Source organism: Acipenser ruthenus, chromosome 3, assembly GCF_902713425.1.
Source record: "Acipenser ruthenus chromosome 3, fAciRut3.2 maternal haplotype, whole genome shotgun sequence".
In the NCBI taxonomy this organism is placed as follows: domain Eukaryota; kingdom Metazoa; phylum Chordata; class Actinopteri; order Acipenseriformes; family Acipenseridae; genus Acipenser; species Acipenser ruthenus.
The window spans coordinates 22,276,841-22,421,019 of NC_081191.1; the positions used below are offsets into that span (position 1 = coordinate 22,276,841).

A 144,179-nucleotide genomic window follows, 5' to 3' on the forward strand; every position below is an offset into this window, starting at 1 on the left:
CCCTACTTGAAGCTGCAACAACAGCAGCTGCTGGTACTATAGGGATTTCCACATCCAGCTCCACCAACACCAATGGAACATGTATTCTGGTGCTGCCAAAAGGGAATGTTGTCACCTTCTTAGATTATCGTCAGTACAGCATAAACGTTGCAGCTACTGTAAGTATTATATACCTTATCACTCTTAAGTTTTATATTATTTATTTCCCTGCCATTTGCATATTCACCTCTTAGGATATTGTACATCATCAAACAAGTTAGAAATCAAATAAGGAACATGTAGATGACAAACAATATAATTAGGGCTTCTGTTTTTTGGTGTTTATTAATTTTATTTTCTGTGTTTATCTTGAGCTATTTTCGAGTTTTCGAGTACCCTGAATTCATTTTTTGGGGGTTTCACTTTTTATATTCTGTATGAGATTATTGTTTTCAGTTACTTCCCAAAATTCTTGGGCTTTTTTTCCTGGCACAATCTGTATAGTAACTCGACAGGACTTGCACATGTAGTACCTTCTTTCCTTTGCTGTCTTCCACAAAGAAATGCTTATGGTCACTGGCATATTCTTCTGGGGGTGTTTTAAATCTTGCAAACGTGTACAATCCTCCATCTGCAGGGTCTCTAATAGAAATGTAGGATTTCCTGCCACTCAGTAGTTGGAGTGGGTTTAAAGTATTCAGAACGAATCAATGCAAGATACAAGTCAGGAAGGAGGGACATTGCATAACTAACTGCACTGGGAAAGGGGTGAAGGCATCGTGAATTAAGTACCCATTTCCATTGTTTTTCCACTATTTATCGGATATTCAATGATTACATTTCTGTGGATCGGGGATGTTTTATCTGTGTTTAACGGTTAAAACCCTAAATATAATTAAAGTGCACATTAAAAAAGGCATCCACTGTAGCATGGTGTCACACATACACCTAAAATATGGCAGACATATATTTTGATGTCATATATATTTATTAAGTCACTGTCACATTTAGCCTTAACTCCGCAAATAGGAAGTCAGTACTTTAAATGGTCTCTGTAATATGAGATTTGAGAGTTTGCCATGTTTGTAAAATTACTACAGCTTGTTGAAGGTCATCTGGCCGAAATGTTGCTCTGTTTTTAACTTTGTTCTTTTAAAATAATAAAGAATGGAAATTTGATCTACAATCTATTGTTATGGTGTTGCACCTCTACTTACATTAATCGTGAACAATATTGGGATATTTGGGACACTGATCCCGGAGGTAGCCCCCAGGAATGGAAACACTGGTAATTAGATAAAATACTTGGTGTGCGATACAGGCTACATGTTTTGGGCTTTACTAAAATTACTGGCACAAAACGATTAATTTTTATTGCAGTTTACTCATAAGCAAACATGTTTACCAAATATGGCACTAATATCGCAAAGCTTTTGGTCTATCATTTGGAAATCTGAGGCACATGACTGTATTTAGAACCAAAGTCATTGTATTTTATCTTGCTCTTAATTGTATTAATACTTGTACTGTGATTCTTGAAATGTATTTTTGTTTACGACTGTAAGTCGCCCTGGATAAGGGCGTCTGCTAAGAAATAAATAATAATAAAAAAATAATATGGCATCCAGGAGGCTGTGTTGTCCAGTGGTTAAAGACAAGGGCTTGTAACCAGGAGGTCCCCGGTTCAAATCCCACCTCAGCCACTGATTCATTGTGTGACCCTGAGCAAGTCACTTAATCTCCTTGTGCACCATCTTTCGGGTGAGACGTAGTTGTAAGTGACTCTGCAGCTGATGCATAGTTCACACACCCTAGTCTCTGTAAGTCGACTGCTAAATAAACAAATGATAATAATAATCCATAATTGGTCACAGGTCAAAGTGAATGAGTCAAGCAAACACCTAGTGCCAGTGCTATAGTAGCCTCCAAGAGTCCTTGAAAAATTGTCAAGAATTACAAAAATACAGTTCAACCAGATGTTAATGGTGTAACTCAATAAGAGTCCTGAAAAAAAACAGATTATCTAATTTCTAGATGTGGAAGAAGCTTGTTTGGAAACTAAGCTTATTACCAGCATAAATAACTTTAACTTTTAGTCATTCCATATATCAGGAAAGATCACAGAAATGAGAAATATTACAGAAAGAATGCGTGCTCTGTGTTCAAAGTTAGACAGTGGATGATGACTTGTTCTTCTAAAGAACATGGTGTCATCAAGAGCCTCATCCCTTTTTAATAAGAGGCCCAGGCAAATGTTGCTCCCACACTCTTTTGTTATGCCGCACCTGTACTTTGAGCTCAGACAGGTGTTGGTAGAGGCACAATGAATGTAAGAATCAGTGGGGCATAATTGCTGCACGTTGTTCAGCATGCAATTGGTTTGTAAAGCACTTTTAGGTGTGCCAGTCCCTGAAATACGACATTACTATTGAAAAGATTATTTACAATTAGTAGTTTATCAATAGTGTAAGAGCTACTGTACTGTAAGTGGAAATTGTAACTCTTTGAAAATATGGTGTTGATCGATTAGTTGGGATCTGTATTTTAGGTCCATGTGCCTTTTTTGAAAGTTGAACTGGAAGTGTTGCTTTATCATTTTTTCATGCTGTCTCTTATTTTCAAAGAGGTATTTGCATGGAGGTATTTTGTAAAATCTAAATAAATGTCGATTTTAAAGTTGTGGCTGTTTTATCACTCCTATAAAAAAAAAAAAAATTGAAACAACAATGGCGCAATTTCCGTGGAAAAAGAAAAATAAGTCTCCACATTTTTCTCACTCTATTGGTAGTTCTTTCGGGTTGCGTGTGTTTCCATGTAGTGTTCTTTTAGCCAGAGAAATTCTTGGTCCAAATTATTATTATTATTATTATTATTATTATTATTATTATTATTAATTTCTTAGCAGATGCCCTTATCACATTACAGATAAGAGCAGTTATAAAGTACAGTGGTCAGTAGAAAATAAGATCAAATTCAAATGAGCACAATAAAGAAGGGACAGGAGACTTGCAGCAAGCGAATGTTAAGTCTGTTTGTCTTTTTGAACAAAGTCATGGAACAAACAGGTTTTCTTTTTCCTTTTCATGTTTTCGTTCTTCTAAAACAAATCTTCCTCAATGAATTAGGTTTAATTTTATTTCAACAGTAGGTGAGCCTGGTGGTGGTGGTGGTGTTGATAGCCCGTAGCCAGCTATGCTAATTTAATACATAGGGGTACAAACATGACTTTTTTGTCCTTGGTAGGTACCCATGATATGTGCTACTTAAGGCTAGTGTACAGTGTATTCCGTCTTATAACTAAGGGACAGAAAAGTCTAAGCTTAAAGCAATCTGCTATCCGATCACCAAACACAAAGATAACAGTAAGTTTTTTTTTATTTGCAGTGGCTTCAGTATTTTTTTTTATAACATTGCTTATTACATCCAAACTATAAAACACTCATTTTATGAGTCAGATGGCAATAATTTAAATGTTGAATAAATGGTGTTACATAAAAAATATATATATTGAATGAAGAGGTATGTAAACCCCTCATACTGTATGCTTCTTTTTTCCTGTTTGATCAAAGAACCTTGCCATGGCTACTTCCACCAGTTCTTAGATAAAGGATTGGTGGAACGGCCTTTACGTACAGTAGAAAGTTGCACAAGGTTACATCACAAACAGGATTTTCACTGCTGAAGTTTCGTAAGCATAATGTACGGCCAAATGTATTAGTCATTCGGGCCGAGAGCCCATCACAGCAGTCGGGCCCTGATCGCCCATCACAGTTCATCAAACCATCTACAATTGCAATTAATAAATCTCATCCATGGCGGATTCTCTGTGCTGAATAAGGGGTCCTGTGAAAATGTTAATACTAAAAACAGGTCGTTATCACCTTTTAACCTTGCATTGCACTCTTCTGGTGACCTGTCCCAAATAACAGACCTACAATAATAGTAGTGCCTGGTATCAAAGTTGAGGAAAACATAAGATGTTAGGCCTGACAATGACCATGTCTCTTTTAACAGTTCTTCCCTTAAGAGCCTTCACTGGCTTGTTTGGCGTTTACTTGGATGAATAATAATGGATGCATTTTTGAACAAGCGAGATCAGATAACACCCTTTGTCCACTTTCAAACCGGTTAGATTATGTCCGCTATACAGGGGAATTAAATACTTAGCCAAGTATTTTGTAAAAACTAGTATTTCCAGTTTAGAAAATTCAAGGCCTGTGTTGCATGCCATCTTGGTGCAGGGGGCCTTCATTTACAAACAGAACAAGAAATTTTTTTATTGTAGTTAAATAATTAAAGGCTGGATACCACTTAGCCAAAGCTTAAGAGGTTTGTACTGAACAACTTTGGTATTTTGGGAAAGAAGACACTTCCAAGTGAATGAAATGTCCTCTTTGCCCAATAATACTAACTGATATAACCACTATTGGAGTTCAAGGGAAAACGTATATTATTACTATCTACATTATTCTGTAATACCTCTCATTGTTACTACATTGATGAAGACAAACTGCATGATTCTGTTAATATAATTGAGCATAACAGTAGATAGTCTCTATAAAACAGCCGTCTATACAGGATCAAACTATGTTTCTGTATAGACCTAGACACTAGAACACCACATGCAAACAATATTTTACTCTCTGTTGATAGATTAGCAAAAATAAGAAATACCCCCAAAAATGAACATTTCTAGTTATTTTCAAGTTTACTTTCAATTTCTGTATGCCAGTATTGCTGTGTCGTTACATAGATCTAACTAAATGATTACATTGATTTACAAAAGTAACATGTCTACAACTGGTTTCCAAAATCGAAACCAATTTATCTTGACAAATGCTTGCTGAACAACTGTTCCTTACTTTTTTATTATGTATTTCAGATATTGTCATTTGCCGTGACAGCATGTTATGCCTGCAGTATGTGCCTGGGATTCAGAAGATGGAGAGGGTAGTACTGCATGACTCTTGCTGCACAGATTCTATACAAAATATAGTATACTTGGAAAACTATGCAATGGACAAATCTTTCCTTTTTTTTACCACTCTCGAAGCCTATCAGTGTCATCTTACATATTCATCAGGAATAACCAGGAACAAGACATCTAACTCAAAATAATGTAATTGCTGTTCCTGTTTTGTGTGTTACATTTTCAGTATATTTTTTAGATCTGCTTGTTTTTCAATTGTGTAAATAATGAAAAAGCTGTCTAAAATAAATTATCTTTTCTTTATAAGACACGTGGTTCTGATCTTTTTGAAAGTAATTTTGAGTTATCTTTAAATGACAACTGGCACAATATAGACTTTATTATTTGAAGGTATTGGTGTCTAAATAATTAAACACATCTTTAAATTGTATTGATATCTAAATTTAGTTTAACTTTCAGATATGTTTAAATAATGATGTGCATTCTAAAATAAACATTTAAGAATAATCTTGCAATCATTAAACTAAAGAGGTGTGCACAATTTCTATCTTCCCTAGCTTCTCTTCAGCATTAAAACCTATTAAACCATTGTACAATGCATTGTACACATACAGCTATGGTCACCCTATAGAATTGACTAATTTTGCTTCATAAAGTCGCATGAAACCTGATGAATAGTGTTACGTAAACATACTGAATTACATACAGCTTTGTAGTTTTCCATATAAAAAAATTGACATTTCGAAATCTAACTTAAGTACTACTATTATGGCTTAATGTAGACTTGCAATAGAATTTTGTAGTTTCTTTGAATATATGATGTTAAATAAAATATCCAGATTATGTTTTATATATATATATTTTTTTTTTGTCTCAATCCTAAAATCCTAGGCGACGCAAAACTTTTGGCCATAGCTGTATGTAAGAATTCATCATCCACATGCAAACAAACATTCTTATACTATTGCATTCCGGATGGTTTTGAGTTGTAAAGTTTCTGTCAATTATCAGCTCAGCAGAGCTCTTGAAAGCTAGATCAGAGTATTCCAGATCACAAGTAAACCCAAACACATGCTATGGTCTGTAGAAGTAGTAATTGAATGTATATAACCAGTAGATGGCAACCTTGTCTTAAAATAGCAAGTTTTTAGGTAAAGGTATGAAAACCTTCAAAAATGTATATACATCTAGCACATCAGTGTCAATATTAATGTACAGAAGTTATCAGGGATTTTAAGCATATTGCAGGTTTTTTTCTTTTCTGCTGGATAAATACACTGTTGTACTGCTGTAGAATAAAAAATGTAACCCAAGTTTGTCCGAACTGATTTAATAAGTGTTAAAGTGAAAGTACAGTACATTGTTGGTGGTTTTAGTAGTTCAGTGTTGCCAGCCTTCTTTATGCAATGTGTTTATATTTGAGATACACTGACCAAAGTTGCAGTGCCCAGATGTATTCCTTGGTCTTTGTATGAGCCTATATGAACAATAGTAATTGTTTCCACCAACAGTTAGGTGCAGACTTGTAATTAATAAGAAACATGTTGAAATTGGAAATTGTGGGACAGCGCCCCCCCAACACTGTTAAACACTATGAGAATGAAGGCTTGTCTTTCTTGTTAAACACTATGAGAATCAAGGCTTCTCCATTGCTTGTTAAACACTATGAGAATGAAGGCTTGTCTTTCTTGTTAAACACTATGAGAATCAAGGCTTCTCCATTGCTTGTTAAACACTATGAGAATGAAGGCTTGTCTTTCTTGTTAAACACTATGAGAATCAAGGCTTCTCCATTGCTTGTTAAACACTATGAGAATTATCCTCCGTTGCTTGTAAAACAATATGAGAATGATCCTTCACTATTGCTTGTAAAAGACTATGAGAATGATCCTTCACTATTGCTTGTAAAAGACTATGAGAATGATCCTTCACTATTGCTTGTAAAAGACTATGAGAATGATCCTTCACTATTGCTTGTTAAACACTATGAGAATCAAGGCTTCTCCATTGCTTGTAAAACACTATGAGAATGATCCTTCTCCATTGCTTGTAAAACAATATGAGAATGATCCTTCACTATTGCTTGTAAAAGACTATACGAATGATCCTTCTCCATTGCTTGTAAAAGACTATGAGAATGATCCTTCACTATTGCTTGTTAAACACTATGAGAATCAAGGCTTCTCCATTGCTTGTAAAACACTATGAGAATGATCCTTCTCCATTGCTTGTAAAACAATATGAGAATGATCCTTCACTATTGCTTGTAAAAGACTATACGAATGATCCTTCTCCATTGCTTGTAAAAGACTATGAGAATGATCCTTCACTATTGCTTGTTAAACACTATGAGAATCAAGGCTTCTCCATTGCTTGTAAAACACTATGAGAATGATCCTTCTCCATTGCTTGTAAAACAATATGAGAATGATCCTTCACTATTGCTTGTAAAAGACTATAAGAATGATCCTTCTCCATTGCTTGTTAAACACTTGGTTTTGTTTTGAGCTCCATGTACTCACCAACCTGCCCTTAGAATTCTTTACTTGCCATTCTTGCTGAGACCTGATTAAACCTGCTTGTAGCGGGAGGAGAGCCCAGTCATTGGTAAAGCATGCTTATAACAAATGGTGTACAGTTATGGGGTTTGTGGCAGTGGAAGCAAAGATTTCATGTTTGACTGTTGGTTCTACAGATTGCAAGACACTGCAAATGTATATCATGGCCATATGGTGAATCTTCTGTGGAACAGCTACCTACTTCCTTTTTTATTATTTATTTATTTTTTAAGAAATAAAAAACTGATGGAGAGAGGAAGGTTGTAGCTTTTTAAATGCAACCATTGCTAATAAAATTAATGTATAACACACTTTAAAATGCTTAGGTGTTACCACACGTCTTCAGACCTGCTGGAACCCTGCTTCACAGTAATCTGTGAAGACAGGAAATATGTTAGAAATGGAAAAACGTTACTTGTCACAATTCTTCATTTGCACATCTGGCACTGGTCTGGCCATTCTGCTCATGTGAAGCACTGTAGCTCTTTGATGGAAGACGCATTTCACACGTTCAAGTGAAATTACACGTATTTCACAGGATGTAGCTTTGCCGCTTGGTGAACTTTTCAGAATGAGTCCATGAGCGAATGAGTTCAAAGAATGAAGGAATTGATTGGTAAGTATTTTTACACATTTTGATCTTGATGTAATCTTGTGAGATGTAGAAAATCAAGTAAGGTAAAACAAATAAGAAACCAAGTCAAATAAGGGATGTTTTGAATATGTTTTCAAAAAATAACATTATTTTTTGATGTTAATATTAAGCAGAATGAGGTTCTAATTAGCTTGGCATTAGAAAGGGTTAAACTAAATCAAAGGAAATAATCACATTTTGTTTTCTAAGTATGTTTTTGGGACACAGGTAAATCTGCTCATTATACTTCCTATGAGTATTACTGTAAATTAGTTACTATACATTGACTACCAAGAAATGATCCTATTCAGATACCCTCTGCATACAGTATCACAGTTTTTAGGCCTACGTCCTTTTTACCTACATTTTTTTTGACAGTGTGGTGTTCATTTTTACACATAACTCACTGTAACTTCAATTCCTAACCCAAACATTTCCCTGTACACAAATCTTATGTTCTATAAAAAGGGAATCACCAAATGTATTGTCCCCACCCCACCCCACCCCACCCCATAGTCAAGACAGGGAAGCAAATAAAGTGATAATGTTGTTCATGTTCATTCGAAAACAAATATATATTTTTATATTTTGTCTCTGTAGCAATAGCCAGTACAGATGCGGTTTCACCGGGTGTTAGCCCTGCTCAGGTGCTCAGGTGCTCAGGTAATGCACTGTATATGGTTTTTAGCCTTAAGCATGTTCTGATTTTTAGTCTACACTTCTATTGCCACGTCAGCTGCTAGCAACAAGGATTAGCCCATGTGATAGCATACCAATGCTATATACAGTTATATCTTAGAACAGAATGCTGTATATTAACACTGCATGCCTTTTCCATGAGTATGACAGCACTGGATGATCCACCCCTCTGTCCGTGACAAATATTATGATAGCCATGTTACACACATGCTGCATTTCTTAAAAGGGCCCAAACATTTTTCTTGGCAAGGTGATGTGATTTCTATAGAGCCAGCTCCGAAAGAACAAAAAAGCTTACGGCTACTGCAATGTGTTTCTTTAAGTCTGTAGCCCGTGTCACCAAAAACACTGTCCTAGCTTTTTGATTTATGTTTTACATGGCACCAGCAGCTTTCTTGAGCAGTGCAATTTTCCAATAAATCTGAGTGCCTTTTTCACTGCCACTGGAAGGAAGCTGCAGTGAAAATAGCAAATATGAGACTGCTGTAAATTGTGTTGCTGAAAAACACATTTTTACTGAATGAGGGAAGTGTTTGTCTCCAAGGAGAATTCCACATTCCAAGTTTCCAATGGATACACTAGTTTCCAATGGATACACTATAAATTAAACACAGGTACACAAAACAAGAATACAAGCCTACCACTAAAAAGTGCCATATTCTTAACATGTACTTGAGTCCTGTTTAACAGAACAGGTCCCACAAACAGAACTGCATTAGGAGTTCCATAATATCCCTTATACATTTTACCTGTATATTTTAACACATTATTTTGAAGTTAATCATGCTTTACCCATGTTGATGCAATTACTGTCCATTACCCTATGGTTAATAATGTTTTGGGTTTTTTTTTAACAATGACTTAGCATATGGTAGTTCCCAATGATTTGCCATTTTGCTTATTCAAACTGACCTCAAAGTTAAAATAAAATTTAATTAAAGGTGACTTATAAACATTTGGGAATCCAATTAAATTAATTATTTTTATTATTATTATTATTTCACTGGAAGTTGTAAGCTGATGAAAGAAAGAAACAAATAAATAAAATCATGCTGTCTTACTGTATATTTACAGTATTCATGTTTACTTAAAAAAATGTTCTAAAGTAACATTTAGTTATTTTTTTAGTTATTTTTACTCTAGTTTTTAAATGTGTAATACTTTCGGCTTTGCTGTTGGCCTCAGTGGTATGCTCATCAATATACCCGAAAACAACTATGCAGTGCCATCTTGCTTGCATGTCTGTGTTGTCTTGTTTGGTTTATAAATCATTTGATACTATGTTGGCTCCTCCTGTTTCAATGTAAAGTATAGAAGTTACATTTTCAACAAACCAAATGCATTCATTTAGAACAGAAAAAAATGTTGGTTATCTATATTTGTTCATTTATTAATAAATACAGCACTAATATGATTCATATGCTGTGGCTGGGAACAGTTGGTTCTGAATAGAAAGTAATATTTGTGAACATGCCAGGGGAAAGTGAACACGATGTTCTTGACCCTGTTTAACACATTACCGGTTAGAACACGCTCACTTGGTTACACTCAGATTGTGTTGATAACTTATTATTAAGGCATTCACATCCACTGCCCTTTTTAAACGGATACCTGAAAAAATGAACAGCAAAATTAAATGTGCTGTAATGTTAAAAAGGGCACAGTAATGGAAACAAATATAAGATTCGAGTACAAAATTAAATGATTAAAATAGAGTAAAAACTTCTATTAACAGTTTCTGAGAAATATATTTTATAAAGCATGCAGAAAGATATTGGTACATTGCCAGAGATTATTATATATTGAGATGGACATGTGGTACCTAGAGTGTAATGTAAAAATGCTACCCATTTAATGCTCTGCTGAAGGTGTTACAGAAGTAGAGGTATAGAAAATGGGGAAAGAAAGGAGTCACTGTAATGGATGGAATGTTACGGAAGGGGCCCTTACAGCCTCCACCCAGCTCTGACAGGAATGTGTAATTTACTGCATTTACATGATGACGTTATGTAAATTCAGATGTGATTTAAGGTGGTAACAAGTTGATGTTTGGAGTTACTATTGCTCCCTTCCACTTTGGCCTAACAATAAAGCGTTGAATGATCTTCTTGTTGACATCTGATTCCACCTTTTTCTGACTCCTGGTGAACTAGAAAACACCTTGGGTCCTATTCTTATGATTTTTATTAGATGAGAGCAGAAAATGAGGGGTGGGGACCAACCAAGACGCAGCTTCGCTGTAATATATGAGCCTTCAGTTCTTTTCCTCTGCCAGGTAACATTCATTTCCCAGTGTTGATGGCTAAAGTGTGATGCTAGCTCCAGGGAGCAACCGAAGTGTGTCCTCCCAAGCACCTCAGCATGGCAACCGCCTGGAATGCGCTGGGTGGGGCACTTCGCAGGAGTCATCAGGTGGGTACCTTCTGTGTCCGTTGTTTTGTCGACTAGCCCACACCTCAGGAAGGCTTTACAGTGATGCTGATGTCTCAGTACCTCCCCTCCATTCCCCAGGTAACTCAGCTCAGTTTACTTATCTTAGCCATCCATTCCTTTTCATTGATGTGAACTTCCTCCATCACTTGCCTTAGCAATCCATTCTTTTTCAGTGATGTTAACTTACTCTTTTTAGGTCCCCAGTTGGCCTCTTTCCTTCTTAAAACAATCAGCCTCCTCGGATACAGCCTTCACTATACGCTGCAATTCCTGTCCACTGAATGCAAGACCTCTAAGAAGCTGGGTCATGGATTGCGCAACGAATCCTAGACAACCCACCTCTACTGGATAAACCCAGAATCACCGCCCCCACTGTTCTGCCTCAGTGGTTAACTAAGCATTCCAGAGTTTCTTTCTCTCATATGCCTCATCCACGGAATCCTGCCATGGCACTATTAGCTCCACCAGGAGAACAAGGCATGCTGAAACTGAACACAGGTCAAGAGTGGTTGTAGCAATCTCAGGTGGGAAAATAAGGTGCTGGCCAACATCTGCCTGCATTCTCCAATCTCTAGCAACCTCCAATTGTCCCAGGCGAATCGTAGTTCTATTAACTTTTCATGTTGGCTGCTCTGTGTGCTTCTCTGTCGTTCTCTGTGTGCCTTATGCCTTTTAATCAACTTCTATTTTTTAATGACAAATGATCAGTAATTTTGTCTGTATGATTTTCTATTCTTAGTGTTCTTAGATTATACTAACTATTTCAGCACAATCTGCTTCTGAAAAGACCTGTGGCATAATGTGAGTATTGAGTGTTTTGTCAGAAAGGGTTAGACAAGGGTTACATGTTTTAGTGCAGTAACAGTGCTGATCAGACATTGTCTGCTAATGTAGCACTTGGAGTAATAACTGTCTTATTACCAACTGTCTTCTTATTTCAACTAAACCCATAAAGGCCTCACATTTTCCAATGAAGTTATCAGCAAACACATGTCTAGAAAGGTTTGCAAGCCTCTGTACTGTTGAAAGATGTGTGGTGTGTTTACACCTTAACAGTTGCTCTCCTGCTGAGAATGTGTCCAGTACAGAATGGAAATACACTGCAAAGATTACATTGCATTATGCCCTAACTATTAAAACAAATTATACATCTGAATAAATATATCAACACTGCCAGAAACATCCAAACATGTCATTTAAAAATATCCATGTCTTATGTTAAGAAAAGCTACTTTGCAAGTTTGCCAACATTTTCCAGCAATTATAGTTGATTTCGTCCCACTTTTTGAATTGACTAGTTACAAAACTAATGTAGTATTTTCACCCTTTGTTGTACTTTTTTTAACATCAATCTTACAATAATTCTATATTATGTCCTTGTTGGCATGCAAAATAAGTTATTATTGTCATTCAAAGGGTTTATTGAATCATACCACAACAGTTTTGCTTTTGTTAATGTTTATTTGACTGTTACAATAGAACAGATAATGTAGGTCATGAAGAGGTACTGTATTTTCTGGCTGAATTCGCCTCAATCTGCCACTGTGGGAAATATCAGTTGTAATACAAAATCCTAAAGGAATACCAGCTCTTATACAGGTACATCTATTTACTATTTAATAGACTTTTCTGAGACACTTTATCTTAGGACAAATTTTTCACCATAGATGAGGTGCATAGTACATACTGTAATCATCTTAAATCATGAACTACAGAAAGTTTGATAATAAGCCAAACATTGGATAAGTCTTAGTGAGGTATAAATGTACTTTACAATTACACCATGCACTTATGGGAAACTAAAGCCAAACTCTATGTATTCCATAACCACATAACTTTTCCCATTACTTTCTTTTATTAAAAGTATTTTTTCCCCCCATACAGAACGTAGAAAATGGGGTGTAAAAGGCCTGTTACTTAATTTCACTTTCTGTAATTAGATCAGAAATGTACCTTTTCTCTTAAATGGTATTTATTTTCATATTTAATATCCCTTAAACTGGAATATTTAACTTAAAATAAGGGCATTTTCACAACTTAAAGAAGAGAAAGAGGAAAATCCAGGTCAATTTTCCTTCAGAGCGACACATTGCCAGTTCTTCTCATTTTCTATGTTCTTTACTTAGACAATGTTTACAGTTAAATACTCAGACAAAATTGTCAATGAAACGAAGGTTAGACACACAGAGGTACAGCAGGAGGGTTATTTCTGTTCCTTTGATCAGGGTTGCTTGGAAGCAGCCTTGCAGAAAAATGTGGAATCATTTGCCCGCCTTTTTCTGGAAATGTCTGTTTTTGTAGTCAGGCATGGAGCTAAAAATAATATCCATAAATTTTACTTAGAAACCCAAAGTAACAAACAATATTGTAAAACTGACACCATGCGGACATTTGAGAATCTTAAGCTGAGCCAGGATTCTGACATTTAACTTTATATTTTTTTTATTTTTTTTTAACCACAATTAAGTCAACCACAGTGATCTCTCAAATAAATTATCTTTGGCTAGACCAAACTGAATAGAGTTTTTTAAAGCAACTATTTACCCAGGATAGTTGAACTCAGATGGTGCATCGTATACCAGGGTCAGTCTTATTTGCATTCAGTTTTATAGCAAGGCAGACAGAGGAACAGGAAAATAAACTGACTTTCAGTTAGTACAGAAGGTGGACTGAGATTCCTTAGCTCCTAGTCTACTGTGTAACTACTGGGCTAGACAGCTTGCTGTGTTTTAGTGTTCATAGTCATCGTTATTTTACTTGTACTGGGTGTGTATATAATTGATGAGAAGAGTTTAAAGCAATAAAATACTTTATATTTAATAATACATAATATTTATATAATAAAAATACCTTATAAAGGGATTGTTTATATCATGGTGTGAACAGGACGGCTTGGTGGTGACATCAGACCAGGATGACTACACAACAGGCAGGACAGCGGGGTATGAAGCGCTGATGCACGTTGTGGGAGGGCAGCGGTGTGGTGCAGCGCTTAATAGCTATACAAATAGGAGACAGAGACAGTTTAAGCACTAATGTGCGTATTTATTTAGAAAAACAAAAAAAAATGGTTCACAAAAGAAAAAGGTATTGTGTCTTTAAATAAGGCACAACTTCCCAGGCAGAGTAAGGTATGAACAATTTGAATGCTTGTTAGCAGGCAAAGCTGCAGAGGCTGGGCTGGCAGCAGTCATCTCTTGATGTTCTGAAGGGATTTGCCAGCATTTAGTCCAAGAAAAAGAGGGAAAAGGGAAGTTATTTGCGTGTTTGTTTGTTTGTTGTGCTCTGATCCTTGTCCTGTGCTCATCTCCCACATGTGGAGAGACTGCTCCTTATATACACCTGTGGCTGGCCAGCCACAGTTTGCACGTGTATTTGGCAGTGATAGTATTAACCCTATCCCTGCCAAACTGGAAGAACAGCAATGCCACAGTGCTTGCGACCTGTCACAAGCGTATTTATTGACAATAAATATATATATATACATTTTTTAATTTAGTAGTTGCCAATTATTATTTTTTGTTGTTGTTTTCTCCCCAATTTAGTAGTGTCCAATTATTTTGTTTAGCTCCGCTCACTGCTACCACCCCCGCACTGACTCGGGAGTGGCGAAGACGAGCACACTTTTTTACACACTACAGACTTTCCATGCAGCCACCCAGAGTTACAGCGTCAGAGGACAACGCAGCTCTGGGCAGCTTACAGGCAAGCCCACAGGCGCCCGGCCAGACCACAGGGGTTGCTGGTGCATGGTGAGCCGAGGACACCCTGGCCGACCTAACCCTCCCTCGCCCCGGGCAGTGCTCAGCCAATTGTGCGCTACCCCTGGGAGCTCCAGTCCTCGGTCGGCAAAGGAATAGCCTGGACTCGAACCGGCGACCTCCAGGCTACAGGGCACATCCTGCACTCTACACGAGTGCTTTTACTGGATGCGCCACTCAGGAGCCCCTGAAAATGAATAGTTTTAACAGAAACAAAACACTTCTACAAAATAAACAGCATGATGGCCAAAAGAAACAGACACACAAAACAAACAAGCAGCATGCTGGTCAAAATCCAGCACGAGTAGCAATTGTATTCATCTATCTTTTTATATTCACTCACGTCTCGTTCTTACTCCCTGAACACCCAAACCCAACCAGCAAAAGCTGCAGGTTTTTATAGATGTGACCATTTCCAGATTAGCAATAAATTAATCAATCCAGAGATGGTCACATTCTACACGAGTTTTTACTCTGCGTGGCCGACAGCCAATTTATCAATAATCACCAGCTGCCGACCACGCATTTTCACAAGCGTGTCACACACACAAAAAAAAACAATTAAACCATTAACTTAAAAACAGTAATACAAAAGTTGCTGAAAACGGCAATTAAAAAAAGAGAAAGAAAATGTGGGTTTAATTGTACAAAATATAGTTTGTTGCAACAAATAAAACAAACATAACATTTGAATTTATAGATGGTACTGTCCAGATAAACTATAAGCAGCTCTGACTAGTAAAAGTTATTTGTTTAACAAAGTTTCTTTAATTGTGTAAGTGATCCTTTATGAACGTTTTCAGGACTATTTTCCTAAAGCTTTTCTCAGTTGAAGGGTATCAAATGAATCACTAAAAGCTAAAGTTTTTTTTTAAGAAAATAATGATTTTTTTCTTTTTTTTTGTGGTAGTTGGCCTTCGGCTCGGTCAACTACCACCACTCGGTACAGCCTTCATGGACCGGCACTATCGCTTAAGTAGAAAGCTGCACCAGGTCACAAATGGGATCTCCACTGCCTTGTGAATATATGGTACAGCTTTTAACTTGTTACCATGTAAAAATAAAAGGGGACATCATAGAAATGTTTTTAAAAAATCAAAGCAGTTTCACGATTCAATCACTGTTTCACATGGTCTATATAAATTCCATTTATATCAAAGTGTGCAGTTTGAATCATTAAAATTAAATACAGAGAGATTTATGAAATATACTGTTCGATTCAAAAGAACGCTATGAAAAAATTCTTCATTTTGTTTTTTACCATCTGTGTGAAATCATAACTCAAATTACCTCAAATGATGTAATCCAGAAAGTCAGCAGGATTCATATGGGTCCAATTTAACAGAAAACATTTTCTGATTTAATGTGTTTCTTCTCATGAATCATTTAATGAATTGGCCTGCAGTGTTAATACCAGTATGACTTTGCATGATATCTGCACGGAGAGCTAAATGAGCTAAATATCTCAATCAGTCTAAATCCATACGAACCACAAACCACTTGCACAAATAGTAGCAATAGATACATGAAAAGAAAACAGACTCTAGACCAAACAGTACTGAAAAGAAAATAAATAGGAAATGAATAAACCAAAAGTAGTGTAATTAAGAATCGTGTGAATTGCCTCCTTGGAGAGCTGCAGTGTTATTCTGGCGTACCCCATGTAGTGGCAGAGGAGACCGCTGCTTCTGCAGCTCAATTGTTTTGCTAATTTTCTTGTTGAGTTGCTTCTAGACGCCGCCATTTTCTACATTTAAATACAAGGCATACCTGTTATGCTAAAGCTGTGATGTTCAAACTGTTGGCAGTGCTTTTCTGCAAATGTTCTGTGGAACAAATAGAGAATTGTCTCCTGGTAGCTGTTTCAGACTTGCATCTAGCCACCCTGGATATGCATGTAATTAAACGGTCCAGAGGAATTTATTCGAACCAATATGCAACTGGATTAGTAGTGCAATTCAACAGGAAAATTTGACCAGATGCAATCAATGATATGACCAAGGATTAACTGAAACACCATGAAAACAGTCAGTGTGTTGGGAGTTTTATTTTCCTTTATCTTCATGCCAACGTTACATCTGCAGTATAATGTTTCCCTAGTGCAATGCCTTATGTGAGTAATTTAGGTTAAACTGTGAAACTGTCACACTTATGCTGTATGGTGTTCCTCACCACAATTTGAATTGATTAAACTTTAATTCATTCCAGTACAACTAAAGTTGCCCTCAAAAGTGGTTAGGGCTCTGGACTCTTGACCGGAGGGTCGTGGGTTCAATCCCCGTGGAGGACACTGCTGCTGTACCCTTGAGCAAGGTACTTTACCCAGATTGCTCCAGTAAAAACCCAGCTGTATAAATGGGTAATTGTATGTAAAAATAATGTGTAAAAAAATAATGTAATTAAATGTAAAAAATAATGTGATATCTTGTAACAATTGTAAGTCGCCCTGGATAAGGGCGTCTGCTAAGAAATTAATAATAATAATAATAATAATAATAATAATAATAATAATAATAATAATAATAATAAAAAGTACAAAGTGTGCAGATGTGGAATCATAATCCGTCCGATCTTTTTTTTTGTGGGCTTGAGCACCAGATATAAGACAAAAACTGTACTGTAACATGTTTTTGCATGTAAATGTATAATATGTTCACTTAATGCAGTAATACTTTATCAAGGTGTTACTTGTAGGTCATATTGACTTATTTTATCAAAACAGACACAAGTAATCTGAGTATTTACTTTAAGACTGTGAATTCAGAGACACTCTGACTGGTTTTCCAACGATTAATCAAGGTCATTTACTCAGAATATAAACAACATAGTAAGCAGATAACCTTAACACCTCAAAAGGAAGATCTTTTGGCAAATTAGGGAATGACCCAGACTTCCTGGTGCCTCAAAGGTCTTAGAAGGGCCGATATAACTACAATAAATGGAAAATATATTTAGGAAATTAAAGATTTCAAACTAAATAAATAATACAGAAGTCCATAGGAATTAAGATATCCCAAATTAAACAAATCAGTAATAAATAAGATAACAGTAAGAATATCTAAAATTAACTAAATTAAAGCACTGATCTCCCTGCATTGAACACTGACGTGTTTCATGCAAAAAGAAATGTACATTTTATAGGAACACATAAATAACGCCTGATATAAACTAGGAGTGATGTGGCAAGTTTTATTTCCTTAGACAGTTATAAGTACTGATTTTTAAGAAAATAATTCTGAAATTCATATAAACACATAGGAGACCGTGCTTAACACCTTCACTTCAAAGAAAGTGCAAACTCTGATAATCTCTCTCTCTGGCCTCCTTCGTTCCCAAGTCCCATTAAAACAAGAATTTTAGCAAATAAAATGTGTTTTCAAAATGACTGCCAAGTTGTTTAGGTGTACCACTCCTCCTTGTCTTCAAAAATGACTTCCAAACTATTAGTACAGTAACCATGCTCTTCAAATTGCTCAGAGGAGGGACCCAGTCTTGCTGCCTTAAGAAGTCTTTACTGCTTTATTAAGAAGATGCCAACTACACAACGGAAACTTCACGCGTGCATCACATAGGGTTAATGTCTATTAGGGTTGCCTAAGAAGAGAGGTGAACCATGATATAGTGTAAAAATAAATGCGTGTATGTAATTAGATAACAGATATCTTACTCTATAAATGTTAGTTTAAACACTGTTTTAGGAATAATTAAGGTACTTCTTTTGTTAATCTGATTGCATCCAGTACAATTTAATTTGCCGGAAAGAGATTCTATTGTAATTTTGGTAACTTGTGGTATTCATCTTGAACATCGTGTGCATACTAATGGAATCAGAAATGGAGCATTACCTTGCAACTCAACTCAATGTGCAGTATTTCTCGTTTGTTTTTGTGTTTGGTAAACTATGAAAGAGTTTTCATCGGAACTGCATGCAACTTACAGTTTTAAGCCAAGTGGTTTTGAGAGAACCTCTTACAATTAATTCTATAGAAGTTGCTTTGACTAATTACTTGAATGTTATTGTTGTTTTATTATAATAAATTATGTCTAAACAAACCGAATAGTCTCATTTGCAAGCTTGCTTATATATATCAACCTCAGGCTGGACCTGTTTGTTAGCATGTAAATCTGATGTTATTTTCAGATGATAACATTTCAAAGGATTTATATACTGGAATGAATATCAATTGTTAAATTCCTTAATAATTATATATATATATATATATATATATATATATATATATATATATATATATATATATATATATATTGTGAGACAGCAGGGAGGGGGTTAAAACCTCCCTGCAGAAAAAACATGTGCGGAAGGCACACTTTTGTTTTGTTAATGGTTTAATTGCTTTTGTTTAATTGTTTTATTGTTTAATTAGTACCTGCACCTGGCTATTATTGAAAATTAGAGCCAGGTGCAGGGATTTAAAAAGAGAGCAGTCAGTCTGCTCTGGGTGGCTGCTGAAGAGGGCAGAAGCCCGACTGTGCTGGTGTGTGGGTACAGCCGTAATTAAAAGAAAAGGTAGAGTGAAGCCTTTTTGTGTGTGTGCTGTTTTGTTTGTTTATTTTTGTACAGGTAAACAGCTTAGCTGTCCTGTTTAATTTAGGTTCCTGGTTTGTTTTAGTTAGTGCTCAAAGAGAGCTAGGTGTTTGTTTTGTTTATTTTTGTTTTTGTGTTTCATTAAAAATTGCGCAACCGCGCTTAAAAATCCATTTCTGTGTGTTGGGTCGGTGTTTTTAAAGGGGCAACGAACAGTGGTGAGTGTGATTCTTTCACATATGGTGGCAGCGAGTGTGGGCGCCCCTGGAGACCCAAGAATGGATTTTAGAGATTTAATAGAGATGTTTAATAAAAACACCGCTGCTCAAGAGGAGCAGACAAAGGAGATGGAGAGGCAGATACAAGAGCTGGGCGTGGCCCCGTTGATAATACAAGAGCGGGAGCCAACGGAACTGGAACGGCTTCTACAAAAGTGGGAGCTGCCGTCCCGAGAGCCAGAGGGGGTGGAGCTGCCGTCCCGAGAGCCAGAGGGGGTGGAGCTACTGTCCCGAGAGCCAGAGGGGGTGGAGCTACTGTCCCGAGAGCCAGAGGGGGTGGAGCTGCTGTTACCAGAGCCCAGAGAGGAGTCGTCGTCTCTCCCAGAACCATCATCCATGCAAGTGAGTCCGGCGTTGCCGAGGGAGGTCCCCAGTCCCGTCATCGTGGACACCTGGCCGGAATGCCCAGACCTCCCTGCGCTGGACCTTGCTCCCAGGTCGCAGCACTGCCAGGCACAGTCGCTTGCCTGGTCCCTTACTCCACTCCCCCTGGAATCCCAGACGTCGCTGCGCAAGAGGCAGACGTCGCTACGCAAGGGGCAGAGGTCACTAGTGTTCCCCCTGCTGATTGCTCCGCTCCCCTTGCATCGTGCTGCGCTCCACCTGGGATTCCATAGGTCGTTGCGCAGGTCCACAGGCGCACGCCTCTGCCTGTCAGTCCTGGCTCCCGGTCACCGGTCCGCGCTATGGTCGCCCTGGACAAGCCGTCTGGGTCCCTCCTCGCCGGTCCTGGGTCCCTCCCTGGAAACGCCGGAGGGACCAACCCACCCTCAAGCCCGCCCGTGGAAGAGGGCGAAAATTGACATTTGTGGACTTGAGGGTGGGTGGTCTTTTAAGGGTGGAGGGAGGTGGCCGTTGTATGGCCGGTGTCTTGAAAAGACATGGGGGAGGATGTGTGAGACAGCAGGGAGGGGGTTAAAACCTCCCTGCAGAAAAAACATGTGCGGAAGGCACACTTTTGTTTTGTTAATGGTTTAATTGCTTTTGTTTAATTGTTTTATTGTTTAATTAGTACCTGCACCTGGCTATTATTGAAAATTAGAGCCAGGTGCAGGGATTTAAAAAGAGAGCAGTCAGTCTGCTCTGGGTGGCTGCTGAAGAGGGCAGAAGCCTGACTGTGCTGGTGTGTGGGTACAGCCGTAATTAAAAGAAAAGGTAGAGTGAAGCCTTTTTGTGTGTGTGCTGTTTTGTTTGTTTATTTTTGTACAGGTAAACAGCTTAGCTGTCCTGTTTAATTTAGGTTCCTGGTTTGTTTTAGTTAGTGCTCAAAGAGAGCTAGGTGTTTGTTTTGTTTATTTTTGTTTTTGTGTTTCATTAAAAATTGCGCAACCGTGCTTAAAAATCCATTTCTGTGTGTTGGGTCGGTGTTTTTAAAGGGGCAACGAACAGTGGTGAGTGTGATTCTTCACAATAAATATATATATATATATATATATATATATATATATATATATATATATATATATATATATATATATATATATATATATATATATATATATATTAAATGAGCCTTGCGGCTCGGGTTCGATTTAGCCCTTTAAAATACAGACCCAGACATAACATAGATGGTTTTAGCGCGGTTGTGCACTTTAATTATTTACAATAATAAAAGAAGAAATAAAACAGAAACAAAAACCTAGCTCACACTGGAGCACTAACTACACTTTTCAAAACAAAACCCTAAACTAATAAACTGGGCAGCTAAGCTGCTTACCAGTGTCAAAACACAAAATAAATACCAACACGAACAAAACAATAAAAGGTTCACAAAGTACCTTTTTTTTTCTCTTTCTCACACTTCACTGCGATAGCCTTGTTTCACACAAACTAGAGACTGCCTGAAACAAACATTTCTGCAGGTTTATATACCTGCCTTCTGATTGCAGGCAGGTGATAATGATTAAAGGCTGGAGCCAGATGAACCCCATCCTGGCTCCCTCCCGTGGCATTCTGGGGGTTGTAGTCCTGCAGCTCCCTCCTTGGACTACACTTCCTCCCCCCCAGTCTGTCACTATATATATATATATATATATATATATATATATATATATATATATATATATATACACACATACACACAGTATATATTACACACACACACACACACACATTTGTGTACACACACACATACCTTACCCCCCTACAAATGGTTAAATTGTGAAGCAAAATTCAAATCAAATCATTTGTCAACTTGCATCTTTTTTAAGATGAATGCATTAGAAATTACAACAGAGAAGCAAGTCATATTTAATATGTAAGAAATGTGAAAGAAATCTGGCCATCTGGCTTGGCTAAATGAATTCAAATAATGTGTGCTGGGGCTGTGTTTTTCTTGGACATCTGTAACTGAAGGAAGATTTGTTTTCTGCACGGAAAATCTGTGAGTGAAAACCGACGTATGGGAATATTTGTGGCCCCAGAGTCTGAAGGGGCTGTTCCCCTATGAATATGAGCACAGTTTCTTAAAAATTCTACATCACAGTATATCTGTTGTTTAAAGCATTACAAAATACTGTGTGCCTTTGCTGGATGTTGTGCGCTATTGTAGTTTTTTCTCAGTTCTGTTATTTGTATTCACATTGCCTGGGAAAATAATCAACACAATTACATCTGAATGCATTGCACTAACCCATAACCTGAATTCTATAGTTTTATACTGTAAAGATTTTTGCATGTTTAAGTCCTTAAATCGCTTACATTTACAATACAATAACATATTGTACATATTTTACTGCCAGCTAACTAACAGCTCACAGTGGTTGCACTACATTCTCTCATGATGTGCTTGCATATTTCGTAATAGTTCCTACATTACCATAAGCTCAAGCAAAAGAAATGGAAAGACTATGCCTACTATTCATCTCTGTGTGTCCACTTGTTTTGGGATTATGAGGTATTACCTTCCTAATAAAGAACACATCTCTTAATTTATTAAGTGAATTACAAGGCCGTTTTCATAGATTCCAGCCAAATAAGATATTTAGAATAGTGTTTATTTGAATTAGCACTCTCCTCCTCTAAAATATTTAAGTATTGACATTACAGTCCACAATCCATTTTGAACCAATCATGCTAAACAGCTACCCCCATCTTTCTTTGTTTTCTCAAGCAGCTAGGAAAAAACTTTTCCAACAGGGGTTTCATAGACATCTGCTTAAATATGTAAACTTCTAACCAGATCTCTCCAGCTCTATCATTAAATTACCTAGAAAATACCGTTTTTAATTACCATTTGTCTTTCCCTCTTATGTTCTATTTTTAAAGAGATACACATGTGTTATGCATGCATTGCACTAGTAACATAGTGTATATATGTATGTATTTGTGTACGTTCAGAAATGAGAAGGAAACCCATAAATATCCAGCTAGAGAGCTACCATAATGTTGAGAAACGCAGTAAATGAATCTCTGGATACAATCTTGAGGAATACATTTCCTGTTTCCCCTTGGGGGACTGAGCCCCAGGATTATTGCCTCTTACAGCGGATCCTACCTTTGGCAAGTCAGGCATTGTCATTCAGTTTAGGATTCTTTTATACCCAATCAGATTGAGTTTTCTAGTACCGTAATGTCATCCACTTTTTAAAGAGCACCAAGACCAATGGAGCATTGGCAAATAAAACAATGCACCTTAGGGCCCCAAAAACAAAAAATAAAAGCTTCATTGACTTACAGTACAAAGAATACAAATGTATGCAGTTTAGATGTATTGTGGTTTTGTATTATAAAAAAATATACAGCCCTCTTAAACTAATGGGACTATGTTCAGGCTCAAAACGTTCCCTTTCATATTTGCTTCATGTTGTATTCTGGAATTTACACTGGCAACATCTGTAATCTGGCTATACTCCATACTGTGAACAGATGTTAACAGGGTTTTGCCGTATCTGTTAAAATCATTTGGAAAACAAGTTTAAATTATACAAAGAAGAGCAATTAAACGGAATACTTCCAGCTCCATGACATCATTAATTGCTTGCCCTTCTGTCCAGGACTTCTGCTTTTCCACTTAGGTGTTGGCAATGACAATGACAATGCAACAATCAAATACTTTTAAGAACGATATGAAGAGACCCCACATATATAATACAATACATTTTCCAAGAAAAATGCCCTATTTCAGCTTTTTGTGACATATTAGCTCCCCTATAAACCTCATGCCTTTACTTGTTCGTGGAAGACAGCATTTACAGAGAAAATGAAGGTCTGGGATTTAGAAGGGAGGTTTGTCCTCACCTTGCTCTCTGTCACTACAGTACATCCTTATCCCTGTGGTGATACATAACTCAATGTAATAAGATCATGCACTACTTGTAATCATAAGAACACTTGGAGTCAACAAAGGAATATATTCTCACAATTCTTTACTCCACATTAGCATGCTTTTTACAGAAAGGAAAGCCCAATAAAAGTTACCATACCAGAAATAAGCAACTCGACATGTCATTTAGGGGCTTCTAAGTAGTTAAAAGTTGTTTCTTATCTGTTTCTTATCCCCTTTTTGTAAAAATCTGTGCTGATACCAGTTTGGAGTAAAAAGCTTTGAGTTATCTGACCCATACCATTTGTTAAAGTGCCTTCCAAAAGCATATCTGAGACTACAGGTTAGAAATACAACTCATTTGCACTTCTCAAACAAATTTACACCCCTAGGTGTACTGCCAAACTTGTGCTAGCTTCTGGGTTGCAGATTTTAAGTACTCTGCCTAATGTTTTTGGAGTCAAACATTACATTGCAGTATATCTTTCCAGCTAATGGCACTGAAATGTAAGTCAAGCAGACAAGAGTCTGCCTGAACACAATCCAATACTAATATTTCAGGCTGATTACACATTATTCATTGTGCCGGGAGTGTTTGTGCTGTCTGTAGAGACACGTAACATTCAATAGAAACATTTCACAACTCACATAAATGTGCGTAGGTACGACCCTGACCACTGCAGGCTTCATAATACAATCATATGTTCACTACTTAGTACTGACTACGAACATTCACGTTTTAAAATATATTGCAATATATCCAAAACATTTTAATTCAATTTATGCCTGGCATCCACTCACCTGAAGCCATGACCTCAAAAATATGTATTCCCCGTGACTTTTCATATTTACTCTTGCATGGTTGATTTACCATAAGCCAAGCAGGCATTGAATGATTTAATTTATTTTAGTTTTTAATTCTGGTATGCATGGTAACACAAAAACATTGTTGGTCTTTTATTGTTCCACGTTGACACAATTATGGATATTTTTTTAATTACACTAACAAAGAATCCTGCCAAAATGTATCTTCTGGTGACATGCACTTTGACTCACAATTTACTGTATCCTGGTTGTGAGAAATTCAAAGTACCAGACAAAGACAGCAAACATAGGACTGCAAAGTCTAACATTGTTCAGCTTCCTGCGTAAAACTATTTGACCAGTCGTGAATCACTCTACTACCAATTCTTCCACACAGTTAACTTAATTTAAGAACGTGATTCAAGCTTCAGCGGCTTCTCAAGGATCTCAAATCAGGACTACACTTATTTTGTGTTTTTGCCAACAAGTGGTCAAAGGGTGAGAGGCCCCAGTAATTCTAACCACAGAAACAAAAAATGCATGAAAACATTCTAATTGAATATATACTTTGCCACAGAAATCACCCCACATAACACATAACAACCCCCCTACCAACACAACTTTATTTTACTTATATACTTTACTTTGTATTAAAACTTGATCTCTTAATTCATCAACTACTGATAAGTACCTGGTCGTGTAGTCGTTATTTCTCATCTGGAACTTGTACAAAATGTTGCTGCTAGAGTTTTAACAGGGACGAAGAGACAAGAACACATTACCCCTGTGCAAGCATCTTTGCACTGGCTTCCTGTCTGGTTTAGGATAGATTTGAAGGTGCTGCTTTTAACCTATAAGGCTTTAAATGGCCGTGCCCCATCTTACTTAAATGATCTTTTAACCCCATATGTTCCAAGATGCTCACTCTGATCACAAGATGCCGGGTTACTTACTATTCCCAAAATTCATAAAACAAACAAACAAAAAAGTGATAGAGCATTCAGCTATAAAGCCCCTACATTATGGAATGACCTGCCTAGCCCTGTAAGGAGAGCTCCCACTGTAGATGCCTTTAAAACTAGATTCAAAACACATTTCTATAATCTAGTTTATATATCTTTAAATGTTTTCTTACCCTTTCTTGCTTGTTTTACTGTTTTATTTTTATTTGGGTGTTCATCTTTACTGCTTATTGTTATTTTTTGTAATATGTATTAATGTTTGTATCCTTGTAAGCTGTATAAACTACAAATGTACTATCTCCCACAAATGTAATAACCATCTGTCCACAGATGTAATTTAATATCTCCCGGAAATGTAATAACCATCTGTTCACATATATAAATGTTGCAACCATGATAATGCCTGTGAATTACTTTGTGCATATTTATTTATGTATTTAAATAACAGTTTAACTTATAATTAATAATATTCATTAATGTCAGTTTTGGATATAAAGATTTAAAAAAAGCCATTCGCATAACCCCAATAACGACTGCTCAATGATTAAAGTATAGACTATTCTACTTAATTAATAATAAATAATAACTGAAAGTTGTTAGGTGGGTATAACATTTTTGGGAGAGATTATTACATTTGTGGGTACTTATTACATTTGTGGGCATTTATTACATTTGTGGTTTGTACAAAGCGCTTTGCGGCGATCGATCGTGAAAGGTGCTATATAAAAATAAAGATTGATTGATTGATTGATTGATTGATTGAATAGGGCTGCTGCCAGTAGATTTTCAACTACAGAGTGCATCAGGTTTACAAGGAGATAATAGTCATCAGAGTAGATCAAATTAGAGACCAAGTCTAGACAGCTCTGCTTTCTCTATACTGTCAATGGGACTATCTGTGATGTACAGTATGTTTATCCAACATGCACCATCTTGTGTTATTGTGTTCCCAAAGACAGTGAATAGCAAAAGTTTCCATTCATAAAATAACTAAATAAATAAATAAATAAATCAGTGGAGTCTGTGCACCATTCATTTGTTTTCTTCTCATTTATATAAACATGTGCTAAAAACTTGAAATCCTCTCAAATACAGGGATTTGGGATGTATTAGATAGATGTGAAATCAAACATCTCCTCTGGACAGGATGAATCACAGCTGCAAGCAGCTAAAGATTACACATGTGAAAGAAACGAATGTCAGCATAAAACTGTGACCCAAGCAGAAAAAGAAGGGAGCTGTGATGTCTCTGGCCTTTTGTTGTGGTGGGAAAAATTAACTTGCGGCTTAGCACTGGGGAATGGCTAATATGGCTTGGCTAAGAGAAAAAAGCAGACCTTGAGCCCTGGTGGTCTAAAGGACCTGCCTTCAAGCCTCTTCCAAAGCCATGCAGTGCATATTATCCTGCTGCACGCAGATAGTTAAGATTCACTGAGTCAGGAGTTTCTTGTCTTTCAAATGACTTATTCTCAATTCATTAGATTATCTTACAAATGTATGCCTGCATCCTCTCCAACCACAAATAAACCTGGACAAAAAAACAAAACTGTGCCAAAGCTTCCACGTGTTTTGTCAAAGGTTACGTGTGGGGCGGCACAGGGCTTGATTCCTGGTCCAATTCTGTTTTCTTTGTATATGCTACTTGTAATAGTTACAACACACTACTGAACACATTGAATATATTAGTAAACAACCCAGGAATACAGACAAAAGGTAATTGTCTTGTCACATGTTGGGTGACTTTTGTTACCATTTCTTTAGAAGATTAAAAAAATAAAAATAAACACCCACTGCAAAATCACCCCAAAATAAATTACAGTTAGTGGAGGCTGGAACTTAGCTCAAACTTTTTCCGTCTGCAGCCATCCTCAACACGTGTTGCCCTCTACAGTCAATAACTCTCTTACTATCACAGCAGCAGCTCCCCCCTTTACCTGCATAGAGTACTCTGGTTGACATAGGTCTCTATCGCATCCCCATCCAATCATGGTTGATGTGTCCATGTGGAGCAACTTTCATGGCTATGACAACATATCAGCTACAGCACCAAGCTTCTACCACCTCAGCTCCTATGACTAGATTCACCAATCCACTTGTTACCAACTTTTGTCTACATCTGGTCATATTCTGTGCTGTCAGCAAGGGAACGTGGGTATAAAAGGGCAAGCACCTGCAGTGGGATTGCTGCCAGTGTTTTTTTTATTTTATTTTATTTTTTTTGTTATCCTGTAATTGACGTAACTTAAAAAGACTGGTTTAAATTTCTGACGCTTATTTTCTGTGAAACTGCTATTCCCTTTGTAATCACATAGCACAATCTTGGGTTTTGATTTGATCTTGCAGCACATAACACAAACTAGGGATTAAACGGGACACAAAAAATATGACCTGTGCTTTACACATTCAGTTTGCTGGTTCTGGGAGTTACCTTTTCAGGTTAAATATTTATTTAGACTTTTAAAATGCATTATTTATTGTACTGTACATTACAATTTGATTGGAAGTTTTTTTTTTGTTTGTTTGTTTTCAATAACGTCAGCTTGATATGGATATAAAATGTCTGTTACCCTCCCCCAGTACAGTGTTCCCCGTAAACAGTTAAACTCTTTAGTAGCCGGTCAGGCCTGTGATGAGAATATTTAAACAGCAAGCTGTCAAAAACAGTGTTCCACTGCCATCCAATCAGAAATCTGTTAACCTATGGAGCGAGGGAATATTTTACAGTGTCTTATCCAATCAGCTCACTGCCTCCTAAGAGAGCTTTATAAATTGTTCTGCAGCTTTTTAATATTGTGGAAAAGGAAATTCGACAGATCCGACCAGCAACAAAAAGTAGAAGATAACAGATAGATTGGGGGGAAGTTAATAAACAAAGAGGACAAGATGATAAGACTCCGGGCAAGAATTGTGCAACTATTTTTCTTTTTCGTTTCGATGCTGGTGAGTTGGACATTTCTCTCTAAATAAATGACCAGAAGTTAGGAAAGAGTTAGTTACTGTTATTTACCAACAAATGAATATTGTAAACATATTAGCTAGTCTTACGGTACTGAGAAACCTATTTGCTTTTCCTTACTATTTTCCACCATTTAACCATTTGTTTGTAAACAACTAACGCGGTACTACAGTAGAATATTTGCTAATCTAAAAGTATAGGGAACCAACAGAATTTCCTTAGAAATACATCAGGTGAAATGTTGTTAATAGTGCTATAGTAAAATACCACGGATATTCAAAACATGCGAAAGCATAGGGAACGAATATAATAAACCATCGGTGCATCTCAATTTGCACACATTTGCAATTGCATGCCTACTGTACCACCAGTCGCTTACCTGGTATTTCTTTTTCACAGTTCTGGGCCCAAGTTAGTACCCAGCCATGCCCATCTCAGTGCAGGTGTCCGACCGAGCCGCCTAGGTGCGCTCCCGGGGTTCAATTAATGTTGGATGACTGCGCGTGCTGCCTGGTTTGTGCCCGGCAGCAAGGAGAGGCTTGCTCAGAGAGAAACCCTTGCGACACACGCAAAGCTCTGCGCTGTGATTACACTGCTGATCCAAGGAAGAGAGTAGGAGTCTGCATGGGTGAGAACAAATTGCTTTTATAATCGGCGCCGCTTTGATAACAGTTATAAGAACTGCATTTTTTTAGTGATCCAGGTTCGTTCTTCTTATACAATTTGTTGAGAAGATACACGTTACAGCACCAAACAGCTTGTTGCATTCCCTGCCTCTTGTCAGCAAGCTGTGTAGATGACTGTGAACAAGTCAATGCTGAGCTTCCCAAGGCATTGGGAAAATGTAATTCTGAAGAGTGAGTCCAGTTTATATGTGCACAATGGCTTGCCTACCAAGATAAACCTGAGCTTACTCGAAGAGCACAGAAATAACCATTTATAACTGTTGGTGCAGATGCAGTGCAGGCTACAGTGGTTTATACTTGGTGTGTCATTATGTTAAAGTCAGGCTACACACAGAACATTGCACTGTGTGCCGCATGCTGTAAACGGTTGCATATAGCTTACTGTACAAAGCTTTATTGGGTTACAACAGGTTTATGTTTTATACTCTTGAAATCACTTTTTAGAATCAATTTTTGTAATGAAAAAATTAAAAACAGCTGCTTTAACTGACAGCTTTTAACAAAGGCCTCTTGTCTTTTGTAGCCCGGGAAGGAGATATCTGTGTCTTTGATGGCTCTGTCTATCAGAATGGTGAAACATTCCAGCCTAGCTGCAAATACCAGTGTGCCTGCAGGGACGGACAGATCACCTGCGTGCCACGCTGCAACGTGGATGTGCTGCTCCCAGGCCCAGACTGCCTTTTCCCCAGGAAAGTCCAACTTCCAGGAGAATGCTGTGAGAAGTGGGTGTGTGACTCCAAGGCAGAATCACCCCTTGGGGGTTTTGCGATGGCAGGTGAGTACGTGCTTGCAGTAATAACATACTGGTCAGGTACTTTCTTAGTGTGATTGTCTACAAGTTTCACACAGAAACCTTGGACCATGTTTGATTTTTTTTTTTTTAATATGTACTGTATAGGAAGAAATTCAAGAAGGAGGGTCTTGAAAGGCAGATTATATGTAGATAAAGCACCCCATGCAAAACCATTAAGTACAGTCATTTTCAGTTAAGTATTACATCTAAGTGGCATAGAACTGAAATTCCATGTGTCAGGGTATTAGTTTAGCTTTCAAAATATATTGGGAGAATGTATCCATTTTAGATAATCCATCTTTTGGACATTTCTGATGAATGGGACAAACTGCTGCCAATAAATGTATTGTTCTTTTTAAACAGCTTACAGACAGGAAGACACCTATGGAGTTGACATCTTTGATCCCAGCATTAACTGCATTGAACAGACAACGGAATGGGGCGCCTGTTCCAAGTCATGTGGAATGGGGGTGTCCACACGGGTCACCAATAGGAACCGTCGTTGTGAGATGGGGAAGCAGGACCGCCTGTGCATGGTCAGACCATGTGAGAAGGAACATCAGAAGCAGACAAGCAAGGTATGAGGCAGAGAATGGCTTTAGTCTTTTGAAAAACAATTTGAATACTAGTCTTTCTGCTTTTGAAACCATAAAGCTTTTTTATGGCATAAAGCATTATTTTTGTTTTGCTCTATAGTCCTTATTCTAAAACCTTCCCACATATTACATGACTATAACTATCAAACAGGATTGACTAGTATTAAGTTTGTTGCCTTCTTATTGCAAAAGCTGATAAGGTATATAAACCCTTAAATAATGTTGCTTGACATTTTCATGCCAGTGTTAATTAAGGGAGAAACAAACCAATTAAACTGATTAGTAAATTATTTGTTGTTTTGTTTGTTTTTACTTTGTCATTGAAACATACTTTAGTCAAATGTCATTTCATTAATGTTTCTTGTAATATTTTGAAATTCTGCACTATTCAGTGTTTAATAGTTACGGATGATTGCAACATGCATTGCCTGTAATGTACATCACTCGAATGTGCTCTGACCATTGCTGGTACAGTATTCCAAAGAGGAAAATGTCACTATGCGTTTGTATGTAATAAACTGTCATGTTTCTTTTACAAACAAAAGCCTGTTTTTTTCTTTCTCTGTGAATCAGAAGGGGAAGAAGTGTTACAGAACTAAGAAGACTATGGAGCCAACGCACTTTGAGTTTAAGAACTGCACCAGTGTACATGCCTACAAACCCAGGTACTGCGGCGTGTGCAGTGATGGGAGGTGCTGTACCCCGCATAGCACCAAAACTGTGCAGGTGGAATTCCAGTGTCCCAGGGGCAAAACCATCAAGAAGACAATGATGTTCATCAATACCTGTGCCTGCCATAACAACTGCCCGAGGGACAACGCTGACTTCCAAATGTCAGACCCCATGTTCAGTGGATTCAAAATATAAATAGTGTCGTACTTTTTTTTTTTTTACAGGCGATTAATGAATGTGGTTGTCATCATTATAAAGGGACAGTGTATACAAGCTCTTTTACATTTTTAACATAAGTACAGTAGTATCAGTCACACATTGTAATTCAGAAACTATTATTGTAATATTCAGAGCCAGTACTCATGTACTGTATTAGATAATATAGCCACATAAACACATTGTTTCATCAGAAACTTAGTAATCAGATGCTTTGAAGCAATATAAGCTTAAAGGTGTAACGCCCCGTATTTATTTTGCTTCTATAGCTATAACAGAACTTTAAGATCTCATTTCGGATACTACTGCAAATATTAGTGACATGATTGGGAGCAAGCATGTGTCCTTCTAGATAAAACCAGCTTTGATTTTAAACGCTGGACCACAAGGTTTTCCTTCTGACAAAGTAGAGAGCTAGAATAATGCAGTAAACTTGAGAGACTCAAGTTTTACACTTTAGTTCTACCATATTGTGAAGCACTGTAGCTTGAAGCAAGATCTGGTAAAAAAAAAAAAAAAAATCATAACGTTCTAAGACAAAATATGCAGAATATTGAAAAGACTCTGAGGACAAAGTGTCTGAAGACAAAAGACTCTGAAGTGTCTGAGGACAAACTGTTAATTTAATTTGCACCGATAAGACACCAAGGACTGCAATGACAAACTAGCATGTTACTACGACTGTAAATGCTTGCTCTATGTTTACCCTGTTTATTGTGTGCGTAAGGGAGGGGGGGATTTAATTTCCATGATGCGTAAGGAATTTGTAAATAGAAAATGTATACTGTGTAATGTATTTCACCCAATGTGTAACATGTATGACAATGACAAGCATAACTGTGCAGTTCCAAGTTATGTCATTAAAATATGTATTTTTATAGAAAATGGTTTGTCCCAGTGTTTCTACCAGGTCTCCATTTCACATGTATTTTATCATGTACAGTACAATGTCACAATGCCTGGAGTAACTGGAGTACTGGGTGGTGTAAGCAGCCTGGATAACAAACACTCTGAAAGTCCAAGACAGAAAACTACTGCAAGCTTCTAGCTTTAGGTGTTTCACACACACACACACACACACATTATGAACCTTTGTAGTCTGAACTGCTGGGCAAATGTCTGTAACTGCATTTCATGTTCTAAATACAAAATAGCTAAACAAGGCATCTTCCTTGAGTAAAAAATAAATACAATGAAAAAGAACAAGGTCAGTATAAGAGAGTTTAGCATGTTGTAATGTTGGCTGTCTTCAACAGCCTAATATGGAGTGAGCACACTGTTGCTGCTGAATGAATAAAACATTTCTAATAATTATTTTATTCCTCTCTAAAAATAAGGCCCATCCCCTCAAATCTAACACACTGACAACCAGTATAAGCATTTATTTGTACATTTTTAAGAAAAGTTCTTTATAAACAACCTTATTTTATTTATTTATTTATTTTTAAACTGAGCTTAAGAACTCAGTGTAACACTGTATATATATAAATAAAATCAAAAATCAAAGTTGCAGTTTTTTAGTATCAGTAATTGTATTCTATTATTCAACCATTAGCACCTAAGATCACTTCTGAAACAATTATTTTTTTCACACAGTACACATGAAATTAGGTTTGGTTTGCAAATGCAGATGCTTATAAACATAATGTGCATTTAATATAGACATATATTGACTGATTTTGGTCGTGGTTATCCATTGCCTTACAAGTAAAAATACGGTTGATTGCTTTGTGTTCACAAAATAGAGAAAACATAACTGTACATTGTATTGAATATGTTATAATAACTAAAGCCTTGGACTTAGCTACTATAACATATTCTGACACACGGCACTGATACCCCATTTCTTGTGATGAAGATTTCTTGATTGTAGATACTTTGTTATTATTCCTTGAATGCCCAGATCAATTGCTCCAGTGACTGAAGAATGGACTTCAGACCACTCTATGAATGGCAGAAGTAGGTCTGGTCTTCATGCGAAGGAGGTCTGGGACTGGTCTGTTACTGTCTTGATAGAAATCCAACCCTGTTATCCACTCAACATCTGTAACTTTACTTTGGTGGAACCACAGAAGGTTTTCAACCCACTTGGACTCATCATCCTGGTTCTGCACAGAAACAAAAATTGGGGAAAAAAAGATGTGAATACCTTACAATTTTTTCCCCTCTAAAGCAAATAAAGGAATTTACCATTTGTACGGTCAATTGCAATACAAACTAAATAAAAATATATATAATTTAATCAATTGCAAAGTCTACCCACTTTTGATCTCCCACTAAGAATGCATGCACCCATCAACAGGCATAAACTAGTAGCAGACATATGTCGGCTTTGCACATTTCTAGAGAACCACTAGTTCGGTGGTGCTGAATACATACGTATATCTAGAGAAACTCTTCTCCAGTTGTGATTAAGCTTGAAAGGGACATTCTATAGCATTATAAGCTATAATCTATGTCATTATCTTGGGGTACGGAGCCCCCTATTTGTATGTATGTCTCTTAATCAGTGTGTGAATTCCATACATATGCTAAGAAGTGCAAATTCAATTGATAAAATAGATTTTTATTTATAAAAAGAATGTTGTTCACTTGCAGCCCAATTATATTGCTCTGTATACAGTATACCAGCAAATCAACCAAACCCCACTTGAACACACACCACCACAGAGACCCACTAATATGAAAACATCTTAAGAACTAAGAACTCATTCCCAGAATTAGGAATGTGCAATACATAGGAATGTGCAATACATTGTCATTCTCGACTTACATTGCAAACCTCGCTGTTGTCTTGTCTGTGGGGCATAATGAAGGAAACGGTCTGCAGTGCTTTTTTACAATCCAACACTGGCTGAGATCCATTGTCACAGCTGGTCAGCACCGCAAAATAATGCGTTGGAATTGGTATGTTTGTACCTTTAATAAATCTGTGAAGAAATGAAAAACGGAAGCATTTGACGGGGGTAAATCTAGTCTACAAAAGACAACAAGCCGCTGTGTAACAATTTGTTTTTTATTAGTTTTAATGGTATATATTTTCTTTACTAAAAAAATATAGAAGCATTTATCAACTAGACTCCCTCCCTCACTGATGATTCTAAACTTGATGTTCCAAAAATAAATGGGTTACCATATCACAGTCAAAGAAAATTGTGGATATCATACCAAAGGTTCAGTGCAGTAAACTGTGATAAAAGCACAGTGAAAATATATAGTGGACATTTTTCTGGTACCCGAATAAAGAGGAGAACTTAGGGTTGGACAGCGAGAAAATGTAATGAAATAAATTGGTTAATACAGTAAGTACCGGAGACCACCAGTCTCTTGATCCATAAATATCTTTAAATGTTATACAAACGTTTAGTCTGTGTTTTTATTTAATTCTATTAATGTAAAAAGAAAAGAGGACAACATATCTTACCGTCTAAATTGATCAGGAGTATCAAAGCGTCCATCATAATTAAAATCAAATGCTGGGCCAGACACTACATTCACACCATTGTACTGACTGGCATATTTCTTCAAGAGCACATTGTGGAAGTAGTTCCAGATTCCTATACACAAAAATAATTTATAACAGTTTCCCATGGTGCTTTTTGCACAGTACTTGCACGGTAATGGTTTTCTCATGGTTATCTAAAACATAGAGCTTTCATAGTCTACTATGAAAGGCGATATATAAAATAAATATTGATTGATTGATTGATTTACCCAGGTTTGCTATGTTTATTAATATGCTTCATACTTCGCTATTCTTTATAATATCTTACCTATGCTTTACCATGCTTTCACTATGATTTATTATACTTTGCTATGCTTTTACTATGGTAAACTTTTATAATAAACATTCTGTTTGTTTTTTGTGGATTCATTGAATAGAGTTAAGAAAATACTGTGCATGACAAAGTACAAAATGTACAAAATATATTCAATACCACTTTCATGGGTTTTAAAATAATATAAATCTGTCTTTGTCACTGAATTTCAAAGCTTAAAGTTTAACTTCCTTTAAATAAAAACATGCCCCTCTGTTCCTGTTGAGCACAGTATCTGCAGAAAGATGATTGGTTATACAGCTAAACTTTGAAAACATTGCCACCTAGTGGTAATTGTATTGATTTCGCGTCAAAGCTCTAACTTACTTTTAAAAGCAGGGTACATGGGAACAACATTGCTCATCAAGAGGGCATCATACTGCTCATCTTGTGTTTTATTCAGATCTAAAGGCAAATGGAAATGGTACTGGTTACAAAAAAGAAATGCTCAAAGATGGAAAGCTGGTGCTTTTGTATTCATTTAGTTAGTTAGTTAATTCATTGTAAGTTTTAGTTATTATTCAAATAGTCTTGTCTGTTTCCCTCTGATTTATAATAAATACATCTAAAAAAATATAGAAATATAGAAAAAAATATTAAACAATTAAAAAGTACTTTAATTAAATGTCATAATATGAAATCTATGATTTTATGCCATATATATACAAACAGATTACAGACTGACTTGGTGGATAAAGAAAAGCCTCTGCAATATTGGTATCATCAGCGATGAAATCACACCGTAGACTCTGGTTTGCTGGAACGCGGACATCAGCTCTCAAGCAGTTTGGTATGATGTCTGGCAGTGGGTCAAGATCTGTCTGCAGTGATAAACAGAACCGTAATAGTTAAAGATCCACTAATTTATAGCACAGTTGTGATAAACCCTCCAGAATGTTTAACACAGAATCTTTTCTATAATTTTTATTATTATTAGTTTATTTAGCTGACGCCTTTATCCAAGGCAACTTACAGAGACTAGATTGTGTGAACTATGCATCAGCTGCAGAGTCACTTACAACAACGTCCCACCTGAAAGACGGAGCACAAGGAGGTTTAGTGACTTGCTCAGGGTCACACAGCGAGTCAGTGAGTGAGCTGAGATTTGAATTGGTGACCTCCTGGTTACAAGCCCTTTTCTTTAACCTCTGGACCACATAGCTTCCTATTACAAGCTCTTATTTATAAATAAGCCAAGAGAGTCCTTGTTTTGTTAATAATAGCACAACATAATGAAAGAATGGTAAAGAAGGAGAAATGTTTTATTGTTATTAATATTATTATTATTTATTATTATTTATTATTATTTATTATTTATTTATTATTATTATTATTATTATTATTTAGTTGTAGTAGTAGTAGTAGTAGTAGTAGAAGTAATAGTATAGATATTCTTCTTTCTTCTTCTTCTTCTTATTATACTTTTTTTTTTAAAGCCTTGGAGCTTTAGCTTAAGCAAGTAAAATGGGATTCTTACAGGTTTTTCTACAGTGAAGGAAGTCCAGGTTGGCATAACAGTTTTTTTGTTGTAGGCGCTCACATAACCAAGCTGATACAGCAGACAGTAGTCCTCATTGGAGCGCAGAACTCTGGGTCTTCCGAATGGCATGTGTCTCTGTCCAGAGGCAGTCACTGAGCACATGGAAGAGAAGATAGAAGATATAAAAAGTTATAGAGGATGCACTCTCCCATAAGCCATGGCGATACAAAATATGTATGTAAAATATACCTATACTTTACCTTCAGCAGCTGTCAGGTTGAGTCTTTCATTATTTTCGATTGTGCCCTGGGAAAGACAGGAGAATCAATTAAGTTGGGTCCATAGTTCTTAAAGCAACTAAAATGAGTACTTCAAAAATATTGATTGATTTGATTTTGTAAGCAGTTTTGTAAGAAAGGCAAAAAAGAGGATTTCTGGAATCCAAGAAGTATTAGATAGTTAAGCAAACTAAAAAGACCCACCATATGGTTTCATTCACATTGGTAGGATTTCCATAGGGTTCACAAACAACTCCCAAATACCCTTGCACACGTGGTGAGATTTATAACACTTTCTGAATGCTTAATATTAATAAGGCATTAATGCAAATTATTTTAAAACGTTTTACTGGATGGTTCAACAGTTTACTTCAGGATCTCTGGACCACACCTGCTGTAATGATCCCTTTAAAGAGTAAAGCAGGGGTCCAAAAAATATAGCGTTATACATCTCCACGTGTTGCTTCAGCTGTGTAACGTACCTGGAATTTTTCTTTTCATTGTTAACATCCTGACAACTTTTCACACTTATAACTTTAAAACTGTTTCAAAGCTCTTTTCAAAATGGCCACTCTAGTGCACTTGGATTTGAGATGTGTCTTCTAAATCACTGCAGGAAGAGCGATAAAAAAAACATAAGTACTCTGGCTTTTCTGTTCCTAGTCCGTACTATATTAGTGCACTAGAGCAGCCATTTTGAAAAGAGCTTTGAAGCAGACTTTCATGTTATATGTGTAATACATTGTCAAGATGTTAACAATGAAAATACAAATTACAGGTGCATTATTTACACAATTGTAGCAACATGTGCAGATATGTAACACTATATTTTTTGGAACCCTGCTACTTACTTACTTTCAGACCTGTCCAGTGCAGCTGCCTTTAATAAATGTTATTATGCCCATTTTAGACTGGCTGGTAGAGTTAGGCTCAGTCAGAGAGAGCAACAGCTTAGGCAAGCATTAGTTATGAAACTGCTCCCCAGTTAGGCTGGTGTACTAGTTAGGTTTTAGTTATTGGACAGCAGGTATGTAGTATGAAACCAAATAATACTTAACTATGTGCAGTTTGGAAGAAGTCAAATAAATGTAAGTCGAGCCACAATCCTTTGTGGGAAGCCTGAGACAGTTGTCCCTAGATTTCGGTATGTCTCCCTTGGACACTTAAACATCATGCTTGTATTCGGTGTGTGGCACAGTAATGCATATCCAGTAAGCATCAGCAGCCACATCCACGTAGCTAACAACAGCAACACCACAACACAGTACTAGTATGTAACGCACAAGTTTTAATGTGTGTAGATATATCATCATTTCTATAACCCAAGATACCAATTGGTTGTGGATAGTAATATCATCCACTTTTAACTTATTGAGTATGTAAAAATGTAGCTGACTTTTGGATAATCTAAAATGCATACCATGGCAAGACAGGAACAGTTCAATTCGTCACCAGGTGTCAGAGTAATTAGAGGGCATGATCCAGGTTCAGTCATCTCTGTAGGGAATGAGGGATTGAACCAAGGCTTTCTCAATAGGTGATTCATACTGCCATGAGTACCATTGTTAGGAGCTGGGTGAACTTCCAACAGATCTGTAAAGGGAAGCATGTTTGTGTTCTTGTCACTTTTAACTGTCTATAAACTTCCTGAAGGATTTTGCAGTTACAGGTACTTATAACAACTTACCACACATGAGGTTATAAACCTCTACATTGGCAAATGGCCCCACTTCTGTTTTATAAAGAAACTTCGGTCCATATGCAATAAATATTGCCTGAAATGCAACAAATAAAACAAGAAAATAAACCATAGGTTGTTAAAAATTGATAACAATGCAATCTAAACCAGTATAACTACAGCATAGCATTGTGACAGAGATCGAATTATTCTTGGTGTTAGAGCTCCCTCCCGACCTGTGAGGGTGCTGTGTAAAGGGAACAGAGTACCCTGGACTAAATGGCACGACAGTTTATTCCCAGGGTTATAAACTCAATGACCCAATCCGCGGATTGGAGGAGTGGATGCGTTCGTTAACCAAGGGGTCATGAGGGAGGGTATAAATAGGGTACGTAGTGAAAGTGATCTGTTCCTTTCGAAATGGCTATAACAACCTAGAAGGAGAACCCGGTGATAAAAACGTGAGTGTTGTGTTTGTTCGTTTGTCTAGTAAACTGTTTGTTTGTTTATTTCTAGATTACTAACATGATCCAGAGCTGTAGCCGAAGGCCAGCATCAAACCCGGACACCAGCACTTCCCTTGTCACGAAGAAATGTATTTCGCACCACGAGCACTAAATTCACTCACTAAAAAAAACTGTGTATGTGTTTTCCGTGTTGGTGTTAAAAGAACAGGACTTTTTGGTTGCGGGTCACACACCACTGTATCACTTTACAACATTATTGTTTACAGGTGTTTGCCAACAGGCTCTGGACAATTAACATTCAATAAACACCCTTGCACATGGATATTGTTCTCTGTCTGTTTCTTCGGCACTGCTGTATTTCCTTCACCTGCGCACACCTACTCACTTTGCTACAAGTATTTATTAGAAAATAATTAATGGGGTCAACAATGCCCCATTATCTTTCACATGTTTATTACTATAATTTTACACGTTGACTTGATTAGTGCACATTTTATATATTGTTGTCAGATAATTTGTAGTTAATTTGTATCACTTTCTAGTAGCCTCTTCACTCAGTACCCTTGATACGTCTTATTGGGTTCCGACTAATTGAATTATTGATAGATTTATACACCTGAATATAAATAGCCCACATCTCTTACAAACGGGATGGTGATCCTGGGGGTTTCTGTCTCTCTTTTGTCTTGGGATTTTGTTTGTGCAGGAGTGGGAACATAGTTGGTGTTTGGAACGGAGAGCAACAGGGGGAAGTGAAACTCGTCTATAAATGGACTTTCTTGATCTTAAGCTGGGTGAATAGTGAAGGTAAGCGAACAAAGTGATTTTAGCCTGCCAGTAGCCGACTGTAATTTATGGTACTGAAATTAAAGTAAAATGTTGCGACACTGATGTTTCTCTGTCTGATATTCCCTCTAATGTGTGTGTGTGTGTGTGTGTTTGTTCTTACACTGGTCAGTGTGTTCTCGTTATGATAAACCCTCTAGCCTTACTAAATGTACGAAGCACTTTTTAATGTGAAGTATTGCAGTTTGCACTTTGTTGATTAAAATAACTATTTTGACTCATTTTAATCATAATGACTACCTGTCAATGGAAAATCTGTCCTGAACTGAACAGGTGTGGTCTTGTATAAGGATCTTGCACAATGTGTTGTTGCTGCTTTTAAAAGTGCTGTCCAGTAAATACATTTCCATTGATTTCGTATTTATTACCTGCATGTTTTTTCTTGGTGACACTGTGCCCTCTATTTTAGACTTGCTATCGAAATAAATTATTACATCATATTTTGTTCTGTGCCTTATTGCACTGAACTAGCATATTCAGGTTACATATTAACCCATTTTTGAACACCCCCTGTGTTTAAAAAGGGTTTGCAAGATTAGCTCTTTCCCTCCCCTTTCGCCATTTGTTTTGCTATTCCCCCTAGAAACAGATGGGTTTGAAAATTGTTAATGAAAGAAAAAAAGTTAACAAAATCGGCACGCCATCGTTCAGTATATAAAGTCTTCATTTTGTACTTGTACTTACTTGCATGCTAGAATAGTCATTGTCATATCCATGAGTCCCTCCGTTACAATATGTGTAGGATTCTTTATTTCTGAAAAAGTAACTAGTGTTATACAGCATTTGACCATGCATGACAAGTTTGAAGATACAGGGTTGCTTTATGAACCACGTTATTTCTTTGTTTTATGATGCTATTCAATCAAACTTCCAGACATAGAAGTATAGGTCTTACACATGCCTCTGCATTAGCATAAATACAAACAAATGAATGTTGCCATAGAGCTGGATAATACGACATAGTTTATTGAAACATTTTAGACAGCATACATTTAACACATTAAGTTGTTTTTCCTTTGATTTATGTTAATACAGGTTTAGAAATTAACCCTGGCATTTCCACTGCAGTGCTAGTCTAGTGCCACTGCATTGACAATCACATGGTAGTGAATAGTAAAGTAAACAAACAGTTTCCATCGCCATCAGAGGAAATATTCTATGTTGTTTGCGTGTCCGAAACTGTGAAAGAGAACAGAAGCCAGCTTACCTTGCAACTAGCCATTGAGCATCCACTAGCAAAGTAACGTCTTCGATCCGTCTGCTGTTGGCATAGTGGTACCTTTTCGGGGTGTGTTCTTTAAGGAATGCTTTAAATTGCTGCTCAGGCTTTTTGCACTATTTAATAAATTATTATTAATATTATTATTTATTTCTTAGCAGACGCCCTTATCCAGGGCGACTTACAATTGTTAGAAGATATCACATTATTTTTAGATACAATTACCCATTTATACAGTTGGGTTTTTACTGGAGCAATCTAGGTAAAGTACCTTGCTCAAGGGTACAGCAGCAGTGTCCCTCACCGGGGACTGAACCCACAACCCTCCGGTCAAGAGTCCAGAGCCCTAACCACTACTCTACACTGCTGCCCTAAATGAAAATGTCTTGTTATATTTGATCAGTTTATTAAGTTCCATGTTCTTATGAGCAATTTTTGTGATAATTTAGACTTTTCCTTTCTTATGATTTAAAATAGATATATATATATATATATATATATATATATATATATATATATATATATATATATATATACACAGTACTGTGCAAAAGTTTTAGGCAGGTGTGAAAAAATGCTGTAAAGTAAGAATGCTTTCAAAAATAGACATGTTAATAGATTATATTTATCAATTAACTAAATGCAAAGTGAGTGAACAGAAGAAAAATCTAAATCAAATCCATATTTGGTGTGACCACCCTTTGCCTTCAAAACAGCATCAATTCTTCTAGGTACACTTGCACAATGTCAGGGATTTTGTAGGCATATAGTCAGGTGTATGATTAAACAATTATACCAAACAGGTGCTAATGATCATCAATTAAATATGTAGGTTGAAACACAATCATTAACTGAAACAGAAACAGCTGTGTAGGAGGAATAAAACTGGGTGAGGAACAGCCAAACTCAGCTAACAAGGTGAGGTTGCTGAAGACAGTTTACTGTCAAAAGTCATACACCATGGAAAGACTGAGCTCAGCAACAAGACACAAGGTAGTTATACTGCATCAGGCAGAGATTTCAAGGCCAGCAGGGGTTTCCAGATGTGCTGTCCAAGCTCTTTTGAAGAAGCACAAAGAAACGGACAACGTTGAGGATCGTAGACGCAGTGGTCGGCCAAGGAAACTTACTGCAGCAGATGAAAGACACATCATGCTTACTTCCCTTCGCAATCGGAAGATGTCCAGCAGTGCCATCATCTCAGAATTGGCAGAAAACAGTGGGACCCTGGTACACCCATCTACTGTCCGGAGAAGTCTGGTCAGAAGTGGCCTTCATGGAAGACTTGCGATCAAAAAGTCATACCTCCGACGTGGAAACAAGGCCAAGCGACTCAACTATGCACGAAAACACAGGAACTGGGGTGCAGAAAAATGGCAGCAGGTGCTCTGGACTGATGAGTCAAAATTTGAAATATTTTTCTGTAGCAGAAGGCAGTTTGTTCGCCGAAGGGCTGGAGAGCGGTACACGAATGAGTGTCTGCAGGCAACAGTGAAGCATGGTGGAGGTTCCTTGCAAGTTTGGGGCTGCATTTCTGCAAATGGAGTTGGGGATTTGGTCAGAATTAATGGTCTCCTCAATGCTGAGAAGTACAGGCAGATACTTATCCATCATGCAATACCATCAGGGAGGCATCTGATTGGCCCCAAATTTATTCTGCAGCATGACAACGACCCCAAACAACATAAGAACTATCTTCAGCGTAAAGAAGAACAAGGAGTCCTGGAAGTGATGGCATGGCCCCCACAGAGCCCTGATCTCAACATCATCGAGTCTATCTGGGATTACATGAAGAGAGAGAAGCAACTGAGGCTGCCTAAATCCACAGAAGAACTGTGGTTAGTTCTCCAAGATGTTTGGGCCAACCTACCTGCCGAGTTCCTTCAAAAACTGTGTGCAAGTGTACCTAGAAGAATTGATGCTGTTTTGAAGGCAAAGGGTGGTCACACCAAATATTGATTTGATGTAGATTTTTCTTCTGTTCACTCACTTTGCATTTTGTTAATTGATAAATATAAACTATTAACATGTCTATTTTTGAAAGCATTCTTACTTTACAGCATTTTTTCACACCTGCCTAAAACTTTTGCACAGTACTGTGTATATATATATATATATATATATATATATATATATATATTTTAGCTCAAAGAGCCAGCTTATAAGTATTGCAAATTGAAAAGTTGTTATTTATGTTAATGTTCGAAAACACCATTATAAAGATTGTGAATCTGATTAATACTTTGAAGATCTGGAGCCCTTTACTGATTATTCTCACAAACCAGCAGGAAATGCTGTTAACTTACTGTCAAGTTTGCCACGAGTGCTGCTGAATCAACTGAAAATGCAAACATTGTTATTCTGCATATCAAACGGCATTAAAGGCTATTTTATAAGCATTAAACTGTGTACATTCTAAAGTGTCTAAAATAAATAAATAAATAAATAAATAAAAAAATAAATAAATAAATAATAATTTCACAAAACAAATTCTAAATCAGTTAGAGGAGACTAAATATATGATAGTACAAATTGAAAGATTGTGAAATTATTTGGAAACCTAGGGAGACAAGTCACATTACAGGTAAGTAAAATTAATTTGTTCAGCCTATAGAGCCATAAACTATGGGATTGGAAGTTCTTACCAATTGGCATTTTTATTCATAAAGAAAAATGCACCCAATAAAGCAATCAAATAAGAAATCTCAGACATCTCAGTCTATTTGCTCTTTGAGTGTAGAGTCAATGTGACATTGCTTACATCCACTAGGGGCAGAGTGTTGCAGGGGGACTGGATAATGGTTTTGCTGTGGTGTTCCTGATGTTCTTAGAGCTTAGACAAGATAGTGAGTTTTATTGAGGCCACAGTGGTCCTTTAAATTCACCAGGAAGCAATGACTGAACAAAATATGTTAGTCAATAAAAACAACAAGAATGCATTAGTTAAGATTATTATTATTATTATTATTATTATTATTATTATTATTAATAACAACAACAGCTTACATGTTTGTTGATCTTCAGGCTTTGCAGCTCTGATTCGTCCAAAAGCACCCTGATAAATGAAAAGGTCTTTCACATTGCTGATATAATCATTAAGAAACTCCATTCTCTGGCAACTAGTTGCCTCCATACCTGTAACAAATAAAATAAGTGCATTAGCAACATACATCCCCCGTATGTAAATGCAAAAACGTAAGTGTGGCAGACAGGTTCACCTATACAGCCACAGATTCTCTCAATTCATCCTGGTGTTTTATCACAAATGATCAGATTTGTGTTAAAATTCAATTAAAGATGCCTCACTTACCATGGTCAGCAACTAGTAAAATGTTAACACATTTATGAAGGTTCAGTTGTTTCAGTCCATTCATTAACTGTCCCATTATCACATCTACTCCCTGGAGAGCTTCAATTACCTGCAAAGGCAGGGTGTCAAAATTGTAAACAATGTACATCTGAAGAATAACAGATCGCCTCGGTAATGATCTTGGATGCTGAGCATAAACAAATCTGAAATCGGTGGGAGGCCGCATTGGTGAAGCCAACATATGAAGAAGTGCTGCAGCTGAGCTCACTAATCTCAGTAAGTTTACATCCTGTGCAATACCTTTCAATGATGTACAGCCTGTTTAGATTTGCTATTGGTCAAATGCCCACTTCCATGAGATGGGACACACTGGCTTCAGCAAAGGGCTCTAGATCATTGTTTTGTCTTTTTATCTATGTTATTACCACAAGTAGGAATGATCCCATCTGTCTCAAAATGAACCCCAAGCTGATCATATTTCTACATGGGATCCTGTTCAGCTTGGGAACCTAATTTATACATTCCCAATGGTGCGGATTGGTAAACTGACAGAGTATATCAAAACACTAAGGGTCACATTTTCAAAGAGTTTACTCCATTCTTTAATTAACTCCTATTGTTTTGTATCTCATTTTGTAACATTATCATTTCTCCTTTCAGAAAATAGGAGTTAATTCAAGAATGAGGAAAATAAGGCCCCAGAGTTGGTTTCACAGCCCCCTATTGACACTAATCTTGGACTATCTCAAGGCAAGTAGGCAAGTACAGAATTGCACATATTTCTTTTAGTATTGCTACATAAACTGACAGGTTTACATTAGTAACCAATAGACACATTGTAAAGTAGAACACATACAGACTTACCCCACCACTGACCGGCCCAGAATTGTGACCTGACTTATCTGGTTCTTCCAGGTAGAGGGTATAGAAATGTGGCCTAAAGTATAAGATGACATTGCATACTTTTGTTTACTGAAAAGAAATAAAGGTTGTGGAAATGCATGAACAAAGAGTAATCTCTGGGGTCTATTGTTTAGTGCCAGGGTTTTTCTTCAACGGGGGGGAGGGGGTGAGGGTGCATGCACCCCTAGTGGTACTTCTAACGAAGAGTTATCGGGGTACTCTGGACAACTCAGAAATGCAAAAATAAAAGTAAACAAATTAATGGACTAAAGTTTCAAAGGTACCATCTGTCTGTACACATTCGTGCTTTCGATTGAGCATATTTTCACTCTGATAGGCGCGGCTGCATTTTGGTAACAGCATAGCGACTGGTTGAATTGTGTTCGGTGTTTGATAGTATTTCCAAATTATTCTGTGTATCATTTCTAGCCAAAAATTGATTCATTTAAAAAAAAAAACAAAGGAAGAAAGTGCAAAGCGACAGAAAGTTATACCGAGTCCCTTTGGATAATTTTATGTTGGCTATAATAAATTATCTTTGTTATTTATAGTTTTATCTTGAGGTAAACCATTTTAAATGGCACACATAATTCTGCCAGGATGGGAAGTAAATGGTAACATGATAAAAATCTCCAGTGCAGACTATTTTGCATTATTTATAATAACTTTGCAGAATAGAATATGTGTGTTTCCGAACAGATTCCCAAATACTGTTATTTGAGTCTGTGCATCCAAAGACTAGTAATTACAAGTTTTAAGAATTACTGTTTGGTATCCTGTTCTAAATCAGCAGTGTGTCAGTCCCAAACTGTTGTGACATAAATTATATTAAATAAAACATGCCTTTTATTGCAACTCTGGTACCATTCCGAAGTGCAAACATTGTAAAGGGGTGCTTGAGCTGCAACTTTCAGACAGAAGGGGTACAAATTTTTTTTGTTTGTTTTTTTGTAAAAGGTTGAAAACCACTGGTTTAATGTATTGTTAATAAAATATTATTTCTACACCTTTTGAATGTAATATACATTATAGCAAATCATACTTAAACAATGAATGTAATTTAAGTTGTTATTTTTTAAAATGTAACTGTCTAGTTATTTCTTACAAGTTCTGTAATTTGTGTTTTTTTGAAGATGTTAATGTCTTTTCTTTTCTATTTTTTTTAAATACTGTTGTAGAACTAGCTGTATTAGCATTGTATTAACACTGAATTGGCATTAGCACAATTACCACCTCCATTAATCTCTGTGATGAATATATCAGTAACCCCTTGGATTGTTCTTCCTGGTACAATTTTTGTTCCTGTATCACTCTTAATTAATAATGACTTATCTTTTGTACTCACCTGGCAATTGTAGTAGAGACTAGAGTAGTGTAATGGTTTATAAGGGTTTAATAAAAAGAGACATTATTACCTTTCTTTTTCAGGCAAACTCAACCATTTCAAAACGGTGTAAACTCTTTCTTCGAAGGGCACTTTGCTGCAATGAAAAATAGATATACATTAAACAGTATGTATATTTTCACCCACCCGGCAATCTTATTTGCTAATTATTTGGTTCACTTACCCATTATAATCTTCATATATAGTAGGAAAACTTCCATTGACTTTAACATCTGATCCAGGCCAGAAAAAGGTCCCTGCCTTCAGTTCTTGATACATTGCAGTGAGCCAGATCTTCAAATATAAACACATTGATTTTAGTAATGTGAAAGACACAATTACCAATGCTTGGACGATGGTTGGACCAAATAATGTTAGGATATTAGGACTACCACCACGGGTCATGATGTCTGTAGGTTGGTGAAGCTTTCCATGGTGGGGGGTGTTATTGGATCTTCACATGGATGACAGCCAAATACTTGTGTGGCTGTTAGGCAGTAATAACCAAAGCTTTAAAAAACATTTTAACCTCTCATTAAAATAATAACGTTATTGAAAGTCCATTATCATTATTCTGTAGATTTGTTTAGACTTTATTATTATTTGGCTGTGGTGAATTCCACTTAACCTGCTTAACCATACAGTAAATTCAATTCTGGCGTTTATTAGAACCCCGCCTGAAACATTAAACTCACTTTGCTGAACATTTAAGTGCTTGCAGCACAGGGTGTGCCAAGATAAATGGATTTCACCCAACTGTGAAAAAAAAATCTGAAAAATGAAATAGAAAACATCTGCAAAACATTGATAATGAATTTGAAAATAAAGGATGCTAATTAGTTATTATAGCCTTAGTAATTAGCACTTTTAAAAGACTGCAGCGTCCTTACCGGGCAATCGGCTGAATGATTTGTCTTGTAAATTCATCACGTTTCTAAAACTAATAAATTATAGTTTCTCAAGGCTGTATTATGACATGAATGGCAGAATATTGCGTGACGTGTAGCTTTGCAATGTGTGTTGTCCATGCTTTTACTTTAGCCTGCTTTTGTAACAAATAGAAATGTAGCTTAGGTAGAACTACTAATGGATTAAGCTACCATTACAGAACACAATATATTATAAAATGTGGTATGGTAATAGGTCGAGTCCTGTTTTTATTTTAAATTTATGTGATTAGTAGTTTTAATGTATTTATTTTATGTCAACTCTCTTGTCAAGGGACCAGCAAAAATATTCATATTATGAGGCCCTTTATATCGCAGAACCAGTTATTAGGCAGCATGGCTGTGACACCTTTCCACCAGCACCTTCATTATCATCCTTTTCACCAGCACCTTCATTATCACCCTTTTCACCAGCACCTTCATTATCGTCCTTTTCACCAGCACCTTCATTATCATCCTTTTCACCAGCACCTTCATTATCGTCCTTTTCACCAGCACCTTCATTATCGTCCTTTCCACCAGCACCTTCATTATCGTCCTTTCCACCAGCACCTTCATTATCGTCCTTTCCACCAGCACCTTCATTATCGTTCTTTCCACCAGCAACTTCATTATCCTTTTCAGGCAGAACACAAACAGCCTGGTCTTGTAACCATGGCTCCAGGCTAGAATGTTATAAGTTGTGACCTACTCTCGAAAGTGGAACCCTACTCTATTTTTATTCTTTAAAAAGAGCCACTGCAGCATTCAGCTTGCAACATGTTTCATTTCCAATCACCTAGGTGTAGGCGCCACTTTTATACTGTAATATGTTTTTTTCAAATTGGTACTTACAGGCTGACCAAGGTACCATCTTGGATTTGACTTTTCACTATTACCCAGGCTGAAAGAGGCTTTAAAAACAGGATCATACATGTTGTTGTCAACCACTCCATGGGATTCTGGATACATGCCCTTGAGTGAATGAAGAAATAATGAATAAGTACATTCCTACATATACATAGATACATACAGTACATACACAGTATTATTCCCTAAGATATATCCTGGTATGTAATAAACTGCATAAGATGCAATAAGATGCAATTTACTTTTAGCTGGGTTTAAAAATGTATGTCTGCCTTAAAGAGAGCACAGTGCACTGATTCGTATTAAACGAATCATAATAAAAAAAATACCAACCCATATTTGCAGTTTATTGCATGAATGTGCATTTTTTAACTGTATTTTTTCCCAATAATCAATTGAATTGGAAGAAGTTTTTCATTGTAAAACACTAAACCAATAGCAGCTTTTGAGAAATGTTTTTAATTTGTAAAAGAGTGAAAAATCTTATTTCTTGGAGGATTTATATTCAAAGCTTGTAGCTTTTTTTTCTTTAAAATTAAAACCTTGCATTTGCTAATAAATTCACACATGGTTTTCCCTTTTCATAAGCCGTATAACAAGAAAGATGAAGACATATTCCATCTGCATACCCAGATTAAGTATGACAAGTTATCAATTGTAATAGCATCTTCCACTGATATCCAAACTTTGGTATATTGAATGATGTCCTGGAACTGGTTGGTTTCTACTGTTTACTTCACCTGGTTGCAAAAATTCATGAAATATGCAGCCTTATCCTGAAATTCACCATTTCGTTTTCAAAGTATGTTCTTATAAATAGAATACCTGCACGAGTTGAAGGAAGTTCCGTTAAACAACCTAGGCCTGTGGATATTGGATCACATTTGACCCTGGATTGTGCCATTGCTCTTATAAAATGGCACCTCCACCCTACCACACCCCTCCCAAAGTGAACTGTAAAAGGAATTAGGCAATGAGATTGCTCCCTCTATTCTTGCCATTTTATAAATGACTTCACTGATTTGAACGGAGTTGAAAAGCAGACTAGACCAAAACAGCTTTCCTTGCATTACAGCATGCATGGTTAAGGTTAAGTAGAATGATATTGTTTCTTTATGCAGTACTTACAGTAACAATGGTGTAATGGTTTGGGAAAGTCATGGTAGGAAATGATGCCTGCATATAGGGAGAATGTGTTCCACATGTTTCTGGATAAAACATAATATAAAATAAAAAGATGTGTGTTTCTTCAGAGAACTAAACATACATTAATGCTACTAGGAATGTTTAAATCTACCAGCACCCTTCATTTCAAAACACAGATTAAATCTTAATACAGGCTGCAAATTGTACAAAATGTATTTGGCCAGGTAATTTCCAATCCTAGTATTTTATTTTAAAATACTGCAAGTGAGAGTCACTTAAACTTACATAAAACATAGCTTCTCTTTTTAAGTATACAGTGTACATTATGTTTATTATATGATACAGACAAATGTAAAGACCACCTAATATTCGGCTTTCTAATTGTAGCACCACTTAATGATTTTAACATTGTACTTACTTAGTTTTTCTATCACTGGAATGATTTTGCTCCATGTCCGTAGATATTCTGCTTGAAATCCATCAAGTGAAATAAGAATCACTGGTTGCTTTGAAAAGCTGAATGGCACATAAGACACATAAATAATATATTATTAAGAATCACTGGGGGATATTTTCAAAGGGTAACTCCAGTCTCCAAATTAAATGTAATAAGTTACAGACTGAGGACTGGAAATATGCCTCCCTATAAGGTTTGAGTAATGTAACAATTACCAAAAGAATGAGAAAAAAAATGTATAGTGGAGTCAAAAAAGAAATGAGAAATCTCCAAATATTTCCCCCACTAAAAATAACAATCAATGCAGTTTTCACATTAAATACACACTTCAAATAAATGAAGTTGATTGGGTTTTTTCTAGGTATATCAGTTTAAGAGTAATAAATAAAATAAAAAAGTAATAAATAAAATGGTTTGTGTCCCTCTAATTTTTCTTGTGAAAATCTTTTTTTTTTTTTTTTCTCATGAAGGACAGGCATTGCATCTGTCTACTGAACACATACCAACGGATTTTGCTTGAACACGTCATTATATTCTTTAACTTTCATTGCTAAACAAACCACCAGAGGGAGCCCCAAATGTAAGAGACGGCAATATTAAAGGTCTCATCTTTTGAATGATTGAGCTCACTCTGGTGGTTGATGTTACAATTACAGTTTGCCATTTGAAATATACTCATATAGACAAAGGGTTGGATAATTTTTTTTTTTTTTCCATTAATAATGATTTTGTTTGTAGTTTATCTAGTTTAGGTATACAGGTTTTTATATATGCAATCCCATGAAAGGGTACTGTGTTATTTTTACTTGAACCTTTTTTATTATTTATCAAATTTGTATACATCACAAACTTATTATAATCCTACATTTTACATTGTGATTGTGATTACAAATGACACAGCTGCAATTAATTTGACTTCCCTCTCATCTTACCTTACTGGACACTGAGGAGCAGTTATCTCCTCACATGGATCTTCCACCCACTGGGACTCTCCTAAACAACGGAACAACAAAGCTTGAAGTGCACAGCACAATTATACGACAGAGAATTAGTTCTAACACACACACACAAAGAATGTGCATTAACAGTTTTAATGACAGAAACTGGATGTGGAAATTGATGAGATTATCTCATATCACACAGTGCCACTGGTGACCCAGTGTTTGTGCAGTGTCTTTACTTGTGCATTAATGCACAGTGTTGGAGTTGTGGCACAGGTCTGAAAAAACATATCAAACATGGTATGCTGAGCAAATGACATTGCACAAGTAAATAACTAGATATTTTATATATCTGTCGTTTTGAATTTGTGTTTACCGAACTAGAAAACCACTTTAGGGCATTTGTAGCCACTGGTGGATGTGGGTTGTGAGACCATGAGGTTTAATCTAGCATGAAGATACAGTAACAACACCACAAGGTGTATGGAAGTGCTGTTGGAACAGTTACAAATGGAAATTGATCCTCTTGCTCCTGTCCAACTAAATAACAAACATTTAAATCACTTTATGTTAGAATTAGTATATTAAGCCACAAGCAATACACACAATTAGGCTCATCAACAAATGCTTCACTGGTACTTTACCTTGACAAACATTTTTATAGTTTGTGCAGCAGCTGCCAAGGCTGAGGCAGTCTTCTGAGCAATGGCATTTACTCTCTTGAATTGGTTTTTCACCACACCGGGCTCTGGTGCATTCCCATTGTTGAGCTGAGGAGGCAGATATTTTAAAACAACTCTGTAAAGAAGGTATCATTACTTTCAGGCCATTAAACTAAAGAGCTTTTCATTTGGAAAACACTTCTATGCAATTGGAGTCTTATTTTATATTTTTCCTGTAACATACACCTAGAAACTTTGTTTGATATCATATGGGTCTAAACTTTGTGACAGAAATCTGGTAGCACTAAAATAAAGCATTGAGCATTTTGGACTTTACATGACAGGGCCACAAAACATGGTACAGTAATATAAAGGAAAAACCTTTAATTCCAACCTAGGGAATGTACGGTGCTGAATATTGGTACTCTCACAGAATCATGTCATGGGGAACACAAAAACAATTAAAGCTCGTATCACATGGTTAATGTGATACAACAGTGAACGAATGATCTGAGGCCTAAACATGAGGCTGCTCAGTTATATATAAACTTTGGATGACGTAGTACCTGGTTGTAGGCAAATAGCTTCAAAGTCCTGGCAGCAATTGTTGTTTTCCACACACGGCTTGTCACACCTACATGCTTTAGATCCCTCTTCATAGGGCTCATAGCAACGGTTCTTGCAGGTAGTGGGGACTTCAACTATTATAACACAAATACAGAATGCTTAGCTATTTCTACCATGCTATCTAAAGGAGGAGGAAGCCAAAATGAGTTTTCATAATGTCTATTTTTTTCAATACATATATATATATATATATATATATATATATATATATATATATACATATATATAGATATATTAGTATTTTTATTTTATTTATGTTATAGAGTACAGTTTCAATGTATGCGTTCCATTTAATTTGTTAAACTCCACTCAAAAACAAATGTATATCTGTACCCTGTCATATTTTATTTTTCAGTTCGGACACAATTATTTAATTTGTTGTCCTAGGGTAGTCTTTTTATAAAGTTACTAAAGGGGTGATTTAATAAACCTTTCCCCTGGATTGTTAAGAGGTAAATTTGGGATAACTCTTTAAAAGTCTGCCATAGTAAAAGCAAAGCAGTGTAATAAAGCATAATGGAAGAATAAGAAAGCATGGTAAACAATAGTAAATGCATCGTAAGACTGGGAAAAGCATGGAAAAACTGAAATGAGTGTGCAAACATACTGTGGTAAACTTTTATAAGGGAACAAAGGCAAGGTGGTTGATACAATTCAGTAAGAGATCCCAGTTCCTTAAATTGCTATAAATATATAGCACTGGCTTATCTTTACAGGGTGTAAATCAATCAAATCAAAACTTTTGCTAAGAGGAGATGTGTTCAGCTAATGTTCAACAATTCAAGAATACAGTAATATGAATTACTGGGAATGAAAACTTCAGACTTATTCAATACAAGGCAAGGTCACCCAGTAGAGTATATTTTACATGTAAATCTGTTCCTGGACAGGACCCGAAATGAGACTCTCATGCATTTGGTAAACTGAAATGATTTTAAATATGGGGTCCACTTCTAAAAGCCCTTAAAAAAACAAAATATTTCCTCTTTAATCATGTGTCAAAATATTTAAAAAATATGAACTCAGTGATTTTTGTTTATTATTATGTACTTTTTTTTAATCAATCATACATTATTTTTTAATTAAAAAAATTAAACAGAAATACTGTAATGTGTTTTTTTTTTTTTACATTGAGAATACCCTTTGCTTGGTTTTTAAGCTAATATGGAATATCTCAACATAAAAACCTTAGTAAGAGTATGTTAAAATGTTTCATCTTGCCATATCAGTGGCAAACCTACCTTGGTTATTGCATTTTTCCAGCTGAAGCCCTAGACCAAGTCCAAGTCCTAATATAACAGTTACAATTGAGACTGCAAGAACACAAATCTATATAGAAAAAAGCAGCAAGTTAAAATTTCTATATTATGAATTGTGGGATATATACATTATGAAAGATAGCTCTAAATCAAAAAAGAGACTTTCTGGAGTTCAATGGGTTTTATTTGGCTCAAGAGTGCTCCTTTGGGCGGCCCTGCCTTTGGGGCTCATGCTGTTTGTGCAGAATCCAATAACTTCCATTGATAAAAAAAAAAAACACACCAGGTGACGTTTATATGGTTCTTTTACCAGGACTGTAATTGGTAGACTATGTTAAGCAGTGTACTGTAATAAAATATAAACAATTAATAATCAACCATGCTACAAAGGTCAATAGTTTAACACAAACCATTCACATTAACTTTGCAATAACATACTATCACACCGAGAGATCAGAGTCACATTTTTATAATATTTTATTCATTTCCTTCACTGGGGAGATGCACGTCTCTTATGTAGCATATTATTATTATTATTATTATTATGGCACATTTCAGAATAAACTCTTCAAACAAAGTATAGTTTGAAAAATATTCAGACCAAAATAATCCACTAATCCCAAGTGTGATATAAGGGTTTTTTGGAATTTAAGTACAGTTTGGTATTTGTTTACTTTTGTTAAAGAAGTCAACAACCCAAAACAGTTTTATGAATAGTACATGTATCTTTGAATAACTGAATGAGGCCCACTCAAGTGTATTATATTATTTAATTACACTGTATTATTCTATAGTTTAACTATTACATTTATTTATTATTACCAAACTGTACCATAAAATGTATTCCTTATTAACATACAATACCACATTACTTTAATTTACAGTGTCCTTCTTGTGCAAGCATGCCAGGGTGCTTTACAAAAATATAACAAACTACAAAGGGCTTCAAACTGCTTGAATTGAAAAAATATTGATTCACTCAGCATTCTGAAAGTGAGTTCCAAAGTGATGATGCTCAGGAACTGCATGTTCTTGTACTGTAGGTTTTAAACAAGTTCTTGAATTATCAAGAGACCATTAGTGGTGACTCTCAAAGTACAGACCGGTTTGTTAGGAATATAAGTAACTGGTGTATATAGCCTATAATGAAGGGTCACTGGAAGTGACCTTAAAACTGGGTCAATGTTATAGGTAGACTTGGTATGTGCAAGTATTCTAGCTGCAGCATTTTAAACTAGCTGCAACCTATTCAATGAAGCATCTGGGAACCCAGCAAGCAAGAAATTACAATGATCAACCCTTGTTTGATTAAATATGTTACCAGTCCATTTAACACCTCATACAGCACTATACACTTAAAATAAACTAACATAAAAAAACCCTACTTACAATAATAATGCTCCTTTTACTCTGTGCTTGAAACAGTCCCTTTCCAGCACCCATGGCTATGACTTCTTCCTGTGGAATCAAGTACCCTTGATACAAAATGGTAAGACACTCACAAAGCAATACAAAAAAATAGGCAAATATATGGTAATTTTTCTGCTGTAACATGAAAAAAAATATGATTCGACCAATCGACAACTAGAACAGTGACCTATGGAACACAAGGTACAGGGTTGTAGTCTTATCATCCAAGGCCAGGAAAAGGTGCAAAGTAGGCCAGATAAGCCTCTTCGGGTGTTTACTAGGGAACAGTGGTATAGTTAAATAATAAGAAATTAAAAGGTGTCACATGAATGTATGACAGCAAAATTACAATTGTTTGAATGATGTACTTAAATAAATCAGCTGCCTTTTAATATTATTGAAACGTGTTTAGAATGTATCTAAAAATAGAACCAACCCTGTAATACTTATAGGCATATTGCATACAGTATGATACTAGAATATTTTGCCACCCTCATTAGTATATTGTATTTACAATCCAACTTCAAAAGCCAATGTTTCCATATGTAATACAAGATGTGTTGCCTATCTTTTTGTGTTTGGTATAGGGGTCTTGTTTCAAGAGTTAAACTACAATTTTAAACATTTTCAAATGTAAGCATAACCAAAACCCATAATTCAGAATGCCATGTAAAAGATTATAAGAACTAATTCTGGAGATTCAGGAATAGAGAGAGAGAGAGAGAGAGAGAGAGAGAGAGAGAGAGAGAGAGAGAGAGAGAGAGAGAGAGAGAGAGAGAGCACTATACTTAAAACCATTCCACCGTACAATGTTATACTTGTTTGTAAAACTAAATGCTATTTCCAGAACTTTCCGGAATTTCCAGCCGAGTAAAGTAAGCCATTATCAAAGCCTACAAGTAACACTTGTTGTTTGTCATTTTTACATTTAATCTGTCAACAGCATGGTTTTCATTGAAATGTCATATCTATTTTATTGCTTTAGTGTGAACAAATACCAGTAACCTATAAAACATTAAAGCATAATTAAATGTTAACCTATATGTGGGGTTCAGGGGGCGGAGCTAGGCACCAACAACCTATCATCTGCTGTCATCAATTAAACCTACCTTATTTAAACATTAGTTACCTCTACCTCGCTGTCTTGTGTTTTTTCGTTTCCTCCTCCTCCTCTAGCATCTCAACCGCCTTTGCATCGGTCTCCTCTGGGGGGTTAGTGATTCCACTTTCTCCAACCCTTTGTTAAGCTCCGCTTCATTTACCTCATAGAGGAGGGTTCTCCATGAGTCAGAGGGGACCCCCGGCCAAACCCTTCCATCTGCATGTATGTTTCTTTTGGGATTCTTCTTTCAGGTCTGATGCCTCTATGTGAGGGTCCCCAAGCGGTGGCATCCCTCGTGTTTGTCGGGTCTCCTCAGCGACGGAACCCCCCTTCTATTATGTTGGGCTTTGAAGAGGCGGAACACCACGCATTATATGTTTTAACAAATACTAACTTTATGTTTTCTTTCCGGTTCGCGAGCCTCTTCGTATGTCGGGTAACCTCAGAGACGGTGCCCCTCTTGGTATGTCGGGTCACCTCAAAGACGGTGGCCCCCCTCCTGTTTGTCGGGTCTCCTCAGCGACGGAACCCCCCAACTGTATATGTTGGGTCAGGAAGAGCCGGAACCTCTTTTGTGTTATCAATACTAATTCATGTTTTCTTTTCGGTTCGCGAGCCTCTTCGTATGTCGGGTAACCTCAGAGACGGTGCCCCTCTCGTTTGTCGGGTCACCTCAAAGACGGTGGCCCCCCTCCTGTTTATCGTGTCTATCGATCAAGTAAATGTTGGGCCTGGAAGAGGCGGAGCCCCTCTCTCCATGTGTATATGTTTACTAACTCTGTCAATAAACACTATCAGGTGGCATAGCTCCGCCCCGTGAACGGATAATATATTTCCTCGTGCCACGTTTTTCAAAGTTTGTGCCGAGTCAGGAATTCAGTGCTGAATCTGGATCAATATAAATGCAGTTTTATTACAATAAACCTACTGCAATGTTGGCATTATAAAGTCGATTGCTTTCGTGTGACATTCCTTATTTGATAGTATTTAATCTTAATCCATTGACTTTGCACTCAATTGATCTGAACAGGGATGGGGCAAAATACCATCACTATTTAAATATTAAATTAGGAGCAAATATGTCATTTTACTTCTCTTTAAAAGATGAAAATATACTAAAAGGAGACCCACAGGCTGTTCGAGGTGTTGGTTTTCTCGAAGCCCCTTTTATTTATTGTCTGAAATGTCAGCTGTATTTATGGTTGTATTTCTGTCCTTTACAGATACTAGAACCTAGGATTTAAAATAGCTTCTACAGGAAAACATCACAGGGTCAATTCAATTGATCTAAACAGAGGCATATCTAAATACCAGCATCAGTGAAATCATTAAATACACCAATATGTGTTACATTAATAGCCCTGGACTCATTATTGATCATTTAATAGTGGCAGTATTTATTTTCTGCTGCGGTTTAAATGAATTGAATACACCACTAAGAAACCATATGGTTGACCAGGATTGTGCTTTAAACACTGCAGTCATATAACTTATTTGCATAACATAGCATAAAAACATGAGAGGTCACAAATGAGAGGAGGTATATATGTATTATTCCCTCTTTAAAAATATATATATATGCAGGACATCACACAGCAAGAGGTTTAAGAGAAATTTAATGAAAGAGGGTGGACATAGACAATTTCAGATTTTAGACATTTGTTACAGTTACTTTATTATTTGTTTATTTAGCAGACGCCTTTATCCAAGGCGACTTACAGAGTCTAGGGTGTGTGAACTATGCATCAGCTGCAGAGTCACTTACAACTACATCTCACCCGAAAGACGGAACACAAGGAGGTTAAGTGACTTGCTCAGGGTCACACAATGAGTCAGTGGCTGAGGTGGGATTTGAACCAGGGACCGCCTGGTTACAAGGCCCTTTTCTTTAACCACTGGACCACACAGCCTCCACACACCATACTTGAATGTGTTACACATCATAAAATATATAAAATGATAGTATTTCTTACAATTGTAAATTTAGAATTTTTTTCATTTTGCTTTTGTTTATTGGTTGTTTCATATTTGCTAATATGTAACTTTGGTAAATAACACTGGACTGTCATATATATTCTGCATTGCTTTACTTTCCGAAAACCTGTGAACCCAAAGTTAGTGATTTTAAATAGAAAACTTTTTTAGATGTGTGATGATTGACAGAGACCTCAAAGAAGTCAATGCTGTTCGTAAAGTCTTTCCAGAGGCAAAAATTCTGTTGTGGTGGTTTCACGTGTTACAAGTATGTTTTGCAAAAAATTGCACCTTGCATGAACGACAACAAGAGTTATATACTCAATTGTAGCCAATAATCAATGTATAATACACACATTTTGGGCAGACTAACAGTGAGACGAACAACAAGGCTGAAAGGTGTATTCTGTTTCCATTGAAAGTCTGGAGATGGCCACCCCTGACTTGGAGCTTTCTTTTAAACATACAGCTAAAAATACTTTTTTTCTTTTCAGCTACCTGGATCACTTGACTGAAATTGGACACATCAGACTTGCTGGAAAAGATGCTTCTTTAGCCACAGCAACGACTATGATACAGAAAGGGTTAGATAAGGATTTAACAATTTATGGGTACGGAAGATGTATGGTTCCTTCACAGGCTTAAGCTAACATGTGGTTGACCTGGTTAACATGACATGCGATTGTAAATGTTCATGATCTGTGCAAGCACATTAGTTTTGCAAGTTCAGTGTTAAAAACAAAGGGCAGAACCATAGATGACATTAGAAAGAACTTGGCTAAGTTGATCACAGAGAACAGCGCATAAGTTATTGATTGTGAAAACTTGTCAGTTGTTATGGAAAACGGCTGCATTGGTGTTGTCAGCATGAAAACTGGTTTGTTGCTCTTGTAATGCAAGCAGTTTTGGGGAACAGTGTGTTTGTCAACCTGTTTTTAAAATTAGAAATGTTGAACAAACTGTACTTGATAATTCAAATGAAGAAACAGAAACCACTCCTACACATAATCCAGATTTACCGAAGATGTTGGAACTGCTTGAGTGGAGCACACAAAAAATAACGCGGCTTCACTTTTGTAGACAAAAAATAAAAAGAACAAAGGATAGTGTGAGAACTCTTACTTTAGTAGTACTGGGAAAAGAAGAAAACCAACCACGACTATAAACTCAGACTCTAAGTTTGTCCATGTGAGAGAGGTTACTAAAGGGAAAATTATGAAGTCAAGTTAACTGTAGCACTCAATGAGCAGGTGTGTGACTTGGGCTACAGAGTCATCTCATTTTCATGCTACTTTGGGTCTTAACATAATTTTACTTATTTGCTTAATTGGACCAATTTAATACAAGTCCCACAATTTAAAGAGTAAGAAGCAGGGTTTTGAAAAATATAGCATTATATAGCACGTCCCCATGTGTTGCTACAACTGTTTAAATAATGTAACTGTAATTTTTCTTTTCATTGTTAACATCCTGACAACTTTTTTAAACTTATAACTTGAAAGTCTGTTTCAAAGCTCTGTTTTAAAGCGATTTTAAAAAATAAAAAAAGGATAACAAGTGCTCTGGCTTTTCTATTCCGTACCACATCATGGATCATTATTGCTGTGACCTGTTTGGCAATGTGGGCAATAATCCTTACACTAAGTGCACTAGAGCGAACATTTTGAACATTTTCAAGAACCCTGCTACTTACTCTAAACTGTTGAATGGCTGGGCCGCAGTGTCCCAACCACCATTTGAAAACCATGATAATACATGTTAGGATTGAGACTGTATGTACATTGTTTGGTTTGTAAGTGTTTTTATAGTGTTGCACACAAATGTATTTAATGGAATTTGACATAGCTTTGTTGCAGGAACCACTGACTTTTTGTCTGAATCTTGTACATTGTCATTTTGATTTTATTTGCCTAAACTTGTTTACTCATTTTTGTCAAATTACCTTTACATTGTAGTCCAACTCACAGCAATATACTTAATAATGGGTAAAGGTCTGTTCTGACCCCAGTAATATATCTTGGTTGTTCCTTATACTGTATAAGTCAAATGTTTCACTGGTGCTTTCCCTAATGCCTTTTTAACCTTTGTATTTATTTAAAACATTGTTTATTATATTTGAGATTTAATTGATCTGTGAGGCATAAATAAGTCAAATCACACAGTTAATACAAGCATAAATGAAATATTACAAATTATAAATTCATTGTTGTATACAGAACAAGATTCGGGAGATTACAAAGTCCCAATCCTGCAGCACCACTTCAAAATGTGGGTTCAAAAAGCCACAGTACTGCAGATATTTAACAAAAGACACTAAATCCAATTAAAGTTAGACATTAAAACAATCTAAAAACACACATGCTTGTTAGCTGAAAAAAAATTGGATTTGTTACAAAGGATTAGAATACTAAAAAACAGCCTTAAAAAAAGTTCAGGATTTAGAAATAATAAATACAAAACAGTATAAAAATATACACTTGTGCGTCAAAGATGTACCGATTACAGTTAGCAGGTTATATCTCACTCTCGTAGGTATGCAAGTAAGTCTTTAAAGAAAGAATCTCTATGTAACTTCTGCTGGTCTTGCGGTAGAAATCCAATCCGGTCAAAATTTCAATGTCCCGCACTCGGGCTGTATGCATCTTGATGAGGTCTTCAACCCACTTTGATTCTTCCTCTGAACTCTAGATTTTGTTTAAAAAAAAAAAAAAAAAGATATTATATCTATATATATATATACATATATACATATATATATATATATATATATATACATATACACACACACACATATAGAGAGAGAGCGAGAGAGAGAGAGAGAGAGAGAGGAACCACACACGTATACAATTTCCTTTTAAAAGTTAACCTTAGGAAAAGAAAAAGTCTTTCTAAGTTGCATTAATGAAGCAGGTTGAACTTTAACTAGTAAGTTTGCTATAAGCACATAATTATTTACTAATCACTGGGTCCTAGTCAAAGTTTTAACTGAAGATAGCGACATCAGTCTAGAATGGCACTAGGCTTCCGTAGAATAGGGCATTTTAGTGACTGAAAATGTTTGGGTTTTTTACATTTGAGGTTTAAGCAACACATTAGGGGCAGCTGTGGTTAGGGCTCTGGACTCTTAACCGGAGGGTTGTGGGTTCAAAGGTGGGAGAGACTGCTGCTGTACCCTTGAGCAAGGTACTTTACCTAGATTGCTCCAGTAAAAACCCAACTGTATAAAAGGGTAACTGTATGTAAAAATAATGTGTAAAAAATAATGTAATTTTATGTAAAAATAATGTGATATCTTGTAACAATTGTAAGTCGTCCTGGATAAGAATCCAAAACCTCCTGCTCCAAATCAGCAAGCTCATATTTCTATGACCATAATATTGCAGGTTATTGAAACTAAACACAACTTACATCACAGCTTTCATCGTTATCAGCTCTGTGAGGAAGAATGAAAGAGAACACGCTCAGGGGACCGTCACATGTATCTGTTGCCTGAGTATAGTCCAGACAGCTGGTTATAATACTGTAGTAGTGTGTTGGCACTGGAACGGATCCACCAACATACCTACGAAAGAAAAACACTGCAACTCACTTTTTAATTAAAAAAAGATTGATAGTAAAACAGGTGCTTGGTAGGGTAATCGACAACAACATCTGAATTTATAGTCTGTCAGTTGGAAAGCAAATACATGTCTATGGTGTAGCTGTGCTGAAATGAAGTATATTTCCAGAATATAATTAGTAGTCAAGAGAATTTGAAATTCCACTTTCCCTTTAAAAATGGGGATGCAGTTTCAACACTCACCAGCAGGTGGCCTGGTGCTATGTAAAAATCTTTAAAAAAAATGTAATCAAAAACACAAAAGAATTAAGCAAATGCTTTTTTAAAAGTGTAACAATGTATTCCATAAGCCATTCAATAAAAAGAAACACTTACTGTTTAATTTTGTCAGATGTATCGTAAAGACTATCATAGTCATAATCAAAGATCGGACCACTTATAACATTGACCCCGTTCCGTTCTGTTGCATAGCGCTTCACAAGAACCCTCTGGAAGTAGTTCCACACTTCTGCAGGGAAGGAAATACACATGCATCCGAATCATTTACCAGCTACAGGGACCTTTCAAGGTCAAGACCTTCCAGATTGCCATGCTGTGTCACATATTATACCAAAACTAATAGAAGCCAACATAATCAATGTTTGAAAACATTGATTTTCATAATTTCTCTTTTTTTTGCAGGCACAAACAAGACAAACAAGCACATGGCACAGCCTATATACCCTCATACTACACATTCAACTGTAGATACTGTACAGCAGGGGGTCCAACCTTTTCTTGGGCATGAGCCACTTTTAAATTTCAGACTATGACGCCAGCCACAACACCACATTTCATGTGAGGCCAATACCATACCTATATTTAGGATGTAAAACAAGAACACACACACACACACACAGCAGAGTACTGAGGAAAACAGCTGACCCGGTGGACACCAGGAACAGCATAAATACTATGCAGCCATCTCAGGAACTTTCAACTCTTGATGTACGTTTATGAAGGTTTTTATATTTTATTTGTTTTTCACGAAGCACCCCAAAAATTGCATTTGAAGATATGTATGGAAATACATATCACCCAAAGGGATCTAGGTTAACCTTTTTGTTATTTAATTTGTATGTTTGATAACTGCATAGTCTTTCTAAATGTGATTGTGAGGTGAAACATCACGGTTCTTAAGAGGGCGTTTGAGTTAATTGCAAGTTTGGAGTGTAGTTAATTTTTACTTGCAGAAACATTTTTATACATTATTACCCATCTGCAAAAATCCCCACCCAAAACAAACTCCTGGCTATGCCACTGGTCTTAACCCTGTGGTCAGTTGCCCAGTCCCAGCCCACACTATCGTTTTTTAAAGCAGGTGGTATAAACTGACTTACTCCAAAAGTATCCTTTTTTAATTTTAACCCAAGTGCACACATACTATAGAAGTAATATACATTTCTGTGCCTGCATGATATACTGTATACATATTTGTATATACATATTGAATAGGAGAGAAGAAATGACAGATACCATTAGTATTTTTTTTTTTTGCTGGGATACATAGGATATCGAGTAGGTTACCAATTTGTACTATAGCTCCTTAATCTGTAATCTGAGTTGGCATGTGACGTGAATTTCAGTTCGCTCCACTGGCTCCCGATCACCGCTCGCATACAGTTCAAGACTCTTGTACTAGCCTACAGATGCCTTGACCAGACTGCACCCAGCTACCTCCAGACCCTCATCTCTCCCTACACCCCCACTCGACCTCTCCGCTCCGCCTGCACTAGAAGACTAGCTCTACCTCCGCTACGCTCCCCTGTCTCCAGAGCCCGCTCCTTCTCCACCCTTGCTCCGCAGTGGTGGAATGACCTTCCTACAGATGTCAGGACTGCCCAGTCCCTGACCACATTCCGGCGCCTCCTTAAGACTCACCTCTTCAAACAGCACCTGTAGAACTCCTCTGTTTGTATCCTGGGTCACTGTCACCCTTCATGTAAATGTGCTTTATTCTGCTCTTATCTGCCCCCTATTTTACTGCATTTAATCCTGTACTTCAGAATACTGTAATCTGCCAAGTGTTTAACCTGTAGTACTTTGTATTTAATCACATCCTGATGTAACTATCACTATTTAATCATATCCTGATGTAACTATCACTATTATCTGCTGTATTATTGAATTGTGGTTTGTCACACTTGAACAAAAGTTATTGTATTTCTTGCTCTTATTGTATTACTTGTATTGTAACACTTGAAATGTATTTGCTTACGATTGTAAGTCGCCCTGGATAAGGGCGTCTGCTAAGAAATAAATAATAATAATAATAATAATAATAAACAGAAAATAGGTACACAATTTTTAATGTTGGTTCATTGCATTCCTCTTTATTACCATTAGTGATTTGCCAGCCATTACATTTTCTAAAGCTTTTTTTTTTTCTATAAACAGAATTCCATTTGGCTATAGTTAAAATAACTGAACTTTATTTTAGTATGTAAATGTATGTGTTGGTATAGACATTAACTTTTTTTTTCAGTTCTATGATGTATAATGCATCAAAGAAAAGCCTACACACTTTTGAAACATTCTAAATCATTAAGCATTCCATTAATTAAATCTGGTCTTAAAAAAACATTAATTAATGAGGATTTTTCCTGACTGTCCAGTCACAGGGTGCAGGATTTAAATGTCATTACTTTAAAATGAAACAACTTGGGGATAATTAAATCGATCTAAATGAGTGAGGAAGACAACGACTGGCTAAACTGCCTTAAAATAAACACATTTAAATTAAATTAGTAAAATAATAATAATAATAATAATAATAATAATAATAATAATAATAATAATAATAAATTAATTTTTATGTAGCACCTATCATAGTGGACCACCATCGCAAAGCGCTTTACAGAGGTAGACTGTGAACTGTGCATTATATGCAGAGACAATAGGACATTGATTTAACATCTCATCTGCAGGATAGAGCAGAAGGAGGTTAAGTGACTTGCTCAGGGTCACACAGTGAGTCAGTCAGTGGCAGAGGTGGGATTTGAACTGGTGACTTTCTGGTTACAAGCCCTGGGCTGTAACCACTGGACCACACTGCCTCCTAATACTGTCATGTGTTCCTTTAGGGATAAGGGGTTAATAAATGAGATGGGTTAAGATTAAGAAATCTAGAAGTTTCAATGCCTGGCACCAGCACGAGTTTCAGCCTCACAAAAACACCCTACAGATATTTCTTGATCTCTTCAGTTTTTAATCTCCAGCACCCAACCCTGCGTGTAATATCAAGATTTCTTACCTTACACATTCTTCCGAGCAGTAATGGAACAAGCCATGAACGTGGTTCTGAGTGTTACTGCTGCTGCTCGGAAATAAACCAAACAAATTCTATAACAGAATATCTTTGAATGGACTGTCTCTACCAATATCTTTGCTGTCTCGTAACTGTAAGTAGTATCTGTCTAGCAGGCAGTACCATGGGGATGTGGCACTAGCACCCGCATGCGTCTAGTGGCTTATAGTGGCCAAATAAAAATAAATAAAAAAGCTGCAGATGAAGTTCAAAATTTGTTACACACAATCAATTTGTGGAGATTCTGTACCAGAGTTAGAAATTAGGTATTGTACTGGCTAAATCGGTACAGTTGGAGGGTATGTATAATATAGATAGTAATTAAACCAATTTTGTTTTATTTTACTGTAAAAAAATCGTATTTAAAATCACACGCAGATCAATATAATGTAAAGCATCCAGCGATGATAAAGTTTTTACTCTGTTCACTCTGAATTGCAAAATGAAAATCACCACGTGACTCATTTAGGACTATGGGGGGTGGAGGGGAAGAGCCCGGTCGTGAACCGTAGAGAGAAAGGTATTCAAAAGGTAAATCATGCTTTGCAAACGTAGTAGATCAGTGAATAGATTGCCAGTGCCAAGCTATACATTTTAGCCTGTGTCGTCAGTGGGCTCTTATGAGCAACATCAAACTGCTTCGCGAGAAACACGTGGCTACGGTCTGGACACTCCTGCTGTACAGGATCAGCTATACAAATGTAATAGGTAAACAAGTCTGTTTAACCATTTTAAACTGGTTGAACATAAATGACACAAAAACTGAAACGCAGAATCCTTTTATGCCTGCGTTTTCCTAAATGTCCGAGTTTCCGTCAGTTGTATTTTATTTGTTTGAACTGTGGAAGGCTGTTTAGTGCTGGCACTTAGGATTCTCAAAACACACACAAAGCAGCTCTAATGTAAACAAGATATTATTTTCACCCCAATAAAAAGGAGGACCAGTACTGTATTAATAAAGAGGTAGAGAGCATTGTTAGCACTTCATTACCATTCAATTAATAATGTTCTGTTTTTAAAATGAAATCCTTTTCTTCCAAAATATGCATTTATTAAAACAAAAAACAAAACATGTAGTATTTACACCTGTTCTCCCCAGTTAGAATCTTTCTCAGGAACACAATGAATCACATTTCAAATGCAAGGGATAATTGGTACCAGCAACTCTACAGTACAACAGCACCACCACAACACTGTCTCTTTCATGGGCTTTAGTCATTCAGCAAACATCCTGCTGTGTTTATGTTTTGGAAAGAACCCTGCAAATGCTTTTCCATTGTTTAGCTCTGTACTACCATCATAAAAGCTCTTTACTACCACCATAAATGCAAACCATTTCTCTATGTCCAGATGCAAATAAACAATAAAAAAACAAATATCCATAATTAACACACACACACACACACACACACACTCACACACACTTCATGGCTGCTTTGTTCAACTTGTCGGATGCAATGGCAAGTTGATTTGTAATGTATGGAGATTTAGAGCTTCCGGTTGGTTCTAGTTTATATATTGTTGCAATCTGTCAAGGATGTTTATAACCCACCCCAACTGACACCTTTAGGATTATCAATTTTAAACAAAAACGCCAAATTACGCAGTACTTCATCCATCAGAAATGTTTACTATAAAAGTGACTTACTCTTAAAGGCGGGATACATTGGAACAGCATTTGTTATGAGGAAAGCATCATATCTAGCTTCAGGGGAAGAGGCCAGTTCTGCAAAGAAAAAAAAAAAAGAATTTGTTCTGGTAATTTTGATCCACTTAGAACCTTGTAATCTAACCTCATTTCAATAGAGTTCTGGATGCTGGTTGTATATGACTTTCTACAAATTAAATACAAAAGTTATTGTCTTAATGTTTGGTACACAGATGGATTTTAACCAGCAGACCTACAGTTTAAATAATCTTCTAAATTTCATGCACTTTTAATTATTTTGTTTCTGAAAAAAAATGGTAGCACATGGAGCCTGGAATTTTTGTTGAAACCAGCGTGACCCTGCTAAAATTGTGTTTAAGAATATTTTTCAAATAAGTTAAAAAACTAATAAAATAAAAAGTATGTGTGTGACAAACCTGTTTGGATCCATGTACTAAACATTGGTACATACATTACAGTTTACATAAGAAAACAACCCTGCCATATTTAAGCATCCCATGAATCTGCAAATCCACTGTCATCCCCAACGTCACAACTCAAACAATTCCAACTAGCAACTATATATTTTCAGTACTTTCAGAAACTCTTTGGGCAATACAATTGTTCAATGGTATTAGATATTAAAGGCATTAAAAGGGACATGTTTAATTCCAAATTGTCCGACACTCTAATTTCTACAGTAATACAAATAGGAAATGTGTACAATTTAAAAGTACTTGCAGAACAGCCTAAAATTATTTTATTATCTAGCTTTTTTCTATAAAGAGCTTGGCAAGTTTGTTATTTAAAAAATAAATAAACTAAATAAATAATAAAAATCGTTGACAATTTACTATAAATATATGAATAGATAGGTTAACCACAACTTACGTGGAGGGTACAGATACCCATAGGACATCTGCTTGTCCGCTTTGTAAGCAGAGCAGGTTTGACTGTTGGCAGGAGGCACGCGAATGTCAGGCCTCACGCAGCTGCTCAGCGAGTCGGGAATATGGGAAACATCAGCCTAAGTAAATACGGTGTGGTAAGTAAGGAGTTAAATGAGGTGTGGGAATAATCTTTGTTAATCTCCATGTGCCTTACCTTACACAATATTTACTTATACAGCACCTTTTATAGCAGTACAGAAACTCAAAGCAATCATTAGCAGAAAACCCACTCTCTGTGCCTTTAAAGCCGTCAACAGATTTTGCACAGATGTCAGCTAGCGTCCTGTACACAGCCATAAAAGATTATTTTTACCGCACAACTGAAATAGCAGATGACACTTTTTTTAATGATAGCATTAGAAACCATCATGGATGAATTATGCCTGTTTTACCAACATTCTAATTTCCAGTGATGTCCTGAAGGTGGCAGCATTATCTTCTCAGCAAAGATTTTCAACATCTGGAATACAGCACACTTATTTGTCCAAACTGCTCTGTTGATGCACAATTTTTGCTAGTAATCAAGAGTTTTGGAAAAATAAAAGTGGCAACTGTATGAAAAAAAAAAATCACTCACAATCACAAACTTTCATCTAGAATGAATTGGTATACAAAAAACACACGGTTGAATCCCATGTCATGTGTATTACAGGCTTGAGCATGTGTTACTAGAATTAAAAAGTCTAAATAACTGAAGATCCTTATGTAATGGGACCCCATAAAATAACGACAGCTTCATCAAATCCATGTAACTGCTGCCTACATTTAGTATGTGGATTTGAGGAGCAAATTAATGCATTGCACTCCTCAAAACATCTTATGCTTCTGAATTCTACCTCAAAAAACATCCACTGACCACAGCAATCCAACAAACTCACCACCTGCAATCTGCACTGGGTTGCTATAAGGCAGTAAACTTGGATACACGGACAGTAATAGAAGATTATTTTAAACTTGCCAGTAAATGCTTCAAAGCTATTGCTGCCACTGACTTTAAAGCTAAATTTATGCCACCAAGTTAAATCCTATTTTTATCAGGCAGACATGCCAAAGCATCAGAGTCCTGAAACAAGTGTTCATAGTTAGACAAAGTAGACCCCATCACACATGGTTTATATACAGTACCTAGCGTACTTTAATACAAGCATGTAGTTGACCAGATACATTAGAGGCAAAGCTTTTAGTATGAGAGGGTCTGAAGAAACAGTTCCAGCAATAAATATGACATTTACCTTTAGGTAAAACGCATATCTTTTTGACAATTGTAATACTTTATAAAATGTAATGTGTAAATGTTTGGTTGGAGAAGGAATACATATATACCATAAATATATAACACAGCTTTCATAGAGCTGTATCATAATAGCAAGATATTTTATTCTACATAGAAATTATACATACCTGTTTGGTAACTGTGTATGATGTCCAAAGAGGCATTGATAAGGCGTCATTGTAGCCACTTATAAAGTCGCTATGGTACAGAATGCTGTATTTTGTGCGGAAAAGTACTGCAGGCCTACCATAGAGCAGATGTTTGCTATCTAAAAAAGAAAATAAAACTGAAGGAAATCCCTTATTTTGAACAATAGATTATATGCGACATCTACTGTTAAGCAATGCTGATTATCAGAGAGAAAAACGTGTTCCACACTTGTGTATTTGCATTCAGGTTTATTACAGTTCACCCTAACCTTTATTTAGGCAGTATGCCATCTTGAAATATACCTTGGATACCATGTTGTTTGTTTTGCATAATGTATGACCATAAGCCAACATGGCAATATAAATGAGTCATGAGGTAGAGGTAGATCTCTTAAATCTCTATGCGTTTGTGCTCATGAAACCTACAATGCTCCTTTTTCATTGCATTTTATAAAGAGTATGACGAAACAGAATTAGATTTCCCACATACTTCACCTTATGAATGGAAATAAAACCAGAGTAAACCTGTTTTTAAATTAGAACCTATATATTATATTATATATATATACACACACACACACAATATATATATATATATATATATATATATAATCTCTAAAAAACAGTGTTTTTATATGATTTATCTGTAAGTCACTGTGGAACTTTCAAACCTAAACAATGACCAGTCTACCTTGCTATTTCCACAATGCTTTCTGATGAAGGCGGAAGGTGAAATACTGTAGCTATAATTGATCAACTGAATTTCCAGTTTATCAATGACTTTTTGCTGACTTTATTGTTTTAACACGTTTATGGACAAAAAAAACCCTAATGTTGGGAGTGTATGTAACACTAAAGTGAGGTGAGTAAGGGAGTGAAGAGTAGTTACCATCCGTTCCCTTGTTGGCCAGGCGCTGGTTCAGTTCATCTCCTTTATTCTACAAGATGATAAAAAATAAAAAAATAAAAAAATGTATGCACATTAATAACCAGATGTAAATGGCAAATTCCTCGTAACTGGAACAGAACCAAATTCTGTGAAATCAAGACAGGCCTTCCCTCCCTCCCAGACTGTCTGTGGTCACACTGGTGATGCAAATGGTTTATAAATAATATAATAGCTTGTGAATGGTGCCATTCATCTGTGTATTAAAAATTACTAAAAATGCTACTCACCTTCTCATCGCAAGTACAGCCCAATTCATCGACTATAGCAGAAGCAGGTACAGGATGTAATGGTTTGGCTACTTCATCTGGCATGCTTGGTTTGAATGGGGGGTTTTTCAAGAGGTGATTCAGACTCCCATGGGTCCCATTGTTAGGAGCAGGTTTCAGTCCCAAAAGGTCTGGAATATAAAATATCATGGCAAATCTATCAGTATGTATCATGTAAGGAATCATATTGTGAATGCTTAGGCACCTTTGAATTCAACAGTTATAAGATTAAATGGAGTGACCGACGCCAAGGTTTAGGTCCATGCGAAAACCGGAGTATCCTGCTTTTTTAGAAGACTCAGACATGAGTATGGAGACCATCAGCTTGGCTGTCCCATTAATATTCTTACTGACAAGACATTTAGACTCACCGGGTCAATTACTTACATTCAAAATATAAAATCATAGTTGCTGTAAAACATTGGTTTAACAAACATCCCTTAATGAATTTAAGAGACCCAACCATATGAAATGCCACAAAGCCCCATGCTTACCCTGCCATGCCTTATTCATACTTCTGTACACAAACACCTCAATCTTACCACACATGACATTGTAGAGTTCAATGTTTTCAAATGCTGGAACTTTTGTCTTGTGTTTAAAGGTTGGTCCATATCCTAGAAAAATGGTCTGTAAAACAAAATGCTCAGTTTGCAATCAGTTTGGCGAAGAAAAAAAAAACAACACACTTCTGTTTTAATTTTCCTATTAGCTCCGCTGGTTGAGACCGGTGCGGCTGCACTTTGGGACTTCTAGGCTGCCATAGTTTGAAATGTAAACTCATCTGTTTGTGGTTGAAATGTTTTATTGTCTAAGGAATTTATCACCTTTAAACTGAAGAAACCCTTGAGAAAACCCAGTCCCTGACCACATTCCGGCGCCTCCTTAAGACTCACCTCTTCAAACAGCACCTGTAGAACTCCTCTGTTGTATCCTTGGACACTATCACCCTTCATGTAAATGTGCTTTATTTTGCTCTTATCTGCCCCCTATTTTACTGCATTTAATCCTGTACTTCAGAATATTGTAATCTGCCAAGTGTTTAACCTGTAGTATTTTGTACTTAATCATATCCTGATGTAACTATCACTATTATCTGCTGTATTATTGAATTGTGGTTTGTCACACTTGTACTTTGCTTGAACAAAAGTTATTGTATTTCTTGCTCTTATTGTATTACTTGTATTGTAACACTTGAATGTATTTGTATTTGCTTGCGATTGTAAGTCGCTCTGGATAAGGGCATCTGCTAAGAAATAAATAATAATAATAATGCGTTTTATGCTTTAGGTTACTGGTCTTAAAGGGGTTAAAAATAAGAACCAACTACACCAACCTACCTGCATACTATTGATTTTGTTGTCATAACCATGATCTCCAAAGAAACTACATTTTCCAGGATGTTTCCTTCCCTCCCCAGATTTCCTAAAATAAAAATACAATTTAGTGGTTAGACAGTTAAAGCCAAATGCCCCTACCTAAAGACTGAGGTGAAATTAACTCTACTGGCTCTATACAGGCCTTGACCTGCTAACCCACTGGTTTACAGTTCTTTTTTATTTATCTGCTCATTTTACTATAGTTGGTCCTTCCTCTCAAGGCCATGTATACAAAGCCAGGGCAGGTGTACAAGCACTGCTTCTCCCATTCATTTGCAGATTAGGGCTGGACCACAGCAGTGCTAAGGAAAGTTAGCAAAAGCAGTCATTTTTAAAATGACAGATTTAAACGTCCACTGATTTTCTAATACAACGTATCAGATGGTGAGCTTATTGTTTGCAAAATATTTTTTGTAAATTGATCCTTTATATTACAAAACAAAACTGAAACCCCCTAACAGCAAACAAAATTACACGTCAAAAGAAAGCCAAGGTACAGAAATATCTACTCCAATCGCTGATGGCTACATAACTGTCAAGTTACTACTTTGTTAAATTGTTGTTCAGATTTGTCATTATATAACAATAGAAGAGTTGGATAGAACAAGAAACCTTCCATATGACAGTCAATAGGGTGTAGACCAATTTGTAAGGTGTTTAAAAATTGTTTTGAAGGTGGATTACCATCTCCTTTAGGAACATTTGGGTGGAAATCTGCAAAGTTTGTTCTTCAGAATGGGCTATAGAACCAGCCCTTTTGAGACTGTATATACTGCCGTTTCACAAGAAAACAGTCTTGGGATACAAAAGCAGATCTAAAGGCTTGGTCACCCGGGCGACTTTTGTCGAAGGCAACAAGGGGGCGACAGCTGTTGCTGGCTTGTCTCCTCGTGTGACCACCCCGGGCAACACCCTGGCAACACACCATCAACATGTTCTATTTTTCAGGCAACACGAGGGCAACATTTTCAATACAAGCCAATCAAATTTGATAGTAAGTGTCACATAACGATAAGACTAGACCATAACATCAGACAGACAGCGTATATGATACATTCCGATTCCTGCATTTCATCCAATTAATTAGTCTATAGAGATGAAATACAGTGTGTATGTGGATAAGTGAATGTTAATGTCCATGATTGCAATAACATATTTAAGTTATGAATACAATTCTACAATAATAAAATACACATGTAACATATTTTTTAAAATATGTTTTATTTAAAATTAATTTATTTGCCATGTATGCAGTATGCCTGTCACTCTTACATTAACCCCAAATCATAACATCTTTCATTAACAGTAAACAAAATTTGTTTTAAAAAATCTCATTTCTGCTTTCTTGCTCTCAAAAGCCTAGAATTAAAATTGCAGCATTGAAAACATTGTTTAGGATAATGAATACCGATATATGTATTATGTTTAGCATATTACATAGGTAGACCTAACTAAATAATTCTACTAAAAGTACACCTTTTATTTAATTAAGGAATTACAGGTTTGTTATAATGTAATTAGTACATTTTTATATCATAGTTTTCCTTCACAGCATGTTTACATCTCGTGACAAAAGCATGCATTATGATTGGTTTGCATTACGCTGTGGCCTGTGTGTTGCCAGCTTGTTGACTGCATGCTTGTCTCCCGTGTGATCACCGCAAACTGCAAGGCAACAAACGTGTTCCTCTTGTTGCCGTCGACAAAAGTTGCCTGTGTGACGAGGCCTCAAGAGAGCACCTACATCATGATTTCCATTACATGTTGGTGTTAATACTTCATACTGATATTGGACTCAGCTCTCGCCAAGATAAGCATCAACTAAGACATTGCTTCTTTTACTGTAAACTAATGTGATCCATCTGTGTTTCCTTAGCTGACTTGCTCATAGTAACAGAAACCGACAAGCAGCTTTTACTGTAGCTATTATACAATGCACTTCAGGGGTCTCATTAGTAATCATCAGTCATTATTATTATTTGTTTATTTAGCAGATGCCTTTACCCAAGGCGACTTACAGACACTAGGTTGTGTGAACTATACATCACACAGCGAGTCAGTGAGTGAGCCGGGATTTGAACCGGGGACCTCCTGGTTACAAGCCCTTTTCTTTAACCACTGTACCACATATATGTGAGGGTCAATCCATTTGTAAAGGTATGTGCTACATGCGACATGCATTTTTCGTGTATTGTTCAACTCCTGTTTGTTTACAGTTTATGTTGAACCTTGATGATATTTTTTCTATAAAGCAAAAAGCATGGGAACGTTTAGGTCTTTCCAAAATAGCTTTCATCAGCAGTAGGACTTGATACTTTTAATATTAAGTTCCAAAACCAGTTCACTTCACCTAATGATTGAACATGATTTTCTTTTTTTTTCTCTCATTGCATTACCTTAAAAGAAAAATGTGGTTGCATGACTCCTCATGATTTTCCAACATCTTTCTGGAGAGTGTAAGTGAAGTTATCTGCTACGCATTTCTTAACAGTCACAGTAAAGCCAGAAGAAAACCAGCATGTGGTAGGACTATACAATAGGTCTCAGACTAGGCTCCACATATTTAAGAAAACATTAAATATGTGCTAAAGAGAAGTCGAATAAAGGCTAGATACCATGATTATATATTATCTGTTTATTAACTGAAAAACTGCATTTGATATTTGTAGCTTTTAATATTTCTCTTCTTTAATTTTCACTGAGAAAACACCTAAAAACCCTAAATATTTTAAAGCTAGAAAACTTTCAGATTTTTTATGCAACTGTTAAAACAGTTGAAAAGCACGTTTTCAAATAATTTTCACAAGCAAGCTGATGAAATCAAAATTGTTCTAATGTTGTTGCTTAGGGTTCTTCATTTGGGGAATATTGCTAGAGAAAATGTCCCAACAATCAGTTGTTGCTGTGTATGTCATGTGCTTTGCACAAGTGAGCACTTATATTTGGGAGTTTTACTTATTAATTTATCCTCGTACAACAAGGACCGTTCCTTTTTAATCTTGAACCAGCAGCTTGACTTTGCTATGTAGTACAGGCTAGGCTGCAAAAATGAACAGCCAATTTCCACATCTGATGGCTCTGTAAACTGGCCAGCAAAAAAGACTTGATGAGTCTTTCCTGTTACGCAACTTTACACAGCTGCTTTTTTTTTCTCTCTCTGAAGGAAAGCCCCAGTTTTTATTGCAGTTTTTTTTTTTCAAAAGGGCAAAGGGTTAAAGAAAAGCATATTACCTCGCAACATGCCACTTCCTCTCCACAAGCAAATGGATGTCTTCAATTCTCCGGTTGTTTGCATAGTGCAGGCGCTTAGGAAGGTGCTGCTTCATGTAAGGCTTAAAGTGCTGATCAGACTTTTTACACTAAAAAAAAAACAAAGCAAACGCACAAAAATACGTTGAAGTAGAACTATATAAAATGATCAAATTCTTGCTTTGTTTTTGTCTTTCATAGTAAATAGTCACACACACACCTACAGCTGATTTATGTGTTTGTGTTTCATTATTTCCTCGCAAATGTAACCAATTCAAAACATGCATTGCACCCAGTGTACTGGACAATAGGTGATCCAGATGGTTTTGAGAAAATAGGTTTTTAATAAACGTTCATAAGGCGAGTCAACCCTTACATTTTCAACTTCAGTTTTGCTTTTAATAATTTTATTAATTTATGAACACTACAGCAGAATATATATACATTTATATTAAAAATTTCATATAAATATTCAGATCATAATAGTTAAATGTTTCACTATGGTAAATATCACTAATCAAATTTATCAGAACTTGAACTCACTGTAAGATCTGCAACCACTGCTTTAGGGTCATCTGAAAAGGAGAACAAAAAATATATTTTGTCAGCATTCAAGGTCTTTCATGTATGCAAGTATAGCTTTAAATTTACTGCACTAAACCAGAAAAGCAGTGCTTATAACTATGACATATAGTAAAAACAAAAATGTCAAATTCCACTTTTTCACTCACATTTGGAATTGTTGGGAGATCTTGAACGAATTCTTCCAAGAGATCCAGGTACCAAAATAATATCGTCAATATTAGACAGGTAAGAACTCAAGAACTCAGTCCTGTCACAATTTGCCTCCTCCATTCCTATATGGGGGGGGGGGGGGGTAAAAATTACTGCTTTGCAGGTGTAATCTTTTAGCTCACAGTCATAAATCTGGTCTGATAAGCTGATCTTTCCCCTTTAAAATCAGTAGGAAGCAATACTGTGAAGTACAGTCTTGGGCATGTGTAATGATCTTTTAAAATTCATCCTTACCGTGGTCTCCTACAATCATTAAATTAACACAGCGATGGAGCTTCATCTGTTTCAGGCCATCCATGAACTGGCCAACGATTTGGTCGATCTCTTTTAGAGGACCATTTAACTGTGCAATACAAAGAAAAATACTTACTTATATTAAATGATTTATTGTAAATCATTAAATGAATAAATTACGGTTTGACCATGAAAGCTTTTTTTTTTTTTTTTTTTTTTTTTTTTAAACAAAATCAATGCATCAAAAAGGCAATTCAAAATTATCTAGACAGCATTCAGAACTGGGCAGACACATGGAAAATGACATTGAATAGAGAAAAGTGTAAGGTACTGCACGCAGGCAATACAAATGTGCATTATAAATATCATATGGGAGATATTGAAACTGAAGAAGGAATCTATGAAAAAGACCTAGGAGTTTATGTTGACTCAGAAATGACTTCATCTAGACAATATGGGGAAGCTATAAAAAGGCCAACAAGATGCTCAGATATATTGTGGAAAGTGTTGAATTTAAATCAAGGGAAGTAATGTTAAAACTTTACAATGGATTAGTAAGACCTCATCTAAAATATTGTGTTCAGTTCTGGTCACCTCGTTATAAAAAGGATATTGCTGCTCTAGAAAGAGTGCAAAGAAGAGCAACCAGAATTATCCAGGGTTTAAAAGGCATGTCGTATGCAGACAGGCTAAAATAATTGAATCTATTCAGTCTTGAACAAAGAAGACTACGCGGTGATCTGATTCAAGCATTCAAAATCCTAAAAGGTATTGACAATGTCGACCCAGGGGACTTTTTCAACCTGAAAAAAGAAACAAGGACCAGGGGTCGCAATTGGAGATTAGATAAAAGGGCATTCAGAACAGAAAATAGGCACTTTTTTTACACAGAGAATTGTGAGGGTCTGGAACCAACTCCCCAGTAATGTTGTTGAAGCTGACACTCTGGGATCCTTCAAGAAGCTGCTTGATGAGATTCTGGGATCAATAAGCGACTAACAACCAAATGAGCAAGACAGGCCGAATGGTCTCCTCTCGTTTGTAAACTTTCTTATGTTCTTATCTCCTGTGGCACAGCACAGTTCATTGACACAGCACTCCATGTATAAACCACAATGTAACAATATGCCAATACAAACATCAAATTTCACCAAAAGATTCAGATAATGAACCAGATATCAGATTGTTGGAACCATAGACTACGTTATGAGATAATGAAAATAAAAAATGAAGGACAGGACTGCCTATATTCTTGATGTGACTTCTCTATACACTATATAAAACTGTTAAAGGGTGCATAAGGAACTTTTTATTTTATTGTGTTACATGTTCCTGTGTATTGCTACAACTGTTTACGTAAGGTGTGTGTTTAATTACTTTTTTTTTTTTTACATTTTGACCACATTTAAACTTTTAAATTGCATTCCTTGCCTCAAGGTGGCTTCACATGGACCACTCAGAACTACATTTCCCATCATCCTCTTGCTCAGTGGTAAATCAATCTTAGTTATATATGTGAGCAGGAGGATGATGGGAAATATATTTCTGAGAGGTCTATGTGGGTACATGTAAAGCTATCTTGGAGGCAAGGAAAGCAATTTAAAAGTTTAAAAAAAAGTGGTCAAAATGTAAAAAAAAATAAAAAGGTCCTTATGTACCCTTTAAAGGATATTTGAAAGACCAACAGGTTGGACAATTGAGGACATGGCAGGAGGATAGAGTGTGTTCATGTCATGACAGATTATTTACTTTGTGATCTAATTTGTTTTTCTCCCCGCTCTCCAAGTCAATAACAGTTTAAGGGGTATAACTGAAAACCTTTTAGAGTCCTAAGTAACAGATGTTAGCTCTTACATAAAAAGCCAAATAAACATGATAAACTTTTACTGAATAACAGGGATCTGGCTTTATCATCGCTGCTCTTCTTTAAGCTTTTTAAAAGTACCGATTACTCTTTATCCTGCCGGAGGTTAGGAATCTAATACAAACCCTGATGAAACACAGCAGACTGTTTTTTTATAATATACCTCTGCTCAGCATAAGCACTATGCAGCAGGTGTTTCACATTTTTCCTGTTAAAGTAAAGCTTAATACTAACCTCATTGCTCAAGGGTCCATGTTTGTGTCCTACTTGATCTGGTTGCTCAGAGTGAAAAGCATAAACGTAGGGCCTGAAATGAAAGACATTGATCAATTTATTTAAAATGACCTCTATTTTGTGTTTTGTTAAAAGCTGGGAGTGGAGGGCAGCAGCATAACACAATGAAACAAGCAGCATTGGTGTTCTTTAATCATTTTCCCATTGCCAAGCAAAAAAAAAAAAAAACAAAAAAAAACACACTATTTCCCTCCTCTGAGACAGTCATGGAAGATTCTAGATAACTGCTGCAAAGCAAGGGGTGAAGGCTGGTACTTTATTTATTTATTTATTTATTTATTTATTTATTTATTTCAACAGTGCAAAAGTAGTATTTCAGGGGCTCAAAAACCCTGTCCAGGTTTCATAGAGATCATTAAATAATTAACAGAGGCTTTTAATTTACTAATTAGGGTATAGTGGAACATAGGTGGCTCGGAACCTTGAGACCAGAGCACCCCTAATGTATGTGTATTAGAGTGGTCAATTAATCGCAGTTAACTTCTGCGATTAACGCATTACATTTTTGGGAGATTCATTTTTTTAGCATGCATTAAATCACACTGCTGTGTCTTGAGCCTTTCTGCACACCGTACTTCAATCCCAGTCGCGGCAACATTGGATTGAGCATCTGAGTGCAAATATTGTTTTAATAGAAAGTTAGTTATTGAACCGTGTAATGAAGCAAAGCACTAAAAATGATTGGGAGGTTCATTTATTTTTTAAAAACATTATGACAGCTCACTGGACAGAAAGACGCTTACTTGTATACTGTCAAAGTGAGATACAGTATCACACGAGTACATCTAGTCTGCTGCGTAGCAGCTCTTCTGCTACAGACAACAACAATATAACGTTAGGTTACTTACCGTAACCGTGGTTCCCTTAAAGAGAAGACGACCACCAACTACATTATGTATGCGATATGTCTGCCCATTGAGTAGGTATTGAAGAGCTCTCTATACCAGAGCAGCCGATGGCGCACTCAGTCCCGCCCACTGAGGGATTAAAACCATCATCCTGAGGATGCCATTTCTCTTTTTCCATCGAACCCGTGAGGGCGACCAATGTGACCTCGCGGTTGGTGGTCGTCTTCTCTTTCAGGGAACCAGGGTTATGGTAAATAAGCTAGCGTTCCCTTTCAATTCGAAGACGACCACCAACAACAACGACATTATGTATGGGATAATGTATACCACAGCCGTCGCGAGGGAGAAGGAACGGCAGCATATGAGGGACACATCAGAACCACATAACCCAATGGTTAGCTGTGTGAGCTTACACCCTCAAGGACCCTCGTGCCTAATGAAGGCAGGGCAGGATCAACCACATTAAGGCAGTAGAACCTGGAGAAAGTATGCAGCGTAGCCCAGCTAGCCGCAGTACAAATATCGGACAGCGAGGCCCCTCTAGTGGAGTGTGCGGCTACCCTCCCAGGTGGGGGCAAGCCAGCACCATCATACGCAATCGAGACTGTCCACAATCCAATGTAACTGATGCTCCTTTGAGAGGGGCTGTCCAAGGGTCCGTGTCCCGTGACAGACAAAAAGCTGGTCAGGCTGATGCAAAGCTTGTGTCCTATCTATGTAGCATCTCAATGCCAGCACTGGGCAGAGGAAATTCAATATCCGTTGGAAGAAAATGGAGGTGGATGGAAGGACTGATTAATGTGGAAGGCTGTGATCGCTTTGGGGAGGAAAGCAGGGTTAGTGTGCAGAGACACCCTGCTGCCATCTTCCCAAATACGTATGCAGGAGATGTGCACCAACAGCACCTGCAGCTCACTGACCCGCTTATCAGAGGTGATAGCCACAAGGAAGGCTGTCTTCATAGACAGATACTTCAACTCTATGGAGTATATGGGCTCAAACGGGGCCTTCGTGAGAGCCTCCAGTACAATATCAAGGCTCCATTTGGGGAGAACAGTCCTCCTGGGAGGGCGTAATCGCCGAGCGCCTTTAAGAAATCGGGTAGCCAAAAAATGCACACCCAGACACACCGAATCTATGGGGCATGACATGCAGAAATAGCCGCTAAATATACCTTCAAAGTGCAAGGTGACCTACCAGCATCAAGCAGTTCTTGCAGAAACTGTAAGATAACTGGCATAGGGCAAGAGATTGGGTCATGGCTTCTAGATATACACCAAGCTTAAATACTTCCACTTGTAGGTGTACAACGACATAGTGGAGTCTGCCCTAGAACTTTGCAAGGTACCCACAACCTCATCTGATGGCCCTAGAGCTAACCAGTGGTCCCTTTCAGGGGCCAGACCCATAGCTGGAACCTGCCCGGTTCCAGGTGCCAAAGAGTGCCTCTCGCCTAACTGAGAAGATCCATCTCCCAGGGTTGGCTGTGGGTGGGACCGAGTGCGCCATCCCAGGAAGGGGCCTATCGGCAGCTCTGGTATAGAGAGCTCTGCAATACCTACCCAATGGGCAGCCATATACCATACATAATGTCGTTGGTGGTCGTCTTTGAATTGAAAGGGAACTAAACCCACCAGTTTTGACAGAAATTCAGGATCACTACATGCCCATGAATGTATGAAAAGTATGATAATATAAGACTATTTATTTAATTTTTAAAGCAGGGCTGCGTTGCTGTTTTTTTTTTGTGCGTAGTATGCAAGCCTACCAATTTGTCTTGTTAGTTTGCAGTTGGATATGATGACATTTTTTTATGTTCTCTTAACATTTAATTTCCTAGAAGTGCTTACTGTAGTTACATATTTATAATTTAATGTAATTTGTTTTATTTGTCCACAATCACATTTAAAAATAGACATCCTATTTATTCTGTTTTCTGATCTCTGTATGCTGCTGATCAAGCTTGGTTGTTTTGGTTGTACAGTACAACCATAACGCCCTTCATTATAACGAATCTGGCCCCTGGACCCCAAATAAATAAATAAATAAATAAATAAATAAAGAAAGAAAGAAAGAAAGAAAGATAATAGAAACACACACTGTCAACATCCCAGTCTGTACACACGGGATGCCACCTCCACAGTGAAGTCAACTCTTTTGTCTTAATAAAAATCTTGCGCTGTGTAACCATGCCTCTGAAATGAAAACCATTTTGTGTTGCAACAAATCTGGAAACTATATTGATCATTTGAAAAAAGTAGTAACGCAGGCATATCTCTGTCGTGAACATAGTTTGTCAAAAAGCACTTTTTTGGCTTGTTCAGCACCCATGCGGCAAAGCAAAATTGATTGAAGAAAAAACAGTAGCAACAACAAAACAAAACATAACCTGAGGATCTGATGGAACTTTTCATGTCTGGTTGATTTGGAATAAAAACTCAGTTTGGGATTCTTGCATGTTGGATTAAGATTTGGTGCACTTTGAAATGATTCATGTTAGATTGATTTTGAATAAGTTCAGCTTCACTTCAGGATTTTTGCTTTTTGTACTGCGTTTTCATCGTTTAATGAATAGGATAAAGCAAAGGCAGAATACTGCATACATGAGACGAACAGGTACATGTAATTCTACTTTTATTCACAATCTCATCTCATTAAATTTACTCCAACAATTTATTGTTCATTTTAAATGTCCTTTCTCTAGAAGAGGGTGTACTGTATTTGTAATTTCTAAATTATTGGCCCTAGTAAAGTTTGGTGACGGTCCATGATTATTCTTTTGGCCCAGTTAAACCTAATTCTAAAGTACTTAAATCATTAAAATTATAGCAATTAAATATGTAGTTGAAAGGACCAGCAGGACTTACTGGTATAAATCATACCACGCGACACAGGCTGCTGCCAAGAAGTTCCTTAGATCACCACGAAAGTTGTTTCGTAATGTATCATTTTTAATAGGAATATACAGCATAGTACGCAGTAGATTACAATCATAGTGCACAAGCAGAACCTTTGTCCACCTCCCGTAACTAGAACAGCTGTACTGACCTTGGCAAGAAGCCTGTAAGATGTTGGAAGGTCATCTGCGGTCTCGGGACAATTTATCTTTTAAATCTTCACACAGAACGAATATTGTTGTTAGGGGTCTGGTACCAGTTTTAGGAGCACAGTGGAGACTTCACACTCACACCCCCCATTACCCGGCCCAGTTTCCAGTTTCCAAATCCAAGGTCCTTTGGGATAGACTTGACTAATTTTTCCTAACAGTGTATTCAAATTCATATTTTACTGTGTCTACTCTATGCAACACTAGCATTTGTCACCTTTTTTTTAGTTTAATCCCAGTTGCTCCTGCCACAAATGTTTGAGTTGTGTGTAAATGCAAACAGAAGCCAGGAAAGTATTGTACTAATGAATAAAGAATTGTTACACAGAGATATATTAAGAAATGCATATCAAGTTCACCTTTCACTGTCAGGAAGATTAAACCACTGCAGCATAGTCAAGACTCGACGCTCAAGTGGAATGACACTGAAAGAGAAGAAATAAAACATGTTAGCCAATTAACCTATCAAAAAGTATCTTATTAAAATGCAGAACAGTTTATGTAAAATGTTCAACAGGAATTGTGTGGTGTGTGGCTGTTGTCAAATAAAACACCACATGCTAAATTTTACACGGCCTGTTACTAGAAACTGATTTATTAGTTTTATCCACTGAAATGCACTAATATTTTCTACCAATATAATTTACAGTGTGATTATAAAGTTGTAGTCAAAAGTTTACATACTCCAATGGAAATTTATAATTTCTAGAAAATTCTCAAAAACAGTTTTGGGGAATTTTAGGGAACATCTTTTGTAGCAAAAGTTTTGCTTTTGTTGTTGAGGGAAAAAAAAGTTACAAGAAATAGATGTCTACAATTATTTATTTCAGCAATTTTTTTGGAAAAACTCCAAAAATGCTAAATTCAAAAGTATTCATACCCTTTGATGCTATGATAGTATTGTCTACAAGGTGATAGGAATTTTAATATGATAATGCAGAACCTAATTTTAGAAAAGTCTAGAAAATGCTGGATTGTAGGTGAACATTCTTAGAGTATAAAAGGGTTAGGCATAGGATGGTTGCTGTCATTACCAATAAGTCAATATGAGGAAAAAGTAAAGAGCTATCTGAAGACCTTAGGCAGAACATTATTTACTGTCATAAAGCCGGAGAAAGACACAAGATGATTTTCAAGCATTTGAGTGTCCCAATTTCAACTATTGTTTCTATTATCAAGAAGTACAAGACTCATGGTACTGTCACAACGTTCCCTCGATCTGGAAGAAAGAACAAGTAGAAGAATTGTGAGGAAGGTTAATAACAATCCGAGATTGACTTCCAAAGATATTCAAAAAGTGTGACTAAAAGTGGGACTGGGGTTTCCACTTCAACCATAAGTCGAGTATTGCATGATGAAGGTCTCAATGGTCGCAGGCCAAGGAAAAACGTCACAAGGACAATCGCTTAAAGTTTTCATAACGGCATTTGAACGATGGATACGAGTTCTGGCCAAAGGTTTTGTAGAGATGAAACAAAAAGTTGAGGTATTTGGTCACGCCGATAGTCGTTACATTTGGAGAAAGTCTGGTGAGGCGTACAAAGAAAAAAACGCCATACCGACTGTCAAGCATGGAGGTGGTAATATCCTTCTATGGGGCTGTTTTTCCTCTAATGGCACAGGAAATTTAGTTCCAATACATGGTAGAATGGATTCCATAGCATACCAAAAGTTATTGGCCAATCATCTGAAACCCTCCGCTACAAAACTTGGTTTAAAGCGCAACTGGCCGTTCCAACACAACAACGATCCAAAGCACACATCAAAATCTACTTCAGAATGGTTAACCCTTTGCGGTCCTATGTCGGACCAGGTCCAATGTCGGACCCTGTCCAACATCATCAAAAAGACATTTTTTCTCCGGAAAAAGCCAAGAAAACCATTCAATGGCCGAGTGGGAGCGACAGGAGCCGAGACAAGCCGAAAAAAAAGGGCGTATCTCATGAATAGTCATACTTGCCCCTGGCATCAGATAACGGCGGCCATAAGGAAACAAGCTGGCTGTAACTGCATCAGCGCTCAGAGAATATCACAGACATTTGCAGAGCTTTTTGAGATGTTACAGTAATATAATAATGACTTGGATAGCATTATTGATGAGTTTGGTGATAAATCGAGTGATCAGGAGATGATTTATCAGTATGCACGACTATGAAGAGATATGTGATAAATACAGCGAACAAGGGGTGTGGCAGGGTGAAGATGCAGTACTGAGTGTCCTTTTGATATGCAGTGCCCTTTAAATTGGTTTTATTGTGAATAAAATTACTTTTAAACAGCGCATGTAAAATAAACAGTTTGTGTGAAAATAAATAAGACCCGACGCGCCTCACAGGCACTGAATAAATGGACCGCAAAGGTTTAAGAGAGGTTATTATTGCTAAAGGTGCCTCAACTAACTATTAATTTCATTTTCCGTGTCATGGTATGAATAGTTTTGAATTAGCATTTTTGGAGTTTTGCAAAAAAATTGCTGAAATAAATAAAGAAATAAAAATATATATTTTTTATAACTTTTTCCACCCCACCCACAAAAGATTTTTCCTATAATGAGTTTGAGAAGTTTCTAGAAATTATAAAATTACCATTGGGGGTATGTAAACTTTTGACTACAAATGTATATTGTCTTAGACAACACCACCAGAGAAAAAACAAATACAAATTTAAAAAAGTGAAAAAGTCTGACAAGTTTCAGTTAACATGAGAAAGTATGCACAAATAAATGTTCTATAGCTTTGACGTTGAAATAAAGGAGGAAAGCTTTGCAGACATGATTAAGAAAAGGTTATACAACCATGTTGAAGACACAGGATTTATTGAAATTCAAACAAAGGATCCTAATACACACTGGGAAAGGGTGGGCCATTTGCAGCTGCAAATTCACCCAGAACAGATTATCTTGGATAATCTTCCCTGCAGGAACCATCATTTAGCAAGGACCCCCTGCTGCCAGCACAATCAGGACCTGCAAATTCAAACTCTCAAGACCCACTGCGCTCACTTTATCATAAAAAAACACATTCATTTAGAGACATCCCCTGAAAATGTGTTTGTTCTGTTTTAAAACATAAACCAAAAGTTTCAGTACCACTTACTGTTCTAGCCAGACAAGCAATGAGACTGAATCAACAGAATACATGGACGGCCCCCACCCCCAGCTACGTTAACCTACTTTACATGTTTCTGCAAAGCAAACCAGTAAAAGTTTATTCTATGATTTTTCACTATTAAAACCATTCCAAAAACACTGCATACTCTTTAGATATTCAATTTGAAGTCTTGTAAACTCCAAGATACTGCAGCATCCTATCAAAATGTTCAACCACGATGAACCATTTACTGCGCTCCCCTCTAGATCTGCTACATATTTTTATAGCGATTAAAAAAAATGAAAATAAGATACCAGACTTTAACAAAGGACATGTATTGCACAATATAGAGTACATTCAAGTAATTCAATACACACTGCAAAACAATCTTAAATCATTGTTACTTGGAAACCAGTGGCTTTGCAGTTTTTTGTTTTTTTTTTAAATACACAGTTTGCATATATACAGTGTTGTCTGACGTATATTACATTAAACATCAGAACGAGAACTGGTGGAATGAAAGTAGTCATGCATACGGGCAGCCTTTAATAAATGGGAAAACTAACATTCTGACACTATCATTTGACAACTTACAAAGGCCAGAACAAAGTACCAGCCTTCACCCCTTGCTTTTCGGCAGTTATCCAGATCTGGCAAGAATCAAAAGATGATTAAATTACAATGAGCAACAGCAAGCCAAGTGTATACTGAATCAATAACTTATTTATCAGAAAATAGAACCAAAGATCTAATGCATTTCTGTTTGAGAAATAACCATCAAATGGGTAAACAGGACTCTTTGTGGGACCTAATCAGTTTTATAAAGTAGTTAATGGTTTTAATTTAAAAAGAGCAATACTTGTAAGTACAGTATAGTGGTAATATTTATAATATATAAATTATACACTATAATAGTACAGACAACTTACCCCTTCTTTTCCTTTCTACTCTATTTTGGAATAAATGCAGTGAAGACTACAGCTATGGCCAAAAGTTTTGCACATACTTCACAAAAAAGTGACATTTAAAAATGTGACATTTAAAAATCTAACTATGAAATACTGTACTACTATTATGTCTTCCGGTAGGCTTTTGAAAACACAATGTTAAATAAAAGATCTAAATTATGTTCAAAGTTTTATTCCATCTCAATCCCAAAATTGTAGGTGATGGAAAACATTTGCCCATAGCTGTATTTGGAGCAAATGCAATATTTTGTGCTGATGTTTAATTATTATCCTCAGCTTTCAGTTATCAGTTGAATTCTCATTCTGTGTTCAAGCCAGGTTTCATTATTTTAATTTGCTGAGCCAAATCAAACAAAGTTGCAAGACACAGAAGCAGGGCCAGATGTCAGAAGATTTCTGTACAAATTGTTCACAGATGCACAGTGCTTTCTTTTTTCATGGCACTGGGTCATGTTACAGAAAAGAACAAAACTTACTGGTTGACCTCCCCACCAGCGATGATTCAATTTCTCTCGACCTCGAAGGTTAAAGTTGGCATCAAACACAGGGTCGTGCATAGAATTGCCAACAATTCCGTGTGATTCAGGATAAAGTCCCTTTGTATGAAAAACACCAATACAAAATTGATTTAAATGGGTTTTATATTATTGTTTTTCTCTTAACAAAGAAATAGCTTTTTTCAAATGTGTAATGTACGACTTTACAAACAAAATCAGAACACCAGCTATTGCAAATCCAATTTTTACAGTACAGAGATTCTAAAACTCTTATAAACAACTCATAACCTGTGGTTTAAAATTAACTTCCCCCATATACCTGTTCTGTTATTACTCAATATTATTGACTCAGGAGTTCCATTATTGCCTTGTAACATGTCACAGCAATACCATTACCCCTTAACAGCAGTATGGTTGACCTTTTATATACAAACTGCCCGTATATGACTTATATACAAAAATACTTACAGTTGCAAGGGTATACAAGTTGGGGAACGTTTTTGTGGGGTATACTGGCCTCATGTATGGTGTGTGAGTGCCGCAGGATCCTAAAAGTAAACAATATAAAATGTGGTTACTGCTGAAATAACTGTACTATAGAATAGAAAGGGTGTTGTTTGAGAGAGACAGTAGCTAACTAAAGAAAATCAAAGATTCAGTTGTGTTCCAAATATTAAGACAATAGCTCTGTGTACTGTCACTACACAGCAGCAATCACATGACCTCAATAACAGCCATGTTTGACCAGAGATCAATGTCAAGAGCACTAGCTCATTTATTATTATTATTATTATTATTATTATTTATTTCTTAGCCGACGCCCTTATCCAGGGTGACTTACAATTGTTACAAGATATCACATTATTTTTAAATACAATTACCCATTTATACAGTTGGGTTTTTACTGGAGCAAACTAGGTAAAAGTACCTTGCTCAAGGGTACAGCAGCAGTGTCCTCCACCTGGTATTGAACCCACGAACCTCCGGTCAAGAGTCCAGAGCCCTAACCACTACTCCAAACTGCTGCCCTATTTAGCACATAGTGTTTATATAACCCTGCAAATAAATCACAGCCTCAATAAGATTTTGAGGTATGAGGCTTTAACACAGTGGCAGCATTGTAAAATTGCTGACAGAAAAGAATAGAACATATCTATATTTACCACGGCAGCCAAGTTCTGAACAAGCTACAACCTAGAAAAGCCCTTTGTATAAGTTCGACAGTTTGCATTCCAGGATCAGTTGAATGCGAGGGCGAGCGACACATTTCTAGGGCTGTACTGTATCAAGTAACATTTTAAAAGTTCTTACTTAGTTTGTCAATGTTAGGGATGACATTGCTTCCTTTCATCATATATGAAGCACGGAACCCATCAACAGAGATAATCACCAGAGGAGGACGAACAAAACTGAAAGACAAAAAAAGAAAAAAATGCGATCATGTATTATGTTTAGTCATGAGTTGTCCCCAGTTAGCTAAATGTACTGCTGACTGCGTGCTGGTACCTGACTGCCGGTGTTCCATTTCCACAATTCCAGGTCTTGTAATTATGTTCATTCCTCCTTCCTAATACATTACATTTGTAGCCATTTACTCTTTTACGCAATTCTATATAACCAAATTCTTGCTTTTTTAAAAACTAACTGTACTTTCTCGTTTTCTAATGCTTTCTGTTTTGTATTGATTTTGGGGAAGTAACTTACCCAGCTGGACACTCTGGAGATTTTATCTCCTCACATTCGTCTTCCACCCAATGAGTGTCCCCTGCAAGAGATGCTATCAGATCAGCAAAGGCGTTCACAAAAACACACATCTTAACAGGATAGGAACACAAACACGGTTGGAGTCTCAGGTAAACTTTTCCTATTTTATACATTTCATGTATACAAGTTGAATTGTGTGGACGTGAAATCAGGGATACATAAGTGACAACTGACCTTTGCACACTACACCATAATTGGTACAGCAGTCTCCTTTGCCCATGCAGTCTTCAGAGCAATGGCATGCATTCTCTTCATTCCGAGACTCTCCACAACGATCTTTAGTGCATTCAAAGCCTTTAGCTGAAAACAATGAGGTATGATTAAAAAAGCTTCTAACAGGATAACATTTATCCAAGCTAAAAAAACGTATGTATTTATTAATTTCTATTTATACATTTTTTATGTAAAGGTAACAATAAAACCTAAAACAAGTAAACATTTACTTGTGACTTAAGTACAGAGCAAATGGTCCGAGTAGGACAATGTAAAGGTGGGGGCAGTTCATGGTCCGCTTACACTTTTTAAAAACACATTTTAGCCTTCCTCTAGTCTAGTTAATTCTGAACTACATTTCCATTATAATGTTGAGGTGAAACTATTTTTTAGGTTGATTTAAAGTTATGGACAAAATACAATGTATAAGAAATGCACCACGTGATGATGGGATAAAAAAACACATTACATTATTAAAAATATGTTACGCAACAGTTTAGACCAGGAGTCAAGTCAAAATCTATTGTGAAATATGACATTTGCATTATGTCAGTGTCAACTAACACTTTCGGTTGCATAGCCAGGACACAGTTAAAATAATGCATTAAACTTCTGGACTGGCCAGATAAAATAAGCTTGGGTGGCAATCCTACTTTCAGTTGCAATTTTGAAATCTAGGCAATTTCCATAAAACATCAAACTACATGCTTCTTAACCAGGGATAGAACATCATGCTGTACTGCTGAAATCTGAGTACTGAATACCTGTTCTCAAACAATTTTCATCAAAATCTGAGCAACAGCTGTTGTAGGTTTTGCATAAGTTGTCACAGCGGCAGCCAGGAGGTTCAGCTTCATGGAGTTCAAAGCATCTGCCTTTGCAAGATCCTGAAGTGCTAATCCAGGGGGAATCTGAAAGGACTACGATCAGTAGGAACAGTTAACATCTGTTGGGGGCACAACCTGCTGGGTGACTGGCCAAACTACTTAGCAAAAATTGGAAATCTTAGCAAGAGAAAGGAAAGCGGGCCAAAGTGCCAGTCTAGTTAGCCTCTCCAAGATGTTTTTTTTTTTCTCTGGAGAAGGGTGCATGCACATGGTTGCAAAAACTTTCTGCAAAGCCTGGCACTTGGCAATGTAGTTTGCAATCAAGGTCTCATTAACTGAAACTGACCCACTCTTAAGACTCTTAAGGTGTTTCCAAATGAAGAAAATAAACCTGTATTTAAAACATTCACATTATCATTTTGCCTAATATTTGCTCAATTAATGTGAACAGGTAACTTTACTGTCCATATTTGTAAACGTAGACATGCATGCATACAGTAAGTGTGTTTTAACACACTTATAAAATGGCATTCTTATCTTAGTGGGCTTTAATTTAACTTTAAAATTGCTTCTTTTGTATTATGGGTGTACTGTTATTTAAATGATCTGACTGTGGCAGTTGTGTGTGTGACATGCTATACAAATGTATTGTGTTTTTTTTCTTCTGCTATGTACTGTACAGTGCATTGTGATACTTTTGTATAAAAAGCGCTATATAAATTAAATAAATAAACATGAACTATTTAAATGTACTCTATTCCAGCATATGCAAATAATATTTCACACATTTATATTTAAGATACATATCATCTGACTTTAATAAATATTTTCTGTAAATATGATAATCCATTATAGAAAGCTATATGTTTACCATCTAAAATATAATAAAACACAATAATACACACTATTCAATCTGAATGTACTATTATGTCAACAATCCAAGTATAATTAAGTGGGTATTTTAACACATTTAATATTCGGATCCATCCATAAGCTTACCTTCCAAATATAAAATGTGACAAATAAAACATTGCTTGTTTAGTAGCAGAAATGCAAGCTCAGTGATGTACACATTTTGTATAAACGTTTGACATGTTTTAAGTGGCATTGGTATAGTCGCCCAAAAGGTTTACTTGCAAGCCAATATACATATTAGCCTTCCAAAACACACTACATATTGACTAGTTTTTTGCCAAGTAAAAAATCAAAGGCTCATTTAAGTCTTCTTAGGATTCTTTTGATTAAGCCTACCTTAACTCAAAACTATTTCTCCTTCAAGCTATTACTCGACAGGTTTAAATGATAGGTTTGCTTTAATGATATTCCTTTCCATCATATTTTTCTATTTTCAATATATATTTTATTTAAATAGCCTCTTTCACAGATCATAGTTTCATATACCACATGCATCTCAATATAAAACTACTATAGCAAAGATGTCATGTTTCTGCATTAAAGTACTTGTAATAAAATTAATTATTGATAAAGAAGGTGGATGCATATATTTTATATACTATATATTGTGTTGGTGTACTAAAAGGCAAAACTAAATACACATGAAACAGCGACTAAGTATTTGACATAAATATAGCTATACATTCATTACATGTACACACACACAAATTTTATATATATATATATATATATATATATATATATATATATATATATATATATATATATATATATATATATATATCCTGTAAATACGTATATTCAAATATTAAAAAGCAGACTGAACAGCCACATCTAGAATGAAATAAATGACATACTGTGATATCCTGGGTCTGGAGGGGCTTCATCCCAGTCTTCAGATCTTCTGTGGCGATTGAAAACATATCCCAAACAAACGTTCGCTCCGAAAGCAAAAGAAGCGACGAAAAGCACCTGGAAAACACGAATGCATGACTTCAGACTCGTTAAACCGTTGTTATGTTGACAATATCACAACCTTTCCGAATGCACAAGCTAGAAAAACAGTCCTTATATTTTCGAACACAACTGCAAAAAAAAAAAAAATGAATCGGTTTGCTTCAGCACATTGGAAACCATACTGTATGCACTGTGATTATTTAATGCAATAAGAAATTGTTACAAAACAGTATATTAAATTATATTTAAGTTATTATCGTAAATCTGCATACCTGGTTTAACGTAAAACAGTTGTGTTTGCTCATTTTGACAAGTCCTTACAGGCTGACAGACAGTCCTCTACCCCTGTTGTCTCCTAAGTGCGAGTTGCTCGTGCTGCTGGGTGATTTTTGTAATTCCAACTAATCCCACCTGGTCAGGTTGCCAGACAGCTTTGATTTGACTAGGAGTTCATTTCATCATCTTATACATAAAAAGTCAGTGCATTGATTGGATGAAAGAAATTTGGAGGAAAGCTAAAAGTTAAAGGCATTCGTGTGTAGTTGTAGGCAACATAGTTATTACCGTGGAAGTGCCTTGATGAAATGAAAACTGCGTCATAATAGTAACATACGCAATAGGATAATATGCGCACAAAGTATTATATAATACTTTTTCACAGATATATATATATATATATATATATATATATATATATATATATATATATATATATATATATATATATATATATATATATATTGTAAAATAGTTCATTGTACTTTTTATACAGTCGTTACTCTTAATGAGTTGCACCGGAACACCATTAAAACGTTACCGTGTCTATAAAACTGCAATATATTTGTATTTGTGTAAAAAGACACGTGGTTTGTTGCAACGAATTTGCAAATGTAGTCCTTTGTTCTGTATTGAGTAATAATGGCGAGTACGGTACTCTGCAGATTATATCCAGCTCTGTACTATGCACTAATTGCAACGCAAAACATGCAGGGAATGAATTTTGGGGTCTGCTGATGCCCAGCTTTAGTACATACCTCAGGGTTAAACAGTGTATGGGAAAATGTCAGTGAGTGGGGGAGGGAACAGGAGAATAAGATAAAATGAGAAAAAACAGGCAGTAAGTGGGCCAGTTTACAACGAGATAGCGTGCTGCGCTTTGTCAACACGTCGTTCTTATTCTTAAAATAAATTATACAAAATGTGCAATGCAAGTATTTTTAAAGCACGGCACTGGTTTATAACAAACTCGAAAATGTTGTTCATCTAAGTCTCATTTTATAGTAATAAAGTGTGTACAGTCGTCGTTTTCACTGAAACTTTTGTGTTTTAAAAGCGCGAACCGAATTGCTCTGCAGCCAGTTTCCGATATGGCCGTTCAGTAAACATTTCACAGTTACACAGTGTAACTAGAGCTACATTCAACAAATAGCGCTACAACATTTTTTTAATCGTTTTACAGTAGCAGCTAGGTACATTAGACTAATCTTATTCAGATCATTGAAAAAAAAAGTAATTTATTGCATGGCTTTACAAAGAGCCAAGGGTAAGAATGCAGTTTAGCTCTTTAGGCCTATTTGTGAGCGTCCATCCAAATACCAGATTTGATACATACAACCTTGAGTTAAATTTAATACGTTTCACCTGCTTTCCACAAATAATGACACTTTGTATCAAATATAAACCAATTAACATAAACTGCTAAATAATCACCAAATTCCGGTGCATATCAAAAGTAGAAATATGTAGCAACGTTTTAAATAACATGTTTACACAGATAATCTTGAATAAACTAAAATAAAAGGCGATAGCGTCTCGCTTTCATCTTGGCAAATTTGTCAACACAGGCCTGTAAGTATAATGTTTTGGCATTGTTGGGATAGCTCGTAATAACCAAAAGATCGCTCAATCTAAGATGCACGAAAAGAACCTTTCATTTGCCGAAATAATACCAACATTTGTATACGGCGAAAAAATGTTAGAAAAAGAAATCCACTGATTTTCATGTGTGAAATAGGGTCAAATTGAAACCCGAAAACGCGCAGCGCAGCCCTACAAATGAGCCTAAATCTCGTTTTCAAATCAATAGTACCTTTTCTTTAGAGCATGTGTAAATAATTGTAATTGGGCATAAGCAATATTTCTAGTTTCTTCCTCAAGTGGCCTCCTTGTTGTCTCGTTGCATTTAATTTCTTCCATTTCTACGTGCTGTAGCAAACATATCCAACATTTCCCTATGACTCATCAATAATATTATATTATTATAGAAATAATAGAATGCAATGTAATTCGGTGTTGTCAATATTGTAGCGTTAACCCCCCACCCCACCAGAGGTAGAGGCGGTAGTGTTTGATGGCCTCCACTACTGCCAATAGCTTCCTCCAGGTCACACAGTAGTTGCACTCCTTTGCTGAGGGCACAGCTGTAATATGCCACCATTATCTTTCCGCTGTCAGGGGCTCCTTGGGACAGCACAGCTCGATGGCTACGTTGCTTGCATTTGTGTCCAGGGTAAAGGGGGCTGTTGTGGATGGGGCGGCGAGCATGGTGGTGCTGGTCAGGGCATGGCACAGTCGGGAGAAGGCACAGTCGTTTTTCGGGGGTCCACTGGAAGTGGGTGCTCTTTTTAAGGAGGCAGTGAAGGGGGCTAGTGATGTTGACGAATCCTTTCACAAACCTCTGATAGTATGAAGCGAGACCCAGGAAACTGTGGAGTTGCTTCATGTCGGCTGGAGTGGGCCACTGCTGCACAGTAGAGACCTTTTCAGGGTTGGTGGCAATGCCTTCCTTGCTGACGCAGTGGCCCAGGTACAGTCGCAGTCCAGCAGCCTGGATTCTCTTCAGCACCCACCGCAAGTTCAGCAGGGCCCTGGGAAAGGTCGGGGGCTGCACCAGTAGATCATCCAGGTACACAATGCATGCCTGCTTTGGAATGCCGTCCAGCACCCTCTCCATCAGCCATTAGAATGTGGCTGGGGCGTTGCACAAACCGAATGGCATGACGTTGAATTGCCACAGGCCCTGTCTGGTGGAGAAGCCAGTCTTGAGTTTGGCGTTGGGGCGAGTTCCACTTAAGAACATAAGAAAGTTTACAAATGAGAGGAGGCCATTCAGCCCATTTTGCTCGTTTGATCATGCTTGTTGCTACTTGCCAGTAGCCACTGCACAGGTCAAAAGAGCTAAACCAGGAGGACCCAGCAATGAGGTCCAGTGACTCGTTGCAGTGGGTATGAGTCTCTCCTGGTGACAGTGTTTAGGAGGTGGTAGTTGACGCAGAATCGTCAGACCCCTGTCTCTCTTGCCAACCAGTACCACCAGTGCGGCCCACAGACTTTTGAACAGCTCGATAAAACCTGCTTATGCACCTCTTGATTGATTTGCTCCGCTGCCTAGCGTCTGAACAGGGGTAGCCAGCATGGTGGTTCCCAACTGAGGGGGGCGCGGCCGGTGTCGATGTGGTGCTGGACTAGGCCAGTCCATCCTCCATCCTCCATCTTGACTGCAAAGAGGTGCTCAAACTCTTTGCAGTAGCGCGCAGAGTTGGCTGCTCTCCTGTTCATCCAGCCCCTCACTGCTGCACTGGTGCATGCTCACCACCACCTCGCTAAGGGTAGCTCCCGTCCTCATCAGGCGTGGAACTGCTGCTACTGCCCTCATTTCCTCCTGTGCCTCACTCCCGGTTGGTGCTGTTTGCAGAAGCTCTTAAAAAGACTGGCACTTGCTGTGGTTCCAGCGGAGACAGTTGTGCTAGGTGTAGTGACTGGCACGAACTTCCCTGTTCCTCTCTCCAGGTCTAGCTGTCCTCTCTCCTGCTGCAGGAAATCAAGCCTGATGATGCACTGGTCCTGAATATCTGTGATCCAGACCTTGTAATCAAAAGCGGTCTCACCCAGGTGCAGCTGCAGTAGCCCTCTCCTTCGCACCGGTAACAGCTGCCCGGTCACCGTCCGCAGTTGCACCATGGTGGATTTAATCTTGGCTAGGCTGATCTCGCTGGCCCGCTGGAAGATGTCTGGCCACACAAGTATGACGGAGGACCCGGTGTCTATCAGCATGGTTCAGGTCACGCCCTCCACTTGGAGGTGTGGCCCGATACTGGTTCTCCCGACAATGGCTGGTGCGGTGTGTGCTGCATTCAGATTGGGGTTGGAAGAGTGGGCTGAGGGTTCCCTTGTTACATCGGCCCATGCTCCTTTCCTGAGGGTGGCTAGTTGGGTCTGCCCAATGCTCCGCTGCCGGCTGATGGTCGCTCTGCCTCCCCCGTCTTGGTCATCATCGCGGCGCTTCCCAGAGCCCAGTTGGGCTCTGTGCATGCAATTGCTGGTAGGCGCAGTTCTCCGGTGCAGGCAGAATAAAAACAGCGGAGGCACTATTTGGGAATTGATGCTCTTTTATTTATGACGGTCTCGCAGGCAGGTTCCGAGTCCACAGCTCTGACAGCAACACTGCTTCCTGGAACAAAGACCCAAACTGACAGGCACAGCCCCTTTTCATTAACTCGGTCTCGCCCCTCATATGCAAATGAGGTTGCAGAACCCCACACACATGCTATTGGCCCTACCCTTGACTTGACGGTGTCAAAAACGTAATAGATCATCTGCAAGGGGCAAACCAAGGTCTGGGGGGGGGGGGGGGGGGCAACTGCCCCCTAAACCATAGAAAATGATGCCCATTCTATAAAAACCCCAAACATATTTGTGTATGATTATGTTATAAAATTTAAAAAAAATTATAAGATTATATTAAATTACCTTTTCAGGACTGAAGAGAGTGAAATATATAGCAAGATGACAGTTACATTTACAACACTCAGTGTGAAGATATTCAGTACCTGTGATCTAAACGAAATTAAAGAATTGATGTTAGAAATTTGAGAAACGGTGCTACCAAATTTATGGTCGAGACATTTGTTTAATTGTATAGCTATGTTTAGTACTAGTCGATGAAATCCATTTAATTTAAGTGTAAGCTTTTAGTCGTCACTTTTTTCATTTTTTAAAGTACTTTCAGCAATTACAGGAATTTCAATTGCTGCACTTTTTTATGTTGTGTTCAGAATGATGTTTAACTCAATGCTTTATTAAGTAAAAAATAACCAACTGTATTTAATACTTTGAAAATACACATCAATGGGTTCTATTAATTTAAGTAAGTAGTTATACCACTATATATAGTCTAAAGAATAACTGGACTAACCTTGTTACAGACCTCTGGGGGTCGACGTCTGATTATTGTGATCGTTGCAATTGAGAAAACCTACCTGCAGGTTATCTGGAAGAGCTAATTGCAATTGAAACTATCCTGCAGTATTACTCTGTACTAAGCACAGGATCATCCCCAGATAGTAGGCTACTAGTTTGTTGCAAACATTACCGATACACGTTTTAAACTATTTCGGCTTCATTCCATAAAATTACAAAATACATGTCTAAAGTCAACACAGCTGACTGCAGTCAAGTACGGTACTTTACTGCCCTTATCCAAACTGGTGTTTTCTGCTGTGGCCGTTGGTTGCTCGGGCAACGCTGTTATTTTTTTTTAAGAGGTTAAAAGGCCATATGAGGGGGTGAGTGTGTGTAGACAGACAAGAGTGAACAGAGCTGTAAACGATCCATTTAATCCAAAATTTCATCATCGAATCCTCTACTTGTTAACAGTGAGGGAGAGGAACTGTTTATTAATTAACAAAGGTACATTTATATATATATATATATATATATATATATATATATATATATATAAAATCAGTGGCAAGTGTATGTGCGGCAGGATGGGGCAGGGGTTTCAAGGTTTCAAGGTGCTTAAAACTGATATGAATGCCCTATTCTGAGTTAACCTGATGTGGTAGACACTGACGCTGATAGGTGTAACTTTGTTCACAGTGGAAAAACTTTAATCCAACTTTATGTTGACCCTTTCGAAAATATGTTACCACTTCACTTTGCTTAACTGATAAACTAATACACTTATTCACTTTGAAACGTATCTGAAACACAGATAGAACAGATATTGCGTCCAGTCGATACACACTTTGGTAGCCATCCTACTTTGTGGTACAGGTGAATGAGGTGGCTTCTCTAGTGTTTAACATTACAGAGGTTTCATCAAAATTAAAACAGTGACAAAGAAACTGTTATTGGAGTTATTCAAGGCTATAATCTTGATTTTATTTGTGTTTATTTTTTGAGTAACTGAGCAATCTATTCTGCTCAGTGGGAGCGGAACTAAACATGCCATTAAGAGGGTTATTTTACTGACTTGCTCTGAGCGGCTCACTTATTTAACACATGCTTTGTTTAAAATCTGTCTGAGCCAGAGAATCTGTATTTTTCAAATGCAAAAAGGAACCTATTGTGTGTGGCTCAGATTCAAATTGCATCCCAAGCTTACGTCTAAATTTGCACTTGCCATGCTTTATTAAAACACAAACAATTCGAAATTATTAACATTTTGCAATAAAAAGGAAGACACCAAAAACATATTGTATCAACTTAAATTATATATATATATATTGCAGTGTGCATAGGGGAAGGCTGCATCAGGGCTGGTAGGTGACGTAATCACACATAGGGACCTAAGCCCGATATACGCTCCGTGCAAAGGAGCCGGCTCTTTTGTACAGCGGTATCAGCGCTATGCTTTAATGCAAGAGGTCCCTGGTTCGGGTTCGCGCTTGCCCTCCGCCTGTGTGTGGATTGCCTCGCCCTGTGTGATGCGCCTGCCTGCGTTGACCTATTTCGCTACTATATATATATATATATATATATATATATATATATATATATATATATATATATATATATATATATACACACACACACACACAAGAAAATCAATAAAAGTTAAGATAAAGTACTAATAGATCACTTCCAGTCTTATCTTTGTTGTTTACCTGTCTTTCACTGACCCTATAGAATAAACATCCGGTTTGAATTTGTGGTCGTTAAGTAATGAATTTGGAGCAATAAATGAAGAGTAGTATTTTGTGCGAAGTAGAAACACTTATCTGTTTGATAATTCGCATGAATTAAAGTATTTATTTTCGTCCTGAGGAGTAAGTAATCTGTCTAGATGTAAACATTTAACAGTTGTCACTCTACAAAGAAAGACCATTTTGGATCTTGGTAATCGAGTGTCATATAGCCCAATCAGCCGCAATACACATTAAATTCTCGTAAAACAATGGGAAGCAAGGAAATACACTCCTTGAGCTGGAGTTATCACCCGCTTGGTTTCTTTGTGGTGATCAAGCTCGTATTGAACACGGCACTGTGCCTGTGTTAATTTCATTTAAGGCTATATATAGTCAACTAAGCAATTGTTTCGCTTTATATACAAGCCTACACAAAACTATCACGATGTAACATTATATATAAGAATGACTCTTACTACTTACATAAAGAATTCTTGACTTTAATAAATCATAATACATCAAATGCTTTTTGTCAATAAACACGAATCCATATTTAGTAAAGAAATAAAAACAAATTAGAATTTCAATTTTTCCACAGACGACGATAACTTAAAGGCAAGCAGCATTTTGTGGGAAAAAATATCTTCCTACCGTACCAGTTTCCCAAATAACATGACTCGGGATTTGATTTGTTCCCTGTGACAATTCCTTGTTCAAGCTACAGCTGTTTCAATGATCCTTGTGCCCTGTGATGCGATCTTGTGATGGGCAGTGTGAGGTGCTGATTTCTTTAGTTGCCCTTGTTTGCACTGTTTCGTTTGCTTTCTGGCATTAACCAATGCAGATGAAGCCACTAGATGTCCTTGGGGACAATGCCTATATTGGCAGATGTCCTCTAAACAGAGAGTTTGTTTACAGTTCCCGTTTACTCCAACGCTTATGACCTGGCCTTGTAAATGCTAATAAACCACCAAGAAGGAAATACACTACCTGCCAGGTTTAAATTAAATACTTGCTGCCAACATTTTGACTTTTGTTCTCTAATATCAGATACATTTTCAAAAGCTCAGCCATATGTCATATATATATATATATATATATATATATATATATATATATATATATATATATATATACGTTTTGTCATTTTTAATTGGAGATCCAGATGCTTTTACTGTAAACTTTAGTTAGTCTTTAGACTAGCTTTCTTTCCAACTTTTTTATTTTTCCAACTTACCCCTTTTATGTAAATTACACATACACAGGCCCCGTTCAGCACTCATTTTGCATTACCTAATGTCATTTTTGGTAAGGAAGTCCAAGATTAATGTTACTCTGTATTGAAAGTAGACAATAATGTATACTTTGACACACAACTGCCTTTTATGCATAACTATCATTGATAAATAACTATCTCAATAGTTTTTGTTTGATCGCAGTCAAATGTTGTTAATACACGAAAGGTTGTTTTCATTTAAAAGCCGCTGGGAATTAATATGTTAATTCTTTTAACTTTACAGGGCCAAAGTATTTGTTCTCTTTGCCCCTGGGCAAAGTTCAGGATAATAATGTAACTGACATTGCCAGTAGTTTATTATTTTAAAAATGAAAAATCCAGCCTTTCATGGATAATTGAACAACAACTTCTTCATATTATTATTATTATAGAATGAATCACCAAGAACATACCTTGCAGCATTGGATGTCTCCCATCCAAGTACTGACTCTCTCAACTGTTCTTAATATCAGAATCCAGGCTGCTATTACTGGAGGGAAACTAATTGGTCCACTATATGCTTGTTGTGATTGTTCTTTAGGGCTGGGATTTATTTATTTACTTTATTGGTGAGAATACTGTTATTTTGAAAGATACCAAACAGTGGAACAAATAAACTCAGTTTAAGATTGTTCTGTTGAATGCGTTAAGCTAAAGTGAGGGGAGTAGGGTTTAAACTTTCCCTTGATGGTCTGGAAACCTACCGTAAATGATCTGACAATGATAAGGGGCTTGCAAGAAAGTTTTTATGTTAATGAAAGGTAAGAATAAAAATGTTCATAAATCTTACCTGTTGTGCAACACTATTCACTACAGGTACTGAATGGTTTAGAAAGTTAGAAAGACATTATATACACCTGGTACTACATTTGGTAAAAGAAAGGTAGGCATGAATTCTTACCTGAATTCTATTTCACTGATTAACTACACACTTTTTCATGTCTATCATGGTACCCCTCTCATTTTCAATTTGTGTAGACATATGTTCCAGAATCCATTGAAGTGAAGTTGAGAGTTCAACTAACATGTGCATAAAACATTTATAACCTCAATGTTACGAAGTTGTGAGATGTGAAAATAGTGGCCTGTCCAATTGGTTAAAATGGCCCCATAGAAAAGTATTGGGTCCCCATAGTCACAGGGAAAACATTGTATCCAGTTCAGAGCTTGACATTGTAATTAAATGTGTCGATTTGTTGTCCACACAGATATTATGAATGAAAGGGTTTCCTGGTTTATACCGCACTCCAAAGTCATTGTGCCTCCAATGTAGCTCAAGGCCACAACATGTCAGGTACCTGCAGCATAGCAGTCAGGACATTGCAAATAGCTGTAACAAGTGCAGACAGGCAGAGATTTCACATTTTATTTGCATGTGCAACCGAACATGTTGTACACCTATAAATTATCTTAAACAGCCCTATTGAGATTGCAGAGAAAGCAGACTGAAAACCAACTTGATAACCTCTTATATTCAGCATATCCATGAACTTCATTCAAAATACAAAAAATGAGAACTTAAGTTTACAGAAAAAATGGAAAAATAAGACATTTGCCAACACTAGGCATGTTCATTTTGTAGGGGCAACAAATTGAAAATACACAATGGTAATGAATAAGGTCACACAAATATAATTTTGATGAACAAGATTTGGACCTTTTACCCATATTTTTTTAATGATTAGTCCACTTTGGCAATGTACTGTATATTGCAATTAAAATTTAAAGGTTATTTTATAGCTTTCTTATATTACTTGAAGAATGAAACACCAACCTACAGCTAAAACAACATTGAGGAAATTAGTCCAAATATCCTGGAAGATATTCCTGGCAGCACTAAAGAAATATATACAGTACAAACTGTACCAGACACAGATAATTCTTAGTGGCCCTTCAAGCTCTCATTAAAGAAACTTCTATAAGTAAAGGCACTCTGCGTGGAGTGCAGGATGCACCCTATAGCATGGAGGTCACTGGTTCGGGTCCAGGCTATTCCGCCGGCAGCTGTGGACGGGAGTTCCCAGGGGGCGGCGCACAATTGGCCGAGCGTCGCCCGGGGTGGGGACGGCTTAGGTCGGACAGGGTCTCCTCGGCTCACCACGCATCAGCGACCACCGTAGACTGGCCAGGCGCCTGCGAGCCTGCCTGCTAGCGGCCCAGAGCTGCGTGGTCCTCTGACACTGTAGCTCTGAGGTAGCTGCATGGCGAGCCTGCAGAGTGAAAAAAAGAGGACAGTGACAGCACGCATTTCAGAGGATGCGTGTGTCTGTCTTCATCTCTCCTGGGCCAGCACGGGGACTGCAGTGGAGAGCCAGGCTTAAAATTGGGCATTTCAACTTGGGGATAAAATGGAGTAAAAAAAAAAAAAAAACTCCTGTAGAACATGTGATATCTTGTAAGTGGTTTAAATGGCAGGCATCGAACTGAAGTTCCATTTGTCAAAGTATCTACCCCCCCCCCACAAGCAGTGGTATCAGTGATACTTTTAATGTATGTTTAAGTTAAAAATTCCCTTAATAAATATATGTATCAGGGAGATACCTGGAAAGTGAATAAAAAAAAAGAACCCCAATTTACATTGTAGTACTAGTAAGCTTCTTAAGTTTTGAATTCAACAAAAGTCCAAGTCCTTGAAAACAGTAATCCAAGATCAAATCTATAAATCATAGATCTATCATTGGTCTACACTAGTGGAATAATTATGTGTTAATTTAACAGAACTATAGAACTATAGATGTAGGTTGCTATTATTCAATTCATTGTGAATACCCCACCAGGGGTTGAACCCACAACCCTCCGGTCAAGAGTCCAGAGCTCTAACCACTACTCCACACTGCTGCCCTATTTAAGTAATTATTTATATTTAATATACCCGGTAATCCCATTTGTACACCCACAGACCTCCATGCTGCAGTATGGTGTTTATTAAGAAGCCACCACACATTCCATATTTTATTCATTTGCCCTGGTGGTGTATTTCGAGCTTGTAACACATCTTCATGTGTTGCAAGTACTGCTTGTACCAAAATCTCTACTTCCATATTGGTAAATTTCAGTTTTTGCTTCCGAGCATCCTCGCTGAGGTACCAGGATAAGGTCTTTTGTGTGCCATTCATTTTCTTTTGGAATGTGTTGCCTACACACACAGGGTTGACCCAAACCCGCTATTTATTGTGAGAGGTGTGTAATTCTCCACCGCTAATTGCGGTGAGGGGTATTTAAATGGTCTGATTGCGGAATCACCTGCTTCACCCAATTAGTCTAATTAAAATAGGTTGTTATTTTGACACCGAGTGTGGCCGTACTGAACACGCACATTACATGGCTTTTTGCGGTCGGTTTTTCCCCTAAATTTAGGCCTGAGAATTTTCTGGACACATTATAATGTACAGAATACACCATTTTAAAATGTATAAACAAATACTTTATTAGCAGTTTTTCAGTCCTTATATGGATACTAAACGTTATATACATGGTTACAAAGAAAACATATTTTCTTGACAGGCTTCTTTCAAACAGTTTAGATGCGTTTACAATGTGAAAAAGCATTGTGTTAAAAACACTGCACTACTGAAAAGTTAGATCTAGAAAAAAAAATATTTGAAGCAAAACAAAACAATTAAGTGTATGTTGGCTTTAAACTAACACACTTGTGATCTACAAAATATAGTACAAAAATGTATATGGCTATACAAGCAATGCTATGTTGAGTTTCTAGCATTTTCTGATATTAAACAAGTGAAGAAAGAAAAAAGGAACAAATGCCAGTACTATTATTATAAATTTGGTTTTTTTAGCTGGTAATTGTATGGTCTAATCTAAGATAATTTACAGTACATAAATATTACTGGTAACAATGTTTTACAGTTAAGGCTATTTTATCTGATTCATGTTTTCCAGTTAAATGCAGGTGCATTAATACATTTCCCAAATGAACAATATTAAATATAAACCAACGGTATGCTTGGCCTGCTCTTCAGCACAAATTGTCACAATGTTTGATTTACATTTTACCAAAAAAATATATATATATATATTTTATTGCTAAAAACAATGCAATAAGGCCATCGTAAAAAATTAAATAAAACACTTACATTTGAATGGTACTGCAATTTATTGGTGGTTACATAGATCCCTATATGAAGGAGATTCACACTTCATGATAAAGAAAACAAAAAAGCACAACTTTGAAAAATGGCTAGATTTTATCTGTGGCAAAAGCTCCCCTGTAAAAAGGTTTGCCAAACATTACCATTTATCAACTGCAATAAAACTTAATTGAGCCTGCCAGGCCACTTGAGGAACATGATGTGCAGCACTGTGCCAATAACCTTGTGGACCTGTTATGTGATAAAATAAATAAAAGCAGAAGGAAACACAGCAGTGTTTTTTTTGCATGAAGGAGAGCAGATCCATCTGCAAAACAGACTGTTGTCAGAACATCTGGAAGGAGCGACATGCTTTAGGAGCCAGTTCTGTACTTTTACCATTCTCTGTGGATAAGCTCTTGGTTAACCGTACCTTCGGCAAGGGCAAAGTTAGGACGTTTTCTCTCTAGCATGCTGTGTAGCCTTCCAGTTTCTTAGTGGGGGCTCCCTTCAATCTGAAAGAGAGGGTGAATGAATTGAACGTCCACTGGCCGGGCTGTTGGTAAAAGCCAGGATGTCTCTGTCCTTTTCCTTGTCTTTGTCTTTCTCCTTATCCTTGCTCTCGTGCTTGTGTTTGTGCTTGTGCTTGTGTTTGTGCTTGTGCTTCTTCTTCTTCTTGTGCTCATGGTGGTGATGGTGATGGTGATCGCTGTGTTTGGAGGACGAGTTTGTTTCTTTACTGAATGCGGAGAGTGGAGTTGTTGGCATGGACAGTATAGTGGGCTCCGTGGATGGGGGTTCTTTTCCTGTTTGATAAAAGCAACAAAAACATTCCTGAAATATAAATATTAACCACTACAAAATGGGTGTTTCCCTTCAAGACACCCGAACTGAAAGCTCTATACCAAAGATTCTCGCTAGAGCAGGGTGGTGCTGCTGAACAGCAAAACAGCAGCGCGCCCTGCAAGCATTGCCATTTACTTCAGAGACTGCGACCATGAACACCGTGACCCAGAAATTAATGGTTAATATTCCCATTTCAGGGAACCAGGGTTATGATAATAACCTAATGTTCCCTTTCAAGTAGGGAATATTAACCATTACAAAATGGGTGAGTGTACCCAAGCTGTCGCAAGGACATGGCATACAACCCAATTGCATGGTAGAACCGCTTGTGTCACAGTAATAATGAAAACATAATGAAAACATTAAGATGGACTCGCCTCTAATGTTCTATCGTGAGGGTGGACTGGTAAGCCGCCCTCAGTACTCTTGTGCCAAATCCAGGATTCTGCGGGTCCACGACATTCAGTTGATAGAACCTGCAAACGTATGGGTGGAAGCCCACACCGCTGCACTGCATATGTCCTAGATAGATGCACTCTGGAACAACTCCCATGAAGTCACCCGACCCCTGATGGAATGGCCGGTGAGTTTCTCAGGCGGGGGCAGATCGGCAAGTTCATACGCAGTCTGTACTGAGCCTGTCCCTGGGACTTAGCCCAGTAATAAACAAACAGTTGTTCCGACTGCCTCCAGCTTTAAGTCCTCTCCACATAACATGCTAACGCCCGCACTGGGCAAAGCGTATGGAGCTGGCACTCCTTGTCAGATTGGAAAGGAGGGGGATGGAAAGTCTCCAGTTCCACCAACTGATTAATGTGGAAAGCCGAGATGGTCTTATTTGTTTATTTAGCAGACTTCGGCAGGAAAGTTGGGTTAGTACGAAGGGTGAAAAAATTAGACAAGCTTTTGAAGTGCTTGCATTTCACTCACCCGCTTAGCGGAGGTGATTGCAAGCAAGAAATCTGTCTTGACAAAAATTTAAGCACTACATTTAACTTCCAGCGAGGAACTAAATCCTTCACCGGTGGCCTAAGCCACCAGGTGCCTTTCAAAAATTGCCCCGCCAGTAAATGAGCTCTTGGGGAGACAATCGATTTTTACACGGCACACGAAATGGCTGCCAAATAGACCTTCAGGAGTAGAGGGAGATTTCCTCTCATCAAAAAGGTCCTGTAAAAATTGCAGTATAACTGCCATAGTGCATTTTGTGCGTTCAAAACCACAAATCAAACACCACGTCTGAAACACACCCTATTTGTAACCATACTGGGAACGAGTAGATGCTGCCCTGCGTTTTGTAGGGTGTCGATCACCCTGTTTGATAACCCCAGACGGCTTAGAGCTGCAGGCTGGATAGGTTGGGGTGCCACAGGGTACCCTGTGCCTGACTGACCATGGCTGCTCAGGAGCTGCATTAGAGAGGAGAACCAAACTCTCCTGGGCCAGAACGCGGTTATTAGGAGCACCCTGGCCCGGTCTTGTCTGACCTTCTCCAAGCACAGCAGGAGCAGCGGAAGCGGTGGAAACACTTTCAGCAGAGGTTCTATCCCCAGAGGTCCCACTTCTCCTTTTATGAAGAACCATGGAGGACAATGTGTCGACTCCTGAGAGGCAGAGGTCCACTGCCCTCTCGAATCTCTCCCGTATGAGGATGACTACCTCTGGATGGAGTCTCCAATCTGCACCACTGGGGACCGCCCTCAAGAGGAGGTCCGCAGCCCAGTTGGTCACTGCCGGCAGGTGGACTGCACGGAGTGATAGAAGGTCCACTTGTGCCCACAGCAGAAGCTTGTGGTCCACACAGTGGAGACTGGGTGACCGCAAACCACCCTGTTGGTTATGTAGGACACCACAGCTGTGTTGTCCGTACAGACAAGCACGTGTCTCCCTTGAACCTGCTCCAAAGATTCCTGCAATGACAGGTAAACTGCCTGCAGTTCTAAAACACTGATGTGGCTTCCCCTCCCACAGGGGTTGCCACACACCCTGCACGCCCCGGCCCTCTCACACTCCGCTGAGTTGGATGCGTCTGTGGTGATGACTTCTCTCCTGGTGACGCTGACCAGCGGTAGGCCTAGGCGTAGAGGAGCCAGCTGTTTCCACCAGGAGAGCACCTGCAGACAGCGATTTGACACTGTCAAGAGCCTGTTGCGGTTCAACACCAGCTGGCAAACTGTAAGGTTGAAACAGAGCTGCAGAGGGTGCACATGTAGAAGACCCAGTGGGAGGGTATTTGATGCTGCTGCCATCAAACCCAGAAGCCTCTGGAAAGCCACTACTGGAAACGCTCTGCCGAGTTGAAACAACTCTAGGCAGGCGGTTACTCTCCCCACTCTGTCTTCTGACAAGTTGGCCAACATGAGTTCCGAGTCCAAGCACAATCCCAGATAGGTGACTATCCGGGCAGGTGCTAGTTGACTCTCTGCATTGTTCACTTTCAAGCCTAACCGATGTAGGTGGTCGGTGACGAGTTGTGTGTGCTTGTGTGCTTGTGCTGGTGACCCTGCGCAGATTAGCCAGTCGGCCAGATAGAGTCTCAACAGGGCCAGAATGGCTTCCATGTATTTTGTGAAAACATGTGGAGCCAAAGAGAGGCCGAACGGCAGAACAGAACTGGCACACTATGTTCTGAAAAGGTGAACCAATCACCTGGCCTGATACACTGCAACAACCGTTGCGTAGTCAGTATCTTGAACCACCTCCGAGTCAGGTACAGGTTCACCTGTCGCCATCCCGTTTTGGCACTAGAAAATACCTGGAATAGAACTCCCTGTTGCTGTCGGAGGGGTCCACTATGCAAATGGCCTGTTTCTGCAGAATGACTGCTACCTTCTGTGTCACCTGAGTGACAGCTTGGGGGTCTGGAACAGATGTTCTTGTCACACCCCGGAACGGAGGGGGGCCATGCTGGAACTGGAGAGAGTAACCAGTGTGCACCGTGTTGAGAACACAGGGGTCCGTGGTGCACTGGTTCCAGTAGTCCAGGTGGCTCCTGGAAAAGGAGCTCTGGGCTTGTGGCAGCAATGTCCTAGGGCTGGTGCTCTGCCTGCGGCGCAGCCTGTGTCTGTTGTCTAGACACAGGGCATTTAAAGGCGCGCCTGCCCCCCGGAAAGTGGTAGCAGACTGTCTCCAGACTAAGCCGTCCGAAGAGGCCTGTGGCGCTGGTTTCTTCTGCAGCTGTGGCCACAAAATAAAATACATGACAATATTTACAGAGAAAAAAAAAAAAAAAAAAAAAAAAAAAAAAATTATATATATATATATATATATATATATATATATATATATATATATATATATATATATATATATATATATATTCCAACTTGAGCGAGTCAGTCTAATGTACTAGGATCCCGGGAAGGAAAGGCTAATCGCGGTGGGACTTAACCAGCACAGACTAATAACAGAAAAACAGCTCGAAATAATAATTTTACTTTAGTGATTCTGTAAAATATATATAGCACTTAAAAGCGCTAACAATAGGTATGTAGAGAAGAAAATATACACTTATCTGTCTCAGGAGTAAATCGGCACAGTTGAAAAAAGAAAATGGCAATGCTTGTAGGGCGCGCCACCCTGCTCTAGCGAGAATCTTTCGTATGGAGTTTTCAGTTCGGGTGTCTTAAAGGGAAACACCCATTCTGGAATGGTTAATATTCCCTGCTTGAAAGGAAATCATCACATTTTCAACAAAGTGAGATCTCTTGCGGTCCTTTATGTAAGATGCTAGCTGTAATACTTGCTTTTTTGTTCAAAATATTTACAGAAACAATATAATATTCATCATCAAGTATACTGATTTTACAAAACCACACCTGCATTTACTATGCTCTCTAGCTTTGCAGTTCTCACTACTTATTGTGAGGCTGCAAAGTAAACCTTTTATTATTTTATCAAATTTAACAGCAAACAAAATGTTCAAGTGTGAACATGTTCTTTTCTTTAACAATATTTCCACCTCTGTATTTGAGTATAAAACCCACATATGGGTCTTTTTAACAAAGTTGTCTACATTTTGACTTGGTTGGGACAGCTACCAAAAATTAATTGGCGCTTGAGCTTGTTGTTGTACTGATAAATACAAACTCATTGAAATGTTGACAATTTAGCACAATACCCTATGTGTTGTAAGTCAGCGACCCAACAAAACAATGAACTTCGGTTGCATTTATAAAAATGGACCACAATTAAGACACAACGGTGTCTATTTCAACTTTTACTTGGGGCATGAAGAAAGAGAATTTCTGGTGTATCCAGATAATGCTGCTTCTTGAAACAATGCTGCTGCTCTGATAGAAATGAGGGAAATAATTTAGGAAAAAAACAAGCATTGTTGTAGGAGGTAGAAAATTCTGGATATATTTCAAGATTATTATTTTTTCTCCTGGCAAATATACGTCTTGTAAACACAGCAGGATGTTCTTCAACAGTCCAGCTGGGGTTTGGGGGTTTTCCTCCAGGGATGATGTACAGACCCACTTATTAGCAGTACTACATACAAAAATAGAGTTAAGAAAAATCTGTTCATAACTGTAGGGTGGCGATATTAACACCCACCACTGTTTAGACCAATAATATGGACCCCATAGTCAGATTCTGAAATTTTGATGATTTTTTTTTTTTTTTTTTACCTGGCGTTGATGGCCTTTCAAGCATGTTTAGATGATGATAGATAAACGCTTGACTGTCATGAACCGTGTCCATATCAATATCTTCCTCCTCTTGAGAATTTGAGAACTAGGAACAAGAAATATCTTTTACTATGCAACAAGTGTTGAGCTCCAGCATTGAATACGTTTTTTGTATGCAACGCTACAGAGTGATTTTGGAATCTGTCTTCATTCAACAATACCATGACTGGGCAAATCACACTGTTACAAATTAGTCTGTGTTGCTAAACAGATACAGATCTTGCTATAAGCTATTTCTCTTAATTAATCGGTTTCATTTAGTTTCTAATAACAACATGTTTAAAACCACCCATAGCATGTTAAAGTGTAAAAAACAAATATATTATGTTGCCTGGAAGCATTTTGCAATAAAGTGTTAAATCCACATTTGTAGAAATGTATCTGCAATATTTAAGAACATATTCTATAACAGTTTTCACCAGAACAGCATACCCCATAAAACAGTAGAGATATAGAATAGTGTGAATGCAGTATCCATTTAGCACCAATGACTTGCAGTGTCTTAAGCACTCTAATCTCATTGGAGCTACTCCTGTCTACTAAATTATGGCTATCAACTAAATGTAATCAAGATTTGGAAGTATGCTCTTCTGATTATTCCATGTAAATCATTTTTCCACTAAAATTTCACACAATTAAACAATTGGCATTAAACATCAAGTCTTGTCAATTCTTTACATCGCTGTCAGTTCATTTTTAGTTTAGTTTATTTTGCTTTCTAGGTGCCTTGGGAATAGAAAATGCATCAGAAAGTTGCACATCAGAATACTAGGTATGAACCCAATGACAAGACACCCTGTGGTCAAATTGGCATTTCCAAAGATTCTCCTTACTCTGATTTTTAATCTGACTTTACTGCTGTCCTCTTCCTTCTCCAGTATCTGACCAGGTTCCAGCGGAGATCCTAGTGGGGGTTTCTGCTTTTCTCTTCATTCCCTGTTGCGGGACTGGCGCACTGCATGGCAACTCACTGGCAAGGTGCTCATCTTCCTGATATAGAAACAAAGAAACCATGCAGCATTAAAGGATCATCTGGTATGTTTTTAGCTATGATATGCATTCTAACTTTCCCAAGTTTGCCAATATGCTGCACAGGTACAATACACCTGACCTACTCTGCTGGTCTAAAAACTGTCACCTTTAGACTAGATCAAAACCAAACAAATACACGTAAGTCACAAAGGTCAGGGCAGCAGAACTGGAGATAAAATACTATTGGGTTGAGGGAAAGGGTCCACCTTCATAATATTAACAATTGCACTGCAGTTATCGTGTATTTTTGTAGTTATTCTGTTTTCACTGTGCATAATTATACATTTCACCTACTTAAGTTATATTACTGGGCAGGCATGTATAATTGAATGTACAGCTAGCCAAATGTTTTGCATCGCCTACAATTTTAGGATTGAGACATCATTAATAAAATAATAATAATAATAATAATAATAATAATATGGCTCCCTTAGACACAGACAGACACAAATAATACAATACATGGATGAAGGCTATATTTGTATCCTGAGCCATTCCAAAAAAGGCATAATAACCACAGTAGTGACAAAAAAGTGATAATTCCTCTAGAGGAAAATATACTTGAACTTTGACCTATTCAACTTCGAGTCCATCACTTCAATTCAAACACAAAATGTCTTGTTTTCAATCACTCGACAACACCCACAGTACAGAAATGTTCATTAATGATCAACAAAATTAGAATACATTAAAAAAAAATGTAAAGCTTGGTACATTCGTATCTCAGAGAAACTGGAGAGGAACAGGAAATTAAAACAAGGTAAAGGCAGTCATCCAATAAAGCTGAAGCACTAACGGATAACGACATAGAACGTCTGTACAGCACTGAAACACACGTGTTTTTTAAAAAAAAAAACAACTGTACTGCTGAACTTCGTCTTTATTATTAGCATCACAAGGGTACCCATAAAAATAATAGATGGTCCTCTTCAGTGAGTTACAGGGAAACAATTCATCTCGGGTTTCTGTGTCACTTTATAAACGACTCGACAATCAGTCTCGTAATTTATGACGTCACAGAAACCCTTGTAACTCACTGAAGCTCATCTATTATATTCTCTCTCTCTCTCTCTCTCTCTCTCTCTCTCTCTCTCTCTCTCTCTCTCTCTCTCTCTCTCTCTCTCTCTCTCTCTCTCTCTCTCTCTCTCTCTCTCTCTCTCTCTCTCTCTCTCTCTCTCTCTCTCTCTCTCTCTCTCTCTCTCTCTCTCTCTCCTCTCTCTCTCTCTCTCTCTCTCTCTCTCTCTCTCTCTCTCTCTCTCTCTCTCTCTCTCTCTCTCCTCTCTCTCATACACATACATACACACACATATATATATACAGACGTGCTCAAATTTGTTGGTACCCTTACAGCTCATTGAAATAATGCTTCATTCCTCCTGAAAAGTGATGAAATTAAAAGCTATTTTATCATGTATACTTGCATGCTTTGGTAGGTCATAGAATAAAGCAAAGAAGCTGTGAAAAGAGATGAATTATTGCTTATTCTACAAAGATATTCTAAAATGGCCTAGACACATTTGTTGGTACCCCTTAGAAAAGATCATAAATAATTGGATTATAGTGATATTTCAAACTAATTAGTTTCTTTAATTAGTATCACACATGTCTCCAATCTTGTAATCAGTCATTCAGCCTATTTAAATGGAGAAAAGTAGTCACTGTGCTGTTTGGTATCATTGTGTGCACCACACTGAACATGGACCAGAGAAAGCAAAGGAGAGAGTTGTCTGAGGAGATCAGAAAGAAAATAATAGACAAGCATGGTAAAGGTAAAGGCTACAAGACCATCTCCAAGCAACTTGATGTTCCTGTGACAACAGTTGCAAATATTATTAAGAAGTTTAAGGTCCATGGAACTGTAGCCAACGTCCCTGGGCGCGGGCCGCAAGAGGAAAATCGATCCCAGATTGAACAGAAGGATAGTGCGAATGGTAGAAAAGAACCAAGGATAACTGCCAAAGAGATACAAGCTGAACTCCAAGGTGAAGGTCAGTTTCTGATCGCACCATCCGTCGCTTTTTGAGCGAAAGTGGGCTCCATGGAAGAAGACCCAGGAGGACTCCACTTTTGAAAGAAAAACATAAAAAAGCCAGACTGGAATTCTTGAATTTGCTAAAATGCATATTGACAAGCCACAATCCTTCTGGGAGAATGTCCTTTGGACAGATGAGTCAAAACTGGAGCTTTTTGGCAAGTCACATCAGCTCTATGTTCACAGACGAAAAAATGAAGCTTTCAAAGAAAAGAACACCATACCTACATGAAACATGGAGGAGGCTCGGTTATGTTTTGGGGCTGGTTTGCTGCGCCTGGCACAGGGTGCCTTGAATCTGTGCAGGGCACAATGAAATCTCAAGACTATCAAGGCATTTTGGAGCGAAACGTACTGCCCAGTGTCAGAAAGCTCTGTCTCAGTCGCAGGTCATGGGTCCTCCAACAGGATAATGACCCAAAACACACAGCTAAGAATGGATAAGAACAAAACATTGGACTATTCTGAAGTGGCCTTCTATGAGTCCTGATCTGAATCCTATCAAACATCTATGGAAAGAGCTGAAACTTGCAGTCTGGAGAAGGCACCCATCAAACCTGAGACAGCTGGAGCAGTTTGCTCAGGAAGAGTGGGCCAAACTACCTGTTAACAGGTGCAGAAGTCTCATTGAGAGCTACAGAAAACGTTTGATTGCAGTGATTGCCTCTAAAGGTTATGCAACAAAATATTAGGTTAGCGGTCCCATCATTTTTGTCCATGCCATTTTCATTTGTTTTCTTATTTACAATATTATGTTGAATAAAAAATCAAAAGCAAAGTCTGATTTCTATTAAATAAATAAACAATGGTGGATGCCAATTACTTTTGTCAGTTTCAAGTTATTTCAGAGAAAATTGTGTATTCTTCGTTTTTTGTGGAGGGGTACCAACAAATTTGAGCACGTCTGTATATATATATACACACACATACATACATATATACATTATGTATATATGCATATATACAGATTTTATTTATTTATATATATATATATATATATATATATATATATATATATATATATATATATATATATATATATATATATATATATATATATATACACACAGATAGATAGATAGATAGATATACAGATAGATAGACAGATAGATAGATATGCACATAAACACATAATTTCACGTTTTTCTGATAAACATATTAAGAAATTCTTACACTGTTTGGAAAGCATATCATGTGTCCATATGTGTTTGGCTTGTTTGTCAACTCTGCATTGCTGGCTCCTGGTTCAGTTTTGATGGTAGGGTTAAGCACGGCTTTCTTTTCCTTAAGATTGAGGACTAGCCCAAACTCAGGCAAAGGCAGGCATGATGGTCTACTGAGGCCAAATAGAGTGTAATACAGATTGACAGCATCACAGCGAAGTTTCCAATCATGGGAGGTGCCTGTAAAGAAATAACAATTCAAAATCTAGTTACATGGTGAAGGTGGTCTGGCTCTAGAAGGGGGAGGCTGCAATAGGCTGCAATATGATCTGATGCATCCTGTTAAGCTTTTGAAACACTGAAGTCAAATAAAAACTTTAGGCCTGATAAATAGCCTATTACAAGTGATGCAACAAGATGGCTTCAATTTAATCTACCGTGATGAGACACAGATGCCAGCATTTTCTTAGACCCCAGAATGGAGCTGTAAACTCTGACACATTAAAATTTACGATGTAACAAAAGAACAAGTCTCCTCTGTCAGAAAACACACACACAAAAAAAACTACGGTTATATAAATGATTCTTTCAACATTTGCCAAAGGTTTTCTACTTCTGGAAAGAAGTGTGCCCAGTAATTAAAAGCAGGTCAAAAGTAGACCTTTGCATCTACCAAACAACGGCTGTTGTTATCCTCGTGTAGGGAAACTACAAAACAAGATTTGGTGCAACATAAATGAGGCTACCACTCTGTAGTTCTGTTCCCAGAAGCTGTAATTTAGGTTGACTGAAACAAAAAAAAGGCTGCTCTCACCCGCACTAAAACTATGCACAAATCAAAGATAAACAAGAATAAAAAAGAAATATTTAAATTTAGGCCTACATTTAGTAGGTCAAGTAATATTATTGACTGTTTACACACAAAATGTATATACAGATAAAAAGTACACACACACGAATGCACACAAACATGCATGTACAAATACGCATACACATACTGTGATTACCTATATGTTTAACTAGGCACGGTACTAAAGAGAATTAAAAGACAAAGGTTCTTTATTTTAGAAGACTAAATCTAAATTCAATTTTTAAGAAGTTCAAGTCAAATGGAAAATTATGATCAAACTTATGTACAGTACGCACCTTTTTTTTCATAAACTGCCTAATAAAATACTCTTCCTCCTCCTCTTCGGTTGATGCCACACTTTACATGTCTTCCCTAAACACAGCCATTTTTTTTTTTTATTACTAGGTAAGAGCAACAGTGGGGTGAGAGGGTATTTTCGCTCTAAACTGAATGCTATAAAGTTTTTTTTGTTTGTTTGTTTTTTTACATTATTTTACATATTATTTTACATTATTATAATTTTTTTTTTTAGATAATTATTTTATTTTTGCATTTCTGATTCGTGCTCCTATGACCTTCAGAAGTACTCAGGAAGTGTTCAGATTTTAACTTTCCAGCTGAAACAAAATACATAGCTCGAACTAATCCGTAAGCACCGCATTTTTTGGTGAGTTTGTCTGCTGCTAAAATATTTTTAAAACGCAGTGTAAATAATTTGTAGTAATTTTAGATGAGTTTCTATCTAATTATGTAGAGGGCAATATGCCTCGCCTCACGACATTGTACGGCCAGCTGACATTAATTTTTTGAATGCGTCAATGGGGTCCATTTTTTCCCACTCCCTCTCTGCTAAAATCTGCAGTCTTGCCATGTGTGCTGCCCCGTGTCAATATTCATGCTGCGTTCAGTGTGAACACAAAAAATCCGCTTGCCGCCCGCACTGCGTCCAGTGTGAATGAGCCTTAAGCCTTCTAGTGTCCAATAATCCACTACATAAGAATGGGTCAACTGATTCTAAGAAATGTATTTGACAGGAAATGGTCAGTAAGATTTAATACCTATTTAGACTATTGCATTGTAAGTATATTTCTTACTACGTGTCATTTACCAAATCTTACATAATTGTTACATTGTGCATTTTATTTACAGCCATACAAATGATACAACGTAAAATATTTTAGTTGATGCATTTTAATTTAGCACACCTAAACCACATAATCCTAGTGTTACTGCAATGATGCATGGAACACCAATTGTAATATGGTACTATTAGCAAAACACAACACAAAAATACATTTGTTTATTCTGTCATTGGTTGCGGTAATTCTTATACAGTCTCATTGATTGAATACTGTGTTATATGATATTTCAGTATTATTAAAGTTTTAGTGGCATCTTCTCCTGCTTTCACCTCAGCTGTGATCTGGAACGCACATTGCAAGTTGTTTAAGGACATAGCTGGATATTCATATATCATTTACAGTTGTAGCACGTTTACCTGAATTCATCAGTTTCCATAGCTGGTCAACAAGGGCCTCGTTGCAAAGTGAAGACTCGGACATCTTGGTAAATGGTGGATTCTTTGCCAACATGCTCAAGATCTTATGTCTGAAATGAATTCAAAGCAAATAACAGTTTGACAATCATTAGGAGCATTATCTAATATAATTTAGTCTTTGCAAAAGTGTTAATGCCAGCATTTGAAGAAAAGACACAGAAATGCTCAATTCATGCCGGTAGTACGGTTTAAAATATGTTATTATATGATTATATACCCTTGGATGAAAGGGAAATTCTAATCCATTTATATTTTTTTTATAAAAAGATAAAGCATTTGAATTACTAACCTGATGTAAGGTACAGGATCATTCTGCACCATATTAAGCAACCACTGAAGTTCCTCGGAACTCCTGTCAACTAGCAATAAACAAAACAAAGAAACTTTACGTTTGCTCTAAAACATAAACTTTGAGTGGCTTCTCATCTACACAAGACCCATGAATTTGATTAATGAAATTTATATTAGCAGAGCAGTTAAAACATTGAATTTACAGCTGCTCCCGTGAGGATTCCCAAATCTTTGGAAAGGTGGAAACATACTCTTCCTAAATAAATGGTTCCATTTACACTAAAAGGTAAACGGAATATCAAGAGTCAAAGCACCCTGCCAAGGGTGTAATAATGTCTCCAACTGAGCATTTTCCTTTGCTGGACAGAGGCAGGACAACAAAAACTTCAAGAGGAATTTTGCTTAAAATATTATTATCTATTTCTTAGCAGACGCCCTTATCCAAAACAGAAGCATGATGCCAAGTCATTAGCCACACACTTGCTTACGATTTTGCTTACGATTGTAAGTCGCCCTGGATAAGGGCGTCTGCTAAGAAATAAATAATAATAATAATAAAAACACTTAGGCACCAGACTCAGATCAAAGCCAAGATATAGATCACCACAAAATAAATCTTTATAAACTTTAACCATTTGGTCTGAACAACCATATATATATGTCACAATCAGTGCTGGGACGAACACAGGATTTTCATGTTCGGATATTTAAATATTCATTCGTTTTTAAAAAGTAATAAAAGCTTTGCTCAGAAAGCAGGCAGAGACAGCATAGCTTGCAGGGGGGGTGACCCTTTATTTTAGAGCAAGAATTTACAATATGCAACACGTTAAGAAAAACATCCCAGGTGTAAAGAACACATTGTGTACGGCTTACACAGTGAATTAACTACAACACAAAGGATGCCAAATAGCAGTTCAAGTTAAACGTTGTTTTGTGTATTCCCGAAATATAGTAGATAAAATTAACATCGCATTTTATTTACTTTTTTCATTCGTTGCCATTGACATTTCTTCGCAGTAAACAGTGGCTAGACACGTTTTCATAAAGTAATAACATGAGGTTTACTTCATTTAACTTTAATCACTTCAAATAAAACAAAACGTGGAAATGGCGTTGTAAAATGAATGGGGGAAAAAACTCACTGTTTTGGTTCTCGTTTATTACATTCCACATAACAGAAAGTCGCAAACAAAAAATATAATATATAAAATTTATATAAAAACCACTACACAACATTTCCAGCAAGTTGGGCACTGTTTAAGTGAGGCATTTCAGAATGACACGCTTGCCTTTTTTCTGTCCCGTGAGATTCTGACTTGCTCTAAAGCAGGCCAACATGTTTTTGACTGGCGTGCCATAGAGATCACTATGTGTGCACGCACATGATCTGGTTTGTCAACTTTTTGCTATCTAAAACTTTTAAGAGGCTTAAGAGCTCTATATATTAACATCACATATCATACGATATGTGATGTTAATATATAGAGCTTATATATTAACATCACATATCATATAGAGCTATTTGCCATTTTTGAAACTGTCGTGCAACTTCTGGTGAGGTAGTAAATAATGCAGGGTACTTTAGTTGGAACACTTTCTATGTCAACTGTCTAGGTTTTTTAAAACCAAAATTGGGAGGGATAATAATCTTTGGCTCCAATATCAAAACTGTTTACGGCACATCTGTTTACCTAAAATTATAATATATCATTAGTGCTTTGTAAAAAAAAAAAAAAAAAAAAAAAAAAAAAAAAAAAAGTTTAATTGTAGGGATGGGTCAGTGCAGTCAAATACACGATTACACGAAAAAAAAAAAATACAAAAAACAACTATTTGATTAGCATATTACATATTCCAGTACACGAAAAAGATTTATATTAGCTACAAGTAGAAGCAAACGTGTCTTTAAATGCTGGTGCTTGACAGCTGTTCAGAATCAGTGTTAAACCCTGTGCGTTCATGTGAATGAGATTGGCATATTAAACGTAACGATTCTAATTAATCATGCAATGCTTGTAACAGCAAAATTCTACAGTAAACGTATTCTGTTTGAAATTGTTGCCTTGTTTTCAACTAATGTTAACAGATCCCTAGCTTGAGTTCCCCTAATGACTGCACACAGCCGCTGTTGCTAGGCAACAGCGGGAGGTTGTAATTCCAAGATGGAGTTCTGGGAATATGATAAACCATGAGAACTAAATTTCCTACATCAACAATATCCAAGTGAGCTGTAAACTATTAAGCATACCTTGTATATAAGCATACCTTGTGTGTAATCAACAACTGCTTCCAAGGCAGCAAGACGAACATCCACAAACTGGCCATACTCGGCATAGGATTTAAAAAGCGAGGGATCACTGGGAATGTGGCCATTCTTCTGCAGGATTCGGATAGCTCTCAGGCAACTGGATATCCAGCAGGTTTATAGAAACAAATAAAAAAACAGTAATTAAAATGATAATAAATCATTGTGCCTAAAAGTTTAGTTGTCAAAAATATGCAGACCAAATATAGATGTAAGCCTGTGTATAGTGTAGGCTAATCATATTTTAACCACTAGACTGCCATGCAATGTAAGTAATGCAAAAAAAAAAAAAAGGATTTTCTATTCTCTTTTAAAAATGGAATTTCCCTTCAATTAACCTTGACTATTATTTTTTAAAAGGGACTAGTAATTGTTCAAGAGTTTCCTCTGTGCTCCACTCAATTCAATTGTGGTCATTCTCTCCAGTCAGTTCAACCCTAGCATTGCACCGCTTACTTCCATGTAGGCAGGGATTGTAAAAGTAAGCAATCTTCTCCGATCAGTGGAAAAATGGTTTTCAGGGAATGAAATGGAAAAATGTAGCTACTCTTATAAAAAGGAAAAAGTTTAGATAAAATCCATGTGCTTTTATTCAATATGCTTACTGGTGGCATGATTTTACTCCATATTCGCTCATACTAGCACATACAGCCTTGCTTTACACTGCAAACCTCCACCCCATATGGCTTGGACTGACAGGAGATAATGTCTGTGATTAACTTCATGAAACTCAGCACACAACTGAATCACTTTGACAATTATAGTCACTTTAGCTGTTAATAAAAAATAAATGCTGGTGTAAAAGAAATCCAACTTTTGGACCTTAAAGGAAAAAATAAGTTAAAAAAAAAAAAAATCGGTGGCAGTCAAGGGGTTAAAAGTTGAGTCATTTATAAAAAATAATGGAGACCTTCTTATGATGGTTTTTCTGATTTACAATATCAATTTGTAATTAAACAGAAACACTTATTAGTCTGTAGAAAAATGCTTTTCACTGAAACATTCATAATTGAGTTTCTGCTTCCATTCCAGATTTTTTTTTTTTTTACAACACCAAAACTGTTTTTACTTAATGTACAGGCTTCCAAGGTTATGTTTAAGTTCCTGAGTTGCACCATTGAAATACCAAATACTGAGTATTCAATGTGACTAATATTTGTACTCATAGTTATTTAAGGTTTTATTGCCTCATCTCCGGTTCTAACCTAGTTAAACATGAAGGCTATACTCTATGATCTTTGACCACTCTACGCAATCCGCCAACAAACCGTAAACTGATATATAGCACAACTCATTTTGCAATGTGAACACAAACAGGATGAATACAGGACAAACCTACAGTAACTAGTTTCACGATTAGTCACAGGGTTTGGGGAAAGCCACTGAGGGCAAGATTCATTTAGTCACATCCAAATTTGACATTTGATTTCAATTTAGTCAGGATATTCCCGACCCTATTGGTTGAGTTTGTGCCACTTGCTGAGCTACCAACACCACACCCTATACAGCAACTATCCAGGTACTAACCAGACTCAAGTTATGTGTTATGCGTTGTGGAACATGAATATGCTTGCTTTGTTCAAGCCAGGATAACATCAGGAAAAGGACATTACCTAACAGTGATGGTGTTCCTGTAGCTTGGCAGCAGCTTCTCCATGTTTAAAAACCTGGTAATCTCCTCTAGAATAAGCTGGATGTCAGCATTTAAATTGTCCAAAGTGCGCACCTCGTTGTTTATACTGACGGCAGGTGTCACAGAATTGGCAAGGGCATCGATCAGTTCAACACGATAGTAATTATCAGAAAACTGAGGGTAGAGGGAGATTAACGCAATTACTTTATATTGTCATTACTATTTCATTAGCTTTGTTATTTTTTAATACATGCTCATAGTGTGCAATTTTGAATTCCACTGTGGAATTTATTTTACAATGGGTAACACTGTAGGACATTTCCATTTGTGTTGATTGTTAAGACTTCAAGAAGCAGAAATTAGTCTTGCACTTGTGTCCCAGACTGAAATAAAAAAAAATAAAGTCTAATTTCAAAATACAGTATTTCACCTGGGTGTAATGCTTGAAATTTAAACAAAATAACATACAAATATGTCTCTGATTGACCTATATGTTTTTGTGGATGTTGAAACCTTATAGTTAATAAATAAATAAATAAATAAATAAATAAATAAACAAACAAACAAGCTAAGGTCCAGACCCAATTTCTAAAACAAATGTAATAATATGGATTTTGTTGCTTCAGGGCCATGCTGTGTAAATACAACACGAAGCTGCCCCTACCTTGTTCTTCCTGTTGTCATTGTATTTGATTAGGTCTAAAATAAAGTTCAACACATCCTTTGGGCAGAGGTTGTGCACATCTCTAAGCAAGGCCATAGCCACTGGCATAGTCTGAGAAGGAAACAAATCTAAAATTAGATGCTGCATAATATACAATTGTGAAATACAACAGAAAAAAGTTGATTTATCAATGACGACTAATTAAAGTGCATATACATTTTTGTTATGGGGGGGGGGACACGACAAAACAAGCACACTCCATGCACTACCCTGAACAGTAAAAAGAATAAAGGTTAGTTTGAGACATGTTTAAGTGTGGTTCTGTTCACATTCCCTAATATCTGGATTTGAAACAGAATTTGCATCAAATGAATTGAACTAAGATGACTTGAAAGGGTGGTCTTCACTTTGAGGGTATCTGAGTAACTCCAAATTGACAAAAAAAAACAAAAAAACATTTGACTTCACTTCAAAGTGAACTCGAGTGAACACAGCCCGCTCCTTCTCCACCCTTGCCATTCAGTGGTGGAATAACCTGCCCACGGATATCAGGACTGCCCAGTCCCTGCCCAGTCCTCTGCCTCCTCAAGACACACCTGTTCCGACAGCATCTGTAAACCTCACAACCTTCGACTATGCAGCACCCAATTGTATCAGTATTTGCATCATCTTGTGATGCACTTAACTGCTCTACACATTGCTGTATTCTACTACTGCTCTCAATTATAAATATTCTTTGTATTTTGATTTTACTCTTAAAGGTAGCTGTATTCACATTTTTTGTAATTACTCATTTGAAATCACTCCTCCATTTATTGTACTTACTATTTGCTCTAAATGGAATTTACTTTTATAAGCAAATATTTTTACTTTAAGTTTAACTGCTCTTAGTCGAAATCGCTCTCAAACATAATTTACTTTATATTTTCTCTTATTTTGAATTCGCTCCTATTTACTACTGACTATTATATCTTATAAACTGCTCTTACATGTAATGTGATTTTTTGTAACAGTTGTAAGTTGCCCTGGATAAGGGCGTCTGCTAAGAAATAAATAAATACATAATAATAATAATAATAATAATAATAATAATAATAATAATAATAATAATAATTGGTGTCCCTAAACTAATTTTTTGACTGGAGTAAAGGCTTTGGATAATGCCTTTTGTCATTTAATTCAGCAGCAAATCCCGGACACCTGCAAGCTCTATTGAATGCCCACACACTTTGTAAACATTTTTGGTTAAGTATGTATAAAAGTTCAATAAATATATTAAAAACACAAGTCATGTTTTTCTAATACAACACAAATATAAAAATGGAAACCTTTTGCAGAAAGTAGCTTTGAAAGGCCATAAAGTTATTGGTCTTAACAATGTTTGGGCAACTCTTGCAGCAAAACATTCGAGTGAAGAGTGACTTCATAGCTGGGGGGCCTGTCCATGTGCTCACCATTGAGTTTGCAATCTGAAAAAACAAACAGTAATGAATGTTACGTAGGTGGAAAGGTATAATATTGGTATGCTTTCCTACTAACAAAACATGCGTCAAAGAACTTTAATCCTTTAAAATTCTTCTTCTTTAGGAAAATGGGTACTTTGTTAATTCTACAGGGTGATGCAAACTTTTGGCCATAGCTGTAGGTAAAAGGTAGGTAAAAGGTAAACATATTTTTAATTGAACAAACACACCTCAATTTTAACATAAGGTGATATATAGAACAGAACTGGCATGGTAACCATAACTACAAGCGACAACAACAGAGGCCAAATTCCCTCCTAGAATGTCCAGGTGTTGTGTGCAAGTTGTAAACAAGCTCAAGGTCAAAAAGAGAAAGTGCAGTCTTCGTTTCTGTAAGATAATTCCATAAACTTGAAAGAAAACCTGAACACTGTTAAAAGGACTTAAAAAAGTAACTATATTATTAACTTGGGGCCACTGAAGAAAGGAAATGTTACATGAATTAATTATGGACTGATTTGGCCTGCCGGATTGGTCATATCAATGCACGAGGAGTTTCATTAAATCAAAGGCCTGAAAGGACACTGCCCAACTAAGTTGTCACACAATGGAGCAACGCTCCAAAACTAACTGAGGATTTTGCATTAAACTAAAGAATAGAAAAGGGTTACAGAAAACATACCTGGGGAATCCAATAAATGTATATTTGCAGAAAGGTTGATATTTGTGAAATGTAAAGGGGTGTGTTTTAATTACCTAAAGAGCTGAAATAATATTTTATGGGAGTGACTTAAAAAGTGAGAATAACATAGCGATCTAAGAAACTGAGTGAAGGAGCTGGAATAAATAAGACCAAATTAAATGGGTGTGAAGTTACTGTACTATGGATTCTAATTAACAGATATATTTTAATCACAGATTGTCAAAGAATGATTTCATAATCTCTTATTAATTGAAATTCACTGAGATCTTATTTTGCTATTTACTGACTCATTTACTCAGTTATGCTGCTTGCATATTCATATTATATTTACTGATTTAAGAATAGTACTAATTCTTAAAGAAAAATTATAGACAATTGCTGAATCATTTCTCTTGATATTTTCATTGAAGCTGAGATATTAACTGAGTATTGGTTATTGCTGAACTTAATGTACGGATTTATGCTACTTTGATTATTTCACAGAACAGCATTCTTTTTTAAGCAGTTAAAAAATGTTGAATATGTACAAGCAAACACTTTTAAACAAATTTTTTACAAAGTAAAAAAATAAATAAAAAAACTATTCTGTTTACAAAACTGATGCTTTAGTTTAAATCAGCCATCATTTGTGCAAAATTTGCACGTAAACAAACAAACCTCTACATACTTTTTTTTTTTACTGTGGTTTATAAACGTCACTTATTTTAGACTGCGTCAAGCCTTTTTCAGGTTAAACAAATCGACCCGTTCCACCAAGGTAAGCCATTTGTTTTTATCTACAACTTTGTTGTGTTAATTTGCCTTGATTATTTCGCTGGCACTACAATGAGGGAAACTACAATGCTTATATTTATGTTTGCTTGGCTTGGGAAGTTGGCAGATGGCAGACAGCGGAATGGCGATATAACAGGTAAAAATAGCACTGTTATTATATTGGTGACATTTGTTCAGAGAGAATCGCTGGCGGTATAACGCGGAACAACTAATATGAAAAACATGTTATTCATATTACAACGTGTTTTCGATTTTTACCACATATAATGTAGCTTTTAATAAAGATCCCGACAACAGTTTTACGACTAAAACTATTTACTAGACACAGTGGAAAGATTGCAATAATTAAAGTTCACAGACAGAAAATGGCGACGGCTTAACCATGCTTTTAAGGTCCAAGATTCGCTCATGCGTAAAGACTCAAAGGCAAATGCTAACTTATTTCCTGCGACACCGTCTGTAGTCATCGTATGTGCAACCTGAAAGTCATTTGCAATCTGTGAAGTACCCGTTACGAAAATAAATATTTATACCTGTCAACACTAGCAAGTTGCTGTTTCCCGCGTTCTAAATACCTGTGTTCTTGAGAGAATAATGTGATTATGGGTGGGGGTAAGCTCGGACCGTCACCGTTACACACCTGTGGCAAAGTGGTTTGTAGTGCACAGGTGTAGAGGTGATGCAGTTCTTAACAACAACAGTCCAACAACCATTCCAATGGTGAAAATACAGCTGTATTTGTTGCTTTAAATAATAAGACTGAGTGTTGAGTAGTGGTTAGGGCTCTGGACTCTTGACCGGAGGGTCGTGGGTTCAATCCCAGGTGGGGACACTGCTGCTGAACCCTTGAGCAAGGTACTTCACCTAGATTGCTCCAGTAAAAACCCAACTGTATAAATGGGTAATTGTATGTAAAAATAAATGTGTAAAAAATAATGTAATTGTATGTAAAAATAATGTGATATCTTGTAACAGTTGTAAGTCGCCCTGGATAAGGGTGTCTGCTAAGAAATAAACAATAAATAAAAACAATAATAATAATAATAATAATAAATAATAATAATACACAGCAACGTGTAAAGCCAGTCAAAACCACGGGGATTCAGTCTCGAAAAAAAAAAACAACACAACAAACACTATACACAAACATGGTCATGAATCCCAACAGTGAGTGCTCCTTGTGCAAGTGGTGATTTATACAGCAACAATGAAACAGTAGTGCAGTCCGTGGTTGATGCTGGCTGAATAGTGACAGCTCCCAGATTCTATGAATGATAAGGGTGACAATTAATAGACAGACAGACACAACGAAAAAAACTCTACTTTACTTTAGTCTTTTACCGTCCTTTACAGGTCTTTCACAACCATACCAAAGGAACAGACCGGTTGGCCACATCCCCTGATATACCCTCAGTCACACCCCCTTTGGTAGCAAGTGCAATCACGTCTCCTCCAATCCATGACTGACACATCGCCTGCCGCAGTAAGGCGCCGACTTCTAGTATTGTGGCTTCGCCCCCTTTTTGGATGGCCGATTTCCGACTGACCCTGGAATGAACTGTCAAACCATCCAGTCTGGGGCACACTGTTCCTGTTATACCGTGCCCTCACAGGTCGGGAGGGAGATTGTTGACTCTGATTCATTCGCTCTCTGTCACAACACCATAACATTAAATCAAAATAGTCAATATTTTATAATAAATTATATATTACACATACACCATAAAATTGCAGCTGTGCTGCACTGAAACAAAAAAAATATTTATATACTGTATATATATATATATATAAGAAACATCTGCTACAAAAGGATAACTGTATATCCCAGTAGCTCTTCCATTCTGAGTGCAGGCTATCATTCCATTTAAACATAAACAAAGCAATTTGCCACATTTTAGGCCTGCTTTTCAGTCACATAGTGAACCGTAAATGTGATCGGGGTTGCAGAGACTTATAATGCACATTTCTATTGCACGTAGACCCAGGGGACTTTTTCGACCTCAAAAAAAGACCAGGGGTCACAAATAGAGATTAGATAAAGCGGCATTCAGGACAGAAAATAGGAGGCACTTAACACAGAGAATTGTGAGGTTCTGGAACCATCTCCCCCAGTAATGTTGTTGAAGCTGACACCCTGTGATCCTTCAAGAAGCTGCTTGATGAGATTCAGGGATCAATAAGCTACTAACAACCAAACGAGCAAGATGGGCTGAATGGCCTCCTCTCGTTTGTAAACTCTTATGTGGCAGCCCCTGTGGCTGCCGTGGGCCAGCACAGTAGTGTGAACGGGGTCTCTCATATAGTCAAGCAATTTGATCTAATTCACCTTTTTAGTTTTCTTTGCAGTAATTTACCGTAGCAGCCCATACTTCATGTTTCATTTTCCAAAGCTAACCCAATATGCCAGTCACAGAAGTTCCCTCTAACTGTGCAATTGCCATTGGCAGGTCATGGGCAGGAAATGGGCCATTTAAAACAGCTTGGGGTTCTGCTAGGGTTAAAGCAATTAAGGTATAATAAAAATCTATTGACTTTCAGTCGTCCTAGGAGTCAACCGTTATACTTGAACTGAAATGGAAACAGGATGTAGTTTGATGCAAGCTGCTAAATACACTGATGCCAACCACATAGTAATAATAATAAAAAAGTCAGATGCTTATTGATTAAAGAGGTTTTAGTTTGAACAAAGACTTAAAACAAGGTAATTGGATTCTGGCTGTGTTGCCAAGAATACTGCAGTTTCAGATTGTTAACTAATGCTGGTATCAATCCACCTATTATAAGAAGTTGTTACAGGTCCAGCAGGAGATATGACAATTCATATTACATTTCGTAGTCTACTTTTTGCATGATGAGTTTCACAATAGATTAAGAGTTTATTCTGCTGCTACATACCTTAACATGCAGATTTTAGTGATAAAAAACAATATCATAATTGGTTGTGTTTATACAATACATTACACTAATATACTGCAAGCAAAAAACCTATAGCACATTTGTAGGTCTACAAATGACTGTCAACAAAATGATATATAAAAGCAATAAGGCACGACAGGGTGTGGGATATACTCTAATATTCACACGCCCTGGGTGCATTATAAGTCACGAGGCAAAGCACCAGCAACCTCAGTAGACTGGCCGGGCTGCCTGTAAGATGCCCGGAGCTGCGTGGTCCTCCGACGCTGTAGTTCTGAGGTGGAGGATATCAATGTTTTACAGAAAACAATAACACACAGCGAGCGGCAAGTGCACCTCAATAATAATAACTGCGGCGACTATTCTTCTCAGGAACTACATTAGAAAGAAAACATCATAACATCCTGTTGGTTTATGTCAGTGATAACTCTGTGATCCATTAATAACCGTGTGGCTTATAATACGGAATGCTTTATCTACAGTTAATGCGCAGATATAGTTTCTTACCAAAAAGATAAAATAAGCAGCCTTTATTTAAAAATAAATAAACAAGTAAATAATATAAAATAAATAATGTGGAGCACATTAAGTAAGTGTGCTTCCTCTTTTAAATGAAATATTTCCTTGGCAGAGTTTGCAAATTCTGTTTTCTCCTGCTTGGTAAAGAAATTCCACCCAATGCTTTGCTTGGATGCCAATATCGAATTTTCAAAATATCTAACACGATAAAATTGTAAAACGAACGCAGTGTTTAAAATTAAGGAATACCACATTAAATCAGTCAGGCTAGTCTAGTTTAGCATTATACTCTGTTTACTTGTTTTACTTAAAGATTTGCACAGTATAGATCCATGGACTTTAATAACATAAGAAATGTTACAATGTTGAAATGTATGCAGCACCACAAGTTTCAACAAGAGTAATAACATGATTTCAGGCATGGACTTTAATAATCTACGTTAAAAGATCAAAACTACATAGTAAGTATCTTGTAAACAAGTACTTTAACATGAATTTAAGGATAACTTTAATACAATATCTCACCTTGGCAAGGCAGAAGCATGCCTCCATTCTGACCTTGTAGAAGCACTGTTCCTGTTCAAGAATGTCTGTGAGTGCCAAACGAGATGCAGGTGTAGGGAATTTCTCCAGAGCAGCTATGGATTCTTCCTGTGCCACTACATCTCTCTCGTAGCGTAACTGGTACTGCCACATGAAGTCTGCCTGTTCAAACTCTACTTTCCTTAATATTGACATGTCTGGGTCAATCCTTATCCACAACAAAGGGGAATCAGCACTGAAATTTAAGAAAAGCATAGTTGAGGCTTTAAGTTAAAAATCCCAAATGCAGTTTGACAGTTGGCTGGTCTGTTAATGCTGGAAAGACGAAGATTAGCTGTAATATGGTTTCTTCCTAGAATGATGAACTCCACACACCGAGTGAACTCCCAGTCTCCATGTTGCTTTGGTTAGGAGAAAAGTCAATCTAATTTCCAGAGATCCTTGAAATAATTCTTTTTTTGGCACCAGTTATTGTTCTTCCTCTATAAAGCCCCCCCCCCCCCCCCCCCCCCCTCCCAGAGTATTGATGTCCAAATTTCCAAAACCAAACTCAGAGGGAAACCAAAAAGAAAAACCAATAGGAGGAAGGAGGGTGGGATATAGGTGTGTGGAGTTCATCATTCTACGAAGAAACCATATTACAGGTAATCTTTCTCTTACCTTGTATGATGAGCTCCACACACCGAGTGAACTCTACCATAGGAAGTGACAAAGGTTGGTAGGTTAGATATTTGTGCCCGAAGCCACAGATAGTACTGAGTGAGCAATGGTTGGCTGAGAAGAAGACACATTTAAGTTCTAATGTTTTAGAAGGTCTCGGAAGAGGCCCTTCGGACATCAATTAAGTGCTGTCTGGACTCTAGATTTTGATTTGTGTGGTTTTCAGGAAAAAAACCAAACAAATAAAAAAAATCAGGAAAATTCTATATGGAACTGTGTTACCACTTTTGGTAGAAATTGCGGATTAGGTCTGCAGACAATCCTGTCCCTGAAAATCTGGAAATAGGGTGCATCAATGACCAGTATACTGCTACCAAGAATGCGGTCTTCCATGTAAGGAATTTCTGGTTGCATGTTGCCATGGGTTCAAACGGTGGGCTCATGAGTCTATTCAGTCCTAGACTGAGGTTCCATTGTGTAAAGATATGTTTGTTTGGGGGCCTTAAGTGGTTAACCCCCTGAGAAACCTGGACATCACAGGATGAGAACCTACAGTGATCTTTCCACCCCGGTAAAATACTAGATATTGCAGCAATATGCACCTTGATGGAGGATAGCGCAAGACCCTTGTGGAACAGGTGGCCCAGGTACCTGGTAGATTTATATCTGTGTGGTACAAAGGTTTTGAGTTGCATCAAAGAACGAATTCCTTCCATTTCCCTGTATATGCTTAAAATGTAGATGTTTTTTTTTAAGCCAGTAAGATATTGACTACTTGTTCAGAGAGCCCCTGATCTAGTAACTGTTGCTGTTCAATCTCCAAGCAGCTAGTCGTAACCATGCAGGGCTGTTGTGAAGCATCCTCCCTCTGTTTTGAGACAGCAGGTCGTGGGTCACTGGTAAATGCACTGACCCTGCTTCTGTGATCTCTAATATTTCTGAGAACCAGAACCTCTTATCCCAGTAAGGGGCTACTAGAATGAAACTGGCCTTGTCTCTTTTTACCTTTCTGAGCACAGCTGGGATTAATGACAGGGTAGGATATGCATACATTAAGCTGGTCGACAACAGGATGGACAGTCCACCTTCTGCCATGGCTGCTTCTTGTTGGAACCGGGAGCTGAACAGTGGCAACTGGGTATTCTCTTTTTGTGGCAAATAGGTCTACCTGTGGCTACCCTAGTTTGTGGACTATCCAGTGTAAAACCTGTGGCCGGATTTGCCATTCGTGAGGCAACCTCTCTCTGCTCAGATGGTCTGCAAGGCTGTTGTTGAGTCCGAGTAAGTAAGCCCCCATTATGTTGATGTCTTGTGTCCTGCAGCAATTCCAGATCTTTATGGCCAGACGTGGTGTTGTCGGTAAGAACTAGCACGTGTTCTTGCTTTAAAACTGGTGCAAAGTGTTTGAGTGCCAGGAAGATTGCTAAAAGCTCCAGATGGTATATATATGGAGGTGTCTTTGTCTTGGTGACCAGGTTCCCTGGACTTGTGTTTCCGTTAGGTGTGCTCCCCACCCTAGGTGGTGCTATGTGCCCCACAAATTGTTGAAAGGAGTGTGCTGTTGGCCTAGCTCCCACATTGATATGCCCGCGAGTTGCCGAATAGTGGTCACTCTCTCCTCTGTGAGACACATCCTTCCTGAGATCATGTTGAATTGGGCCCCTAGGAAAACTAAACTGTCCTGGGAAGAGCGAGTATTCTTCCCTGTTTACCAACAGGCCCAGGTCCTGAAAAAGTTGAAGAGCTGGTTCTTTGTGTTCTAACGGCCTTTCTTTGAATGGGTGGGGCTCGTATCAAGCAATCGGCGATGTAAGGGTAAACGTGGATGCCCCTGCTTCGTAGATGTAGATATGCAGCACATGCAGGTTTTTTCCATAGAGCCTCAACGGGCCACCAGACTGCCTCATGGAAGGAAAAACCTTCGAAGGCTTGTTTATCCCTTGCATCTAAGATGCTTAGGAAACCGTCCTCCTTAACAAATGTCTGGGTATTAGTGTTGAGAGAGGAAGACATCCATCTCAAAACCACCTCTGCATTACTATATCCCAGCTACTGAAAACGTCTCCAGCTACTGAAATGTCATCGTCAGGGGTGGCGTCCACAACGTCATCGTCTTCCATGCTGCATGTGTCAGCAGAGTAGTATTGCTCTTGTGTACTCCAAGCTGCTGCGATCCCTGTATCAGCCACCAGGGCTACTATTTGTACAGGTACAGGTTGCCTTGAGTGTTTAAACTCCTGCAGCTACTCAAAAAAAAATCCTTAGTTACTAATTCCTGTGAAGTTGCAGGCTGGGTAGCCTCGGTTGGAATCTCGGTAAAGGCCACTGCTGTTTTAGCCGGTGCATCTTCCTCCCTGCTGCCGCGGGAATGAGTGGATTTACTCGTTCTCTTCCTAGGGGGAGACAAGGCAGAGCTCCGGCGCTTTGTGGAACTACTTGGTCTTTTAGTTGATGTTTTAGCTGAAGATGAAGCACAACACTTATCAGCACGCTGAACTGGGGGTGAAGGAGACTTTCCATTACCCTAAGTGTTGGTGCGTCTGACATGTCAACACACATTAGACAAACCTCTATACCACAAGATGGTGAGAGAGGAGAACCACACAGTGAACACACAGAAGGCATGTGTGTGAGAAAGACTGATAGCCCCAGAGAGAAAAACTAGCAATTGCTAGAAGAAAACAAGAGATATAATATATAATCCTTACTAACGATAAAGAATAATTTCTCTTTTTTTTTTTTTCAAACAAAACAAAAAAGAATGCAAGTACGTAAATGCCAATACTAGATCGAGTCTTTACCCAAGCATACGTGGGAGAAATTTGGACATCGATACTCCAGGAAGGGGGGACTTTATAGAGGAGGGACAATAACTGGCGCCAATAAATTATTATATCAAGGATCTCTGGGAAAGAGATCAGCTTTTCTCCTGACCTAAGCAACATGGAGACTGGGAGTTCACTCGGTGTGTGGAGTTCATCATATAAGGTAAGAAGCGAAATTATTGTGAATTCAAGCAAACAATCAATTTTACATGCAATTTAGAGAACTTGAAGTTTCTTATAAAGTAATCTAAATCGTACGCGCATTACAGCTATCCTATAAAAAGCATGACACATTGGAAGCATTTCATTCCTTCCTCCACATACATTTAACCACATTTTCACTAGCACCTGTTTTGCAGTAAACCTAAAGCATATGAAACTATGGAAGTAACTAAAGTCTTAAAAGATGAACAGTTTTCTTTTCTTTCAAACCAGAGTTTTCTTTCCTTTCCAAAATAAGAACGATTGCTTTCCCTAGTTTATTTAACTACCTAATCCAAGCCTTCCTTTTCATCTCCAAAGTCAATAGCTGGAAACAGTCAAAATCGGCACTCTAAATTGAAAAGGGTTTGCCGATCTCAGCTAATTATCTTGTTGACGGCACTATCAGCAGTATTGGTATGTTTTGCCTGCGATTGAAGAAGCGCAGGGGTTGAACTGTATTCACCATAAGAAAGCTGTTCCCTCTAGGTCAGAGTTGAGGCAAAATATTGAGACAGAAGGTCTGACCCTGTACGTGCCTGTGCTGCAATTTGTTCTGTGGAAAAACTTAAGTCTTAACTATTAAGCTTACTATTGTTAATAACTTGACAAGCTCTATATAGTTTACACAATCCAGGAGGACCAAACTAGACCTGCCCCGAGATAAACTTAAACTGACCGCGGTCAAGACAAATAACTCAACTCCCTACCAGAGGAAAGAGGGGTAGGAAATCACCAGCTTCGGGCTTTAATAAAACAGAAACTTACTCCATTGCAGATAGATCCATGTCCACTTCTTCTCCATTCATCAATGGGATTTTCTTTTTCTTATTTCTTAAAAAAACAAAAAAAACAAAACACTTCATAATCTTATTTGCCAGTAGTTTGTAAGTATATTGTCTGTATCATTAATTTGGCCCAAGGTATGTACGACCATCACAATCGAACTTGACTTAGGGAATCTCATAATAAATGTGTAACAAGTATGAAGCCAATCTCTCAAATCATTAGGTCTTTACCATCCAGAAATCAAAAAGTTACATGAAGTTTAATAAAATATTATACTGTGGCGTCCATCTTACAGATCAAAGTAAATAAACAGTACTTAACAGGCTCAAGAAAGAAGCTAACCAGGGCATACATCAAGACTGGCGTTTGAATTCTGGATCTATTTTGGGGAATGAAAATGGGAGCCTTCAATGTTACCCTGCATGTCAACTGATATGATCAACCAATAGAGGTACAACTGTTGTTATTCACTGGCATAATCTCCTGGAACTGAAGCACTGCTAGGTTTGAAAATTCTAGAAGCATGCAAGAATTGTGTATTTTTTTTTACCGTCTGCTCTTTGAGTGGCATGGGATATCATGTTTGAGGCTGTTTTCTTCAATCTGTAAAGTATGGTTGAATGATCCGTCCAACTCCTGCACTGTCACTTTGATAGGACCCTGAAAGAGACAAAGAATACATTTATCAAGATTATCTTGAATTAGTATAAATCAAAAGAATACATTTCAGTATTATTGTAAATGGACCCTTACCACATATTTTTGGGTGCCTGGTGAGGTGTAATCCTGTTTTATTTCTAATTCCAGGACATTCCTTTTCCTGTTGAAGGCAAAGCTGCCAAAGAACTTTACCACTGAGCTCTGGTCTCTGCAATAGTCAATTAAGGTTACTGTGACAAAAGAAGTCTTTAAAGCTATTACAACCATTATCTTATATAAATATGTATAGTATTTGTAAATTATGTTATGCTTTTATTTAGATGTAAATGCAAGGGATTTCCAGTGTTACCTGGGACAAGCACATGTTAACAGTAAACAGCTAACATTGTTTAGGTTATTCAGTCTAGCAACTTGATCAACTTATTACATTGATTACTCACTCAGTACATATACTCCCTACTTGCACTAGGTTTGAAAGGATACACCCATTGTTTAATTAAGGGGCTGATGTCCTTCCCAGAGACATTGGAGATGGATTTCAGGAACCCAGATGTTGACACAAGCATCTGACTCCACATTTGAGACTGGTACTTCTGAGACGATGCTGTGCTAGCCAGACTCAAAAGCTTGTTAAACACCTTTAAAAAGACAACATTTTTTTTATTATTATTGTTAACTACTTTTAAAGACCTTGATACACTAGAAATGTTTAAGGAATGATTGTTGTCATCAACTAAAGTTGTCTTTGCACTTCACTTGAGACAACATAGCTCTAAGTATTTACTGGTTTATCTGTGTCGTTTATTGGTAAAAAACCATAACTAAAACATTGAAATCATATTAATACAAATATGTTTGGCAGAATTCCAGGAAGAATGATTGGCTCACCTGTAGCATGAACTCCATGCTAATTCTGTTTTCTATCAGTCTCATCACAAGGTGGGCTTTACACTGGAACATCTTGTAGTACTCCCAGCACAGTGTGTGCGGGTGTTTTATTGAAAAATGTAGGTGTGGCATGGGGCTGAAATGAAAAACAATGTTCTGCATCACACAAAGCACATACTGTCAAACTGGAATCATTATCTGAAAAGGACTTTACCACATTTTATACAGAAATCGTCAAACAGATGCCACTTGTTTTTCAGTGAAAAAATGGTATGAAATATTTTGTAACGTATTTAGTTTTAAAAATGGTTACATTGTCAGTCAGATTCTTTTTAAATTTGAGGCTAAAATGTACTATGACGTTCTAATATTTCAACACTTTAAAATCAACATTTAAAAACATTTCAGTGAAATAAAATAAATAAATGAGAGCTCCCTGTATACATTATTTTACTTTTTATTTAAATGTAATCATAAATATATATATATGTTTTTACCCAATACATTTTTTTGTATACAGTATAACATTTTATTAAACATCATATACTCTAAGATGTAAAGCAGATGCTCTCTTGAAAAATATTGACAAGTGTGACACTGCTAACGTAGGTCATTGTTGTATATTCTTTCAACTGAACCAAAACAGAAACAAATTATTTGCAAGTAACATAGTATAAATCAAAACTCTTGTATTACATTAAGAGGACAAACACAGCTCTTGTAATCTGTAGCGAATTGACATAGCACAATATTCTAAAAATACAAATAAATGGAAGTTTAGAGTATTAAATCTAAACTATGAATTGTATTACCATATTACTTTGAATAAGCGCCACTCTCAGATATCAGCTTTGTAACTGACACCACCCTCGAATAAACGCTGCTCTCAGTAACTAAACATGTACATTTTTTTCCCTACCCCAGCTCAAATAAATGCAGCACTTAATAAACGCATACAAAACACAGTATGTCAAAACATCACAAACAGAAACAAAATGAATTGAATAAACTTGAATAAAATGTATTTAAAAGAATACAATTACACACTGGAGCATACCGGTATTGTACTGTAAAGTTTATGGAACCCAAACAAAAAAATAATACCGTAAGTACACAGCACTATGTAATGATGGTGGTGTAGGAGTAAATACAGCAGTACTAAAATAAATAAATAAATATATATATATATATTTAGTAATTAGCAAGAAAAGTAATACATTTTAGTTGTAATGCAGGCGCTGCATGATTATTGTTTAAGTTTCTTAAAATGCCTTTTTGTTTTGGTTGTATGCACGGTATTTTGGCTAATAAAAGACGCTGCAGAATCCTGATCCAGACAGGAAGTTCGGAGAGTGGGGGGTGTGGTGCTTTGGAGTGTCAAGCAGCAGCTAGCGTAGCTCTCGCTGTGGCGTTGCTGCTTAGGGGATAGGCACGGGATCAACTCATCTTCACCGAAGCCCTGGCTGAACCAGGAGACAGCGAGTGTTTAGTTGTCTTGCTGGTTGAAGAGAAAGAAACGCACCGTATATTAAAGAGTTCAGCCCTGCGACTTAGAAGCTGCTGTATGAAAAGAAATGGAAAATAAACCGACGGTGTTGAATTGACATTCCTCTTGTTATTTCCCTCTCCACGCTACACTGGTATGTGGCCTCACCTAGACAAACACTGATCAGATGGGCAAGCTCAACAGCTTTCAGTTTAAGGTTGTAGGACTTCTTCGCAATCCTGATCAAGTTGTATCCACAGAAATAAACTTCAATATCCCTCAAATACCACACAAATAGCAATAAAAAAATTGCACCTTTTGAAACCCACAGTACTTCTAATTACCGCCACCCTTGATTAAGCACCCTAGCTGTTTTTAGCAATTTAAAATAAACGCTGCTGCGTTAATTCAAAGTAATACAGTAGTTACATTTTTACCAAATTCCAAATGTGGTCGTCTCTGGTGCCAAATGAACAATTAACATAATTTGAGTTTTAACTAAATAAAACTCAATAATAGGATATTTAACTAAATTGTTTGGTTAGATACCATAAACTCTCGAACTGTTTGACTCAAGAATATCTATGGAAAATGAACATTTAAGGAAGGTGAAATATTCTGATAGTATAAGCCTTACTTGTCCTTTTCCTTGCCTCCAGCAAATATTGGGTGCAGTAAAACCGCTCCTGTCTTCAACTCATAGTCCACTATTTTGTCCAATTCCTTCAAATTGATCAAAGCACAGTTGTTAGTTTTCTCAACCCCAATACAATTAGATAAACAGCACAAAATGAGATATTACACTTTTACCTCTTTGATCCAGTGTCTGTACTCATTAACTCCGAACGTCTTTTTCAAATACAGCCCATAAATGTATCCAGATATCCCTTTCAGAACCCATTCATCAGCCCTATGACAAGCAGGGAACATTAAGGCCATAAAAGCATTAGGAGACTTCATATCAGCGATGAAATATAGTAGAAATAAAAGGCAAATTCCTTACCTTTATTGTTGTATAATTGCAATAATATTGTGAATTACCAGAGATTTTGGACTTTGTCTCTTTACAATTCTTAATTGTGATAAAGAGCACGCCACCGCTTTATTCACTTTCATGGATATAATCCTGTACACAGTTTAGATCCAAGATAGTAATTTAATTTGTAACAGGTGCTTTTTTTTTTTTTTTTTTTTACACTGTGATCTTTAAGGCTCTGGCTCTTACAACAGTATTGTACGTAGGGGGTGTTTGAGCTGTGTAATTAAAGAGTCTACTGAACTCCTTATTACAAAGGAAACTATATATTCCGTCCAACTGGAGCTTTATAGTAATCAATCAAATTGTATTTCAGACTCCTACATCTGATTTAAGTTTTGAAGCAAGAGTACACAATGTGTCTATTGTTTTGTATTAGCAAACATCTGGATACGTTTCTTGCACAATTACAGCAATCTTTGAAAATAATTTCCCCACAAGGCCTTAGACTTTACTGAATATATCAATGTCATATGCTGATGCTCTACCATTAATATAAAATCTTGGTTATACTTCAATTTATACCGTCAAACTACTGCAAATCACTCCAATTAAGTTTTAATAGGACTCCGATGCAGATTTATCTGATCTTAATCGCTTGCACACGCACATTTGTTTCAGTAACTGTATTATTAAATTACAAATTCATGTCAAAATTGCCATGCTTCATTTTATGCGTTTGCGAACGTTCTCATAAAGGTATTACTTTACATCCCTTAAGGAACACAGCTACAAGCTTAGTTCTAAAATCAAAGTCTTTTTTTCCCCTCTCATCTCATGTCCTATTTTCTTGTTTAAGCTGGTTTATGCTGCATCTCAAATTACTCACCAGGACATTCGGGATATAAAGCAGCCAAAGAACTGCTGTGCCAGGGCTTGAGCTAAACACCGTCTGGTCAGGGGGGTCTGATCTATAATCATGGCACTGTGCAAAAGATTTGTACTGCGAGCAGGGAAATACGAAAACAAGCATTAGGTTTCAAAAGTTTAAAAACAAGGTCAGCATCATTAAAACTGAAATGGCAAAAACAAATTTACAAGAAGTGAAAACACACAACCCTGTGTCCTCAAGCTGGAGTTCTTTGTTACATTCAGTTTTCTGTGACAGCGAGCAGAAACACAAATAAACTAAATTAAACCTTTCAAATACTCAAAGAACACTTGTTATTAAGTAAAAATAAATAACTATTTTTCCATAAACATGGACTGGTATTGCCAGGAGAAACCCTATACCCAAAGTCCAGATGTCTTTACAAAGCTACCAATAGGATTAGTGTTTAATGGCTTTTTACTGCTGCCATCAACCGTTTTTGTTAATCAGATCAGTATGTATGTCCTTGGACTGCAACATTTTTTTTCATTTTGTTTAGAAATTTCCAATATGTTGGGAAAAAAGCAAACTATGCATTTTTTGCCAACTTTTACTTTACAATACCTATTTATTTAAAGTGGTACTCGCCTACTACAGTACTACTACTCTTAAATATGTTTAACCAGTTCACATTTTATTGTGTGTGAACTGCTTAATTAGGTACAAACTATGAAAATGAACAGGATCCCTCTTCTGCTGCTACTTGCAAATGACAAACAAGCACCCAATCAGTACTCCCAAGTTCTAAAAATGGAGAATGCTTGGAAGTATAATTATTATTATAATTATTATTATTATAATTATTATAATTATTATTATTGTTATTATTATTATTATTATTATGATGATGATGATGTTCATTTCTAGCTGATAGACCAGTTACTATTAGGTCTTACTTTAAAAATAAATAAATAAACAGCAATTAAACCTGATGTACAGAACATTATTTCAGGCCACATCTATGTAATTTTATCGTTATTTTAGTACCCATTAATGAACTCAACCTCGTAAAACAATTTCCATGTAACATACCTAAACTCTCACTTGATGGAAGCATTAATGGCTCCCTCTAGTGATCATAGCGCAAGATGAGTTTTGCTATGTATGCCATACATTTTTTACTTTTCTTTTATCTATTAAATAAGGTTGTAGTACTTTCACTAATTAAGGGTAGTCAAATTCAAGTCCTGCAGGGCCATTTCACTCTTGGTTAAATATGTAAAATAAAATTGGGTCATTCCATGTCAAATGATCCTATGGTCCCCACCTCAGTCTCACTGTCTTTTGATATTGCATATTAATGTACCTGGAAGTGTTTTTCAAAGAATCCAAAAATATTAGCTCTCATCTCTAATTATATCGGACTTGCAAGAATTCCTGAACCATTGTGGTTATCGTCTCCTCTGTAGTTTCTCCATGTTATCTAACAACAAAGACTATATATGCAATGTCAGCATCACAAGGCAATTGGTTACTGAGCTAGGAGCCCTCTAGTGGAAATCAGGCCAGAAATTGCATCTCTTTAGCATAGTGTATTGGCAAAATTGTGTTTGTGTCCATCTCTTGAAGAGACTAGTTCCTGTTGCAATACAGAAACGTATTTATAGGTCAACCTTATAGTATGTATTATGCATTTCTCTGTATTAAAAGTATTATGGATTTTCTTGTTGTTGCTGCATCTTGTAAAGCACTTTATGATGGTGGTCCACTATGAATGGTGTTATATAAAATAAAGATTGATAGATTGATTGATTGAATAAAACAATTATGTGCCAGCAATGTGAGCACATCAAGCCTGTGTTAAATATACTGTGAATTGGTTAAGGTAAACTGCTTTCCATTTATGCTTGCCTGGATCTCTTTCAAAGGTAAATCAAAGACAGACAAACTTAGGTGAGATTGATTTCTGGTTGAATAATCTATTACAAGTCCTATCAGTTCAGAGCAGATTTAGCAGGAGCCTGATTGATCATATTGCTGGCACAGGCTTATTTTATTATATTTTTTCTTTAAATGACTGACTCCTAGAAATACCTTTCTGTATTGCTTTAGGGACCAGTCTCCTGAAGACACAATAAAATACAATTTTGCAAAACTGTAGAATACTGTACATAGGTCAGCTGATAACATTTTTACATAGAAACCACATTTTGCTGTAACATCAATTATTTGTTGTCTAGATGCGTGTAAACCTTGCTAAATTGATAATTTCTAACAAAATACCATTAGTAGTGTACAAAAAGTGTGCCATTTTTTAGGATAAAAGTGGGTCATATTTAGGTAGAAGGATACATTTAACTAATCTTTTTTCCAGACATATTTATGACATCTGTATCTTCTCTCCCTTTTGAGTTCTGGGGTGCTGAAGGGATGTCATTTCTGGCCTGATGTCCACTTTGGGGGCTCATTACTTAGTAACCATTTACTCTGGGACACTGACATTGTATAGATAGTTTTTGTTGTTAAAACTACAGAGAATTCAAGAACTACAATGGTTCAGGAGTTCTTGCAAGTACAATATACTGGAGCATTTTTATTGGCGTCATTGCACTTGTTTCTATATTTGGCTCCATCGCATTAACATCTATGGCGATACCAATAGATAATATATTGGCACACTATTAAAACTAATATCAAGAAGACATCTTTAATATTAAGACCTGATCTCTCAAACACGGCTCTGTTTCAGTGCTAGTTTTCATTGGTCACAGGCCCATAAAAAAAAAAAAGAGAGCTAATATTTTGAGATTCTTCCTACAACACTTCTAGGTACTTCCATATGTGACATCAAAAGAATCTAAGATAGCGAGCTGGGGAAGATCCCAAAATTGAGTTCACTCCCCAAAGCTAAATTTAAGACAGGTCCTATATACTGTTTCATGGCTGAAACTAACCTGAAAATACTCATGGATGCATAAGATGATACTTGCACATAGGTTTCATCCACAAACACCGTCTTAAAGCAGGAATATGGGTATCGACAGGTAAGGATCTCCTCAAAGAATTCAAAAATCTCATGAAGGTAGGACATTGAGTGTTTGAGTAATGGAAGGAGCTGAGGCAAACAGAAGTGTGTGACCTGAAGAAAATAAAATAGGGCACAAAATAATATTGTTTGCTTACTGACACAAAGACATCACTTTTATGTCGAGTCCTGCATCGGGTTGGGGATCCGCAGGTGACCCGCAAAGCAGGTCGGGTTCGGGTCGGAATGTGAACTTTTTCGTGGTTTTCGGTTCAGGTGTGGGTCACAAAATTTCATTTTCGGGTCGGACTCAGGTCTGAATTTGAATCGCCAAAAACGTTTTCTGTCCTTTCTGCGTACTCGTCTTTAACCCTTACCCATATAATGTATCACAAGTTAAATGCACTAGTATATTCTGCACTAAAGCAGGTGGCGATTACGGAGGAGTCAGCTGACTAAGCAGTGTTCTCGTTTGATACGTCGCAATATCCTTTTATCATGTCTGCTTGGTGGCGCTAAAAATGTATGTGGACGACGTGAAACAAAAGATAGCGCAGGGTTTAGATCATGTAGTGGATAATAATGCGAGAGGTAAATCAGAAGTGTGGAATTCTTTTGGAATCATAGCGAATGAAAATAATGAACATGTGACTGGATTCATTGCTTGTAAAACCTGTCATTATGTGCAGCTTAGTACAGCCTACCAAGAAGTAAGTTCTACTTAGGTTAGTAGTTCATACAACATAAAATCCTAACTTCCTTATATACAGCTGTTTGACCTGCCAAAATGTTTAGAAAAGGCAATTAGTCATCACAGTAGAAAAAACACCAATAAAGTGTTCTTGGCTATAACCATACATTACAGATATGGCCAAAAGTTTTGCATCACCTAGAATTTTAGGACTGAGACATCATTATTAAAAACACAATGTAATCAAAGAAACTACAAAATGATATTACAAAAGTCTTCCGGCAGCCATAATAATACTACAGTATTTCATGTTAGATTTCAAAATGTCACATTTTAAATTTGCCAGTTTTCCGTTAAGTAAATGGAAAACTACAAAGTGGTATGTAATTCAATATGTTAACGTAACATTATTCAGCAGGTTTCATTTGACTTTATGATGTAAAGTTAGTTAATTCTACAGGGTGATGCAAAACATTTGGCCATAGCTGTATGTTGAAAGAAATGTTGCTGTATCCCATCCATATTGCAAAGTCAAAGTAATGCGTTTCTAGTAAACAGTGCATGGTGTACTGTAACACTAAGAGTTTGAAGGCTTGAGGAAATTCTGCATCAGGTGGAGCCTTTGTATTCGCTGAAGCAGGCATCTCACCAACAATCAATGACATCTTAGCCTGTTGTTACAGTAAGTTACACTTGACACTTGCAAACTCTAACCCAGATTGTAACGAATTGCTGTAAAAGGTACACATGGTCCTTAAGAGTTCATTATAAGATGAAAAAACATGTGAAGCAAAGCATGGGACATTTGTATTTCTGATGTTGATGTTTAGTGACATTTCTACACAAGACACAAACATACACTGTTGTTTATCAAAATCTTTTTTCCATTTCACTTGAGACATATAAATGAAATTATATTAAAAGTCAACAAGCAATGCCAACATGTAAATAAGTTAAATGTGTCTAAATATAATTTTTTTCCTTTTTTTTTTTTTTTTTTTTTTTTTACTATTTTCAAACAGTTACCTCATGCATGTATGGGTCCACAAGAATCTCAAAAGGCCCAACAGCAAGCGATATGTTGGGAGCTGCAGTTGGAATTGGCAGCATGTAGTGGTAAGTTTTCTTCCTCATGTCATGGGTGTAGACTGTCTCAACCAGATCTCCACAGGAAACTGCTACCATTGCTGCATCAACTGTGAACTCCAGCTTCCATGTGCAAAGCTCTGAGTAAGAGTCCACACAGGGAAACCAGAATCTGAAAACAGAAAGCACAGTTCATTATTTATTTGTACACAGGGTGATTAAAAAGTCACTGGAAAAGTGGACATGTCTGAACAGTACCTGTAACACTGTACTTATAGAACTGAACACATTTTGCTTTAATAAGTATAAATATCTGCAACAATTACCTTGTTGCATTTTGGTATCCACAAGAGAAGACGTGGGCTCCTCTCTCTGCCATGCTGCCTTCCACATCAGGTACAACAAAGTGAAGTCCTCCTTTTGGCTGGTCCAGGGAGAACTCAATATATACCTTCAGCACCTTCAATTCTACAGGCATTGAATTCAATTAACTAAATGGTCCCATTGTGTGGATTTTAAACAAAAACAAATGTTGTGATAGACTGAGCCATATGGCGATATGGTACCAAACAAATCTTAAATTGGAGGTAAGTATTCAGATTATTTTTGGGCATAAATAGAAAATGTTGAATAATTTTTAAAATCTAATAAAGTTAATTAAACTCAGTTTGTAATGCCTGTTTTAATGCATTCTGTTCTGCTGAATACATAGCTGTCTCTAATTTGGACTCTTACAATGAATAATGCCTGCCAGTTTAGTGAAAACTCTCTATTCAACTAAACTCAACCCTTACTGATTAACAATAGTTTAAAAAAAAGTATTGTCTTATAGTGCTAAGGGGTGTTCTGATGACATGAATTCTGTGCTATTCTGTGAAAGGCATACCCTGCACATCCTTTTCTTACCATCTCCTTGCTTCCACAGTTCTGATGGCACCTTGATGCAAAGCTCTCCGTTTCCACTGTCTGGGTCCACAGCGCTGACTGCAGCCGCATAAGCATTGGAAAAGTAATTCAAATTTCTCCTGAAATCCAAAATACAGCCAATTCAATGGCATGCAGAGCACAACAAATGGGTTATTCCATCATAAGAGGTACAACATAAGGAGAATCATGGCTAGCATTTATAATTACAAATTGCAGAATGGAATTCATTAAAAAGGTCTGTGACACCCAGCTAGAACTGTACCACTGCTCAAACATCAGCTATTTGAGTTAATAAAACAAAAAGCACATTCAAGTGAAAGACACATTTAATGCAAAGAAAAGTGAAATACTTAAGCTGAAATAGAAACTGCATATCAATACAAAATTTTAAAAAAAATTAAGTGTATTTGACACTTATTCCCAAGCAGGAATTGGCCACATCATACAATAAAATGCTCAATTATGCTTTTTACTGGAATTAATGTTTAGGTTTTTTATTTCCATTGAATTCCGCTGATTGAATATGTGAGGTGGGCAATCCTGTATCACCATTAAAAAAAAAAAATACATTAAAAAATACTTACTGCTTTGATTCATGGTGACAGACCTCTAAGGTTGGGTCATTATAAATGAAAGGTGCTTCAAGGTCATTAACACGGACCCTGTAGATTCTGCATTGCTTGCTGTTGAGTTTGATTCTGTTTAAGTTGGTTACAGTTGGAAATATCGTCAGTTCCACGTGTCCCTAAAAAAATGTAAAAAAAACAGATATTGATTAACCGATAACAAATATGACATCTATGGAATGTTTCAAATGTACTTGGAATCACCAACAAATGTAATATTCAGCTACTGAGGTGGTTTCAGAAAGTATTAGTATTATCAGCACTACTGGTTTTAGAACTACAGGTGTAGTGCCCCACACAAGCTTACTTTTGACACTATTGCAGCCTCCAAAGGAAGGTGCCCATGGGGCAGGGGAGGGGAGGAGGTGCCCATGGGGCAGGGGCAGGGGAGGGGAGGGGAGGGGAGGGGAGGGGAGGGGAGGAGGTGGACGGACAGACAAATGTATGCCGGGGGGGGGGGGTGACTTAAAATCGTTCCGGGCCCAAAAATGTCTGTGGATGGCACTGGGTCACCTATTTAGATCACAGCATAGTGGATTAC

At 37.2% G+C, this 144,179-nt stretch overlaps 5 protein-coding genes across 9 annotated transcripts in view; 2 read left to right on the top strand and 3 right to left on the bottom strand.

Moving 5' to 3' along the window:
- The window catches only part of LOC117435250 (protein MAL2-like), a 7,649-nt gene extending 2,212 nt beyond the window's left edge, over nucleotides 1-5,437 (top strand). For all 4 annotated transcript variants that reach the window (XM_059012720.1, XM_059012718.1, XM_059012717.1 and 1 more), the window contains exons 4-5: nucleotides 1-158; nucleotides 4,862-5,437. The exon at nucleotides 1-158 is cut by the window's left edge and continues 46 nt beyond it. In XM_059012720.1, the coding sequence (XP_058868703.1) occupies nucleotides 1-158; nucleotides 4,862-4,933 (230 nt within the window). In that variant the 3' untranslated portion in view covers nucleotides 4,934-5,437. The remainder of the gene's footprint in view (nucleotides 159-4,861) is intronic.
- A 23,144-nt stretch (nucleotides 5,438-28,581) lies between these two features.
- On the top strand, nucleotides 28,582-32,652 carry LOC117435832 (CCN family member 3-like). The gene is made up of 5 exons (XM_034059288.3): nucleotides 28,582-28,788; nucleotides 29,204-29,432; nucleotides 30,014-30,265; nucleotides 30,647-30,861; nucleotides 31,453-32,652. The coding sequence occupies exons 1-5, from the start codon at nucleotides 28,732-28,734 to the stop codon at nucleotides 31,744-31,746; spliced, it is 1,047 nt and encodes a 348-aa protein (XP_033915179.1). The 5' UTR covers nucleotides 28,582-28,731; the 3' UTR covers nucleotides 31,747-32,652.
- Nucleotides 32,653-32,997: 345 nt separating this feature from the next.
- On the bottom strand, nucleotides 32,998-55,481 carry LOC117394479 (venom phosphodiesterase). Its single transcript, XM_033992825.2, has 25 exons — nucleotides 55,428-55,481; nucleotides 54,021-54,108; nucleotides 52,719-52,853; nucleotides 52,135-52,260; nucleotides 51,482-51,542; nucleotides 50,511-50,608; nucleotides 50,075-50,154; nucleotides 48,932-49,051; nucleotides 47,335-47,444; nucleotides 47,182-47,247; nucleotides 45,728-45,800; nucleotides 44,864-44,972; nucleotides 44,560-44,688; nucleotides 43,860-43,891; nucleotides 41,542-41,669; nucleotides 41,019-41,088; nucleotides 39,031-39,118; nucleotides 38,764-38,936; nucleotides 37,326-37,371; nucleotides 37,063-37,217; nucleotides 36,271-36,406; nucleotides 35,913-35,990; nucleotides 35,192-35,324; nucleotides 34,541-34,697; nucleotides 32,998-33,875 (listed from the first exon to the last, which is right to left on the bottom strand). The coding sequence occupies exons 1-25, from the start codon at nucleotides 55,479-55,481 to the stop codon at nucleotides 33,702-33,704; spliced, it is 2,619 nt and encodes an 872-aa protein (XP_033848716.1). The 3' UTR covers nucleotides 32,998-33,701.
- Nucleotides 55,482-58,149: 2,668 nt separating this feature from the next.
- LOC117394388 (ectonucleotide pyrophosphatase/phosphodiesterase family member 2-like) lies at nucleotides 58,150-99,384 on the bottom strand. Of its 2 annotated transcripts, none has more exons than XM_059012721.1 (25): nucleotides 99,231-99,384; nucleotides 91,564-91,678; nucleotides 89,729-89,884; nucleotides 88,926-89,051; nucleotides 88,692-88,752; nucleotides 88,299-88,396; nucleotides 87,456-87,535; nucleotides 86,967-87,086; nucleotides 86,117-86,172; nucleotides 82,793-82,858; nucleotides 78,420-78,492; nucleotides 76,322-76,430; nucleotides 76,024-76,149; nucleotides 75,836-75,867; nucleotides 75,275-75,402; nucleotides 72,005-72,089; nucleotides 71,207-71,294; nucleotides 70,626-70,795; nucleotides 70,339-70,387; nucleotides 69,429-69,568; nucleotides 67,969-68,104; nucleotides 67,078-67,155; nucleotides 62,459-62,591; nucleotides 61,933-62,086; nucleotides 58,150-61,208 (listed from the first exon to the last, which is right to left on the bottom strand). In XM_059012721.1, the coding sequence occupies exons 1-25, from the start codon at nucleotides 99,246-99,248 to the stop codon at nucleotides 61,038-61,040; spliced, it is 2,568 nt and encodes an 855-aa protein (XP_058868704.1). In that variant the 5' UTR covers nucleotides 99,249-99,384; the 3' UTR covers nucleotides 58,150-61,037. The 2 variants fall into 2 exon arrangements, with proteins under 2 accessions (XP_058868704.1, XP_033848502.1); XM_033992611.3 differs by lacking the exon at nucleotides 99,231-99,384 and adding an exon at nucleotides 91,936-92,192.
- A 1,818-nt stretch (nucleotides 99,385-101,202) lies between these two features.
- LOC117394417 (transcription initiation factor TFIID subunit 2-like) overlaps nucleotides 101,203-144,179 on the bottom strand; it is a 44,021-nt gene continuing 1,044 nt past the window's right edge. Inside the window, 25 exon segments of the mRNA XM_059012722.1 lie at nucleotides 101,203-104,744; nucleotides 109,419-109,524; nucleotides 110,312-110,389; nucleotides 110,391-110,468; nucleotides 113,716-113,945; nucleotides 116,054-116,163; nucleotides 116,403-116,472; nucleotides 118,673-118,812; nucleotides 120,326-120,519; nucleotides 121,010-121,120; nucleotides 122,338-122,478; nucleotides 127,910-128,162; nucleotides 132,382-132,447; nucleotides 132,953-133,062; nucleotides 133,156-133,270; nucleotides 133,546-133,700; nucleotides 133,951-134,086; nucleotides 136,074-136,159; nucleotides 136,247-136,346; nucleotides 137,302-137,415; nucleotides 140,238-140,422; nucleotides 142,026-142,257; nucleotides 142,412-142,553; nucleotides 142,992-143,110; nucleotides 143,597-143,757. Coding sequence (XP_058868705.1) covers nucleotides 104,449-104,744; nucleotides 109,419-109,524; nucleotides 110,312-110,389; nucleotides 110,391-110,468; nucleotides 113,716-113,945; nucleotides 116,054-116,163; nucleotides 116,403-116,472; nucleotides 118,673-118,812; nucleotides 120,326-120,519; nucleotides 121,010-121,120; nucleotides 122,338-122,478; nucleotides 127,910-128,162; nucleotides 132,382-132,447; nucleotides 132,953-133,062; nucleotides 133,156-133,270; nucleotides 133,546-133,700; nucleotides 133,951-134,086; nucleotides 136,074-136,159; nucleotides 136,247-136,346; nucleotides 137,302-137,415; nucleotides 140,238-140,422; nucleotides 142,026-142,257; nucleotides 142,412-142,553; nucleotides 142,992-143,110; nucleotides 143,597-143,757 — 3,528 coding nt within the window. The 3' untranslated portion in view covers nucleotides 101,203-104,448.

Excerpts from the sequence above, each read along its gene's own strand:
- LOC117435832 (XM_034059288.3), top strand. The coding sequence starts at position 28,732 with ATGATAAGACTCCGGGCAAGAATTGTGCAACTATTTTTCTTTTTCGTT. Across the intron at positions 29,433-30,013 it reads GAGAGTAGGAGTCTGCATGG|CCCGGGAAGGAGATATCTGT; the intron begins GTGAGAACAAAT and ends TGTCTTTTGTAG. Across the intron at positions 30,862-31,452 it reads ATCAGAAGCAGACAAGCAAG|AAGGGGAAGAAGTGTTACAG; the intron begins GTATGAGGCAGA and ends TCTGTGAATCAG.
- LOC117394479 (XM_033992825.2), bottom strand. The coding sequence starts at position 55,481 with ATGGGTGCTGGAAAGGGACTGTTTCAAGCACAGAGTAAAAGGAGCATT. Across the intron at positions 47,248-47,334 it reads ATATATGAAGATTATAATGG|CAAAGTGCCCTTCGAAGAAA; the intron begins GTAAGTGAACCA and ends TTTTCATTGCAG. Across the intron at positions 35,991-36,270 it reads GGCTTTTCTTTATCCACCAA|ATCTGAATAAAACACAAGAT; the intron begins GTCAGTCTGTAA and ends ATTTGCCTTTAG.
- LOC117394388 (XM_033992611.3), bottom strand. The coding sequence starts at position 91,968 with ATGAGCAAACACAACTGTTTTACGTTAAACCAG. Across the intron at positions 88,753-88,925 it reads TTATGGTGTAGTGTGCAAAG|GGGACACTCATTGGGTGGAA; the intron begins GTCAGTTGTCAC and ends CATCTCTTGCAG. Across the intron at positions 68,105-69,428 it reads CATACACAGTTACCAAACAG|GCTGATGTTTCCCATATTCC; the intron begins GTATGTATAATT and ends GTATTTACTTAG.